At 36.6% G+C, this 144,179-nt stretch overlaps 5 protein-coding genes across 5 annotated transcripts; 1 reads left to right on the top strand and 4 right to left on the bottom strand.

The window, feature by feature from the left end:
* Positions 1 to 31,592: 31,592 nt before the first annotated feature.
* On the top strand, positions 31,593 to 32,405 carry LOC126695905 (uncharacterized). The gene is made up of 2 exons (XM_050392704.1): positions 31,593 to 31,919; positions 32,085 to 32,405. Exons 1-2 carry the CDS (start codon positions 31,593 to 31,595, stop codon positions 32,403 to 32,405), a joined length of 648 nt encoding a protein of 215 aa, XP_050248661.1.
* A 13,812-nt stretch (positions 32,406 to 46,217) lies between these two features.
* LOC126712786 (aspartyl protease family protein At5g10770-like) lies at positions 46,218 to 93,295 on the bottom strand. Its single transcript, XM_050412245.1, has 4 exons — positions 93,231 to 93,295; positions 50,011 to 50,168; positions 47,765 to 48,202; positions 46,218 to 47,221 (listed from the first exon to the last, which is right to left on the bottom strand). The coding sequence occupies exons 1-4, from the start codon at positions 93,257 to 93,259 to the stop codon at positions 46,395 to 46,397; spliced, it is 1,452 nt and encodes a 483-aa protein (XP_050268202.1). The 5' UTR covers positions 93,260 to 93,295; the 3' UTR covers positions 46,218 to 46,394.
* On the bottom strand, positions 89,111 to 93,299 carry LOC126712787 (aspartyl protease family protein At5g10770-like). The gene is made up of 3 exons (XM_050412246.1): positions 93,073 to 93,299; positions 91,096 to 91,533; positions 89,111 to 90,226 (listed from the first exon to the last, which is right to left on the bottom strand). The coding sequence occupies exons 1-3, from the start codon at positions 93,257 to 93,259 to the stop codon at positions 89,400 to 89,402; spliced, it is 1,452 nt and encodes a 483-aa protein (XP_050268203.1). The 5' UTR covers positions 93,260 to 93,299; the 3' UTR covers positions 89,111 to 89,399.
* Positions 93,300 to 110,024: 16,725 nt separating this feature from the next.
* LOC126712782 (eukaryotic translation initiation factor 3 subunit B-like) lies at positions 110,025 to 116,875 on the bottom strand. The gene is made up of 11 exons (XM_050412242.1): positions 116,600 to 116,875; positions 115,949 to 116,198; positions 114,849 to 114,995; positions 112,791 to 112,919; positions 112,398 to 112,526; positions 112,221 to 112,304; positions 112,010 to 112,134; positions 111,701 to 111,893; positions 111,040 to 111,572; positions 110,747 to 110,855; positions 110,025 to 110,634 (listed from the first exon to the last, which is right to left on the bottom strand). Exons 1-11 carry the CDS (start codon positions 116,719 to 116,721, stop codon positions 110,299 to 110,301), a joined length of 2,157 nt encoding a protein of 718 aa, XP_050268199.1. The 5' UTR covers positions 116,722 to 116,875; the 3' UTR covers positions 110,025 to 110,298.
* Positions 116,876 to 119,320: 2,445 nt separating this feature from the next.
* Positions 119,321 to 136,994, bottom strand: LOC126695899 (lariat debranching enzyme). The gene is made up of 14 exons (XM_050392696.1): positions 136,510 to 136,994; positions 136,246 to 136,403; positions 135,460 to 135,581; positions 135,045 to 135,238; positions 133,466 to 133,648; positions 133,264 to 133,382; positions 133,004 to 133,143; positions 131,922 to 132,041; positions 130,103 to 130,193; positions 123,028 to 123,091; positions 122,490 to 122,738; positions 121,107 to 121,286; positions 120,828 to 120,993; positions 119,321 to 120,031 (listed from the first exon to the last, which is right to left on the bottom strand). Exons 1-14 carry the CDS (start codon positions 136,630 to 136,632, stop codon positions 119,616 to 119,618), a joined length of 2,325 nt encoding a protein of 774 aa, XP_050248653.1. The 5' UTR covers positions 136,633 to 136,994; the 3' UTR covers positions 119,321 to 119,615.
* Positions 136,995 to 144,179: the final 7,185 nt, after the last annotated feature.

Below are 144,179 nucleotides of genomic sequence, written 5' to 3'. Positions count from 1 at the left end.
GATTCGTTTGTGACCAACTGAAATCCACTACATTTTCTATCTTCAGGGATTTCTTGTCAATAAGTGAAAAGGTTTCTGTTTCATAGACAGAGATAATATTTTTCCCAATTCTGGGAAAATATTTGTCCTCTTTACCTCCCGCCCATCTGGAAAAATAAGATTAATCCATTAGAATATTGAAAAATATTGAAAATAGTAATATGTGGAAAGGGAAGAAAGTGCTATCACCAGGTCTATGTAGATTAAAAGTAAAGAAACTCACCTGAAAACAGGCCATGACATCCCTGTAACACCACAAGTTCCTCCAATAGCAAAGTCATCTGCATTTCCCTTGAAATCTCTCAACACTTTTCCAGTTCTCACATCAAAAATATTTTTATCACAACACTCTAAAATATAAATTCACATTATCAATGGTTCTGGGCCCAATCAATTTACAGTTTTAAGTAATAGCTGACAAAGTAGAAAAACTCACATTCGCATCACGAGGATTACTTGGTTCTTGGCTGCTATAGGTCACTAAATATTTCTCACTAGGGGAAAAATCAATCAGCTTAACCTGCAGTGGATATGTCAATTAAATTAAATATCAAGGAAAAATGGTACACAATGTGAAACTAAAAAAAATTATTTTTAAAAATCAACCTGAGGGAGCATAAAGCATAAGGCGATTAAAGGTACTGGCACCACCCAAAATAGCGGCACCTTGCCTGTGAACTGTTGCCAAGGTAAGGCGATTAAAATGTCGAACTAGAAGCCCAATCTAAGCTTTAGAATCAAACTATCACAAGAGAGAGAGACTCCCAAGTCCCAACAATACATAATTAACAGTCTTATGTGATGGTATCTGGACAGTCAGATATATATTCTACTCACAGCACGCTTATAAACTGGCTCAGGCTTCAAATGCCTTGTATCATTCCATAAAACCTTAGTATCTGAAACAGCACGAATCACAAACTGATCACGAGCTTTTTCATCAATCAGCCATTGTTGAAGATTTTCCTATAATGAAACAACAGCATATTTAACAAAATAGACATTTTAAATGGAAAATAAAGAAATAAATACCACAGATAGAGAGGGAGTTTGTTTGCAGGCAATTTGAAGACAACATAAACCATCTACTTGACCAAAAATGAAGAAATCTAAAAGCACACGTATTTACATTTTAAAAATGGGAATAGAAGGCACCTATGCGCATTTTAATATATTTTAATTTATATTAGTTGTAGAAGAGCTGCGTGTAGTTGATGGTAGTAGAGAGCTGACTTGAAGGGTATGCATATGAGTAAGATGGTTGTTTTCTAAAGTCTCTCTTCCTTCAAGGGTAAATCCTAGCTGCTTCAGAGAGCAAAGAAATACAAGAAAACTAAAGAGGATAAACCCAAGAAAGGAGGAGGAGGAAGTGGGAGTCGCCATTATTGTTTGTCCTTCTCTCTCAACTCTCAACTATGTTGCTCTTACTATTTTTTATTATTATTTAGAATACTAAGTATTTAACACACACACATGGAAAGAGGAGAGAATGTCTTAAAGAAACTGACAAAGTCTTAAAAAAACTGACAGTGGTGTATGTCCAAAATAACCTAACTCATGGATACACAGCACAGGCTTTAAACCTCTTTAACTCACACTCATTTTCCAATGTAGGACTCTTATGGTCTTTTTTGGCCTTAATATAAGCTTTTTCTTCTTTTCTTTTTTTCTTTTTTTTTCCTTTTTTTTAATAAGGTTAGGTTCTAAAAGTTTAGAACAATTGGCAAACCATAAGCACAAACTTGTCCAGATATAGATCTTAGAGTCTATAGGAAATATTAGACAATGCTCAATATGCTGCAAGTCTGAATACAAGAATAAGCAAACTGTAGGTTCAAAAATTCGAAACGTGCTAGGTTCGACCAATCGAGAGAACAAGTTCAACTGATCGAGAGAACAGGTTCAACCGAACAAAAGACGGGTTCTCCAAAATTTAATTAAAGTCCATCAGCCTATTAAGCCCATTAACATTAAGTGATTAGGGTTTTAGATTTATTCTCCTAGTATATAAAGGCAATCCTAAGACACATTTTGTGATGACTTTGGAGGTGTTTTTGTGAGATCTAAAAGGTGTTGTGCCTTCTCATTTCAAAGTTACTGTTAGAAATCATTCTCATACCAATAGAACTTGTAAATCTGAAGTTGTTGTAACAAAATCATATATAGCTGATGATTTAAATCTTCAAGGGTGGCCTTGGAGTCACAAATTAGAGAGTTTGTGATGCTAAACCTTTGAGTGAGATCTCAAAGTCACAAACGTGGGATCTCAAAGTTACAGACGTGGGAGTTTGTGTTCAACAAATTCAAGATAGAAGAGTCCATGGAGTCAAAGTTGCACGTGGTTATGTTAGTAAGTTCTATAAGAGTTAGTTTTAGATTTAGGGTTTAAATATATTGTAAAATTCCATTCTATCATAGTGGATTTGTTTACCTTGAGAATAGCCAAGTTAAATCCTCCCTAGTTTGTTTCATTGAAACAGTTGATTTCATTGGCTTTCTTGGGTCATAATATTACTGTCTTCTTTACTTTTCCACACTAAGTAATATGTTTGCATGTGTTTAACCTAGATCTCATAATTAACCTAATTAAATACTTGGCTAATTCATTAAATTAAACTAATATGTTTTCAAGGGATCTAAACAAACAAACATATAATTATTATTTTATTTTTATTTTTATTTTTATTGATGTGATAATATAAGCTAATTGAAGATAGGGATGGCAATTTTGCCACGCTTTGCTTGAACTGCTCCTCCCCGCTTCGTCCCACGCAAATTTCCCGACCTAGCAAAGGTGATGGGATGGGGATGGGGCAAGATTTTAGCCCCGCACCACGGGGTGGGGTAGGGATGAATTTAGATTTTTCAGACCTATCCCGCCCCACTCCGCCCCATCCCCACCCTACCCCACTTTGATAAGGGTTAAATTGTAAATTTTTCATACCCTAAAACCCTACTATTTAAATAAACATATTATTAGCTTATTTTATTATACCTAACATGGTTCTCTGCCTCTTTTTTCTTTCTAGCAAGGTTGGAAATAAGGTACAAATTTTAGCGTTTTCTTTTATCTTTATTAGAAACAAATTTATATACCATTAAATTATTGATTTTGTACTATGACATTTTTGTTTTTATTGTGATATTGTCTTGTTAAACACTTGGATAATATTATTTAGTTTTTGCTAAAAGTTAGTTTGATTTGATGGGATAAATTTATTTTTAATTTCAAGTATATTTTTACTAATGAAATAGGTTTTATTAAAAAAAAAAAAATTGTAATAGTTGCAAGCAAATCAACAAGAAGTAGAGTTTTACGAGGTAGGGCGGCGATGGGGCAAGAAATTTTTTTTCCACCGTGCAGGGTGGGTCAGGGATGGAGCAAGACAAAACCATGTGGGGCGGGGTCAAAGACCCCATCCTTCGGCCCCGCCCTGCCCCACCCTCTCCATTGCCATCCCTAATTGAAGGTGCAATAGATTATCAATCTTACACGTCACTCACTTTAACAAGCGTATTTAGTTGAGGACAATTTTGTATTTATCTATGTTATTTAGCTATCCCTAATAATTGAGCTTGCTTGACATAACTTGGAGGAATTGCAAATCCCTAAAAAACGTATAGCCTGATTAAGGTTATTCTTGTCCTTTTAAGGAGTTGGTGGATATTTGAGGCTACTTTAGATATTTGTCTCTCTATGCTAAAGAGTTTTGTTTCTACCTAGGAGTGTTTATGTTGTTTCTACGAGTGTTTATGTTGTTTCTACCTAGGAGTGTTTGTGTTTACCCAGGTTTAGCCAGCACCTTTACCCAAAATCCTTCACTCTACGCCACTTTCCTCTCCAATCATCTCCCATCACTCCCTTTCACAATTACTTCTCACCTATCATGGTCCCCTTTACACTGTGTCACCCACCTGTTTTATGAGGTGGTACATGGTGTTTCTGGTGCATGCATTCTCCCTCTCATATGAGGGTGGACCCCGCACTTGTGGGGTCCACCCTCATGTGAGAGAGTAGATGCATGCATCGAAAACACCATGTATTTTCTCCTATTTTACACCTTTGAATCCTATGTGCACCTTTTGGTTTTTCTCCTTTCTAAACAAAACATTAGTCTCCCCTTGCCTTTCTTTTTCTTTTTTCCTCTACCTCTCCTTCTTTTCTTTTTCTTTTTTCTATTTTTTTTTGTTTTTTGTTTTTTGTGTTGTCCTTCTCACTTGTGCTTGTGTTGAGTGTTACTCTCTTGGTTGTTTGCTATAAAGCTATTGTTCCCTCGTCACGTGACCATAGGGGACCATTTTGTAGTACGCAACTTTGGCTAGTCTAAAAGCAGTGGGTCTGATGTGAGTACTGGGCCTTTTATAGAAGAATATGACTTTGATTCTCAATCCAGTGAGGATAGCGAGACCCCTTTCGCTAAACATGGGCCTGTTCTAGAGGCAGATCCTAAAAATATTGACATGCAACGCAAGTTTTGGAGACACTGTGCAATTGGCTTCACACTTGACTATAGGAAGTTTTCAATCTTGTACCTGCAGTAGCTTATCAACAGTGCATGGTGAATCCGAGGTGTGGCTACTATTGTGGGTAGAGATTCATTCTTTTATTTGATTCATTTCGAGCATGCAAAAGATCTTGAGCATGTGTGCTAAAGGTCCATGGGCTATCGATGGAGCTCTTCTTGTTTTAGAGAAATGGAGATCCAACTTGGTTCTTAACCGACTTCAACTTATCTATGTTTCTGTATGGGTTCAACTACATGATTTACCATCACGCCCCAAATCCAAAAGGGTCCAAAGCATGAAAAACAGAGCCTTAAAAGAGATATTGTAGGGGATTTGTTTTTTCTTTCCATTTGATAAAATAAATAAATATATTCATCTCTCCACAATAGAAGTCAGAGCTCTATGACACATTTACAAACAATACAAACTACAAATCATGTGTCTCCAAATATACATGAAAATCCAAATCTCCAAATAAATAAACACAAAATCACGATCCTCTCTATGATACATAATCTCAACAGAAAATTTTAGGCCTATCATGCTAAAGGCTAACAAACCTCAAGAGCCCAAACTCCAGGAGAATTAGCTATGGCCTCGAATAATTTAGTAAATTGAGCACCAACGATTTATAGCACAAATCTCCCACTTAGCATAGTACTCCAATCACCACTAATAACTAAGCTCCATGCCCGACGTATAGCTAATATATCTGTAAAACTGTTGGAGAGTGGAATAAGCTAAAGCCCAGTAAGTAGCATAATTAATAGGGTTGGGGGAAATGCAAGTTTCATGATGATAAACAGTTTGCAAAACATGTTTTAGTTTGGGAAATTGCTAACTAAATACTACAAGATCATTTTCAATAATAATGTAACAAGAATGATTAAATGATGAAACACAGTTTCTCAAAATAGTACCATGAAACTATATACTATAATCTGTGAGCGCCAACAATATAATTTCCAAAGCCATAATATCTAACATAAAGTAAATTATCACAAATATACCACACTACCACATAGATCGGTTAGGGGATCCACCTATTCACAACTAGCATGATATTGTCCTTTCTGGTATGCAAACTCTTGACCCCATGGACAACAGCCTCACCCATACCCTCAAGATTTTTCTCTCCCCCCATGGGCAGCAAAGAGAGCACATCAAATAGGACCCCTTTTGCATGTGGTCTTTTGGCCCCATGGACAGTAACCTCACCCACACATAATCAAGGAATCTCTTCCCCCCATGGGCAATAGGGAAGAATGCGTCATCCAAAGTGAAAGGGCATTGACCTGGATCTAATTCCATTGTCACAAAGACTACGAAAACCAAATCAGGTGATCACCGAGAAATCACACATGGCATGGTGTTAAAACCACATAAAGCTCACGGGTTACATTACTTTGAAACACATAGTTTATATCTAGGTAATTTCAAAAAAACCTTAAATAATCTAACTTCCACAAAGTTTGTAAGGTTTTCAACTTCATTCTTGTCAAAAGATTTTCTATTAATTTCCCACATAACAAGACAAGATAAGCATCTTTAAATTTTATAATATACCATAAAATCCATGATTTCCTTATCAAAGATTAAATAAAAGATGCTCAATTTTTTATATCAACAATTCATGCATTTCCTCAAATGCAATACCAAATATGATGCATTTTCATATATAATCATATATATATATATATATATATATATGTATATATATATTAAGGTTACGGCACATTCGTTTTTAGGAAAATATAGTTTCCGTAGGTAGTTTCCAAAAGCGTGTCTATCCCAAAAACAACATTTATGCAACATGCTTATTTTTCAAAAATCTCATTAAAAAGCTACTTACCTCGAAAAGCCAACCAATTTTACCTCAACCGAGCATCACAAAATCAACCAATCCCGTCACTAGGTCCATCACCAAGAATCTCAAAACCTAGAAACATAAGGAACAAGCCTATTAATAACATGGCCTATCACAAAGTTTACCATCACATTTGTCTACACAATCAAATAGGATCTCCTAAAACAAATCAAATGCACTAAACCCTAGTTTGCCCAACCTAAGACAAGTACCCATTCCCAAACGGGAACCAAACAAGCATACAAACTCATAGTACCACAGCAAAAAACCAAAGCATTTTAATTCTCCACTACAATCAATGTGCACATATAAACATAACATAAAACACATCAATTCATAATAGGGGTAGCATATCCCATGAGTTTCCCTTTAAAGCACTAAATGATTAAACCAAACTATTATAAGACTTAACTAAGTAAAACACATGTCGAAGAAAGCACATGAATTTACAAACCAATCCATTCAACAAAGATTTGAAGTAAATTCCACAAAATCTCAACATTTTCATCACACTTTCAGATTCAAGACACAGCAGGCCAGCCATTTTGTAAAAAAAATTTGGTCCACAAAAATTATCCAATTAACTTGAAATTAAATAGGGATAAGCTCTTATATGTGTAGTATGTACCATTGAAAATTCAGCTCAAAATCATATTTCTATAATTTATTAAAAATCACCTATCGCAGCTGACTCAAATTTGTTAGGGACAGGTTTAGAGTCCCAAAAGAAAATCACTATAATTTTAATATTATTGCTAAAGTTTTGAGACTTGATTAACGTTAAAGCTACATGTGTTAGCACACATTAATAACTAGGAATGCAACCCATAACCTCATATAACAATCATCACAACGCAAGCAAGAAATTCAATCTCATAACTCATATAGGCAATTCATCAAACACTTAGCGTGCAACAAGCATAAGGTACATATAAATTAAACAATTTCATAGTCAATACCGTCAACTTTCACATATGTCAAAATCTTTTCCAAAATGCAAGGAGCTCACTTTCAAAAATCAATCCAATTCTTAACATAAATCAAAAACCCATATGATTTCTCAAGAAATCCAACTCACATGGTTGCCAAACATAACATCCAATTCACCTCATTAAATACATAGCCTCCAAATAAAGTCTTAAATGTCCCAACACCTCAAATACCCACTGATGATGCTGGAAATAATACCACCAGTGAGTCACACGTTCCTCCTACGATCGCAAATGGCACCTGCACAACGAAAAGGAATAACCTAGCGGGGGGTACCGGTGTGGTACCGGCCAAACACCCTCCAAAGGTCAAGTTAGACTTATTCTCACTACTCTAGAGTGCTAGAGAGGGTAAATTATGCGTACCTTGGTTTGTGAGGGCGTTTGGGTTTTTATAGTAGCGAGGGCTGCCCCTCTTTTCCTTGGAGTAGAAGTCTTTTCCTTATAGGAGTCTTCTTGGGCGTATTTTACGGGATTCTTTCCATATAGGAGTCCTTAGGTTTCATGAAACGCGGGGAGCAAGTTATTTACTTGTACACGTAAACGTGCAGGACAATCATTCCGTAGACTGACGCCGTCAGTTTATGTTATCCCGTCAGTCTACGCTTATCCCGTCAACTTTAGGACGTTCAGCCCTGTGTAGTTCTTTTACTTCACGTCACCGTCAGCCTTGGAGGAATGCTGATGGCAAAACCATCTCGTTACTCTCGTCAAGTCTGTTCCGTCACCCTTGTCAAGTATGTCCCGTCACCCTTGTCAAGTCCGTCCCGTCACCCTTGTCAAGTCCGTCCCGTCACCATTGTCAGCATAATTTTATCCTCATCACTTGCCCCCTACTCCATACCTCCGTCAGATTCTGTACTGACGGGTTATGGAGTTTGTTTTCGAAAAGAGGCAAAAAATATCGTTTGCGTGGATCTGTGCATTTAATGCCTTGGACAGGTGGCTTGTTCCTATTGGCTTCACTTCTGACGAGACGTCGCTTCGTCTTCCGCGCCATTTTTTCCATATATAAACAGCGTTTTCAGTCATTTTTCACTATTTCAACCTTGCTGATCTTGTGGAGAGACAGACCGTCGCTCACTTTTCGTCAGCTTTACTTCCGTCAGTTTATCCGTTGCTGTCTCTAGAGCCGTCCAGAAGGTTTCCATACCGGTAAGTTTTCATCTTCTCTCCTTCCTTCTTTTTCTTTTAATTTTTGCCTCATTAGTGAGGCCGTCAGCCTAGGTACTTAGTTTGAACCCGTCACTTGTAGGTAGTCAGATGTCGAGTGACGCGTCTTGTGACGAGTCGTCAGTCCGCGAAGGAGCGGGCTACGACGAGACCTTTGGTTCTGGAAACGAGTCAGACTTCTCCCTCCCGTCAGAGAGAGTCGTCAGCCCAATCTCCTGACGGCGATGAGAGTTTTGCTGAGGGAGATGAGGCTGAGGGAAGAGGGGATGAAAACGACGGGGGTGGAATGGATGTTGACGGAGAGGATAGTGATGGGGATGAGAGATCCAGTGAAGGAACCTCGGAGGGTACCGTAGATAACCGTCCCTTCATTCTTCCTGAGGATTGGGCCGTCAACAGATTTTTGCCTGGGATGAGTGGTAAAGTTTTTAGGGAGTTACGGGTTCGCTATCAAATCCCAGACCACATCCCCCTCAGTCTCCCTAGAGAGGGTGAAAGGTGTTACTCCGGGCGAACAGCGGACGTCAGCATGTATGACGCCATGTTTGCTGCGGGCCTGAGGTTACCGTTGACGGCTCTGCACCGTCAACTAGCTGACTTCCTTGGAATATCCGTCACCCAGGTTGCCCCAAACGCCTGGAGGACTTTTATAGGAGCTGAAATCCTATGGGGCAGCCTTAGTGGAGGGCACCGTCAGCTTACACTAGGAGAATTCTTTTACTGTTATAGGCCTCACCACATTGCCTCGTCTAAGGGGACTTATCATTTTAATGCTCGAGAGAAAGGGCTACGGTTAGTTTCAGATATGCCGGACTCAAATAGGAACTGGAAGAGTAGGTATTTTTTTGTTGAAGGGACGGACTGGGTCTGCCGTCAGGAGGAGTGGGCGACGATGCCCCGTGGTTATTTTGACAATACCTGGGCCTTTGTCAAGGATTCAGGTTAATCCCGTCACCCATGAGGCTCGTGCGTTTTTTGAGGCGACGGTACTAACACTTGTTATTCTTTTTCAGCTTATACCCGTCCGCATATAACTGACGAGCAGGAGGAGTTCATCCAACGGATTCTAGAAATCCCTTTGGAAGACCGTAAATGCAGGGATTTGATCACCCTTGACACCCTCCATTTGTACTGTGGGGGCCCAAATCCGTCAGCGGAAGCTCGTAGGTTGGAAGAGTTTGCGCTACGACGTGAGTAGACTTTTTATTTTCCCGTCAATTTCATTCTTTCCGTCACTTTTCCTAAAGTGTTTCTTTGTGTTGTAGAGATGGAATCCGCGAAGCAAAGGATACGGGCCGCCGCAGCTCGTCAGAAGGAAGAGAAGAAGGCCAAGGAAGCAGGGGGGGAAGCCTCGTCAAACCCCACGGCCGTCGCCAAAGTGGCGAAGAGGAAACCTGACGGGAGTGATGGCCGTCCATCAAAAAAGACTGCCGTCACTCCGTCAGACGAACCATTGAAGGAGAAGTCCCCTCCGACGTCTGGCCATGGCGCGGGAAAGGGGGTGATGACTTCCACTGGTCCCGTCAACGAGGGTCCGTGCCGTCTCCTAACCCACAAGGAATATGCCGTCGGGGAGGTTGAATCTCTGATAAAATCGACGGACATGGAGCCCTGTGATCAAGTAGGGACGGAGGATTTAGGGGCGTCGACCCTCTTTGATCTCTCCAGGGTAGGTTTCTCACGTTTTTGGGTTGAACATGCCGTATCTTGTTTTGGTGTATTTTTTATCTGACGGATACGCTCTTTTAGGCCTTGGTTCGTGTTAAAGCCCTTCGTGACCGTTGCGTGGCGAAGGAGGGGGTCGTCAGTCGAGTTCGCAGCCACAACAAGAACCTGTTGAATCAGCAGGCTCAGTACAAGGAAGCCGTCCGTATCCTTAACCAGGAGCTGCAGGAGGTTAAGGATAAACTGACGGCGGTCAGTGGCGAGAACGTCAAGCTCCAAGGAGAGGTGACGGCTCTGGAGGAGAAGTTACAGACGGCGGGGGCTGACGCGATTAGGGACTTCAAAATGTCGCAGTCTTTTATCGACTCATGTGGTCAGTATTACGGCACTGGGTTCGATGATTGCCTTCGACAGGTCGCGTCGGCCTTCCCGGATCTGGACTTGTCTGGGATTACAATGGATGATGGAGACGACGTCTCTCTTCAGCCTGAACCTACTCCGGAGCATGACGGCAGTGTAGTCCTGGCTCAGCCTGTTGCTAATCCTACAGCTTCTGATTCTCCAGTCGTTATCGTGGATGTCGAAGACCATCATGCTGACGGCAACCCTGCTGACGTTCCTGCTGCTTAATTATAGCTATGTATTAGACAGTTTGTTTTCTTTTTTCAAATTTTTGGAGAATAGTTGTAATTTTTAAACAGTTGTAGTTTTAAACAGTTGTAATGTTTAAGTGCCCTTGTCGTTTATGTACGTATTTCATTTCCGTCGCTTTTATCTCTTTATTTTAGACGAAATTGTTGGAAATTACCGTCTGCTTGGAATACGTCAGCTCTTTAAACTGTTGAAAACCCCGTCGGTTTTATGACCGTCGGTTTACAGCTTTTGGTTGGTCGCACCTTTCTTAAGGTCGTCAACCTCTTCTGACCGTTAGCCTTTTTTGACCGTCGGTTTACAAGTGTTGTCTTTTGACTTCTTTGTCGGTCCGTCAGTTTTGAGGATCTTGTCCCTATGATGGTTACTCCATCTTGTTGTATCGTTAGCCCTTTAGTTTTTGGTCTTTTCGGGCCGTCAGCTTCTTGGCCTTGGCCTTGGATGTTTTTTGACATCGTTTTAGCCCGTCAGTTTTTTAGGCGTTGATGTCTTTTGACATCTTTGTCGATCCGTCGGTTTTGAGGATCTTGTCCCTATGATGGTTACTCCATCTTATTGGACCGTCAGCCCTCTAGCTTAGCCCTTTCGGACCATTGTTTTCTTGGCTTTTTTAGCCTTGATGCCTTGACATCTTTCATTAGTCCGTCAGTTATTAAGGCCTGGGCCCTATGATGGTTACTCCATCTTATTGGACCGTTGGCTTTTTAGCTTAGCCTTTTCGGACCATTGTTTTCTTGGCTTTTTTAGCCTTGATGCCTTGACATCTTTCATTAGTCCGTCAGTTTTTAAGGCCTGGGCCGTATGATGATAGCTTCATCTATTGGACCGTCGGCTTTTTAGCTTAGCCTTTTCGGACCTTTGTTTTCTTGGCTTTTTTAGCCTTGATGTCTTTTTACATCTTCATTGGTCCGTCAGGTTTTTCTTTAGTTCGTGTGTTATGGACTTAGTCGTTTTTGGGCCGCAAACTTAGTGGACCGTCGGAAGAAAAATACACCTCAGCAATTTCTGAATAAAACTCCTCTTATTGCCATGCATTTAAATAAAAGTAATTAAAACCAAATCCTGCCCCTTGGGCTAAAAAAGTATTGTTGCGAAAAAACTAAAGTAAACGATAAATCTGAGGAGTTAAACTATAATTTGCTGAAAAATAAAAAAGAAGTTGGTCTTCATGCTGTTGCTCCTATTGGTAGTACTTCCGTAGGTGCTCGGTGTTCCATGGATGTGGTAGTTTCTGTCCCTCCAATGTTTCAAGGTGGTAAGTACCTTTTCTCTGCCACGACGAAACTCGGTAAAGACCTTCCCAATTGGGGCCGAGATTCCCTTGGGTAGGGTCCCTAGCGGCGCCCATGACCTTTCTAAGAACAAGGTCTCCGACTTGGAAGTCTCTGTGTCGGACCCGAGAGTTGTAGTATTTGGCCATGTGATCTTGGTACCTAGCGAGCCTGTGTTCTGCTGCTGCCCTGATTTCGTCCACTAGGTCAAGCTGTAGTCGCATAGCCTCATTGTTTCTGCTTTCATCGTGGTTGTGTACCCTGTAACTTGCGAGTCCAACTTCGGCCGGGATGACTGCTTCGCTTCCGTACGTCAGGCGGAACGGTGTCTCTCCTATGGGTGTTCTTGCCGTCGTCCTGTATGCCCATAGTATACTTGGCAATTCTTCGGGCCATATACCCTTTGCCCCCTCGAGCCGAGTCTTGATGATCTTGAGCAAGGATCGGTTTGTGACTTCGACCTGTCCATTAGCTTGAGGGTGGGCGGGGGAGGAGTAGTGGTTCTTTATTCCCAACTGTGAGCAAAAGTCCCGGAAATGGTCGTTGTCGAACTGTCTCCCGTTGTCCGAGACAAAGACTCTAGGAATGCCAAACCTGCATACGATGCATCTCCAGACGAAGCTCCGAACGTTCTTCTCTGTAATCGTGGCTAAAGCTTCAGCTTCCACCCATTTCGTGAAATAGTCGATGCCTACTACCAGGAATTTCAGCTGCCGCATAGCTGTAGGGAACGGTCCCATAATATCTAATCCCCATTGTGCGAACGGCCACGGGGCCGTCATCGGGGTCAGCTCTTCGGTTGGTTGTCTAATGATATTGCTGAACCTTTGGCATTTGTCACAGGCCCGGACGTAGGCTTCGGCGTCCTTCTGCATGGTGGGCCAATAGTAACCCGCTCGCACAAGCTTGTGTACCAGCGATCTGGACCCTGAGTGGTTTCCGCAGATTCCTTCATGTACTTCTCTCATGACGTAGTCTGCCTCTTCCGTACCCAAGCATCTCAGATACGGTCGGGAGAAACCTCTCTTATACAGGACGTCTTTTATCAGGACGAACCTCACCGCCCGGACTTTAAGTTTCCTAGCGGCTTCCTTTTCGTCTGATAAGACCCCGTTTTTTAAGTACGAAACTAAGGGCGCTATCCAGCTGCCGTCGGAGCATACTTCCTGCATATTGCTGAGATTTATTAGCGGGGAAAGCTGTACGAAAGAGAGTACATTACTAGGGATGACCATTTGTTCAGCTGAAGCGGCCTTCGCGAGACGGTCGGCTCTCTCGTTCTCTTCTCTGGGAATCTGGACGACTTTGGCTTCTAGGTCTCCCACCCTTGTCCTTACTTCGTCAAGGTATCTTTTCATCTTTTCGCCCTTGCAATCGTAGTCTCCGTTTATTTGGTTAGTGATGACCTGTGAATCGCAGTAGATGACTACCCTCGCGGCTCCTGCTGCTTTGGCAAGGTCAAGCCCTGCTATCAGAGCCTCATACTCCGATTCATTGTTGGTGGCAGGGAAGTCGAGACGGACCATACATTCGATGGTGTCTCCTTCGGGCGATAGTAGCACGATGCCGGCCCCTGCGGCTTGCCTGTTGGACGATCCGTCCGTATATATGCTCCATTGAGGGGACTCTGCTGCCCCCTTGTCTTCCCCATGAGTGAACTCAGCTATAAAGTCGGCGACGATCTGTCCCTTGATGGCGGTTCGCGGGCGGTACTGAATGTCAAATTCGCTCAGCTCTATGGCCCATAGCACCAATCGTCCTGCGGCCTCAGGGCTGCTCATTGCCCGTCGTAAGGGCTTGTCAGTCAGGACGTTTATAGTATGAGCTTGGAAGTATGGCTTGAGCTTACGGGCTGCCGTAACTAATGCGAAGGCAAGTTTCTCCATGGGCGGGTATCTTTCTTCGGCACCGTGAAGCGCTCGGCTTGCGTAGTATACGGGTTTTTGCACCTTCTCTTCTTCTCTGACCAATGCCGCGCTAATAGCTGCGGGGGAGACGGCTAGATAGAGGAAAAGTTCTTCTCCTGGCTGTGATGGGCTTAGCAATGGCGGGGAGGAGAGGTAAGCCTTCAATCCTTCGAAGGCTTGCTGGCATTCGTCAGTCCACTCGAAGGATTTCTTCAATGTTCGGAAGAAGGGCAAGCACTTGTCCGTCGCCCTTGACATGAACCTATTCAACGCCGCTATCTTTCCATTGAGGCTTTGCACCTCCTTCATACTTCTCGGTGGTGCCATATCCATAATGGCCCGGATCTTGTCCGGGTTTGCCTCGATTCCCCTTTGAGACACCATGAATCCCAAGAATTTTCCTGCCGTTACTCCAAAGGCGCATTTCCTCGGATTGAGCTTCATTTTGTAGGAGCGAAGTGTGTCGAATGTTTCTTTGAGATCTTCTAGATGATCTTCCTCCCTTCGGCTTTTGACTAGCATGTCGTCCACATAGACCTGGACATTCCTCCCGATCTGTTGCGCGAACATTTTGTTCATAAGCCTTTGGTATGTTGCGCCCGCGTTCTTCAGGCCGAAGGGCATGACCTTGTAACAGAATAGGCCTTGGCTGGTCACGAATGATGTTTTTTCTTGGTCGGCTTCGTGCATTTGGATTTGGTTGTATCCCGAGAAAGCGTCCATGAAGCTCAGCAACTGGTGTCGGGCCGTAGAGTCTACTAGGACATCAACCCTCGGAAGGGGGTAACTATCCTTGGGGCAGGCTTTGTTAAGGTCGGTGAAGTCCACACACATCCGCCATTTCCCGCTCGCTTTCTTCACCATTACTACATTTGCTAACCAGTCGGGATAGTACACTTCCCTGATGAAGCTTGCTTCCCGTAGCTTTCTGACTTCCTCTGCTATGGCTCGGTCTCGCTCGGGGGCAAACACCCTCTTCTTTTGTCTGACGGGTGAAAAGGCGGGCGACACATTCAACTTGTGCACCATGATTGAAGGATCTATTCCTGGCATATCTTCATGACCCCATGCAAATACGTCTCGATTGCGTCTAAGGAAAGTTATGAGCTCCTGACGGACTGTGGGGTTAGCGAGCGTTCCAATTTTGGTCGTTCGGCCAGGATCGGAACTGTCAAGGGGTATTTCTTCTAACTTCTCAACCGGCTCCATTACCGTCCGGTGCTCTTCTATACTTAAAGTCTGAACCTGATCCTCCATTTCCATCATGGCTATGTAACATTCGCGCGCGGCCATCTGACTCCCGCGCAGCTCCCCTACTCCGTAGTCAGTTGGGAACTTAATCATCAGGTGGTAGGTGGAGGTTACTGCCTTCCATGAGTTGAATGTGGGTCGCCCGAGGATAGCGTTGTAGGCCGATGAGCAATCAACAACCAAGAATGTCACGTCCCTGGCTATCTGTTGGGGGTAATCACCTACAATTACGGATAAGGTGACCGCGCCCAGTGGGAATACTCGGCTCCCGCCGAAGCCGACAAGCGGGGCATTTGTTGGGATCAGTCGCCCCCTGTCGATCCTCATCTGCTGGAACGCGGTGTAGTATAAGATATCTGCTGAACTGCCATTGTCGACGAGCACCCGGTGCATATTGTAATCCCCTACACGCAAGCTGACGACGAGTGCGTCGTCATGTGGATGGTGAAGACGTCGTGCGTCTTCTTCCGAGAATCCGATTACGGGACCTTCTCTTCTTGTTATCTTCGGCACGGCTCCCGTCAGTTGAACATTTTGTATCATCCGAAGATAGGTCTTACGGGCCTTCTTGGATGACCTGACGGTGGTCATTCCTCCTACGATCATCCTTATATCCCCAATCGGGGGCCTCGGTCGCTCATTATCCCGTCGGGGGTGTTGGTCTTGCGTGGGGGGATCCGCTCTCTCCTTGCTAACGAACCTCTGCAGCTTTCCTTGTCTGATAAGGGCTTCAATCTGCTGCTTGAGGTCATAGCAATCAGCTGTGTCGTCGCCGTGGTCGCGGTGGAACCGGCAGTATTTATCTTGGGAGCGTTTGTTGGGGTCACTCTTCAACTTTCCTGGGAATGTCAGCGACTCCTCGTCCTTGATCTGCATAAGAACTTGATCTATCGGGGCTGTTAGCGGGGTGAAGCTCGTGAACCTTCCTCCCAGGGGCTTAGGGCGTCTTTCGTCTCTTCGGTCTGCGGTTCTTGCCTTCTTTCGGCTTTGGTCCTGCCGATTATCTTCCTGCCGTTCTCTTTTCCTAGGCCTCTCTTCCCGAGCTAACAGTGCATCTTCAGCGTTCATATACTTTGTGGCGCGATAAAGTACTTCTGACATGGTTTTTGGGTCGTTTTTGTATAGGGAAAACAAAAACTTGCCCTTCTTCAAGCCATTTGTAAATGCCGCGACAAGTATCTTGTCGTCAGCTTCGTCGATCGAGAGTGCCTCTTTGTTGAAGCGGGAGATGTAGGCTCTTAGAGTTTCGTCTTCTCGCTGCTTCATACTCATCAAGCAAGTCGTAGACTTCTTGTACCGATGGCCTCCAATAAAGTGTGCGGTAAACTGAGCGCTGAGTTCTTTGAAGGTGCTGATGGAGTTTGGTGCCAGTCAACTGAACCAAATTCTTGCTGCGCCCTTCAGCGTTGTAGGGAAGGCCCTACACATGATGGCGTCCGCTACTCCTTGAAGGTGCATTAGGGTTTTGAAGGTCTCCAGGTGGTCCAGTGAGTCCTTGACCCCGTCATAACTGTCTATCTGCGGCATGCGGAACTTACTTGGTAAGGGGTAAGAGTTGACGGCGGCGGTGAACGGCGAGTCAGTTCGGTTGACAAGGTCGTCAAGGTCGCTTAATACTCGTCCCTTGAGAGCATTCATCATAACCTCCATTTGTTCCTTCATGGCTTGCATCTCCGCGAGAACAAGTGGCGGAGTGGTTTCTGCGAGGGAGGGGATGCTCGTGTTCTGTCGTTCAGGTTTGCTCGGGGCGTTGCTGGCCTGGGGTCCTTCCTGGTTTCTCCTGTCGGCGCTGGTTCCTTCTTGCTCTGCTCCTTGGTTGTTGGGAGCTGCATTCTTCTGTCTCAGTTGCTCTTCTAGGTCGTGGTTTTGTTTTGTGAGGCGCTCCACGGCGGCGGCGAGCGTCCTCACCTGTCTTTCAAGCGCAGTTGTAGGAGTTTCTTCTTCTTGAACGTCGTTGGTGGTCGCCATTGAGCGAGTGAGTACCATGTAACTCTTTTGTCTTGGAAGCGAGAACGTGTTAAAGCGTTTCCCACAGACGGCGCCAACTGATGATGCTGGAAATAATACCACCAGTGAGTCACACGTTCCTCCTACGATCGCAAATGGCACCTGCACAACGAAAAGGAATAACCTAGCGGGGGGTACCGGTGTGGTATCGGCCAAACACCCTCCGAAGGTCAAGTTAGACTTATTCTCACTGCTCTAGAGTGCTAGAGAGGGTAAATTATGCGTACCTTGGTTTGTGAGGGCGTTTGGGTTTTTATAGTAGCGAGGGCTGCCCCTCTTTTCCTTGGAGTAGAAGTCTTTTCCTTATAGGAGTCTTCTTGGGCGTATTTTACGGGATTCTTTCCATATAGGAGTCCTTAGGTTTCATGAAACGCGGGGAGCAAGTTATTTACTTGTACACGTAAACGTGCAGGACAATCATTCCGTAGACTGACGCCGTCAGTTTATGTTATCCCGTAAGTCTACGCTTATCCCGTCAACTTTAGGACGTTCAGCCCTGTGTAGTTCTTTTACTTCACGTCACCGTCAGCCTTGGAGGAATGCTGACGGCAAAACCATCTCGTTACTCTCGTCAAGTCTGTTCCGTCACCCTTGTCAAGTATGTCCCGTCACCCTTGTCAAGTCCGTCCCGTCACCCTTGTCAAGTCCGTCCCGTCACCATTGTCAGCATAATTTTATCCTCATCACCCACTAAGTAATTATCATAAACATCATGAAACAACAAAGCCCAAAGTATTTCATGGAAGAAAGAAAACTTAGATTTTTTACCTCATCTATTGAATTAACCAAACTTAGAGGGATGGTCTTTCAAATGGGTCTTCCAAAATAGCCACTAGAACTCTTGGTGGTGGATTTTTATTGGAAAAGAACCTTCCATGAGTTGACCAAGATAGAAATTTAAGAGGCAGAAGTGAATAAACTTCACATGAGGATGAGAGGGAGGATTTTTGGCCATGAGAAATGGCAACACCAGAGGAAAAAGGGAAAGGTGATGGGAGGCGACACTTTAGAAAAATAGAGGAGGAAGCCAACATGGGTTACATATAAGGCTAGGGCTAGGCTTGGGTCTTATTACAAAGATGCCCTCACTCAAATAATTTTCAAAACAACCTTTTTATTTGTTTATTTATTTTGTAAAGGCTGGGGTGTTACATTTACCCCTTGAATACCAATATCTAGAGTTCGCTGAACAGATGGATCATCTTATAGGATTTGTTAAGAGAGTAGACTGGGAGGATCGCATTCCTAGGAATATCAGGTTCATGTGTATTCATGTTCGTCTAGATCCATGGATGTCGATCATATCTGGGTTTATGTTACGTTTAGATGATGGTTCAAAGACGTGGATTCAGTGCCGTTATGAAAGGGTACACAAATTATGCATTGGGTGTGGTTTGATCGGTCACACAAGGGGGTAGTACAATGAGAGCATGGATGAAGTTGAGAGGAACTTGATTCACCAAAGGCATCGTATTCAGAGGATTTGTCATGTACAATATGGTTTCGATTCAATGGAGCCACACTTTCATAATGAGCCCAGGGCCTTTTACAATAGAAGGAGACACTGGATGACTCAAGTTTAGAATGATAACATGCAACCTAACACCCATGGTCATTTCTACCACCCAGACCTAAACCTTGGACACCAACCACAAAATGCTAGTTCCCAATCACACGAAGAGACCACCCAGAATTTCTCAGACCTAGAAACCCCCACAATTCCTATACCTCATAACAATCCAACAAATATGAACCCCACCATTTTACCACACCACCAGACAAACTATGCAACTCTATATTTTGCCATATTTTCTCTTAATCTAGGAAACAACTTCATGCCTCCCACTCCCATGAATTCCCCTGCCTCCTCCCTCATACACCCAAACCAAAATAACAAACCAAACCTGGTCCCTGAGGAAGCTTGGCATGGTTCCCAAACTATAAACCAAAATGAAGAGAGTGCCCCTAATTCTTCACTTCGGTGGACATGGGTGGATGGTACGTGTCACGTCCCAAACCCGATACCCGGATTTTGACCATGACCAGCATGATAATATCAAGCTTAAACTTGATATTAATAAGAACCAACTAAACTCTTATAAACAAAAATCTTCCATCTTTCTTGTCATTCTTGTTTCTTTACTTCTTGATATAACTTTTCACTTGATATTCAGAGCATCTACATTGTACTTCAAGAGATAACACAATCCACCAATTATTCAAATTCTGAATTTCACATAATACATCTCTTAATACTTTAAGGTGCACAACTTTCATTAGATCCTAAAATTCACAATATTACAAAGCTAAACATCAAATTGCTAATTTGGGATCTATGCTTTTAAAACTAAAACCAGCTCTTTCCAAAACTCAACTAAGGCTCCCTCTACTCCCTCTTTTCAGGCATATTATTTTATACACTTTATAATTATAATTTATACACTTTTCATAGATAATAATTGTTCTCCTTTTTCTTATCAGAATAATATTACAAAACCTTTTTAGATTGAATTTCTTTCATTTCTTACAAAGTCACCAAATATGATATTGATTATTTAAAGTCACACACACACAAATATATATATATATATATTCTCATTACAAAATAATCATTTTGACTTAAATCAGATTATTGGTAACTTCGTCTTAAATTAGAAACATCTTGACGAATAAGAAAACTTTTCTTTATAAACTTCTTCTCATAAATAATATAACTTTCATAGTCATAAAACTTAACATTTCTTAAAGAACAGATATCTAATAACTTTTTAACATAAGCTTTCATTAGAAGCTTTATCTTTAAAGCACAACAGAACTTCAGAAACTTTTATCTTTAAAGAACCAACTTTTCTTTATAATTTACAAATAGCTTGATAGCTCATTCATGATACACATTAGTCAATCCAATTATAAGTCTATCACAACTTTGGGAGGCTTTCAGCACATTGTGCTAGGCATTCAGCATTCCCCACAATGCTAGGAAATCCTAGGATCATATCAGGAAGTATCACTCCTTTCGATGTAATCATATCATCAACCATGGGGGTCAATTGGCATCTTCCACAAGTTGGCCGTTCCCAATGAGGGTGAGTACAGCAAAGTCCTCGCCACTTATAATGGCCAATCAATGGAAATATGAGTACTATAACCCCTATTGGCTGAGTTCAGATCATAACAATGGAATAACCAAAAACTATATTTTTCTGATAACTATGCTTGTACATAAATATTTCATAGTAGTAGCATATCCACTTCATTCTTAAATATTATGTTCGTGATATAAGTAATAGCATCAATATGCTTAAATCATATACATAAGGTTTCGAAAGCTCACAAACATATCTTTGTTTGAAACATGATTATATGTCATATCTCTAATCAAAAACCTTTTAATGCCTAATACACTTTAATATAACCTCATGACTTATCAAATGCCTATATAACTTATCCCTTACCTGAAAATAGAGGAACCGAGAGCCTAAAGTTGAAGGAGCTCAGACCTGGGGGCTAGAAACACCTAAACCAAATATCAAAGCTTATTACTATCAATTTTACCTTATAATAAACTTACACATTTGTCTCAAAACCTATCTCTTAAAATCAAGGAAATCCTAATCCCACCTCAACGAGGTTCCCCAAACACGAGATACATTCATCAAACAACATGATGTACAAAATCATAGAGAAACTATTATTTTAATGTTCATATTCAGATCATGTCAAATAGCTTTAAAATCAATTCAAAATGTGTTTGAGATTGGAAGCAATGGGGCATGCATAAACTTACAAAGGCAACATACAACATGAACAAAACAGCTTCATAAAAACAACAATTGAATGGTTTAGAACCCCTCCTTTGAGTACTATACCTTGAACCAAGTTAAACAAAATTTATCTATGATCCAGACATACCAAATGATGATCATATTAATTTATAGCTCAAATCATTCACCCTAGCTTTAAAATTAAATCCTCAAAGTTAGTTAAATCATTTATTGTTCACTGTTTATTCCAACAACATATATATTACTTATAAAATACAAATGAGCTATCAATTCACATCCAATTTTCATGAAAATTTACAGAGCCACTTCTATGGATTTCTAGTAGATTCTAGATCATTTTCAGAGCCAAATCATAACACTATGATTTACTAAAAATCATATAAGACAACATACTCAACTCTGTCCCAACAGAATTTCAATTAACTTACAAACTGCACTATTATTTTTGTATTGATCCAATTGTTGTGATACAAAATCAATAAGAACCACATGTGTCTTAGATTTCATAGAAAATATCTCTAGCATCTAAATTTACTGTATACAATTTAATACATAATTTATCATGCGTAAACACACAATCTATCACAATGGCAACTTTGTAACATTTTCTTGTAAAATCATAAAATGATTGCAAATAGTCGTATTATCATATGGGGATTTTTATGCACTCATTAGACATGTTAGAAAACACCTATACACAATCACTTAACCATTATAGCAAAATTAAATACAACAAAAATCCCAGCAGTAACATCAAATATACTCACCCTAACTTTTTCTTACTTCCTTAATCATATACACTCATTAATTAGTAAAAACCCTAATCTACCTTCAACAAATCACCAACACAGATTCAAGCTTCTTAAAACACTATAGATATATAGACTTACAAGTTCACGATTTCCTAATTTTACAAACCACAAATACCATTACTAAAAATTCCATGAAGAAATCATGGATTCTAATAAGGTGAGAGTAGCTAGAACCCTTACCAAGTTTTTGGTTCTTGAGGGGAAATAGAAATAGAATCACTCTTGCATGAAAGGATTTTCCTTTCCTAGTTGCTGGACCTAAAAGTATGAGAGGTAGAGAGCTTGAAAGAGTTTTTGAGTTTTCTAGTTTCTTTAAGAGAGTATGAAGAAGAAATGAGATAGAGCTTTATTTTTCTTTTGATGTGTGGACCTGTGGGTTTGAGAAAAGGGACTCAAGAGAGCTCCTAGCTCTTTCCTTAAGAGAAATGAGAGTAAAGTGAGGTGAGAATTTTGATTTGTTTGGACCCATGGGAATAGAGAGGGAGAGAGCTTCTTGGTTATTCTAGTTGCTTTGAGAGAATAGAAAGAAGAATGAGGTTAATGGCCTTGTCACTTGTCTCACATGCATGGCAAGTTGGGCAAATGTCCACACATGGTTGGCCCAAGTATGTTGATTCTATTAGTCATGTGTGTAGGAAGTTACAAAAATGCCCTTACCTTAAACACTTAATTAAACACCAAAAACTATATATCTAATAACTTAACCACTTAATATAGTTTTGTACATACTTAGTATATATTCATAATACAATTAGTCATTCAATTATTTATAATCTTTACAATTCTTATTCAATGGCATTATAAAATAATATGCTTATTAAATACTCTTATATTAATTTTAGAAAGTAAGTGACTCAAAATAATAATTAACCACTTGAACACATAGGTTAACTATAAAGTTGGGTCGGGATGTTACAGTACAGGTCCTTACATTACAACAGGTGAATTGAGAACACAAATGGAGATAAGTTTAGATACAGAGAGTGAATTTGAAACTGTCAAAATGTTTAACTGGACAAACTGAATGAAGATCGTCCCAAGTGGCTACGTAGGGATGCATGGGATGTGGGACAGATTCTTGAATCTACTGACTCCTTTGTACAATCTTTGGTCAACAGGGTGGATAGAGAAAGGCTACGGTTTGAATTTGGTAGTTCTAGTACTGGGCCGAGACTAAGGAGGACTCATGATGTGGGCCAACATCTAAATTAAGTCCAACACATGTTAGACCCACTGGTAGGAGCAGCCCCTGCTCAAGCTGTTGACTTAGACACTAGGCTTAATATCATTTCTAGTTCTGAGCCCCGTGGGCTAGGCCCAGGCCCTCCTTCCCCGCCTCAGCTACTTTAGATCCTAGACTTCTTTTGAGCCTACATTGCAATGAATTGTTGGAAGGGACTAATGGAGCTCTAGGAAGAGGTTCAGACCATAACTGGGGAGGTTAGGAAGAAATATACGGCAGAAGCTACTCTGTGGATTTCTACATAAGGAAGGTAACACTGACAATCCCCTGGCTAAATCCTTATACTATAACCTGCCTTGTGTAAGTCCTTATGATGAGATGATCCTTGAAAATCCAAATGGGTATTAGGAAGTTAGCCCTATGCAGCTTCTCCCACAGCCATGAGGATTCTGAGTTGGAACTGTATGGGTTTGGGCAAATCCTTTGCAATTCTAAAATGTCAGAAAAAAGCCCAAGAATTTAAACTAGACATTATGTTCCTCATGGAGACTAGACTAGTTGAAGATAAAGGGAAACAAATTTGGGTTAAATGTGGTTTTGGTGGGGGGTTGTTCTTGCATGGATGCCTAGACAATGTCTTAAGGTAGTGTTTGCCACAGAAAATCTTATCCATATTGATTTACTAGACAATAAAAGGAGTCCTCTTTCAATCACTTTTGTGTATGGACATCCTAAACATGCCAAGAGAGACCTTGTATGGCAACAACTTAAAACCCTAAAAGGTCAATCTCAACCAAATTGGCTCTGTGTTGGGGACTTCAACCAAGTTCTGCACAATCATGACAAATTGTCTTTCAATCAAGGGAACATTGTTGGCGCTAATTTGCTCCAACAGGTGATAACTGATCTCCAACTGTGTGATCTAGCAAACATTGGTCAGAGATTCACATGGATGAATAATAGAGAAGAGGATGATCTTGTAATGGAAAGATTGGATAGGGCCTTTGCCATGGTTGAATGGGTTAATATGTATCCCTCATACTCCCTTAGGAATCTGTCTGTGTAGACACCCCATTTTGCAACCTGCATTTAACCTTACATGGAGGGTGGGTAATTTCACCTTAGAAATATGTATCTTGATTTTGGTCACTAGATCCTTAATCTCATTTCATCAAAATGATTTTGATGTTGTAATGATCAAATCGACTGGTCATAAATAATGGCCGAGATGCATTATCACAAATTGAGTCCGACTATATATAATTATGAACAATTGATTTCAATTGGTTATAAGTATAATCAATTTGAGAACAATGATATATCATAATTCTATTGGTTAGGACTACATTTTATGGTAGGGTTGCATACACCTAATTAACTAGATAGTTAAACATTAATTATTCAATGAGTAATTTGTGCAATTAGGGTAAATTTGGAACCAATTAAGTCTAAAATGGGAGTGATTGGAATCATTTAATGTTAATTAGGAACTAATTTAGGACCTATTAATGTTAATTGTGTTGAAATCATTTTCTAACAAATGACCTCTGCTCACCATTTCATCGATATCTCTTAGAATATTTTGAATCTGTGAATTAGGTTAATTTTCCCAGAAACTAGACATCCGGGGTTTCAATTTGAGCACAAGAACGAGACAATTTCGATTAGAATTGGATCAGATATGATTATTCGAAATTGGCTCTACAGGCTGTTACAGCAGCTACGGGAAAATCGAAATTTGGCTTGCTCCTCACTCCCACCAATCTCTACATTTAATGCACCAAATTTCCCCCAAGAATAAAATAAGGTCTAGGTTCATGATTCTTTGTCAACCCTTATTAAATGGCCTTCCATTCATATTTCCTTCACCACTACTATATAAACCCCCCATCTCCTTTATTTCAGAAGACAAAAAAACCCCATCTTTTCCCCTCTCTTGAGTTCTAGTGAAGTCGAGTAGTCTTGTCATATCTTGGTCTTTCTGAGACTCAAGGTATTGAGTGAGACTCACTCTTCCTCTCCTAACTCTTCTTTTCCTCCACCCTTAGGACCTCTACCAAGAGTCTCTTTCTCCACCATATGGATCTTGCATGAAGGTATAATCTCTTTCCCTAACTTATTTTTTGTGTTGCCATGATGAGAATTTTGGATTAAAGTATGATAGTAACTATTTAAATTCTCTTAAGTATGTTTGAATGTTCTTAAATGTTCTTATGTGTTCTTCATATGTTCTTGGTTGTTCATCACATACTCATGCATAACACTAGTTTCTATCTTAAATCCACATAAAAAAAAAATAAATAAAAAAAAACATGAAAAAGATGTTTGTTTAATAATTCTTTTAAATTCTTGAATCTAGGATATCACCATCCACACACATTCACTAGAGTTTATTTTTCAATCCAAATGTCATGCTTAATAAATTGAATTAGGGTTTATCACATGCACACACATTAAATTCAACGTGCAAATTGATTGATAATATATTGGATGATGTGATATGAATGTTGGCCACTATAGTCTAGAAAACCGATTTCACCGGGCAAGGTGGGTGCCTAACACCTTCTCACCTTGTAACATAGCCTCCGAGCTTAGATCAAGGGTTAGTAGATCATATGCTTATCCATGTAATTTTCGATTTTTAGATTGTAACTACGAAACAAAGCCATGTACTTTATCTTAGATTATATCTAGGACCAAAGCCATGTAATTTTTCTATGATCAATATAAATTCAATTAAAAATTAATAAAATAAGGAATTTTTCATTTTTGGTTTTCTTATTTATCCCAATAATTAAATAAGTGGCGACTCCATTGTAAAACCCTTAATCTAAAGGGGAAAATATAACTAGTCGAACCTCCATTTTGAGAGACAATAACACGACTCTACCCATTCACGTGGGTTTGGCCCAACATCCTATAAAACGGGCCGGGGACATGGTCTCTCACAACCTATCATCCATTCTGACCATGGACCAATTGTTTTGGATTTGGAGGTCCAAGGTCCCTTTAGGAAAAGACCCTTTAGGTTTGAACACATGTGGACCACTCATCCTACTTGCCATGATATGATTCAACAGTCATGGGATTTTCAGTCTCATGGATCCAGAGCTGCCCAATTGAGAAACAAATTATCAAATGAGAGAAAGAAAGCTTTGGAGTGGAATAGGGTGGTATTTGGTAGAGTGGAAAATGAAATAGAAAAGAAACAAGCTCAATTGCAGATACTCCAAAATTCCATCAATTCTATTGAGGATGCTAAAACTGAAAAATCTCTTAGGATGGAGATTGAGGAATTACTGGATAGGGAGGAATTGATGTGGGCTCAAAAGGCAAGGACAAAGTGGTTTCTTCAGGGGGATAGGAACACTAAATTTTTTTCAAACAGTGATTAAACAAAGAAGAGCAAGAAGTAGAATCCTCCATATCAAGGATGGTCAGGGCACTTTCACTAACAAGCCTGATGAGATTGAGACCATTCTTAGTTGCCACTTTATGGAAAACTATGGGAACAGAAGCAATATCAATGTTGAGGATTTAGTTAAGGAGCTTCAAGCCTTACCTATTCCTACCTTATCTGATCAAGATTGCAATCTTCTCAATAGACCAATCTCAAGTATGGAGGTTGAAGATACAGTGTTTCAATTGGGGCCACACAAAGCTTTTAGTTCTGATGGTATTCCTGCCTTCTTCTTTCATGAATTATGGCCCATTGTCAAGACAGATATTATAAGCACTGTTCAAGCTTTCTTCCATTCAGGATCACTCTTCAAACCTCTTATCCACATCTTCATCACCCTTATCCCTAAGGTTACATATCCCGAGGAGGTCAACCATTTTAGGCCAATTAGTCTAAGCAATGTCATTTATAAGGTTATTTCTAAAATTCTTGTTAATAGACTAAAACCTCTTATGGACACTCTCATTACACCTTATCAAAATGCTTTCATATGGGGAAGAAACATTTCTGACAATATACTCCTAGCTCATGAAATCCTAGATGTCCTTAGGAAAAAAAGAGGGAAGAAATATAGCTTTGGGGCTTTGAAAATAGATATGATCAAAGCTTGTGATAAAGTCAGATGGAATTTTCTTCATGCAGTCCTTATTGTTATGAAGTTTGATTCAAAGCAGATAAAGTGGATAATGGAGTGTGTCACCTCAGTGCATTACACCTTGTTAATAAATGGAAACTTGACCAAGTCCTTCACCCCAGCCCAAGGTTTGAGGTCTTTAACAATTTGAAAGGAGTAAAGGTTGGAAGAAGCGGCATTTCATTTACCCACCTCTTGTTTGCAGATGATTCCCTTTTGTTTTTCAAGAAAGACAATCACTCCTTAGACACCTTACAAAATATTTTGGAACAGTATTGTAAAGTATCGGGGCAGTGCATCAACTTGTCCAAATCTGATTTATTTTGCTCCCCAAATATGCCTTTGGAAGATCAGAAAGCTTTAGCTAGAGATTTAAAAGTTAATTTGGTGCAAAATCCTAGCAAGTACCTTGGGCTCAATTTCAAGCTGAAGGGCGTGGCTGATTTTCAGTTTTTGATTGAAAAATTTCAATCCAATTGCAAGGATGGAAGGCTAGGTTACTGTTACAAGCAGGAAGAACAACTCTTATTTCTTCTGTCCTTCAATCCTTACCCCTATATACTTTCTCATGTTTTAGAGTTCCTGAGCAAGTATGCAACAAGATGGATGCCATTGTTAGAGCATTTTGGTGGGGACATGGGCAAGGAGAGAAAAAGCTTCATCTTATAAACTGGGAGAGAATTTGTCAACCTAAGAGAAAGGGAGGTCTTGGTCTCAAGAAATTCAGCCTCATGAACCAAGCCATGCTTGCAAAGCAATATTGGAAGATTAGCAAAAATCCTAATTCTCTGCTAGCAAGAACCTATAAGGCTAAGTATTTACCAAATTGTGCTTTACAAGAGTGTACCCCAAAACCTCATCATTCTTGGTTTTGGAAGAATATCATTAAACAGGATAACACTAAGCTAAGAGAAGGGAAATGGAGAATTGGTAATGGGTTTAATGTTCCTCTTAACCATCAAAACCAGTTCCCAAGCTTCCACTTAAATCCGAATCACCCTAGACTACCCACAGGCACAGTAGGAGATCTAATTGACCAGAGTTCCACATCATGGAGAGCTGATTTGGTTCAAGCTCTTTACCCTTTTCCTTTGAGCAAAGAAATTTTACAAATTCCCTTATCCAAAACAAGTTCTGTGCAAGACAAACTTCTATGGAAGTTTTCGAGTGATGGTGATTACAAAGTTAAAAAAGCTTATGAGTTGCTAGTATAGGACTCATCTCCTCCTTGGACTGCTCATCTTCAGGAATGAGTGTGGAATCTGATTTAGGGAGTCAAAGTTCCTTTGAAAATTAACACATTCATTTGGAAACTCATCTAGAACAAACTTCCTACCCTCCATAATCTGAGTAACAGAGGCATAACAACTCAGAATATGTGCCCTCTATGCAACTCTGAAGAAGAATCCTCAACTCACCTCTTCCTGCTCTATCCATTCTCTAGCGCTTGTTGGCATGGATCAACTTTGGCCATCCACTCCACTGATTATAGCAGTTCAAGTTTCCAACAATGGCTAACTTCCCTTCTCATCAAGTTCAAAACCAGTGAAACAACATCAATGGCTTACTTACAAGCCATTTTTACAACACTTTGGAATACCTAGATTCATAGAAATAGGGTGATTTATGAAGGATTAACACCTAATCCTATGAGTGTAATTTTAATATCACAATCTATGTCTTGCAAGTACAAAGAAGCTTTCCTTGAATAGCCAAGACACACCAATCAACTAAGAAGGACTAGCACAAACCAATATCCACCCTCAAGGTAGTGGCAGCTGATTGTCAAAATAGCAGGAGCTAGAAGCAAGAAGCCCAAGAGATGGTCTTCGGCCTATGAAGCTATTAACATGCAAGGAGATAGCATTTTCTATGGTGTAACAAGTAGTGTAGCCAAGACAACTTGTGGAGCAATGCTGGATGCTATGGTAGAAGCTGGGATCAGAGCAAAGAACCATGGTTATCAGCATGTTTTTTTTTTTTCTAGGAGCTAGTAGAAAGTTAGTCCAAGTCTTTAGGCATAAGAAGACTCCAGATTGGCTTCAACAGACTAGATTAGCTGATCTAAATTTTTTGAACTAGAATGGACTTTGCTACAATATGTTCTTAGTGCCCTACTTGATTGTAAAACCTATTTGGTCAGTAGCTAAATTGGCAACTCAAATGCCAATGAACTATTGTTGGTACAATCCAACACTTTTGTAACTTTGTCTATCTCCCTTTGTTTGGTATCAAAAAAAAAAAAAAAAAAAAAAAAAGGAGTTGGTGGATATCTGAAGAAATTTTTCTGCTAATTACTTCCTAATTTGGCTACATGAATTTTGTTTTCACTTTCATTTTCGAGTCCACCTTCACGCAAGTGCCTTATAGTTATCGTCTACTATTTTGTAATGCAGGCAATCTTCTTAAGACCCTTGATACTCCTAGGATTTTCATTCTCCTATCTTTTATGCCAAAAAGAAGTTGTGTGTTCCTTGTATGCAAATATGTTTGACACTTTTCATGGTTACAACGGGAGAGAAAAGATTTGAACCTTAAATGTTTCTCTTAAAAATATCAAAAATTGTCAATCAATGGAACTACAAAGCTTTAAGCATGTTTACCATATCTTAAATAAAATATCCTTTCCCCAATCTAATTTGTCCAGACAAAATAATTAATAACACTAGTAAGTTGCCTGTGTGATGCACGGATAATATTGTAATTTTTTATGTAAATTTTTTTTTTATATAATATTGTACATATATTATAGCATATTTGATATAAAACTTTGTTAGTAATTATTTCATTATAAGAAGTGTAGTGACACAGGCCCAAATATATATTAGGCCATGGGCCTTATAAGGAAGATGTAAGACTTTGAACTTCACGAGCAACCTATGACTGTAAAGGCTGGGGGAGGTGAGCCGATGAGGAATATCCCCTTAGCCAAACGAAGCAAGTATCAAAATGTGTGTCCTATCATCCAGGGTGACATTGTAGGAAGTTTTATTAATAAGGATGTGCATTATGAACATACAGGAGGGATGGAAGCTAGGAAATATCTAAGGGAAAGTTGCTACCACCGCATTGAATGTTCTATAGCTAACTCTCTAGCAGCATTAATATGGAAGTGATATCTGAACAGTGTTTTTTAGCCTTACAACTACCCCCAACGACTTTAGAAGGGTGCTGATGGGACAAGGATCAACCCAAGCAATTTACTGTCCACGTGGAGGGCAGAGATGAAAGGGGAGAAATAGTATAAATTAGGAGGAAGGCCTTAAGAGAAAGGGATCGAGAAATTAAGAGAGAAAAACTGTAGCACTCCAAAACTGAACTTGTAATCAAACTTAAGAATCAATATATAAGAACTGAGCTCAAACTGTGCCGATAACAACTTTCTTTAGATTAAACCAGTCTATCTCCATTTTCTTTTCATCTAAATCCACTTTACTTGTTGTATGATTCATTAAAGCCTAGTTTTCCAACCCACTCTCTACAAATTCATTGTATTAGGCTTTTGGGCCTAGGTTCATTTATCCTTTGAGCTAAGGACTCAAATTACGTCCTTACAATTGGCGCCATCTGTGGGAAATTCTTTTGTTTTAGTGAGTTTGACGTTCAAATATGGTAGGTTCAGGTCCAAACCAGGCAGAATCTACGAGGTCCCAATGTGAAGATCATTTTGTCAACCTTGAGCGTAGAAGGGACCAAAAGGTTAGTGTGCATACCACCTATACTAGCAGGAGCCAGTCCCGAAATGGGAACCACCTTTCTCATGAGAAGGATACCAAAGCCTTGCAACTGGAGATTGATCATTTGAAGAGAAAGCTGCGCAACGAACGGCGAAGGCAAACTCCCTTCAACTCTGACTTCTCCTCTAACGATGAGGAGGATGGTAGTTCTAGACCCAAGTCAAGGACACCTCTTAGTGAGACCTTCTCTTATGACAAGGACTATCACCATGAGCGCAAAAACAGGAGCTCATCTTCCAGAGGCTTGGGAAATGATGCGATGAGCAGGGCGCTCAATCAAATCTCTAGATCACCTTTCACGCACAGGATTAAGGGAGGAAGGCTCCCTCGGTAGTTCACCCAGCCCACGTTCACCATGTACAATGGTCGAACAGACCTTGTGAAGCATGTAAGCCACTTCAACCAGAGAATGGTTGTGCACTCCAAGAATGAGGCCTTGATGTGTAAGGTGTTCCCCTTCAGTTTAGGGCTTATGGCAATGAGGTGGTTTTACGGCCTAGGTGCAGGTTCCATTGATTCCTTCAAGGAGCTCACCCAAGCATTTGGATCTCATTTTATCACGTGCAGTAGGATTCCTTGGCCCTTGGATTCCTTGTTATCCATGTCCATGTGAGAAGGGAAGACCCTGAAAACATACTCAGACAGACACTAGGAGATGTTCAATGAGATCGAAGGGGATTTCAATGACATGGCTATAAGAACATTTAAGGTCGGCCTGCCTGCCGAGCATGATTTGAGAAAGCCCTTGACCAAGAAGCTGGTAAGAAGTATGTGTCAACTTATGGATCATATTAACGAATACAAGCGGGTTAAGGAAGACCAACAGCAGGGGAAGGGAAAGGCTAAGGTTATCCTTCAGGAGAGGAAGGATTTCAAGTCGGACTGTTACAGCAATAACAGACCCCATAGGGATTTTACTGGGCAATCTGGGTCTACGGCTCCGCAGATGGTTAACACAATGTTCCGAGAACCAATACATCAGGTCTTGGAGAAGATTAAGAATGAGACATACTTCAAATGGCCAAACAAGATGGGAGGAGACCCCATGAGGCGCAACCAAAGTCTTCACTGCCAGTACCACCAAGACCGTGGACACACCACCAAGGATTGTAGAACTCTATGGAATAATCTGGATTAGCTGGTTCAGGAAGGAAGGTTGAAACAATTCTTGTATCATCCCAATGGGCAAGGGGGGCAGACCGGACCTGAACTCCAGAGAAATGCTTCTTCGAGAGACCATTTGGGCACAATTAATGTCATTCTCGCTGCACCAGGAAAGATTGGTTCTCACCCATCCAGGGTTATGTCTGTGGCTCGGCCACCTGCCGAGGACCCTGAACATCAACCAAAGAGGGCTAAGGTGAAGATCCGACCGACGTTGAGCTTCTCGGAGGATGATAAGGTTGGAACCATACAACCACATGATAACGCCCTGGTGGTCACCCTCAAGATAGGGGGTATGATGTAAAAAGGGTGCTAGTGGATCAGGGTAGTGGGGTTGAGATTATGTATCCTAATTTGTATAAGAGACTGAACCTAAAGCTAGAGGATTTGACAAGTTATGATTCACCTTTGGTGGGCTTTTATGGGAAAGTTGTTATTCCGAAGGGTCAGATTAGACTACCAGTACAGACAGGCTCAGAGGTGGTGTAGATGGATTTCATTGTGGTGGATGCTTATTCTCCCTACACAACCATTGTAGCACGACCTTGACTACATACCTTGGGGGCTATTTCTTCCACCCTCCACTTGAAAGTGAAGTATCCGTCCAGGGATCAGATTGAGGAACTGGTTGGGAGCCAGTTTGTGGCTAAACAATGCCTGGTAGCTGCAATTATGCATCAACCTGTGACCGGGTCCTCAGCCTCTACTAATAGGGGTTTATAGCAATCAAGGACTCCAATGTCGCCCTCGAATGGGACAGCCGAGGGGGCAAAGTTTGAGGATTTAGAGAAAATTATTGTAGGTGATGATTCAAAGAAGATTTTCAGGTCGAGGCTCAGCTGCCTCCTCAGGAGAAAGAAAAGTTGATAGAGTTTCTCAGAAGGAACATTGACGTGTTCGCGTGGAGTGCTTACAAAGCTCCGGGGATGGATCCGAGCTTCATTTGTCATCATTTGAATGTCAATCCATCTGTCACCTCCAAAAGGTAATCATCTCGGCGCTCATCTAAAGACCATTATAATGTTGTCAAAGACGAGGTGATGAAACTTAAGCAGGCTGGGGCTATTAAGGAGGTATTTTACCCTGAGTGGCTGGTCAATACTATAGTGGTAAAGAAGAAAAATGGGAAGTGGCGAGTGTGTGTGGACTTCACAGATTTAAATAAGGCCTATCCAAAAGACCCTTTCCCTATGCCTCGGAAAGACCAGCTCGTAGATGCAATTGTAGGCCATCCTCAAATGAGCTTTTTAGATGTCTTTTAGGGATACCATCAAATACTACTGGCCTTTGGTGATCAGGAGAAGACAGCTTTTGTCACTCTTACTGGAAATTACCACTACAAGGTGATGCCTTTTGGTTTGAAGAATGCAGGGTCTACCATTTAGAGAATGATGACTAGAATGTTTGAACCACAACTGGGCAAGAATATTGAAGTCTATATAGAAGATATGGTGGTTAAGAGTAAGGTGGTGTCTGAGCATGTGGGAGACCTTGGGGATATTTTTGAAGTACTAAGGAGACACAAGCTGCGCCCTAATGCTTCTAAGTGCTCATTTGATGTCAGATCAGGTAAATTTCTAGGCTATATGGTCACTTATCGCAAAACTGAGGTCAATCTCGATCAAATTAGGGCAATTAACAATTTACAACCACCTCGGAATCCCAAAGAGGTCCAGAAATTGACAGGAATGACTGCTGCCCTAAACCGATTCATCTTTCAGTCAGCAGATAGGTGTAGGCTTTTCTTTCAATTGTTGAATAAGTGGAAGGGATTTGAATGGACCAAGGAGTGTGTCCTGGCCTTCCAGCAGTTAAAGGAATACCTTTCTCGACCACCTGTCAGGTCTAGCCCCGAGGTGGACGAGGTCTTGTTTGCATACATTGTTGTGACTTCTCATACTGTAAGCTTTGTGCTAGTGCGAGTTGACAATGGTGTGCAGAGGCCAGTTTACTATGTAAGTAAGTCGTTGCATGAAGCAAAGGTTCGTTATCTATCATTGGAGAAAGCCATTTTGGCAGTGATACATGCTACACGTAAACTCCCCCACTACTTCCAATCTCACACGATTGTTGTTTTAACCCAACTTTCACTTCGATCACTACTCCAGAATGCTGACTTCACAGGGAGATTGCTAAGTGGGGTATGATCCTAGGGGCTTTTGATATCAAGTACATGCCTCACACCTTTGTCAAGGGTCAAGTCCTTGCCGATCTGGTGGCCGAGTTTGCTGAAACCCCATTTGAAGAAAAAATTGAGAAACAGAAACATGGATGGAAAATCAGTTGGCATGGTCTTACTGCAGGAGCCTTTATCTTGGAAGGTATACATTGATGGTGCAGCAAATCAAAGGAGATCTGGAATGGGGCTAGTTCTAGTATCTCTTGAGAGGATCACTATTGAGAAATCCTTAAGACTGAGCTTCTTGGCCACAAACAATGAGGCTGAGTATGAAGCTCTATTGGTGGGGATGGCCATGGTTCAAAAAATGGGCAGAAAGGCAGTGGAGATATTCTCGAATTCAAGATTGGTTGTAGGCCAAGTGAGAGGGGATTTAGAAGCCAGGGATGTGAGGATGCAAGAATATTTGAATCAGGTCAGGCACCTACAGTAAGGATTTTGAGTCTTTCAGCTTGCTACATATCCCTTGGAGCGAAAACATGCATGCTAACTCTCTGGCCACTCTTGCAACCTCCTCGGCATAGGATTTACCTTGGGTCATCCTTGTTGAAGACTTGTGCAAGCCTACTAAGGCGAAGAGGGAGATGGTCCATATCCATCAAATTAGGGTGGGGCCTAGCTAGATGGACCCTATAGTGCTATTCCTTAAGGAAGATATCTTACTAAAGGAGAAATCAGAAACTGACAAGGTGCGAAGAAAAGCTCCTCAGTTTTGGCTATCTAAGGACCAAAAATTGTACAAACGCTCTTTTTCTGGGCCATACTTACTATGCATACACCCAGAAGCATCAAAGCTACTCCTTGAGGAGTTACATGAAGGGATTTGTGGAAGCCACACAGGAGGTAGGTCTTTGTCTCACAGAGCCCTCACGCAGGGATACTGATGGCCGAATATGCAGAAGGAAGCACAAGAATATGTGAAAAAGTGTGACCAATGCCAAAGATTTGCACCAAACATTCATCAGCCGAGGGGAGTCCTTAATCCCCTGTCTAGCCCTTGGCCATTTACTCAATAGTGCTTGGACATTGTAGGTCATTTCTCTAAGGTAGTAGGAAATAAGAGATACTTGCTAGTCAGCACAGATTACTTCACCAAGTGAGTTGAAACTGAACCATTGGCAAATATCAGGGACATGGATGCCAAGAGATTTTTTTGGAAAAATATTGTCACTTGATTCGGTATCCCTCATACCTTCATCTCGAACAATGGTCTTCAGTTTGATAGCAAAGCCTTTAGGAAGTACTGTTGTGACTTAGGAATTACAAATAGGTATTCACCCCAGCTTATCCATAAGGGAATGGACAGACCAAGGCTGTCAACAAGGTCATAATGAATGGACTTAAGAAGAGATTGGATGATGCGAAGGGAAAATGGGTGGAAGAGTTGTCATACGTCCTTTGGACATATCGGACTACACCTCATAGGTCAACAGGGGAGACACCCTTTTCAATGACTTATGGTGTCGAGGCTGTTATCCCTCTGGAGACTGGGTTCCTAACTCTGAGAATGAGTTCTTTCACTCCGAACAATAAAGATGGGTTGTTAGGGAAGAGCTTAGACTTAGTTAAAGAGCGAAGAGAAAATGTCATGGTCCAATTGGCATATTATCAACATAAGCTCAAGTAAGGGTATGATGCCAACGTGAAACTAAGGCCGTAAGCACCTGGAGACTTGGTGTTAAGAAAGGTTTTAGGTACTGCAAAGAACCCAGCATGGGAAAAGCTAGGGCCTAACTGGGAAGGGCCATATCGCACCACATCAATGGCAGGAATAGGTGCATATTATCTTGAAAATCTAGATGAAAATATTGTACCACGCCCCTGGAATATAAACAACCTCAGAAGGTATTATTATTAATGAAGACGTTCCTTGTCATATTCTCGTTTATTATGTTATGCGTTGTATTCCCTATTATTTATTTGGATATCAAATAGAATCTTGGTTATATCTGGCTCCTCGGACCATATACCTTGCGTAAATTGATATTTTAATGACATCTTTCTAAGTGTTAAACAGAACCTTTGTCATGCCTGGCTCCTCGGACCGCATGCTTTGGGTAAATTAACACCCTATAACATCCTTCTAAGTATTAAATAGAACCTTATTCATGCCTGACTCACTGAACCATATGCTTTGGGTAAATTGATATTTTAATGACATCTTTCTAAGTGTTAAATAGAACCTTAGTTATGCCTAGCTCCTCGAACCGCATGCTTTGGGTAAATTAACACTTTGTGACATCCTTCTAAGTATTAAACAGATCCTTAGTCATGCCTGACTCCCCGAACCACATGCTATGGGTAAATTAATACTTAATGACATCTTTCTAAGTGTTAAACAGAACCTTAGTTATGCCTAGTCCCTCGGACCACAGGCTTTGGATAAATTAATACTCTGTGACATCCTCCTAAGTATTAAATAGAACCTTTGTCATGCCTGACTCCCCGGTCTACATGCTTTGGATAAATTAATACTTAGTGACATCTTTCTAAGTGTTAAACAGAACCTTAGTTATGCCTGGTCCCTTAAACCGCATACTTTGAGTAAATTAATGCTTCTTGACATCTTTTTAAGTGTTAAACAGACCGTTGGTTATGCCTGGCTCCTTAAATCACATGCCTTGGGTAAATTAACACTCTCTATTTATTTTTCTAAGTGTTAAAACAGATCCCAGGTTATACCTGGCTCCTCAAATCACTTGTCTTGGGTAAGTTAATGTTCTTGATTATTTGCCTAGGAATTGGGCAGAACAAGGGCTATGTCTGGTTCCTCAGATCACACCCCTCGAATAAGTCAATATCTGTTTATTTTTTACTAAAATATCTGTTTATTTTTTACTAAGTGTTTTGCTCATCTCCATAAAGATTTTACCTTCTCTGTTGGTTGCACAGTTCTCAGTACAAGCACATGGTCATTTTCCTTATTATTTATACAAGTTTAAATCGTCTAAGTTAGCAGCAATGCACTACTATTGGCTTTGGTAAAGTCAGGGTGGCAATAATTCACTATTGTCAACAACGTCATTAGTTTTAAGTCCCATTGGAGGGAAAAATGACAACTACACCAATCATAAAATAAATATTAAAGAGAAAGGAAAGATTCATAAAGTGAAAAGTGCAACCCTTTTTATTAAATAAAGGAAAGGTACATTATACACAATGGCAAACTTCCACTACAGAGGAAGAAGATCAAGATGATGAAGAAGAAGAGGAATCAATCGTTGGACCCTTTTTTTCTTCTAGCTTCAAGATTTTCTGCTATCAAGGTTGAAAAACAGGAGGCTAATCTATCCTTGTTCTTGTTAATTTGCTTGATCAATCTTGGATTGTTTTTATATTTGTGCACACATGATATATGTTGTTGAGTGAAAACTAAACTTTGTCTCACCAAAAATCTAATGCTATCTGCACTAGCTAGGCCTTGGCAGGAGGAGGAGAAGGGTCTTCTTTCTTGCTCGGCTGAGAGGTAGGAGCATCTTTGGCTTTAGGGTCAACCTCTTTGGATTTGGCCTCGGCCTCCTTTGCTTTGACTGCAGCATCCTTAGCCTTGGCAGCATCCTTGGCCTCTAAGGGGGGCTTAGCCTCCTCGCCCTTGCCCTTATCCATGGCCACCTCAGCCTCTTGGCCTTGATCACCAGCTTGGTTAGATCCTTTAGAAGCCTCGGAGGGGGGGCGAGAAGGGCCTGAGCAGTCAGGGGCTACTCAGAGGATTCTGGAGCAAGGGCAGAAGGAGGTGGAAGGTCAGTTGGGATCTCGTGGATGTTGGAAGGGTAGTAAACACTCCCAGCCTGCCTCCACTCTAAGTCAACAGGGAACCCTGCAAGGTTGAGAGCCTCTGTCCAGATCTCCTTGCAGTAATCCCTGCATACCTTAGCCAGCTCCTCAGTCAACTGGACCTCAGTTTCTTCTACCTTGAGGTTGTAGGACGCTTGCCTCAAGGCCTCGGCATCTTCCTCAGCCGTCTAAGTGACGGCTTTGGCTTTCTCCAGTTTAGCTTTGAGGTTCAGGACTAGCTGCTTCTGTGTGGCCAGCTCTATCTCAGTAAAATAGAGCTTTTTGCGCTAATCTTCAGCCCGGTCCTAGAAATTCTTCGGCCCAGCCTCAGCGCTCCTCCTCGCCCTCTCCTCAGCAGCCAACTTGGTGGCCAGCTGCTGGTTTTCTTGCCCCAAGGACTTGTCGACCTCGGCGTATAAGTTGGCCTCAACCCTAGCCTCTTTCCAGGTATCTATGACCCATTCCTCAACTACAAAAACCTCTTGGACAGCCTGCACAAAAACGACAAAAGAATCCCATGTAAAAAAAAAAAAAAAAAAAAAAAGGAGAGAATGGAAAGGGTACCTTAACATTTAGCTAAAAGATATGATGATGAACTTACCATGGCAAGATCCCTCTTTAGGGACATAAAGAGGTTCGACTGCCTCATACACTTTAGAGCCTCCATGTCTTTCGGCAAGAGTAGGGGCTGCTCTAAGGTTTCAGTAACGTAAGAGAAGTGCCCTCTCTGGAACTCCCTAATGAAGGAGCTCCATGGGATGGCAGCGCCATCCAGCTCCAGCTGAGGGCCATACTTGGGTCCTCCCTACTGTCCACAGAGGAGGCACGCTTGTCTTTGGATGTCTTCTAGTGCTTGGCCTCCTTTTGAGAGACCACCTCACCCTCCTCCATTTCTTGCTCCTTCCTTTTCTTTTTCAAGTTAGGGTAGGGGAGCAGGCTGACTGTGGTTGTAGGATGAAGGGGGGGGGGGGGGAGAGTAAGGGGAACCTGAGATTTTGGAGCCTCCTTGGATGATGACCCTTTGTTCCTCCCAGCCATAAGGTCTCTTAAACCTTTCCTCGGGTTTAGGCCATTTCTTCTTCTTCCTCCTCAAAGCTGTCAACTACACACGCTACCACGAGGCCTGGGGTGCGAACACCTGAAAGTCTATCGAACTCTTCCTCGACGTCCAATATGGGGATGACAAGAGCTCACTGTTCCTCCCTCTCCTCCTCAAGTTAGAATTGGTCTATTTCCTCCTCGAGTGATAGACGTGAGGAATTAATCTCTTCCTACGGGGCTGCTGCTTTAGGGAGAGCACGATGGAGGGGCAGTTTGACTAGTAGGAGATCTTCTCAAGCTAGAAAAAGCGGGAACTGAGACGTCTATCCTACATTGCCGAGGGTTGCTTACCCTGATGGCGTTGCCAACGTCCTAGAAAGCGTCTAATAGCGGCTCGAAATCGAGGATGAGGTGGACCGCTCTTAACTGCCCGTCCTCACTCACAAACACTTCGGACCTTAGGACTTTGTTGAGGTCTGCGACATTGACCAAACCAAGGCGAGGTGCTATGTGCTTTTTATCTGCAAAAATGGCCGAGGAGTAAAAGCATGGTCAGACCAATAAAACTCACCATCAAAGGAAAATGAAATGCTAGAGGAAAGAGTAGCAAAGCTGAAAGAACTAAATCCCATTTCATGAGACCTAACCCTAGGATACCCCACCTGGCTCTCCCTCCTGAGTTGGGCAGTGAAGACTGTCGTGCCATTCCCCAAAGGCAATTAAGTAGTCATCCTTCAGGCCCTTATTGGACTGAGAAGACACGATATAAGCCTAACAATGGAGGACCTAGACTTGAGGTAATACCCTAAGCCAGCAAATGAATGGCACTCGTACATATGGACTACATCATGCTAGGTAAGTCCCAAACCAATCTGCTCATTAAGAGCACCAACGCTACCTAAGAATCTAAATAGGTTGGGCGCGCACTGATGAGGACACAACCTATGGTTAAGTAGGTAATCTCGGGTTACCCTACCCATAGGAAGCGTCATTCCTTCTTCTATGAAGGTGATCATAGGAATGACAACCTCCCCTTCTTTTCTATCTGTAACTATGTAATCTGGAGCACAATACCGCAGGGCAACCCCCTGTGGAATGTGATATTTAGCCTTAAAGCCCTCCATACCGACGGGAGAGTCTACGAGGTGCTTAAATCTACCCATTTAGTTAAGCTAAAGGGAAACAAATGAAGTTTTCAAGGAAAGGAAATAGAGAATGGAAGGCCAAGGAGACTGGCCGAGGAGAAAAGAATCTAGAAAAGAAGAAACTTACGAGAATGAGCACGTGTGTTGCTTCTGGTACTTCTTAAAGGTTTAATTTTTTTTTTAAAGAAAAAGACTTGGAGACTTTAGAAACTTGGGAAGCCTTGAAGGTTTAAGAGTTAAGAATTTCTGGAAAGCTCGAAGATTTGTAAAATGAGGAGAAATGATTCCCCCAGGTGCCTTATATAGAAGGTGGAATTGAGTGGGAGTTATCCCACTCAAATTTCAAGAAAAAATGCCAGCCGTAGGATCTATATCTCACCATAGAATACGAGGAACAAAGTGCCACCTGAAGCATTTAATGATACGTCATGGGCTCCAAAGTGTCAGGAATAGTTATGGGACACGCGAAGCGACATTCTTATGTGTGGAAGTCAAAGAAACGTGTGGGATTTATTGTTCAAAACATCAAAACCCCATTTTTCTCCTCGGATAGGAGGGGAAATCCGGAGTTTTGAGGCGCTATTATAGGGATGTAGGCCCAAATATATATTGGGCCTTGGGCCTTGTCCGAGGAGGCTTAGTGGTCTGAGGGTAGATCAATAGTAAGGAAGACATAAGACTTTGAACTTCACGAGCAAGCTATGACTGTAAAGGCTGGGGGAGGTGGGCCGAGGAGGAATATCCCCTCGACCAAATGAAGCAAATATCAAAATGTGTGTCCTATCATCCAGGGTGACATTACAGTAAGTTCTATTGATAAGAATGTGCATTATAAACGTACAAGAGGGATGGAAGCTAGGGAATATCTAAGGGAAAGCTGCTACCACTGCATTGAATGCTCTGTATCTAACTCTCTGGCCACATTAATGAGGAAGTGATATCTAAACAATGTTTTTCAGCCTTACAGCTACCCCCAAAGACTTTAGAAGGGTGCTGATGGGACAAGGATCAACCTAAGCAATCTACTGTCCACATGGAGGATAGAGATGAGAGGGGAGAAATAGTATAAATTAGGAGGAAGGCCTTAAGAGAAAGGGATCGAGAAATTGAGCCAGAAAAACTGTAGCAATCCATAACTGAACTTGTAATCAAACTTAAGAATCAATAAATAAGAACTAATCTCGGACTATGCCGAGGACAATTTTCTTTACATTGAACCAGTCTATCTCCATTTTCTTGTCATCTGAATCTACTTTACTTGTTGTCTGATTCATTAAAGCCTAGTTTTCCAACCCACTCTCTATAAATTCATTGTATTGGGCTTTTTGGGCCTAGGTTCATTTATCCTTTGGGCTAAGGACTCAAATTGAGTCCTTACAAGAAGAAACAATTATAAATTGTATACACATATCCATTATAATTATTCTATTCCAATAATGAGCAATAAAAAAAATTAGCTTTGGATTAATATTGTATGATAAAAGTTGATAAAATCATGTTAATTCATTCCATATTATTTATCTTTATTATGTGATGTAATAAAGAGCTTCATTGCGAAATCTTGTTTTTTTTGTTTCTTCAATGCTTTGTTTTTTGTGATATGGCGATGCTTGTAAAGCTTGTTGAGGGGTATGTTATAATCATCTGTTTCTTCAACTTCAATGTTTGAAGTTTGGTCCGTCCCTATTTGTTCAATTTTTAAGCTTTCATCACTTTTTCCTTTTGTTGCATCATTTGTGTTGATCACTAATTATGAATTGGCAATGGAAGATTCTTGACTAATCTTGCAAAATTTGGACTTACAGATTTGTTGTCACTAAGATTTTGTGTAGGTATTTGCATTCATATTAAATTTCAAAATGTTATTTACATCAATCTAAATGTGATGTGACATTTTTTGTAAATGTTTTTAAACTTTTTTGTTAGTTTAGGAATAGTGTAGCAAAAGAATTAATATAGCACATTGGATTGTGTCTATTTTTCTTCTTCCATACATTTTTGTCATTTTAAGGTGCATCAAAAATCTTAGCAAATATGCAAATTTAAAAATCATCCTTTAGATTGAATTCATTCAAACAAAATAGGAAAATGTATTTTCTTCAGTTTATGTCAGATTCCTACTCCAATATCAATCTGCATATAAGGAATTTTATGTATATTATGATCAATAGTTTTACAATAATTAAAATAAGTTGTATCGCAATTTGTTTTTTAGTAAGATCACTTGCAAATTTATTTAGGATTTTTTCAGCATCTCAATCAAATATCACAAAAGTCGTTTTATCAGTTGTATCAAAAAATTCAATTTGTATCATGTATATGAAGTTGTTTTCAATTGTATCGTAGTTATAGTAAGATGAATATGTTATAAATATTTGGAGAGTATGTAGTTAATGTGAGTGCTTCTAACCTTGGGATAGGGAGATTTATTTTTTTGTTTCAAATTTTGCACACCAAAATGATCCTGATTGTGGTTTGACCTTCCTTCCACAAAGCATGCATGAAATACAATACCAACCTATCATTGTATCAAGGTTGCTTATTGTTGCAATATAGTAGCAATTCACATCCTACAATGAACTTTGAAGTTAATATTTATTTTTATTTTTAATGTAAATGATGAGTATGATGTATTATTATTTTTTTCATGTAAATGATGAGTATAATTTGAAAGGATTAACAAACTTGTTTGATAGTACCCTATTCAATGCATTTGATCTCTGTTATTGTCTTCATATTGTTTAAAGATAAATCCTCATATGAAAATTGTTTTACAAGTATTTTTGGTATTTTTTGTATAGGATAATGTTTTTGACCATTCCTATCATTGAAGTTTTTTTTAAGAAAATATTATGTAAATGGTATTTGTGAGATAGTATATGCTGTTTGTCAGACTTTTTTTATTATCAAAAATTTTTAAAATATGCACTTGTCAGTTATTTCAACAACCTCAGGAATCTCAAGATTTATTTATATTTTTGTTGCATTGGTCGATGACAAAGAGAATTTGCCTACATAAATTGCATAGAACAATTTTTCATGAGGAAGACATGTTTTCATGAAAATAAGATTTTCTAGAAGTATCATTTACATGTGGTGTAGGAAGAAGAGAGTTTGTAGGTAGGTAAGAGTTTTGGCCTTGATCTACAAGTGGGACCTAGGTCATAATATGTAAGGTAATAACCAGGCTTGAGATTTTTATAAGTTTTGATCTATTTTTAAAATGTAGTCCATTTTCTAAAGAATAACATTTGTTCTAATTGTCAAGACTCAAGAGCGACCCATATTTTAAATAACCGTAAAAATAAGTTACTATGATCTATTAGGTAAGAGTTAAAAAAGTTAATGAAAAGAGGTTAAAAAGGCTAAATGCAAAATTAGAGCACTACATGGCAGAAACTAATGCACTCTCACATGAGGTCTATGCTTGAGGTAGGATAATTTGTCATTATGGAGGAAATGAAAAAATTTAACTCCTCTTCGCATATCAACTCAAATAGACTTTTTGAGGTAGGATAATTGTCCTGCCTGATTTCTATTCAATGACCCTAATTGGATTTTCTTCATTTCACTTGAAATGAATTGAAATGGAAATAGCCAATTTTAATTAAGGTTCTGTTTTAAAGTTTAACAATGTACAAAATATCATGTCATTTAAACTTTAAAAAAATTACGTGACATTGAATATTCCTTTTAAATTAATAATATTTCATTTAAATCATAAAATAGATCTGGATTAAATGGAGAGAATCTTAACATTGAATAACCATACTTGCACCAAAAAATGAAGAGGTATGGGCTACCAAGCCTTTAAAATTACTCATTTGTTTTCTTATTAAATTATATGTAATTAAGGCCTAAATATGTCTCCAAGAGCCTTGAAATTCAATTGATATGCAAATTTTGGTATTTCTAAAAGAGATATCGGAGGTTCAAATTCCCCTAGACCGAACTATCAATGTACAAAAAAGAAGACCTAAATATGTCACTCTAGTTATTTTAACTTTCTCGTGCCACATGAACACTAATTTTTTTCCCAATAATATTATCTTGGATTGATCATGAAAGCAAGTTAAGCTTTTTTTTTCTAATAACGCTACAGATAAAATAATTATGCTCACAAATTTTTTTACCATTTGCTAAGATAGTTCACAGTGATTTGTTAATGATTTTCTATGGTTTTAAAACCAGTACGGTTAAAGAACCAGTTTTGGTCCCGATTTTTGGTTTTATTCAATTTTGGGACTTTTATCAGACCAGATTGGTACTTGGTTGAACTAGTTGAACCGGCTAGTCCAGTCCGGTTTTTAAAACTATGAATTTTTATATTGACCCACCATTAACATCATTTTCTATAATTAACAACTTGTAGCCTCACTAGTTTTGTAAAACAAATTATAAAGAGAAATTTTACATCAATTTTTATTTTCCCCCTAGAAGAAAGGAGATGTTAGAGTTTCTGTGGATGGGTGTAAAATGATCTTTGTTGTCTTTGTCAATCATGAATATAACATCATTTCTATTGTGAGGACCGATGTTTATTAGTGGCTCTCATAAGTAGAACAAAAAGCCTCTCATGTTAGCTCTACCCATGGTTGAGTATACGCTTTATAGTAGTGAATGAAGTGATTGTGCACATCCATAGTTGCTCTAAAAGTAGTTCGTACACACCTTAAACTAAGCGCTACAATAATCCGAGAAATTGATGGAATCAAAAGAAAGTATTCCATGAGATCAATTTGACAATAGAAATTGGACCTGCCATAGCGAAAATCCAACAAAAGAAGATGAAAATCTGGGTCTCTAGTTTACAAATGAAGTAAATAACCATTGCAAGCAATAATATTACATTGTTATACATGACTTACAAAATTTATTTTATTTATTATGCCACCGCAATTAACATCTTCATTGATTTTGAAAGCTCAATAGTGCGAAACATTATAGCTTGTTTAGACCCTCAATTTTAAACTTACAACTAAATTGCTTTTAACCTATTTAACTAAGTACGGAATAAGAGTAATTAATGCGCAATTAACCTGGACTACTACCTAGTGCATATGCATATATAAACAACAAGTAAATATATAGTACAAGTAGTAAGGGAAGAGAGATGCAAATATAAGATAACACCAAGACGTATTATCAAAAAGGAAACTAAAGTACTTGGCGAAATTCCTCTCCAAGGCCCTCCAAGCCGAAATGATCCACTAGTAAACAAAGTTGGATTACAAGGATATCAAGAAGATTCTCCAAGCCTAATCTACACACTGTACTTGAAGCCTCCAAGTTCCAACTCCTAAAGGACTTCACTGAGTTCTACAATTAGCTCCAAATTGCATCCACTATAAAATGACTTCTTTCAATGCTTCCTTCATGCACCAAAACAACTCTCAACACTCAGATTAGGTGAGGTATGTGTTTGGGTTAAAAACCTCTTAAGGATTTGTAATTAGAGAGGTAAGAGTAGAGGAAAATTAAGAAAAATGTGTAGATGATTGTTGGTTTACAATCTCTAACTCTCAAGTGTATTTCTAGGGTTTTCTCTATGAGATTCTCCTTACAATTTCGTGGGTAATGTGGGCTTTTATAGTGTGGGTAAAAAATTGAGTCAAGCACACTAAAACAGGCTGGTAGTGCATTGCACGGGTCATCTCGCGAGTTGGCCTAGTCGCAAGATGTCTCCTGGCACTTGACTCTTCACCTTCCAGTATATGCTTTTCATGTGGCCTTTCACGGGTAGTCCACTCGCGAGCCAATCGCGAGCAAGTCGTGAGTTGTCTTTTCTTCACAATTTTTCACCAAATTTCACACACTCAACCCTTACATTAAATCCCACAAATATACAGGAAAATGATTGACTAAATACAATCAAATTTGACACTAAATTAATGCCAACAAAACATAATTGAAAATTATAACTTTACAGATTTTATCAACATATGATTTATAAAGTGTATATTAAACCCAAAATCCGTAACAAAGTAACCCTCGTTGTACATAACTTGCAAACATGTTTTTATTTAGATACACATGTGCCTAATTAAGTCACTAATATTAACCATTGCCAATCTATTTTGCTATGGCAATTAACATTTCCATTGATTTTTATCAATAGTTTATTATTACATGACTATTTGATCACCAAACCATTTCAGGTACAACCAGCAGGACCAAACCCAACTCTCCCTCCTGCAACATCATACACCACCTCCAACCTTCTCTGCTGCACATTCCCAAAAATCCCAACAGAATCACTATCACTGTTACCAGCAAAAGCCAAACAAACCTGCGAGATTTTTTGAGCGAGAATTATCCCCGACACATCCAAATCCACCTTCACATTACCACTAAACGAAAAGCTTATCTTTGGAATCGAAACTGTCTTGTATTTGCTAAGATCATAACATGTATCAAGCAACGAAAACCCACTTGTCAAAGGGTAACTCTTCATTTTAGCCTTAAACGCCGCCCTCAAGGCGCTATAAGCATCGGGCGGCAAACGTGTTATGACAGTCCCTGAATCGATAACGGTGCCTGCATTCGAAAAAACTGAGGTTGCAATCGATAACTTCTTTCCACCTACAGTGATCCCGAGTGTGTCGAGGCCGTAAAATGAGGTATCTTCAGTGAGTTTCGACAAGGGAGTGAATTTGATGGCACTCGAAGAGCTAGTAGTTTTTCCAAACGTGAGGCTACCAGTAGCGCTAGAAGTTGATGGAAGGCAATAAGAGAAGACACGGTTGTATTTTGTTGCGGTTTGTTGGATTAAGGAAAGTGGGTCACGGCCGAGACCAAGTAATCCAGCTGCACCACTGAAGAGACCTTGGTTGTTTTGGCCACAGCCGAATAAGAAATTGTTGAACACATCTGTTGATGTCAAGGTTAGCTTCTCTTTGCCGAAAAATCCCACAGAGAATGATTGATCGCCATATTGTATGCCGTACACACAGGTCGAGGAACTGCAGCCCGGGGAGTTCCCTGCGTTATCACAAATTTTTTAATGGTAAAGATTATTCTTTCACTTCGTACATTTTTATTTTAAATTATTCTATTTATGTGAATCACATCGGATATAAAAAGTAGTATTAATTTATTTTAGGACTTTCATTAACAAAAATACTTTCCAAATTTACAAGTTTCAGTTTTTTCACTCTCATTAGCTTATTACAAAAAGAAAAAATAAAATTAGTAGCCTGTTCTATATTTAAGAAATTATTTTACTTTATTTCTTAGAACAATATTTTCAAAGAAAATTTTGAAATATTTGAAATATTAATTAATTATTATGCAACATACTTTTCCAGTTTTCAAAATTTTAATTGTTAATAATATAAATATTAAATAACAAAATATTACTTAGAACTTAAAAGAGTATAATAGTTAGCATGTATGACTATTTTTAGATAAGACATCAATTAATTTTTTATGTAATATGGGATCAAATATTAAATCTCTTATTCGACTATAATTGTTGTTATGTCTATAGTTACTTGCATATAAAGGTTTCAAATTATTAAATACCTGTGGCAGAGGAGAGTTGAGAACACACTGATGAACTACACGAAATATTTGAATAAGTCGATGATTTAGATGGATCAAAGGTTGGTTCCTTTTGTTGGTAGCAAGATTTTAAGCAAGGTTGGCATTGAGTCCAAGAGAGGTCGCTGCCAGTATCAAATACGAGTGTTAAGTCCCTTTTTGGAGTGCCAAGGCCAATGGTCACAACATAGTTGCCCGAGCCAATGGTGCTACCAGACTTGGCTGGGATAGTAGTGGCCTTTGATGCACGTAAACCATTAAGACCCAGCTTTTTTGAGAGCCTAGCCTGAATCGAATTGACCCTGGATTGGTCTTGTTCGAGGATTTCAGTCATAGTGGGTGCTTTAACTTTGTCTTGATTGAGTTGAGAGCATGGGCCATGTTTGTCTGCCACTGTTAAGGATGCCCTCTTATTAGAGCCTGCATTTTAATTCGACATCGATTAGAATTGTTTTGACATATAAACAAATTCATACAACTGCTGATTTTTGTATGTTTTCACCAAAAACAACTAAAATAAAATTGTTTATTTAGGAAAAAGGTAACAATAAGTGGCTAACCAAAAGAAAACGTGCCAAATAGGATTTTTTTTTTGGGGGGGAAGATTATTCAATAACCCGTGACAGCCAAAGAAAACCTAATTTGACAAAAAAAATTTAGGGCCTATGATTTGTCAACACAAATTTTACTTTTGTCCTTCCACCAAACCCCATCTAGAAAATTGAAATCTGAATAGGGCAGGCATAGTTAGGTTCTACTTAATCAAAAATAAATAAAAATAGTTGGGTTCATTCCCATTGTGATTAGATGGATCATCAAAGGATTCTTGCTAGCCATTGGGTCAATAGTTTCAAAAGCGAAATCTATGAAGTGTGAAAAAGAATTTTTATCCTAAGATTGCACCATCTATTATAATATTTCTCAAAATTGTCAACTGTGAACGATGGATAATCACTTTTATATAAACCAATCATTTTTTCTTTGCTAAGAAAAAATTTTGTTTTTTCAATTATTATTTGGAAAGGTGAAGGGAGGGATAGAAACTAGAAAGAAAAGGAGGAGAATGACAGGTTGAACTTGTGGGAGATAGGGGAGATGTTAAGGGACTGTGGGCTAGAAGCCCATCGGCTCAACCACGCGCATATCTGTTAACTGCTCATGACAGCTCTCCTTTGAGTGTGTGATTTTTTTTTTTTTTTTTTTACTTTTTTTTTTTAGAGAGATGTGTTTACTTTGTGGCCTAGTGCTTGTTGTGCTTGACATAACCGGACCCATGAGAGTGAATGTGAAATAACAAATGTGAAAAAGCGAAAAATAAGATTATAAAAGTCCTGTAGGAGGAATTGGCCTAGGTAGAGTGCTCTCGTGAACTGTAACATTAGAGCTATTGGAAAAAAAAAATGGTAAACAAAAAATGGGTATGGGGAACGATCACAGTGGCTTATCTGCTTTGGCGTAATTATAATAGCACTTTACTTGGTTTTGAGCGAGATTCCATATTTCTGATTTATATAAAGAACACGTTTATTTTTTAGATCTATCATTTGAGATTGAAATAGAATATAAAAAATACTAATATACAGTTAGTTGTTAAAACTCAAATCCAATTCTTGCCGGGGAGCCACGTTAATTGCCCCTTCTATCAATTATCAACCCTTGGCCCCTATTGCAATAGTCACATCCGCTTTGTAGGACCACCTACCAATCATAGCCTTTTATGACACACCATAAAATGCCATCTCAAAGCCGCCAAGTGATTATTAAATCATTACCTAGCTGTGGCAAAATATTTTGCCCTTTCCCAATTGCCCCATGAGAAGGATACCCCAGCACCTCTTGTAGTGTATGACTACTGAGCTTCTACTCTCACCAGCCCTCTTCTCCTATTTTTACCTTTAAAAAATATAAATAGCAATCCCAAAACTTTATGGAAATAAATGTCAATCCTATTTACCAAATAACGTCCTCTAACATTTTGTGAAAGAAAAAGTTTTACTATTAGTATTGCTCATTGGCAATTTGTTTTTAAACCTACCCTCACTTCTTTTGCTCGAGTAGGTTTCTCCAACTTACAAGAATCTAATAAATTATAAATCATAAGACATTAAGACTGAAAAAAATAATAACTTATAAGAGTTGGAATGACTATAATAATAGTAGCATTACGAGAATCTAGAGAGAGAGAGAGAGAGAGAGAGAGAGAGAGAGATGAAAGTTGTATGAGAAACCTTTGGTAGAAGGGCTGCAAGTAGTTGACGGTATTAGAGAGCTGACATTAAGGGTATGCATATGAGTAAGATGTTCTTCTTCCAACTCTCTTGGTTGAAGGGCAAATCCCAGGTTGTCCAGAGTGCAAAGAAAAACAAGAACGCTAAAGAAGAGAAACCTAAGGAAGGAAGTGGTGGGAGTGGGCATTGTTTATACTTTATATCCTTAGCTACTACGTTGCTATCTTACTAATATGTGCACTCCTAGTGTCTTTCTTGACCTTAATATTTATAGGCTTATTGGTGATAAATGCAAATCAAATCACGCAATAGATTATTATTAACAGCTAATCTAGAAGTCCACAAGAAAAAAAAATCAAACAAACCGTGAGCTACACGAACACAAACAGCAAGTAATTTTTTTATTTATGCTATTTGGCTACTTTATACAATTGCACTTGCAAAGATATATATGGCTACTTTAAAATTATTACTCATTTAATTTCTTGTTAAAATTTATGTAATTTTATTGAAATATGTGTAATTAAATACCTAATAAATATGTCATTCTAAATACTTTTAACTTTCTTTTGTGCCCCCTTAATGCGTTGGTCACTCTACAAGTATAAGTACTTGTGGGGTGTGAGAAGGGGGGTAAGGGTCGGGGTTCAAGTCTCCAGGAAGAAACTTCACACACATATACACTTAAATTAGGCTAAAGTAGAAATTCTATCTTGTACAAAAAAATAATAAAAAAATAAAAATAAAAACTTTCTTTTGTGCCACGTGAACCAAGGGAGTCGATTCCGTACCGGCCGGTATATATCATACCGGCAAGCAAACCGGTACATATAACCCCTCTGTTTCGTACCAGAAAAAATACCAACTGTACCGGCCAATTTCGGGCAATATTGACCGGTACAGAAAATTTTTTTTTTTTTTTTTTAAGTTTTGTAATTTTTAAATTTTTGTTAGAGCAGAATGGTAACTTATTTGCATTAACTTATTAGTATTATTTGTTTTCTTAGTATGCAATGGTAACTTTTAAGCTTTCTATTTTTTATATTGTGTTTTTTTTTTTTCTTTTAATTGATACTAAAGTTTAAAACCATAAATAATTAGTTCTGAATTGAGGAAATGTTTTATGGTAAACTTTTATATTTATTATAATATATATATATACACACACAGACACACACACACATACATATATATATAAATATATATATATATATATATATATATATATATATATATATATTTATAAATTAAAAAATAGCGGTAAACCAGAAACGGTACACCGGTATTGACCGGTATCCGAAATATATCATACCGCTGGCCAAATCGATATAACCTCCGGTATGGTATTGACTCCCTTGACGTGAACATCATTTAAACAAAGAGAACTAAGAGTAGGTGCCTAAAAAATTAGAAGTAAATCCTACCTAAATTTAAAAAGGGTTTTGTTAACTAGTGTCATTAGAGCAATGGTTAATAAATTATTTTAAAAAAAGTTTTTATATCACTTTTATGAAAAATGGAAGAAGTTGTCAAAACATTAATTACTTTTTTTTTCCAATTTTCCCATAAATACTCTTAGAGCATTCATTAATTTTTCTCTTTTAAAATTACATAATTTAATTGCATCATGAATGCAATGTGAGTTATAGACTCTTTTAATTTTTCTAGTAGTATTACAGACATAATGAATTTCACAATCTACTAAATTGTACATTTTATAATTTTCACATGAATCCACCACTAACACCAATTTATTTTCTATCATTCATAACTTGGCAATTGTGAAAAAAAAAAAAAAATTATGAATTAAAGCTTTGTTTGTTAATTTCAATGTTAATATTTTCTAGAAAATAAGTCATTTTTCTTTTTCCATAATGTGTTTTCTATAAAAATATCTCATTTGTTTATGTTTGGTAGAAACCTTAAATGAGTTGGAATATGATTTTTTAACTTTCCTTATTTAGCTTACCAAGAAATAAAGTTTGTTTTCCAAAAAAATTAGTTGAAAAAATCTCTAAAAAATAAGCTATACCTTTTATATTAGTTCAACTGGTAAAGTCTCTCATGATTGAATAAGAATTCTAGAATTTTATTCCCGCCCACACTAAAAACTGATTGGTATCTTAGTCTAATGATAAGGAAAATATAATAACAATTTTCTTTTGATTCATTTTTTCTTATGCTACCCAACATTAAAAAATATGAAAAACTATTTTTACACCATTTTTCGTCAAAACAAACAAAATAAGCTGTGTACCAAATTTTTATTTTTTTTCTAGAAGAAAGGAGGTGCTATGTAAAATGACGCGTTCTACCGAACGTAACAACCCACTTCCTCATGTAATTGTTTGATTTGTGGCACGACTGGCGCTGCAAATTGGGACTGAAAGGATTACTAAATTTTTTTTTTTTTTTTTTTTTTTTTGAGAATCTACTAAATTATATTTGTATATGCTACGATAAACTTCATTTTATGATTTCCCTTCCACACATGAAAGAGATTGAAAGTGAAACCAATCAAGTTTCTTTCCGGACAAGACCTAATTACCTTTACGCAGAAAGAAAAACCTTATGTTAATGGAGGTTTTTTTGGGACTTGGGAATTGGGATGGTGGTATGAAAACTACTTCTTTTACGGTTAAACATGAATTCAACGCATACCCTACAGCTGACAGCTGCGAAACTTTTCTTATTGGAAGCCTCACTCTAATTTTGGCTTATAGTATGATTTGTGTTTAATAAACAGATATATATATATATATATATATATATATATTTTGTAGTTCAGTCTTTTTCTGGAAACCCAGGTATTGATCATTTGAATGGAATTGACATTCATTTACCCCAATTCTTGAAATAAAATTTTCAATTCATATGTTTGGAATCTAAATAGTAGCCAAATAAAAATCATATTATGCTCTTTTCTTCACTATTTATTCAATTGAATAGCAAAAAAATACTAAACAATGTAATCATCATAACATTAAACTCAACAAAAAACAAAAAAAAACTAAGGCATACAAGTATTATTTTCTACACGATCCTGGTATTAACAAAACCCGAAGTACTAAAGATTTCAAATTTGATTTTTTTTTTAAAAAAAATCTCAATTAATAAACAAACAATTTTAATTTATTTTTATAAAAAATTGTTGACAACATAGCGTTTCATACCACCAATTTGATTATTGATAAAATTCGTTTCTGTGCGTACGCTTGAGTTACAGTCTAGTTCAATTTATACATTTGAAATCCCAACTTCCCTACGTAAAATGAGGACCAAATCACTTTAAATTTGATCCAATTTCCAATTTATTTCTTGACATGTGATACCCTTTTTTACCAACTACAATAAATGAATATCCATTATTCTTTGGCCTCTCCATATATCAAATACCAAAACAAGTTCCTATAAATTAATAAATAAAATAAAATCAATATAAAAACAAGAAAAACAGTAACACTAGTTGACCCAAATTCATAGATTTAAACTTTTAAATTAAGTATATAGTATTGTCTCTATATATTATACTGAGGTTTTAATTAATTGTAGTCTTCCCAAAATCTTATATTTCCAATAATTCATACTTATTCCAAACTAATAAATAAAATTGTAAAACCAACCAACCCATTCAAATTTGCACTTTTTTTTATATAAAAGATAGAAATTATATTCTAACTTAATCTAAGTGTATATTTAAATTCCATTTCATTTAGTTCTTAATGAATTGAATTAAATTCAAATTGCAATTCATTCAAACTAATGAATTAAATTTGAATTGATTAATTAATTTGATGGTTTCAAACCGAGTTAATCAAAAAGGTTGAAATGCGACTGTCCATTTACTTATCAAATTGGCAGTTTGGCACATCTTAACAGGGGCAAAGTGATTTTTATCAACTTTATTAGAAAAGCCTATATAAAAATAAAAATAAATAAATAAATCGTATCATATAATCTTTTTATTATTAATTTACCTATAGTTTTAATTTCTTATAATAATAAAAAAAGTTTAATTTTATTTTTTAAAAACACCTCATAGATTGACATAAAATTATAGTTATTCTTATTGACTTTTTTCTACACATTTCTATTAATTTTTAAGATAAATATGAAGACTTAGTTGTTGTTTTCTTTTTGTATTTTCCTTCACTCTTTTTGCTAACATTGCACATATATTAGACTTCATTCTCTCAATTTCTTCTCCGTAACTTTTTTTTTAATAGGAACTTCTTTGTAACTTTGAGTTTATGTGTTGAATTATATTTCTTTCTTTTTGATGCTTCATTGAAGTTACTTTTTTATTGCACATATATTAGACTTCATTCTCTCAATTTCTTCTCCGTAACTTTTTTTTTAATAGGAACTTCTTTGTAACTTTGAGTTTATGTGTTGAATTATATTTCTTTCTTTTTGATGCTTCATTGAAGTTACTTTTTTATTATTTATATTTCTTTCTTTTCGATGCTTCATTTAAGCTACTTTTTATGTTTAGTAATTTAGATTGTTCTTAATTATTGAATTGAGGTTTCCACTTAAATATGATTTCAATTATTGTTTTGGATAGTTTTTAATTATTAAATTCAAGGTTTTTCTATTTAAATATACGTTGGTGATTAATTGAGATATATATATATATATATATACATTTTATAATATCTTAGTTTCACACAATATGCATTCATTATATAACTTAAAAGTAAAATATTCATTTATATTTATTATATATTTTATTATCTAATTTTAAGTAAATTAATAAAAAAAATTATTTACATATAAATTTTGTTTAAGCCATGCATCACAATTGTAGGGTCTCGATTCGAGGCCTGGGCCCAACAGTTATGGGGTTCTGGCCCAAAGAGCCCTAGACAATGAATTTGTAGAGAGTGGGTTACAAAACTAGGCCCTAACGAAGTGTGTGCTAGTTAACTTTGGGCCATACAACAATCAAAAGTAAGAAAATCTCCTTCATGTCCATTAGGTATATGGTCCGAGGAGACGTATGAGGTGTATCCTTGTCTCTGTTCAAAGGTTATGGTCTTTCTCTTCTTCTTCTGTTCTATGTTCCTCCTTTTTTCTGGTCCCCTTCTTCATGGGGGTTCCCTTCTCTTATATAGCCCCCTTGAAGTCATCAAAACCTTACACTTGTTGATCATCTGGACCTTCACTTGAGTGCCCGTCCCATCGGACATCTCCCCTATCTTTCTGTGAGTTGTAATAGAGAAGGTAACACTGTTTGCCAGTCCTCTCCACATTAATGCGGCCAGAAAAGTAGCTATCATGCATTTAATGTGGCAACTGTAGTCTCTCCCTTGACATCCTATACTCTCTTCCCTCTCACAGGCTTGTGGGACTCATCCCTGCCACTAATACTCATTGGAGTGATTCTTTATTGCTGGTAGGGTGCATGTTTGAGCCATACTTGGTACGTCCGAGGAGACATTTCTCCTTGGACCGCCTTTTAAACAAGTTTGGGCCCATAAGAATTGGGCCGGGAGCCCTTTTTGGCGCTCACACCTTCTCCTCGGACGTGGTCGAATTCTATATGGGGCCCAAGGCCCATTATTTGATCTGGGAACTTTACCCCTACAACAATAATGCTAATTTATTAGAAAAAGTAAAGAATTGAACTTCACCCATACATCAATTTATATGCATATGAACTTAGCCCAAAAGTTTGATTTCCAAGTCCTCCACTGGAATTTTTAGACTGGAAAGTTCAGTCTTTATTAATGGGGGCCACCACTTCCATTGCAGAACACTGTCTGGGTAACTCAAAGTCTACTTATTGTATAAAACATTAGTGGTCACCGAGTACATAATGTTTTTTAATGTAAAAAACATTATGCACTCGATGACCACATTCGGCCATCCACAATGGAACCAAACTTCCACATTAATCATTCATCGGACCAACCAAGATCTAATCTATCAAATACCACTCTCACGCCTCTTAATTAATCTCTTACCCGTGCTCACCAAATAGTATTAGGCTTAAAAAGTTAATAGAATACAGGCTAAATTTACATTATTACTAAGCAACTTACTATGTAACCCATGGTACTTTTTATTTTTTATTTTTGGCCCATGATATCTACTATTAATGATTGTTTTTTATCATCAGACTAAGATACCAATTGATTTTTAATATAAGTGGAAATTGAACTTGTAGTGATTTACAACTATATTTTATGTTGGCTTTATTCCATGACAAAAAGTGTTATAATTATATTAATTTATTTCCTTGTATTTTGTGGAATTTTATTGTATTGGGTTTAGTATTAAGTTGGTAAAAAATCGAGTATGAAATAAAGATCAGTGCAGTTTCACGACTAGCTTGCAAGAAGTTCGCAAGAAGAGTAACCCACAAAAAGGCTATGTGAGAAGCACATGTTGAAAGCTGAAGAGTCAATTGTCAGACTTCATTTCGCAAGTTCAGTCTTGTGTTTGCATCTCTCTTTCCTTACTCTTGTACTTTACATTTATTGTTTGTTATTCATGTTTATGCACTATAGTAGTATCGGTTCATTATGCTCATTTACACTTGTTCCGCACTTTGTTTAAGTTAAAGTAAAAGTAATCTAGCTGTAACTTTTATTTTAGGGATCTGAACAAGCTCTTGTGTTTTTGCACAAATCTAAGCCCTTACAGAACTCCAAATTTATTTTTCAATTATATGAGACTTTAAGTAACTCATGGTACTTAAAGCGACCATAAGTCTCAAAATGTTAGGTCAATTATGTATCATCAATAGACAAATTAAGGTTAGCTACAAGAATTTTTTTTCCCTTTTATTAATGTTATTTTAGGAAGCTTTGGATATTTACCAAAAAAAACCGACAAGGCTTGGCTGATGCAATCGAGCGTATTGCGAGATCCGGAAAGTTAGTAAAGATAAGACTCCAAGAAGTTCGTTGGTAGCAGGAGCTTGGAGGGCTCAAGTACATTGGGTAGACTAGGCTTGAAGAGTCTTTTATTATTTGTGTACTCCAACTTTATTCTCTAGTGGATCGATTTCAACTTGGAGGGCCACGGAGAGATTTTTCGTCGAGTTCTTCGGTTTTCTCTTTGATAACACGTCTTGGTGTTATCTTGTGTTTGCATCTCTCTTCCCTTACTCTTGTACTTTACATTTATTGTTTGTTATTCATGTTTATGCACTATAGTAGTATCGGTTCATTGTGCTCATTTACACTTGTTCCGCACTTTGTTTAAGTTAAAATAAAAGCAATCTAGCCGTAACTTTCAATTTTAGGGGTCTGAACAAGCTCTTGTGTTTTTGCACAAATCTAAGCCCTTACAGAACTCCAGATTTATTTTTCAATTATATGAGACTTTAAGTAACTCATGGTACTTAAAGCAACCATAAGTCTCAAAATGTTGGGTCAATTATTTATCATCAATAGACAAATTAAGGTTAGCTACAAGAATTTTTTTCCATTTTATTAATGTTATTTTAGGTCTTTCTCTATTTTTTCCTCACTTTTTTTTTTCTGTCAATTTGAATCAACTCATTGTTTCTCATTGGTACATTAATCGCTCTCAAATGTACATGATCAAATCATCTCAAGCGACCCTCCCTCATCTTTCCATAAATAGGTGTCACACCTATTTGTAAGCAAATTTTCTCCTTTAGAATTCTATCTTGTCTTGTGTTATTTCCACCTAACCATTTTAACATTCTCATTTCAACTACACATTTATGAACATGTTACATCTTAACAGTCCTACATTCAATATCATAGGATATAGCTAGAGGTCTTATAGTAGTCTTATAGATAACATTCTCCATTTAACTTTATAGGTATTCAAGAATCACTCAATACTCTCGATACTCTACTCCATTTCATCTACTTTGCTTCTATCCTTTAATTCATATCATTTTTAATTTCTCAATTCTTATGAATTATTAATCCAGGATATTGAATGCTCTTACTCTATGGTATTTCTTAACCATCAAATCTTACAACCTCTTTGTTTCTACTTTTACTAAAAGTACATTCATGTACTCTGTTTTAGTTCTACTTAGCTGAAAGTCTTTAAACTCCATCTCTTCAAATTTCTTACATTACATTAACTCCACATCTAGTTTCATATATATGCTAAAACCAATGGTCTACATCTTGAATTGATCTAGTGAGCTTATCCATGATCACTAGTGTAAAGTGATACGAATTTAATATTGATCTTTTATGCAAATCTATAGTGATAACAAATATGCTTGTGATGTCTCCACTTGTTTTCATTCTAGTTATACTTCAATTCAACATATTTTTAATCATCAACTTAATATACTTTATAGTTTATATAAACTCCTCTTGTTTCTAAAACCCATCGCATCACTTATGTAGGTGTCCTATCATATTTGCCTTCTCTGGGAATAATAATCAGATCGAGATCTATGTTGGCTTTTATATATTTTTTCACTAGGTAAGAAAATAACTTTCATATTGGATCACCAAACATAAAACAAATTGATTCTCCATATCTAAACTAATGTTGAATCACTCTCTCCCAAAATATCTCTCGAATGCAACAACTTAATTGATATTATCCTCTAAGTTCACTTTATCACTTGCCAAAGTACTTAAATTAGGTATCATAATTATTTTATGAAAATTCAATGTTAAAATGGTAAGTGAGGTCTAATTTAAATGATATATTCTCTCTCATAAACGTGGGGTGGAAATATTGTAAATTCAAGATCTGTGTAATTTACCAATAAAAAGATGGACTCAGGTCAAGACATCATTGTCATGGAGGTAAGGAAATTTTTATCGACGGCCACCAACTAATGGTCAAGACTCAAGTGGTGATCTAGTGGCCCTTATAAGCACTAATTCAGAGTTCTCATTATGCTTACAATCTTGTTTTGTCGTGGGCCATAATGCACGTTACTTGTGGGCATACAATAGCTGGATTCTTGAGAAGAGACAGAGAGAGAAAGAAGTGAAGAGATGGATTATCAATTATGAATGGATTCTTCTTTGGCAGTAGGCCAGAATCCACTTCTAGTTAGTGGTGGAAAAAAGATGGAATATGTCCTAATTTATACCCTTTTTTTTCAATTAAGGGACCAATTTCTTCTTCCATGTCCCATTCCCATCCCTTTTTTTAATTTCCCACTTATTTAGAAAGAGTGACCCAGAAAAAGAAAAATAATAGAAAAAGAGTAGAGTGTATCTTTGGTTTCATAACAAACAATTAACAAAGTTAATTTTCCCAAGTCCCAATACCTAAGAACTCTCCCAAGATTTAATGCATGAGAACCACACCATCCCAATAAGATAATGCGGTTGAAATCATTAGGGTTACTCTCTCCTCTCAGATGAGAGTGTGAGTGTGGATTCTACCATAAGTCGTATACATGGGCCCACATTTGTTATGAGAGGATGAGGATACTCTTAAAATAGGAGTGAATAATTTCTTGTGTAATTTGTTAAATGAAACAATGTGTTTTTACCATATCTTTCAAAGACTAAATAAAATCAATTGATAGTGGATTAGATAACCATATATCACTTAAAATGGGCAAGATTTTTTTTTTTTTTTTTTTCAAGTGTGGATGAGACAAAAATATTGCTTTCATGGCATCTTGCAATTTTCATTATTTTTCTTTCGCTTGATGTTTATGATGGAGTACATCAGCTTCAGATTTTTCTTCTTGTTCACACTCTTAAGTCTAGCTTTAGTACCAATGATGGTGGAGTCCACTGTCCATCACCTTTACATTCTTTTTTATGTTCATATTATTAGGTCTTCCAAATTCTGCTGTAACTTCTAGCTATCTCAAAAGGAAGCACATTCTCACCAAGGATTAGTCTTATCGTTTATTTAATCTGGTGATGTATACATTATAACGTGGGAGAAATTATAAGAGCCCTCATTTCACATTAGATTTGGGATACCTTTTCCTGAACTTTGCTGAGGGGATCTTCAAAGCTTTATCATTTTTTTTCTTTACAATTTATTTCTCGTCAATAATTTCCCTTTAAATTATTAGGGTACGGTATATACCAAAAAAAAAATTAGGGAAAACAGTAAAGAAAAATCTCATTTATCTTAATTAAAGAACAAAACAGTGACTTTTTTTGTCACACCAAAAAAAATCAAATATGACAATAAACAATTACTAATTATAATTCAATTAATGAAAATTAATTCCCCAGTCCATTATTTTATGTCCATTAACCTATTCAAAACTTATCTTCTTAATAACATAATCTAAAATATAAAAGGATGAAGTATTCTCCATGTAACATACCATAAAGTATCTTTGAACAAATTTGTTCATTATTATAATGACATCTGCTCTATGACCTCCATGTACGCATCAGGATTTTTGAAATTTATGGCGACCGCTTCATAATAGAGATAGATTATTTTGGGCATATGTAGGATTCTAAACCAAATCCCTTATTCAAAAATAAATGACTTTACAGTTGATTCAAAAATCCCTGATTCTAAACTAACTATTTTTTATTAAATAATTTTCATTTAAACCTTTGTAAAGTTGTAATTTACAACTATGTTTTATGTTGGCTTTATTCCATGACAAAAAGTGTTGTAATTGCTTTAATTTTGTTCCTTGTATTTTGTGGGATTTTATTGTATTAGGTTTAGTATTAAGTTGGTGAAAAATCGAGCATGAAATGAAGAATCAATGCAATTTCGCAACTAACTCAAAGAAGAGTATCCCACGAAAAGGGTACGTAAGAAGCACATGCTAGAAGTTAAAGAGTTATGCCAGGCTGTTGATTTCGCAAGTGTCTCACGGGTAAGGCCTTCCCGCAAAATACTCACGAAATGTTCTGCTTAAAGGATTTTAAGTGTGACTTTCTTACCCTTACCCATACTATATATACCCTCATTACCCACAAAAGTATGAGAGGGCATTCAGAGAGAAAAACCCTAAATAGGTTTTCTACAACACAACACACCCATCTTTTAGAGAGAGAGCTACTCATTCTTAGTGAGAAATCATTGTAGCCTTTTCTCATTCCCTCTCCCATTGCCATACCTTGAAAGGAGATTTGTACCTAAACATAACCCACACTTTTTCAGAGTGTAAAGAGTGTTTTGAAGCTTGGGAAGCTTTGGGGATTTGCCAAAAGAAGCCGATGAGGCTTAGCAGATGCAATCGGGTGTATTGCAGGATTCGGAAAGTAAGAAAAGACATGACTCCGAGAAGTCCATTGGTAGCAGGTGCTTGGAGGGCTCAAGTACATTATGTAGACTAGGCTTGAAAGGTCTTTTGTTATTTGTGTACTCCAACTTTATTCTCTAGTGGATCAATTACCGCTTGGAGGGCGGTGGAGTGGTTTTTCGCCGAGTTCTTCTGTTTCCTCTTTGATAACACGTCTCGATGTTATCTTGTGTTTACATCTCTCTTCCCTACTCTTAAGCTTTACTTTATATCATTGATAATGGATGAATATGACTTAGGGTAGTGTAATCGGTTGTTTACACTCATTTACTCTTATTCCGCATGAAAGTTTAAACAGTGTGTAAAACACCTATGAACATTTAAACCCCCAAAAACAAAACTACCAACACAAGCTTATAATCAAACAATATATGTGCGAAATATGAAATATAAGCTATAACCAAATCGGTAACACACTCTGAACCATAATTAATCACAATCACAGCAATAATTAAAAGGTAAAGAGAAAGGGAAGAAAGATGCAAACACAAAAATAACACGGCGATGTGTTATCGAAGAGGAAACCAAAGTACTCGATGAAAAACCTCTCTGCCGCCCTCCAAGTGGTCAATAATCCACTAGAGAATGAAGTTGGGATACGTGAATAGCAGAAGACCCTCCAAGCCTAATCTACCCAGTGCACCTAAGCCCTCCAAACTTCTTGCTCCAACAAGATTACGCCGAACCTTGTTTCCCCTAGCTTATCGAATCCCACAATAGCCCATTGCATCAACTAAAATGAATTGGTCCCTTCTGAACTGCTTCTTAAGTACCAAAATACCTCCTTACTAATATGGGTATGGTGAGATAATGATTTGGCTAAATATACCTCTCAAGGATATGTCAATGGAGAGGGTGAGAGTAGAGGAATTTGGAGAATCAAAAGATGAAGATTGTGGATAAGTCAATCTTCTTCTTTTCTAGGGTTTCCCTCTCAAAATTCTATTTGGAAGCTCTCTACATTTCATGGGTATAAGGATATTTATAGTAGGGTGTATGAGGAATGCGAAAGGTCAGGTTTCAATCAAACAGGGCATTCTGGCGACTCGACCTCGTGACTGGAACGAGTCGCGAGTTTCCAGTCACGAGCTAACTGTTTAGCCAGACTAGAAGTTTTGCATTATAGTGCTACAGCTAGCATGACCCTTCAGCTCCCCCTGCATGCTTCACACGTGTGCCATTCTGGCGACTTGCTAGTCGCGAGACTCTTCTTGAGTGCACACATCTTGAGTTTTCTTCACACTCTCTCACACCCTACCCTTACATAATTCCCACCTAAATACAAGGTATCTAATTGCTAAATTACAAGCAAATTTGGCACAAAATAAAGCCAACACATGGTTGAATAAATTCAACCTTACAATCTCCCCCTTTGGCTATTCCATGACAAAACCCTAAAACAGACTCTAGACTTAACATGTGAGTTAGGAACAGTTGCCAAAACTCACTCACATTCTAATTCTAGAAATTGTGAAGCTCTTGAACCATACAATCAAGTATTTCCTGAAAACAACAGCACAAGACGATCATTGTAAGCAGAAATCTTGAAATGCATATGAAGCAAGCACAATGAGATCAAGCAGTAAAGATTAAAACAGTAAAGCATGACTTGACCAAACAAGAACAATCACTATAAATAGTGATCATAATAATCATTTACACAAGGAATGAACATGCAGACATGCAAGCTAATAAGCTCAATGTAAAGTATCATTTGCATGTCTAACACTTAACCAATACAAAAACACAAAGTAATTGCATCAAGGATAAAATATCCAACAAGGACACAAGAGTGATGTACTAAAGAAAATGCGTAACATTAACTAAAAGTACTAAGCTACAAAGCAAAGGTACAAAACCAAAATACTAAATATTAACTGAAATATTTCAAATAGCTAAGTATTCAAGTATTCACAACACATCATAGTCAAGTAGTAGAAAACCAAGTACTAGAGTTATAGAGTTCAAACCAAAGTACTTAATTGAAACTAAATCCAAACAAAAACACCATAACAATATAAACTAAAAGTGCTTAAAATTTCTCCCCCTCAAAATGATGCTCCCCCTCAAGAGCTACTCCTACTCCATATCTCCCCCTTTTTTACCGGAATGGCCAAAGGGCTAGGGCTGCGTAGTGAAGCTGTCAAACTTGACTGAAAGCAAGTTAATCTGGTCTTGGATAGCAATCAGCCTGTCAGATTGCTCAATTTGGGTGTCTCGCAGGCCGTCAATCCTCTCCAGAATGATCTAAAATGCATCTGGAGGTACTTCAGAAGATGTTGAAGATTGGCTCCTTTTAGTACGGCTTCTTGAGCTTGAGCGTTGTCCTTCTGCTTCTGTCTCAGTGTCCATAGGTTCTCCTTGTGCTTGATCACCCTCCTCTTCATCACCCAGAAGACGAACTTTAATTCGTGCAATTGTTAGAGCATTGATAGCTGGAGGAGTAGGCATGAGACTAATGTCTTGAGGAATTTCCACACCTTTTGCTCAAAAGAGCCTCATGAGAAGACTAGGAAGAATCAGCTTTGCCCTTTGAAGTTGTCCTTGTTTCATCAACAATTATGGAGTAGACATGAGCACTAATATCAATGTAAGTATTCTCCCGAAGTTCCATGAGAAAAATGGCTCTAGCATTACTAATGGTGGTCATCTTCTTAACTGGGTACAGGTTGAACATCATAATGTATGTAAGACATCGAAGATCCGGTGGAAAAGCCGTAGTGTTGAGACATCTGCCTTCTCGAACACTACCAATATGGGATTGAACCAATGGATAGCATTCTGTCCTTGTAGTGAGTGAAATCATGCTCTAGATCCTCAAAACCAAGAACATCATCAATATCTTCCAAGTCAATGGTGAACTCATGGCCTCTAATCCAACAGTTGATTTCATCCTCTCGTAGAATGGCATTGGCATAGAACTCACGAATCAAGGATTCACACACCCTAGGGAGATCACCAAGGAGCTTGTCCCAACCTCTATCTTGAAAACAACTTGGGATAAAGTAATCCTTCAAATCAGTCAAGTCCACAAAACGCTCTGAGATGATTGGAGCCTTCGCGTAGAACTGATTGTATCTTTCAAAGTATTGGATAGAGCGGAACCAAGTATTGTCCATTTTCTTCCTTTTGTCAGCACGATGTGCCATAGTCTTCTTCTTTGGAGTCATCTGCAAAAACATAATAGCAAAGACCACAACACAAGGCACACCATATGGAAACACCAAAGATTAGTAACAAGTTAGTAGCAATAAAATGGACTAAGGATAAGACCAAAGATTAAACTAAAGCACAGTTCAATAGCAACAAGACATGAGAGGGCATAAATCATCAAAGCACAACAAAGTCTAGGCATTAAGTCCACAAACATACCACAATGTGTGTTGTGTTAACAAATAATACCATGTACAACCTAGGGCATAGTGAAAATCATATATCCAAACAAAAATTAATAATCATCGAAAGAAGGTCATCCCTACAAACATTGTATACCATGAAGTCCACAGTAACGAAGGAAATGTCTATGAGACATTTTACCATGAGCATGAAATGCACAACACAACACAAACAAGGTATAATACTCAAAAGTGAGACGCACGCATGAAGAACATGTATTGTGAGCATCAAACAATCAAAACCAACAAAACACATATAACAAACTCAACAAAGATATACCCAAACCATATTCGAACATCATTTTTTTTTCAAAAACTCAACAAAAACACAAAATCCAAGAAATCAAAGGCTTGAAACATGAAATTCTTTGAGAAAATAAGAAAACCCATACCTTGTTCTTGAAGATTGGTGAAGAGATGATGAAGAAAATGGAGGTTTAGTGAGTAAACACGGTGAGTTTGGAAGAGGGAGACAATGAACAGTCACAATAAGCGAGGAAAAAATGAAAAATTTTTGAAAACTGCCCTGAAAATAACCCTCATTGTGCAAAACACACGTTTTTCGCGACTGGATTGAGTCGCGAACAAGTCGCCAAAGCAAGCCGCCAAAAACCCGTGTGAAAAATTTTGAAAAATTTGTCTAAGTGTTTTTCGCGACTGGAAGGTCCACTCGCGAGTAAGTCACGACGGGTGTCGCCAAACATTCTCAGTAAACCTCGCGCTAAAGCTTTCGCTCGCGAACCAGTTACCAAACTGAGTCACGAAAATCCTAAAAACCTAGATTTTCAAAAATTTTCTAAGTCTTTTTTGCGACTGGGAGCTTGACCCACCAGAGAGTTGCCAAGAGCTTCTATGTAAGCTCGCGATTGGCTTGACCCGTAAAATAGAGTCGTCAAAACAGAGTTGCACAGTTTTTGAAATTTTTCAAAAAAAAAATACTTTCCGAAAACAATTAAAACACTCAAAAATCTTTTTTTGTGTTTGATCAACATATAATTAAGTATGTGCAACACATTTAAACAAGTACAATCACACAAATGAATAAGGAATTCATTGAACATAGACATGTGTGATGTGTGTAGGTACAAAAATGAGATAGTCCTTAGTCTAATGTGAAGCTTCAATGATCAATTCAACCAAGACAAACATAATTAGCACAAGGAAAAGTGACCAATCTCAATTATAGAAGTTTGCATATATGACCTCCCACAAAACTTGATAAAATAATTTTGAAGCTTTTCATTTGGCTTCATACACATCATAACATTTGATCATTTTGAATCAATATATCTCATTTTGAGATCGATGCCTGAAATTTTTGATATTTCAATTTGATGAACAAGCCTTTGGCTTTTTGGGCATCATACATATTCATATAAGTTGCTTTCCCTTTTTCCTAGTCGAATACTAGTATGTGCGACGGCTTTTGCAGCTCATTACCTCTTTTCATTTTGAGATTTACATTGGTTGAGCTCTTTAAGCAAAAATAAATAAATAAACAAGTGGGAAGATATATAGGCACAAGTCTATGCATGTCTCAAGATCAACAAAACCACTGACTAATCATTCATAACAAGTTTGAAGATCTATTTACAACAATCACATAGATGTCAAGATTTTTCTTACAATGATATGAGTGTATAAAGAACAAGCTACGCTCGTAAATGCACAAAGCCATTTGTACGAAAGTACAAGGCAAAATATGCATGTGACATAACACAAAAATGCTAATCAAACTTTTTGGATTTTCTACTTTTTATGTGTTTTTGGATTTTTGACACAAAAATAAGTAAAGATTGATAATAAAAAAATGTAAAAACATTCAAAGCAAATAACAAACAAACACAAATTTTCAAAGCAGGCTAGAATGATAACAAAGAGCACACAAACAATCAATGTCACATTGCATAGGAAGTATTAATGCATGGATATGTTGTAATGCTTATGCATGTGTACCCTTCTTCACCCACACGACACGTGCATTTAGGGTGATATCCCTAAAGGATTGGGTACGATTGTTGTGACTTTCAAACCGTCTGAGGAAGCTTGCCAAACAGGTAGTGAAGGCATTAATCATCTTCATCACATCTCTCACTTCGGGATCAATTTCTTGGCTTTTTGATTGCTCAGCAATCCAATTCCTTTTGTCATTTCTTGGTCCTCCCGACCTTTGAGCACTTGCATTCTTTAATGCATTAAGCTTATGACAATTTGGTCTGGTGAGTCCTTGAAGTCCACAATGATGGCAAAAATGTTTTGTTCTTAGAGCTCTTTATGATTTTGAAAGTGATTTCCCTTTAGCTTTAGGTTTGACCACTAATTGGTTAGAAGGCTTTATCAAAACCCGTTGGTCAATCACATTCCTCTTCTTCTCCGCCTTTACTTTCTCAACAGTAGTGATAGCTACCATTGGTTCCTTAGCTTTCACAAACTTCATATCCTTGGATATATTAGCACTTGAACTGTTCTCTCCAGTGTATCACAATCTGTTTTTGTTGGAGAAAGGTTTTTGATGAGCAAGCACTTTGTAAGGTTGAATTTATTCAACCATCTAATTGGCTTTATTCCGTGCCAAATTTGCTTGTAATTCAGCATTTAGTAACCCTGTATTTAGGTGGGATTGATGTAAGGGTAGTGAGTGAGATAGTGTGAAGATTGCTCAAGAGTGTGCAAGAAAACAGAGTGTCGCGGCTGGGACTCGCGGGTGGACTCGCGGCTTCAACCCGCCAGAAGATGCACACGTGCCAAGCATGCTGGAAGATGAACAGTCATGCTAGCTGGAGCACTACAGGACAAAACAGGACAACTGGCCATACGGTTAACTCGCGACTTAGTCAAGTCGCGAGGTCAAGCCGCGAGCCACCCCTGTTTTGGAAAAACCTGACGTTTCGCATTCCACTCCACTTCAGTATAAATACCCTTTTAACCCACGATTGAAAGAGAGCTTCCAGAGAGAATTTTGAGAGAGAAACCCTAAAGAAAAACCAGATTGTTTCACCCACAATCTCTACCTTAGAGTCTCATCAAATTCCCTCACTCTCTTCCTCTCCATTGTCAAATCCTTGAGAGGCCATTATACCAAACCTGGTTCTCACCAATATCATCTCTGTGAGACAGACGTTTGGAGTTCTGGGAAGCAGTTAGGAAGGAGCCAATATTCATTGGTTGATGCTACGGTGTAGTAGCGGAATCCGGAAAGCTAGAAAAGAAAAAGGTTCGGCGCAACCTCGTTGGAGCAAGAAGCTTGAAGGGCTTAGGTGCATTGGGTAGATTAGGCTTGGAGGGTCTATTGCTGTCCTTGTATCCCAACTGTATTTTCTAGTGGATTGATTACCGCTTGGAGGGCGGCGGAGAGGTTTTTCGCCGAGGTCTTCGGTTTCCTCTTCGATAACATATCTGGTGTTATCGCTGTGTTTGCATCTTCCTTCCTCTCTATCTCTGCCTTTACATTATCTGCTGTGGTTTATTTTGTTGTGGCTTAGATAGTTGTTTAATCAATTCCATGTTATAGCATATGTTAAGTTTCCGCACACTAGTTGTTTAACATATTGCGTGTGTTGATTAAATTGGTTTTTGGGGGTCTAAACGTTCAAAAGTGTATTTGTACACGGTTTTTGAACTTTCACACTTTATCAAGCTTCTTGGAGGAAACCCGCTTTACTTTAGCATTAGCTTGAATCACCTCAAGCTTAAGGAATTTGATCTTTGAATAGGCTTCAGTTAACTCTTCGTTCAACGTCTCAACTTCACACTTAGTCTCCTTGTATCGCACCAGAAGACTTTTATAATCTTTCTTTGCTCTCATATCTCAAATCGTTATAACATGTAGACATTTATGCAATCTTGAGATATTTTTCACACATAACACGTAATATTCTTTGCTACTTTTGATACATGTGCAGGTACAATGTGATTTGGCCATCACAAGGAATACATATGTTAATGTATGCTCGCTAAATTGTCTTAACTTGTTTTTGAAATATAAAATTGGTTAGACTTGTTTAGTGTGTGTGTGTGTGTTTTGCATCTATGTGCTTAACATTTTTCTTGTTGAGAGATGATTTTGAGAGCTTAAAATGTTGTTTGGATCTTTGGTTGAGTAGCATGCTTGATTGCATTCATATCTATGTTTTTCTCTTCTTTAAAAAACTGTTTTTAAGCAATCTCGATAGCTTCTCGATAGATCTCGACAGATAAGCTATCTATCGAGACCCTTCAGCTACTTCTTATCACATTCTCGATAGCTAGTTCGATCCATCGAGAAAATTTATGTCTCCTCGATAGCTACCTCGATCCATCGAGCTTCAGTGCTGAGGAAACCTCTCGTTAGCTTCTCGATAGCTGTAAGGTTGAATTAATTCAACCATCTAATTGGCTTTATTCCGTGCCAAATTTGCTTGTAATTCAGCATTTAGTAACCCTATATTTAGGTGGGATTGTTGTAAGGTAGTGAGTGAGATAGAGTGAAGATTGCTCAAGAGTGTGCAAGAAAACAGAGTGTCGCGGCTGGGACTCGCGGGTGGACTCGCGGCTGCAAGTCGCCAGAAGCTGCACACGTGCCAAGCATGCTGGAAGATGAACAGTCATGCTAGCTGGAGCACTACAGGACAAAACAGGACAACTGGCCATACGGTTAACTCGCGACTGGATCTCGCGACTTGGTCAAGCCGCGAGGTCAAGCCGCGAGCCACCCCTGTTTTGGAAAAACCTGACGTTTCACATTCCTCTTCACTCAAGTATAAATACCCCTTTAACCCACGATTGAAAGAGAGCTTCCAGAGAGAATTTTGAAAGAGAAACCCTAAAGAAAAACAAGATTGTTTCACACACAATCCCTACCTTAGAGTCTCATCAAAATCCCTCACTCTCTTCCTCTCCATTGTCAAAACCTTGAGAGGCATTATACCAAACCTGGTTCTCACCATCATCATCTCTGTGAGACAGTCGTTTGGAGTTCTGGGAAGCAGTTAGGAAGGAGCCAATCTTCATTGGTTGATGCTACGGTGTAGTAGCGGAATCCGGGAAGCTAGAAAAGAAAAAGGTTCGGCGCAACCTCGTTGGAGCAAGAAGCTTGGAGGGCTTAGGTGCACTGGGTAGATTAGGCTTGGAGGGTCTATTGCTGTCCTTGTATCCCAACTGTATTTTCTAGTGGATTGATTACCGCTTGGAGGGCGGCGGAGAGGTTTTTCGCCGAGGTCTTCGGTTTCCTCTTCGATAACACATCGGGTGTTATCTTTGTGTTTGCATCTTCCTTCCTCTCTATCTCTGCCTTTACATTATCTGCTGTGGTTTATTTTGTTATGGCTTAGATAGTTGTTTAACCAATTTCATATTATAGCATATGTTAAGTTTCCGCACACTTGTTGTTTGACATATTGCTTGTGTTGGTTAAGTTAATTTTTGGGGGTCTAAACGTTCAAAAGTGTTTTGTACACGTTTTTGAACTTTCAATTGGTATCAGAGCAGGTACACTTGTTGTGGTTTAAATACCTAAGTGTGATCCTTGACCCCTTGTGTTTATTTGCCATGGATTGTGCTTTGTATGACTCTTTGCATGATTTGGTTGGTGATGAATGTAACATGCCACGTGTTTGTGAAAATGCCTCTATGAGTGTTAATCCTCATAAGTGTGATGACATGTTATTTGAATCTATGGGTGTTGTTGACAAACTCTTCAAGAAAAATGCTAAGAAGTTTCAAAAGAATTTGAGCAAGTTATTTTGTGAAAAGGATGATTTGATTGCTAAGCTCAATGAATCCAACAAATTGGTTGAGAAATATAAAAAACTTGCTGAAATTTCTCTTGAAAAGCTGAAAGAGTTTGAATGTTTGAATATGGACTTGGATGCTAAACTTGTTTTGTCTAACAAACTTGTTGATGATCTTAAATGTGAAAATGAATCTCTTAAGATGCATGCCAAGTGTTTGATTGCTGAACCTATTGTTAAAAAGGATGATAATGTTTGTTGCAATCATGTTGTGGTACCCGATTTTGTGCCTAGTGTGTGTTCTACCTTAAAGGACAAATCGGTGTACATTCCTCCACATAAAAGAAATCAAAAGGTGGAGAGAAAGGCTGTTAAGTCAAAGCCTTCGTTTAGGTCTCAACCTAAGGCTTTGGATGGATCTAAGTTTGTTCCAACTTGCCACCATTGTGGTGTGATTGGTCATATAAGACCTCAATGTCATAAGTTGAAGAGGGAACAAAACCATGTTGCTAGATCCATTCCCAAAAAGCCTAGTGGACCTAAACACATTATTTGTCACCATTGTGGTGCCTTTGGTCATCTAAGACCTCATTGCTCTAAGTTTCAAGCTCTTAAGAGAATCAAAAGAAAAGAGAAACTTGAGCTTTTTGGAAGTTGTGCTAAAAAGAGTAAACTGGATTTGAGTGAAAATAGCATGTTGTTAAAGAAAATGTTTAATGCTCTTAACTCCTTGACTATGTGCATCTCCGGTTCTCATTCTTCCAACCCTCGTCTCGCTTCTCTTGAGACACTCATTCCAAACAATCGTTCCGTTTGGATGAGGAAGGGTTCCTATGGTTGAGCTTTTGCTCTTTTGGTCCTTGATCTAATTCTTTCTATCTTCGTAGGACCCTTCATGCATTAAATGTCATATCTTCATGCATTTTGTGCATCTTGCATTTATTTGTATGCATTGTTTCGTTTTTGATCTTACTTTTATGTTTCTATTTTTGTGTGAGTAAAAATCCAAAACCACATAAAAAGTGAAAAATTCAAAAAGTTTGATCGTATATGTTTGAGCACATATCACATGTGAGTTTGGCCTTGTACCTTTGTACAAATGGCTTTGTGCATTTTCGAGCTTAGCTTGTTATTTTTGCACTTATATCTTTGTGGGAAAAATCTTGACATCTTTGTGTGATTGTTGTAAATCGATCTTCAAGCTTGTCATGAATGATTTGTCAATAGTCATGTTGGTTTTGATACATGCGTAGACTTGTGCTTATATCTCTTCCCACTCTTTTATCTTTATTGCTTAAAGAGCTCAATAAATGTAAATCTCAAAATGAAAAGAGATAATGAGCTGCAAAAGCCGTCGCACATACTAGTATTCGACTAGGAAAAAGGGAAAGCGACTTATATGAAAATGTATGATGCCCAAAAAGCCAAAGGCTTGTTCATCAAATTGAAATATCAAAAATTTCAGGCATCAATCTCAAAAATGAGATGTATTGCTCAAAATGAGTTGTATTGATTCAAAATGATCAAATGATATGAATTGTAAGAAGCCAAATGAAAAGCTTCAATCTTATGTAATCATTTTCTTGTGGGAGGTCATATATGTTCATTTCTATAATTGAGATAGACCACTTGACTTAGCACTAGTTGTGTATGACTTGATTGAATTGATCATTGAAGCTTCACTCTAGACTAAGGACTATTCCACATTTGATACACACACACAACACACATGCCTAATGTTCAATGAATGTCTCATTCATTTGTTAGATTGTACTTGTCTAAATGTGATGTGTGTGTGCTCAATCATATATGGTTCAATCCAAAAATATTTTTGATCATTTTATATGTTTTTGGAAGTGATTTTTATCACTTTTTGTGTTTATGTTTAGTGCTTACTTTGTTTTTCAATGTTTAAACATGTTCTGGTTTGAAAAACAAGTGTCAGATTTTTTGGCCACTCATTTTGGCTACTTGCGTGAGCTGCCAGCAAGCTGCCAGTTTTGGCTGGTCGGTTTGGCGGCTTGCAAGCCGCGAGTCTAAGCCGCGAGTTCAGACAGAGAGGTTTCGCGGCTCACTCGCGACTTGGCTCGCGACTCGCCAGTCGCGAGTCGCCCAGAATCAGCTTTTTAAAGAGCTTTTTCGTGGGAAACTTGTTTTAAACCTCTCCCATCCTCTCTAAAACCCCTCTTTCAATATTTTTACATCAAAACCCAACCAATTTGAATGGTTTTTCAATCCATTAACATCTCTAAGGTAATTATAAACTCTTTTCATTGATTTTGATCCTTAGATTATGTTTTTGGAGAGTTTTGTGCTCTTGGTTGGGATTTTCATCATAGGGGTTGGGAAAACTTATTTTTTGTCAATTTTCTTCATGGGATTGGTTTCTTTTGTTGATATGCATTGGATGTTGGCCCCTTGTGGCAGTAAGAACATGTATTAAGGGTGGATTTCATGTTGTTCATGCATTGTTTCACATTATTGTTCATAGTGTGCATGCTAGGTGTTTGATAAAATGTCTCTTAGGTATTTTCTCGCTTGTTTGGACTCCGATGAGTACCAAACTTTGGGGTTTCTCATGTTTCCTCATTAGGAACATGTTTGGTTCATTGGTTGTGTATTTAACACACCTTGCCCCACATGTGCATTTTTCATGCATTGGTCATGCATGCACTTAGCCACCTCTTGCACACACCTTTGCTACCCTTGTCATGCATTGGTCTTGACCTTGCTGTTTCATCCAAGCTTGTCATGTCTACCTTATGCTTTGTAGCATGTTACTTTGTCTTAGGTTTGAGCTTCATTTTCTCATTCATCGTGCACCCCTCATGCATCATTAGCATTATTCGTACCTTCATCTCTTGCCCTCGTTTCTTCTTGACCCTTTGTCTATTCCTGACAAAAAGGGGGAGAGTATACTCTAGAGTATATTCCGGAGTATATTGTCATTTCTATATGACTCTTGTGCACATCCTTAGGGGGAGAAATTCTATTTCTCATGCACATTTGTAGGGGGAGAGATATTCCATAGGGGAGATGCATATACCAAGGGGGAGAAGACATTGTGTTAACTAGAAAACCTTGTTCTGTTTGTTTTCTTGTTGGCTTTATGGTGCTTTGTGTTATGCTTTGGTGTTCTCATTGCATCATGTTTGTGCTTTGGACATGCATATATCCCTATGTTATTATACTTCATTGAATGCATGTTCAGATGATCATTTGCTTTGCTATGTGATCATTGTAGTCATTTCTATACTTGTCATTTATTACTTGCTTTACCTTGAGGGTCTAATGTGGTTTGTGCAAGTGTTTCAGGGTACAAGTATAAATATGTTCCAAGTGCATCACAGCTTCTCATCACTTTGAAGGGGAGAAACTTTAATCACTTTGAAGGGGAGAAACTTTATGCACTTTTAGTTTATATTGTTTAAGTTTTTATTCAATATAATGTGTTTGTACCCATGTGCTTTTGTAAGCTTTTAGGGTTAATGTTTTATGCATAGTTTGTAGGCTTTATGGTATGTACCTTGCTTAAGTGCAGCCTTTATGCTATGTTGAAATCAGTACTTTAATCTAAATGTTCTGCATTTTGGTTTATGTACTGTCACTCTTGTGCCCTTGTAGGATTGTTCCTAGATGCATATGCCGTGTGTGCTATGCATTGGTTGAGTGTTGAACATACAAGTGTCTTGCCTTGTGCTTGTTAACTTGTATGTCTTTGTGTTCTTTCCAAGTGTGAATGAGCACTGTGATCACTACCTTGTGGTGTTCACTTGGTTGATCAAGCCATGGTTTGTTTATTAACTCCATCTTTGCTTGATCTCATATTGCCTGTTTCATATGCATTTATAATTTTCTGCTTACAATGATCATGGTGTATTGTTGTGTTTCAGGAGTTTATGTTCATATGATTCAAGTGCTTCACAGCTTCTAGAGTTAGGTGTGAGTGAGTTTTGTTCAACTGTTCCCAACTCACATGTTAAGTCTAGAGTCTGTTTTAGGGTTTTGTCACGGAATAGCCAAAGGGGGAGATTGTAAGGTTGAATTAATTCAACCATCTAATTGGCTTTATTCCGTACCAAATTTGCTTGTAATTCAGCATTTAGTAACCCTGTATTTAGGTGGGATTGTTGTAAGGGTAGTGAGTGAGATAGAGTGAAGATTGCTCAAGAGTGTGCAAGAAAACAGAGTGTCGCGGCTGGGACTCGCGGGTGGACTCGCGGCTGCAAGTCGCCAGAAGCTGCACACGTGCCAAGCATGCTGGAAGATGAACAGTCATGCTAGCTGGAGCACTACAGGACAAAACAGGACAACTGGCCATACAGTTAACTCGCGACTGGATCTCGCGACTTGGTCAAGCCGCGAGGTCAAGCCGCGAGCCACCCCTGTTTTGGAAAAACCTGACGTTTCACATTCCTCTTCACTCAAGTATAAATACCCCTTTAACCCACGATTGAAAGAGAGCTTCCAGAGAGAATTTTGAAAGAGAAACCCTAAAGAAAAACAAGATTGTTTCACACACAATCCCTACCTTAGAGTCTCATCAAAATCCCTCACTCTCTTCCTCTCCATTGTCAAAACCTTGAGAGGCATTATACCAAACCTGGTTCTCACCATCATCATCTCTGTGAGACAGTCGTTTGGAGTTCTAGGAAGCAGTTAGGAAGGAGCCAATCTTCATTGGTTGATGCTACGGTGTAGTAGCGGAATCCGGGAAGCTAGAAAAGAAAAAGGTTCGGCGCAACCTCGTTGGAGCAAGAAGCTTGGAGGGCTTAGGTGCACTGGGTAGATTAGGCTTGGAGGGTCTATTGTTGTCCTTGTATCCCAACTGTATTTTCTAGTGGATTGATTACCGCTTGGAGGGTGGCGGAGAGGTTTTTCGCCGAGGTCTTCGGTTTCCTCTTCGATAACACATCGGGTGTTATCTTTGTATTTGCATCTTCCTTCCTCTCTATCTCTGCCTTTACATTATCTGCTGTGGTTTATTTTGTTATGGCTTAGATAGTTGTTTAACCAATTTCATATTATAGCATATGTTAAGTTTCCGCACACTTGTTGTTTGACATATTGCTTGTGTTGGTTAAGTTAATTTTTGGGGGTCTAAACGTTCAAAAGTGTTTTGTACACGTTTTTGAACTTTCAATAGCTAAAATATGCCTTTTTAAATCTTGATAGCTCTCAATTGATCGAGCTTTATGACTTTTCTATATAAAGGCGCCTCGTGATTTCTCACTCATTTCCTTCGATCTCTCTCAACAGTTTCTCTCTTCTTTCACTCCCAAACTCCTCAAACTCAAACCCCTCACATTCCTCACTTGATCTTCGGCCTAAATCAAGTGTTCTTCATCTAGTATGATACTTTCTCACTCATTAATCATGCATTTCATTCTTTTCTAACCTAAGTTTTGTTTTTTGAAGAATTTTTGGGGGTTTTTCAAAATTGATGAGATTTTGTAAAAATGTTTGGGTTGGGTGTTGCTCCAATGAGTTTAAAACTTCATGCATTGCATCACATGTGCATTATAACAATGTTTCATGCATTTTAGATGTGTGTTTACTTTGTTGCTATGTTGTGTGCTAGTAGGTTTGTTTTGGGCTGAGCCCATGATGCATTTAAATTTGCATGTCACATGTTCATGCATTTTCATGCATACGTACCTTACTGTTTTTATCTTTTAATATTAAAACTGTTTGGTGCTTTTCTGATTGTCTCTCTCTCTCTTTCTTACGTTAGTTGCATCATGGCACCTAAACGTAAATCCATTCCATCCCGGAACCCTCTTCGTTCCAGGGCATCTTCTTCTTCTTCTCCTTTTGACCCCACTCCATCTGATGTATGGTTCCGTGATGAGAAGGCCAAATCGGACTTCTTGGAGAACTTTTCACGATGAGGCATTCATTCGGAACACCAAGTCGTTCTGTCAAATTTTTCTGACACTGACCTACCTACTGTCATCTATAGTAGGGGTTGGGAGTCACTATGTGGCATCCCAGTCACGTGCCCTTCCGTGATCATACAGGAGTTCTACTCCAATATGCATGGATTTGATTATTCTATACCCCAGTTTGTCACTCATGTTCGAGGTATACGCATAGTAGTTACTCCGGATATTGTATCTGAGGTACTACACGTTCCCAAGGTAGCGCATCCTCACTACCTTGGCTGTGAGCATCTGAGGATAGTGTCCAAAGACGAATTCGTGTCTCTCTTTTGTGAGACACCATCATCTTGGGGTGAGCGTCAAAACACCCCTTGCTCGGCCTTTACAAAAGGTCCAAGATTTCTTAATAAGCTACTGACATTTATTCTTCATCCTTTGTCGCACTATAACATTATCACAGAGCCTCGTGCTCACATTTTGTTATCCCTTATTGAGGATCTTTCTATTGACTTCCCTTCTCACTTCATACTCTCCCTTATAGATGTCTATAAAAATATGAAGACCCGTGATAAGCTCATTTTTTCTTCGGCTATCACGCAGCTCCTTCACCACTTCTCTGTCTCCTATCCCGGGTCTCCCCACTTCACATTCATGTGTGCCATTGATGTAGCTACCACTTGACGGAGTGCAGCACAGCTTTGACCGAGGCAGCCCCGGACAGAGACGATAGCTCCCCCAGCTTCTACTACTCTATCCACCTCCATTCCTTCATCTTCAGTAGGTGGAGTGACACTTAAGGCCATCATAGCATAGCTTGTGTGCATGGATGCTTGCCTTGACACTCTCATTGATGAGTTGTGTTAGGTGAAAATTCGTGTTGGTCGTATCGCATGATGACAGGCTGTCATGGGTGGTTTCACTGTGGCTTCCTCTCCATCTCCATCGGCTTCTGATGATGAAAGTGACGATGGCTTCAGTAGTGATGACGCTGATAAGGATGATGATGCTGGCTCGCCTAGTGATGATGAAATGTCTACTTGATGTACTTACCACTTTGTCACTCATGACAAAGAGGGGGAGTAATTTTGAGATGAGAGTAATCATACTCATAGGGGGAGGGTTAGTATAGGAGATAGGGGGAGTGTGCAAGAGGGATGTAGTGAGGATTTTTGTATCTTTTCTTTTCTTTCTATTTTAGATACATTATTTCTCTTGTATATTGGTCTTGTGGCCATTTAACATACATTGTACTTATATTTGGTTTATATATATATTGATGTATGTTATTTCACCTATCTCTCCATGTGTTGTTTATTTTCTTCCTTTATACACATGTTTCATATTTATTGTATGCAATCTATTATTTCTATTTCACACTAAGATACCGTGATGAGTTTTGTTTAAAGTGTTTCAGAAATACAAGTTGTTAAAGTCTACTTGCCATAAACTCTCTTCTTGCAAAGTTTTTCAAGAGTTTGTGTTAGGATAGATTTTATTGTATTCAACAAGTGAATATAAGTTGAGTGATTTATGACTTCTCTCATATTTTCATTTGTTTGTTGTGGTTTTCTCACGGATTGCCAAAAGGGGAGATTGTTAAGACATATGTGATTTAATGTTAGGAACATATGTCACTATTTTATATAATTGGCTAATCCTTTGACAAAACGCACTTTACTTGTAATTAGGTAGAAATAGGATATGTTTAATACTTCAAGGAACAAGGTTTCAAGTTCAAGTGTTAAAGCCATGCAAGTCTGTCCAAGAATCAAGTGAGAAAGTGCTGGATTTTAATTCTCGACAGCTAGCATCTATCGAGGTTTAAAAGTTGTTGAAACCCGTGGCTCAACAGCTAGCTCGATAGATGACTAACTATCGAGGTTTATGAAACTTAGTTTTTCAGAGTTGATTTTCATCCAATCCGTGAGTATCTGTTTAGGCTTTCTTTTCTCACAACCCTAAACATCTATAAGGATTGTTTTAAGGGCCGTCACAACTGATGTAACTCAATGCAAAAGTTTTTTACAAGCATATTGTGAATCGGAAACATATGCCCTAGTTCATCTTTTTCTTGAAGAAGTTGCTGTGTTTGTACACCGTAGGGTTTTGTGACCAAGGAGCTTCTTGATCTTCATCGTGTGATGAACTGAAGAACTTTGTAGCCAACATTCTTCTCAAGTTGGTGATTAAGTCGCGTACTGGGATCCGTGCATCTATTGATTAGTCACGTACTGGGAGCCGTGCATTGAAAAGGAGAGATTGTCACTACAGAACAAGTTCAATTGGATATTAGGGTAAGCGTTCAACTATAGGTTAGTATAAGGTACTGGGATTCCTTTACTTGTAACCAATTATTTTGATAATAGTGGATTCTCAGGAGTGGTGACCTTAAAATCACTCGATGGGGTTTTTGCTGTGCAGGTTTTCCCTATTCGTAAACAAATCACCATGTCATTTAATTTCTACTGCACTTTCGTTAATTGGTGATTTGTTTGTACTACCACGCATTTTGCATGTTAATTTAATTAATTAATAAACTTGGCTAATTAATCAATTAATTCATTACAATGGGTCAGTACATTCTTGTCCTATCATAATTCAAGCTAGAACTAACGCAAAAATAATTTAAAATGTAAAAAATAAACAACCGGCCAAATTACCTATCAGAAGCATGCTAATGGAAGCCTAACTCAAAACCAAAACTAACTATAACTAAATATAAACCAATCCAACCAAGAAATTCAAACCTAAATCATATTCAATCCCCAAATTTGAAAACGAAAAGAAAAAATAAATAAAAAAAAACAATAACTTTACCGATTACAGTATACGCTTATCTCTGTATGCCTTATGGACTCTATTTGGTGTGTGCTATTCCAGCAAGAAAAGCCTAAAATAAGACTGAAGAAGGAAAATAAATGTTAGAAACGGAAATACCCAATGATTTCAATCTTACACTTATTAAATCTCAATGATTTAGTGATTTCTGTAATCTTAAAAAAAAAATGCAAATATCTAAAATTGAGGAAACAAATATTTTGATAGAAAACCCAAAAACACACCCCAAAAAAAAAAAAAAAAAATTAGAGTTTTGAGATGCATACGAAACAACCTTTCACAATTTAATTGGCAACGTGGATTAAAAATTCTAGAATAAAACAAAAGACCGATCAGTAATTTTATCAAACAAATTGCATATAAAGTTGTTTGCCTAATACATTTAGATTTTAAATAATCCAAGGTGAATTTTGACTTTTATCCACAATAAATCAAGGGAAAAATCCCTAATGTTACCACCAAAAAAAAAATAGAGGGATAATTTGAAACCAAAGCATCCAAAGAAAGAGAATCAACCCATCTATTTTTTTTTTTTTTTCAAAAGGGGTAAAAGAAGAAGCCTAGAAATTTAAGTAAGGGGAACTACAGGTTTTGAATTCAAAAACATAGAAGACTTGATCACCAACTTGAGAAGGATGTTGGCTGCAAAATTCTTCAGTTCATCACATGATGAAGATCATGAAGCTCCTTGGTCACAAAACCCTATGGTGTACAAACACAGCAGCTTCTTCAAGAAAAAAATGAATTATGGCAAATTCTGTCTCCGGTCACAATTTGCATGAATAAGACTTTGCCTCACACTTGTGCAACTTGTGTCACCTTTGACGGCCTTTAAAATAATCCTTATATATGTTTAGGGTTGTGAGAAAAGAAGACCTAAACACATACAGATTAGATGAAAAACAGTTCTAAAAAACTGAGTTTCATAAACCTCGATAGATAGCCATCTATCGAGCTAGCTATCGAGCCACGGGCTACAGCAGCTTTTGAACCTCGATAGATTCTAGCTGTCGAGCTTTAAAATTCAGCACTTTCTTACTAGTTTCTTGGACAAACTTGCATGGCTTTAACACTTGAACTTGAAACTTTATTCCTTGAAATATTAAACACATCCTAAATCTACCCAATTACAAGTAAAATGCGTTTTGTCAAAGAATTAGCCAATTACATAAAATATTGACATATATTCCTAACATCAAATCACATATGTCCTAACATTTTGTAACAAAAAATTTGTTTATTGCTTTTTTGTAACTATAGGGCACTTGCATCTCATAAACAGTTAAAAGAGTGGTTAAACTTTACATATGTTGCAGCCTGTAAATAGCAATGAAGCATAAATTTTAGTTTCTGCCTATTAGTGGAACTTTCATTCATATTTCCCACACACACCCTCAAACTTCCAACCCTTGGCTTCACATTTTCATCATTTTTTTTTTTTTTTTGCTCTTTTCTTTTTTCGATCTTATAAAATTTGGGGAATTTAAAACATGATAATTTACTGTTTGTCAGATTGGAGACAATAAGGGTTTTTATTTTAATTTTTTCATCAGACTTTCAATTCTATGTATTTTCTTAAATGTCTTTCAATTACCTCATTTTAGTGGGCAAGAAAACGAGTACAAACTACATTTAACGCTTACCATAAAAATGATTTTTTTTTTCTTAAGCTCATAGTGCAAGTTACAATAATATATATATACCCAAATGAATTCTCCAACTGACATGGGCTGAATTCTCTTTTAGATTGTAGATTGATACTAAAATTGTTGAACTCATTTAATTCTCCTTTGTAGTACATCACTACCACAAATGATTTACAATTTCTTTATTTTTATTATTATTAATTTTTTTAATGGTAGTAGGTAGATGCCTTACAATTGGTAAACAGCTAAACATACATATACATTAGCCTTATCAATTTTAGTATCTTCTACTTGGGCTTTTACCAAATTTTTCTTTTTTTTACTCTTTGATCTTCCATGGAAATTTGGCAACACCTTATTAAAAAATAAGAAAAATATGACTACATTCTAATAGATATTTTCCTCTTTTTTTTATTTATTGGACTTTGTTTTATAAGTAAAATTTTGATTTAGAAATTTTGATTAGACATGTATAAAGGAAAAAGAAATGACAAGAGCTATCTAACACTCATTCATGTGATCTAGATTTTAGATGGTAGAACTAATTTCACATTTGCATGTGATCTCCATTTTGAATCAATTTAACATTACCATTTTGTTCTGAATCTTCTGATATGTCCAGGTATGCAAAAAGATCATCAATGGCTTGGTTGCTTACAACATTAGACCCATAAAGACTTTTAAAAGAGAAAGCATGAAGTCCATAAACAAAGGGTTAAACTATTTGAATTTCGGTTTATTTTAAGATTTTAAATGTTATTTTGAGCTATGAATCTAAATTTTTATGATGTTATGAAGAAAGGTATTGGTTTTTCTTTTGATGTAAGTTTAATTTTTTTTGGTTATTTAAAATTGTGTTAATATATATTATTATGATGAAGTATTATTTACTTTTGATGATGTTATATAAAAAAGAAAAGTACTTTTGATGATGCTATAAACAAAGAACCAACATAATTATAAAAATCTCATGCATTTGCACGGGTTATAAGCTAGTGTAGTTAATGTGAGTGCCTCTAACCTTGGGATAGGGAGATTTATTTTTTTGTTTCAAATTTTGCACACCAAAATGATCCTGATTGTGGTTTGACCTTCCTTCCACAAAGCACGCATGAAATGCAATACCAACCTATCATTGTATCAATGTTGGTTATTGTTGCAATACAGTAGCAATTCACATCTTGCAATGAAATTTGAAGTTAATATTTATTTTTATTTTTAATGTAAATGATAAGTATGATGTATTATTATTATTTTTCATGTAAATGATGAATATAATTTGAAATGATTAACAAACTTGTTTCATAGTACCACATTCAATGCATTTGATCTCTGTTATTGTCTTCATATTGTTTAAAGATAAATCCTCATATGAAAATTGTTTTGCAAGTATTTTTGGTATTTCTTGTATAGGATAATATTTTAAAGAAAATATTATGTAAATTGTATTTGTGAGACAGTATATGCTATTTGTCAAACTTTTTTTATTATCAATAATTTTAAAAATATGCACTTGTCAGTTATTTCAACAACCTCAGGAATCTCAAGATTTATTTATATTTTTGTTGCACTGGTCGATGACAAAGAGAATTTGCCTACATAAATTGCATAGAACAATTTTTCATGAGGAAGACATGTTTTCATGAAAATGAAATTTTTTAGAAGTGGGTAAGAGTTTTGGCCTTGATCTAGAAGTGGGACCTAGGCCATTATATGTAAGGTAATAACTGGGCTTGAGATTTTCATAAGGTTTGATCTATTTTTAAAATGTAGTTCATTTTGTAAAGAATAACATTTGTTCTTATTGTCAAGAGTGACCCATATTTTAAATAACTGTAAAAATAAGATACTATGATCTATTCGGTAAGAGTTAAAAAACTTATGCACTCTCACATGAGGTCTCTGCTTGAGGTAGGATAATTTGTCGTTACGGAGGAAATGACAAAATTTAACTCCTTTCGCATATCAACTCAAATAGACTTTTTGAGGTAAGATAATTTATCCTACCTGATTTCTATTCAATGACCCTAATTGGATTTTCTTCATTTCACTTGAAATGAATTGAAATGGAAATAGCCAATTTTAATTAAGGTTCTGTTTTAAAGTTTAACAGTGTACAAAATATCACGTCATTTAAACTTTAAAAAAAAATTACGTGAATTGAATATTCCTTTTAAATTAATAATATTTAATTTAAATCATAAAATAGATCTAGATAAAATGGAGAGAATCTTAACATTGAATAACTGTACTTGCACCAACAAATGAAGATGTTAGGGAAATATTTTATTTAATTGGCTAATCTTTTGACAAAATGCATTTTACTTGCAATTGGGTAGATCTAAGATGGGTTTAGTACTTCAAGAAACAAGTGTTCAAGTTAAGTATTGAAGTCATGCAAGTCTAACCAAGGAACAAGTGAAGGAAGTGATGTTCATTAAAGCTCGACAGAAGTCTCAACCGAATCCTTTCTATCAAGATTTAATGTTGAAGCTCGACACAAGCTGTATCTATTGAGAATTACGAAATTAGATTTTTCAAATCTAATTACACGCATATTCCTATGTATTTGTGTAGGGTTTCTTTTCTCTCAACCCTAGACATATATTAGGATTATATTAAAGGCCATCATGCATGCATTGTGTGACTAGAGGCAAAAATTGCTTTAGTTCATCATTCTCTCTGAAGAAACTACTGCGTCTTTACGCCAAGGGTTTTATAACGAAGGAGCTTCCTGATCTTCATTGTTGATGAACTAAAGAACTTTGCAGCCAATAATCTTCTTCAAGTTGGTGAATTAGTTACGTACTGGGATCTGTGCATCATTAGTTAGTCACATACTGGGATTCGTGCATTTGAAAGGAGAGATTGTCACTACAATACAAGTCCAATTGGGTATTGGGGTAAAGGTTCAACTGTAAGTTGGTCTTTCGGGATAGACCAAAGGGTTTGATAAGATTCCTTATACTTGTAACCGCATGTGATTGATAATAGTGGATTCTCAGGAGTGGTGACCTTAAATTCACCCGGAGGGGTTTTACCTCGATGGTTTTCCCCATTCGTAAACAAATCACCTGTGTCGAATTTATTTTCCATTGCATTTAGTTATTTGGTGATTTGTTTGTGCTACCACGTTATTGCATGTAATTCGACTAATTAATTAACTTGGGTAATTAATTAATTTGCAAGGGGTCAATTCATTTTAACCCAACAGAAGAGGTATGGGCTACCAAGCTTTTAAAATTACTCATTTGTTTTCTTATTAAATTATATGTATTTAAGGCCTAAATATGTCTCCAAGAGCCTTGAAATTCAATTGATTTGCAAATTTTGGTATTTCTAAGAGAGATACCCGAGGTTCAAACTCCTCCAGCCCAAACTATTAATGTACAAAAAAGAAGACCTAAAAATGTCACTCTAGTTATTTTAACTTTCTCATGCCACATGAACGCTAATTTTTTTTTCCTAGTAATATCTTGGATTGATCATGAAAGCAAGTTAAACTCTTTTTTTTCTAATAATGCTACAGATACAATAATTATGCTCACAAATTTTTTTTACCATTTGCTATGATAGTTCACAGTGATTTGTTAATGATTTTCTATGGTTTTAAAAACCGGTATCATCAAAGAACTGGTTTTGGTCTCGATTCTCGGTTTTATTCAGTTTTGGGACTTTTACCAAACCGAATTGGTGCCTAGTTGAACCAATTGAATCGACTAGTCCAATCCAGTTTTTAAAACTATGAATTTTCACATTGACCCACCACTGACATCATTTTCTATAATTTACAACTTGCAGCTTCAGTAGTTTTGTATAACAAATTATAAAGGGAGGATTTACATCAATTTTTATTTTCCCCTAAAAGAAAGGAGATGTTAGAGTTTCAGTGGATGGGTGTAAAATGAACTTGGTTTTCTTTGTCAATCATGAATATAACATCATTTCTATTGTGAGGACACATGTTCATTAGTGGCTCTCATAAGTAGAACAAAAAAAACTCTCACGTTAGCTCTACCCATAGTTGAGTATACGCTTTATAGTAGTGAATGAAGTGATTGTGCACATCCATAGTTGCACTAAAAGTAGTTCGTACACACCTTAAACTAAGCGCTACGATAATCCGAGCAATTGATGGAATCAAAAGAAAGTATTCCATGAGATCAATTTGACAATAGAAATTGGACCTACCATAGCGAAAATCCAACTAAAGAAGATGAAAATCTGGGTCTCTAGTTTACAAATGAAGTAAATAACCCTTGCAAGCAATAATATTACAGTGGTATACATGACATACAAACTTTAAATTATGGGCAAAACTTAGATATAGTACCTTAGGTACAATACATTAGATACCCCTATTAAAATTAAAACACCTATCCACTTACTTAACAGTAAAAATGCCGTTTTCTTCTCCATTTATTTCTTTTCCTTCTTTTATTTTTCCCCTGTTTCAAACTATTTTGGGCATTCAAAATTTTCTCAAGAAATCAAGATTTTCTATCCAAACAAACACTAAAAGAATTACAAATCAAATTAAAAACCCATTCTAAAACACACAAACAATTTCAACAGGGCACATATCAGAACCCACAGATCTACAAGCCCTCATTTCCCAAACCCAAATGAAATTCTCAAGCTTTCATAACCTAATCAGCAAATCAACCAAAGGATAAAACAAAAAGAGAGAGAGAATGGCGACCATCAGTGGTGGAGGCCCCTTTGACCTGTGCTGCCATGTATGGTGGCCGTACTCTTGAGGTTCCGGCATGGTTGAGCTTGAGATAGAATCAGGCTTAGGAGAAAGAAACCTGCGAGATTAGAGAGAGAAAGAGCTATCCTTATGTGGCTCGCAGTGGTTGTTGGCAGCAACTGAGGTTTGGCTACATGAAACTTGGCCACCACCACTCGATCTACTCCGCCACTGGCTTAATCTCCTCTTCATTCTCTCTCCCTCTATCTCTGATGAACACATCAATTTGTGGTTTATTGATATCTTGTTCGTTTGATTGTTGTTGTGTGAGAAGTACTTGATGTTCATAAACATTTTCTAATATTTTCTCCAGCTACCAGCAAAGGCTTCAGTTTAATGGAAGGGAAGAAGACGTTAGGAAAGTGAAAATTTCAATCAATTTAAGAGAGAGAGAGAGAGAGAAGAAAACAATTTTGGGGTTTTGGGGTTTTTTCGTGGGAAGTCATAATCTGAAACAGGGAAAAATAAAGGCCAAAAATAAAAGAAGGAAAAGAAATAAACGGAAAAGAAAACGGCATTTTCACTGTTAAGTAAGTGGACAGGTGTTTTAATTTTAAAAGGGGTACCTAAGGTACTGTATCTAAATTTTGCCCTTAATTTATTTACTATGCCAACGCAATTAACATCTTCATTGATTTTGAAAGCTCAATAGTGTGTAATACTATAGCTTGTTTAGACCACCAATTTTAAACTTACAACTAAATTACTTTTAACCTATTCAACTAAGTGCAGAATAAGAGTAATTAATGCGCAATTAACTTGGACTACTACCTAGTGCATATGCATATATAAACAACAAGTAAATATAAAGCACAAGTAGTAAGGGAAGAGAGATGCAAACACAAGATAACACCAAGACGTGTTATCAAAGAGGAAACCGAAGTACTCGGTGAAAAACCTCTCCACAGCCCTCCAAGCCGATATGATCCACTAGTGAATAAAGTTAGATTACAAGGATATCAAGAAGATCCTCCAAGCCTAATCTACCCATTGTACTTGAACCCTCCGAGTTCCAACTCTTAACGAACTTCACCGAGTTCTGCAATTAGCTCTAAATTGCATCCACTATAGAATGGCTTCTTCCAATGCTTCCCTCATGCACCAAAACACCAAAACAACTCTTAACACTCAAATTGGGTGAGGTATGTGTTTAGGTTAAAAACATTTCAAGGATTTGTAATTAGAGAGGTAGGAGTAGAGAAAAATTAAGAGAAATGTGTAGATGATTGTGGGTTTACAATCTCTAACTCTCAAGTGTATTTCTTAGGTTTGCTCTCTAAGATTCTCCTTACAATTTCGTGGGTAATGTGGACTTTTATAGTGTGGGTAAACAAATGAGTCAAGCACTCTAAAACAGGCTGGCAGTACATTGTGCGGGTCATCTCGCGAGTTGGCCTAGTCGCGAGATGTCTCCTAGCATTTGACTCTTCAGCTTCTAGCATATGCATCTCATATGGCTTTTCACAAGTTGTCCACTCGCAAGCCAATCACGAGCAAGTTGCGAGTTGTCTTTTCTTCACAGTTCTTCACCAAATTTCACACTGATAGGCCAAAAAAAACAAATTGATCCCTTGTGAAAAATTAACCAATTAATTTAGCCAAGTGAATTGATTAAGTTAATTAACATGCAAAGTGTGGTAGCACAAACAAATCACCAATTAAACTAAGTATGCAGCAGAAAATAAATTGACACGGTGATTTGATTACGAATGGGGAAAACCTATACGGCAAAAACCCCACCGGGTGATTTTAAGGTCACCACTCCCAAAATTCCACTATTATCACAACAAGCGGTTACAAGTAAAGGAATCGCAGTACTTTATACCAACCTACAATTGAACCCTTACCCCATTACCCAATTGGACTTGTTCTATAGTGACAATTTCTCCTTTCGATGCACGGCTCCCAATACGTGACTAACCAATTACACGGATCCCAGTACGCGACTTCAATCACCAACTAGAGAAGGTTGTTGGCTGCAAAGTTCTTCAGTTCATCCCAACGATGAAGATCAAGAAGATGCTTGGTCACAAAACCCTACGGTGTACAAACACAACAACTTCTTCACAAGAATGATGAACTAGGGCAAAACTGTGTCTCCGATCACAAATTGCTTGAACAAACTTTACTCAACACTTATGCAATTTGTGTACTCTTTGACGGCCCTTAAAATAATCCTTTTATATGTCTAGGGTTATGAGAAAAGAAAGCCCAAATACATAATCATGGATTAGAGTCAAACAGAACTGAAATTCTGTTTTTCATAAACCTCAACAGATACCCTATCTGTCGAGCTGCTGTCCAACCATGGGGCTGGAACAGCTTCTTAAGCTCGATAGATGGCTAGCTATCGAGCTAGTTGTCGAGCTTTAATGACAGGCACTTCTTCAGCTTGTTTCTTGGACAGACTTGCATGTCTTCAACACTTGATCTTGAAACACAGTTTCTTGAAGCATTAAACACATCCTAGATCTACCCAAATACAAGTAAAGTGTGTTTTGTCAAAAGATTACCCAATTACATAAAATAGTGACATATGTTCCTAACGAGTGAATCACATATGTCCTAACACACACACTTAACCCTTACATTAAATCCCATAAATATACAGGGAAATGATTTACTAAATATGAAAGCTTGGATTTGTGCTAAAACATAAGAACTTGTTCAGACCCCAATAAAAAATTACGGCTAGATTGATTTTACTCTAACTTAGACTAAGTGCGAAACAAGAGTAAATAAGCTCAATGAATCGATAACACTACCCTAAGTCATATTCATCCATCATCAACAACAAAATGAAAGCTTAAAGAGTAGGGAAGAGAGATGCGAACACAAGATAATACCGAGACATGTTATCGAAGAGAAAACCGAAGAACTCGGCGAAAAACCTCTCCGCGACCCTTCAAGTTGAAATCGACCCACTAGAGAATAAAGTTGAAGTACACGAATAACAAAAGACTCTCCAAGCCCAGTCTACCCCATGTACTTGAACCCTCCAAGCTCCTACTACCAATGGACTTCTCGGAGTCTTGTCTTCTCTAGCTTTCTAGATCCCGCTTTCATCCGCCAATGAATGGCTCCTTCCAGTGCTTCCCAGCAGCACCAAAATCTCACTTAGCACTCAGAATGGGTGTAGTAAGTGTTTGGGCTAGCAACCTCTCAAAGATCTAGAGATGAAGAGGTAGGAGTTAAGGAAAACCACAAGGAAATGTGTAGATGATTGTGGATATAACAATCTCTAACTCTCGAGTGTATTTTCTAGGGTTTTCTCTTTGAAAAACACTCTTTACAATTTGTAGGTAATGAGGGTATATACAGTGTGGGAAAAAACTCGGTAAAGCAAAATACAACTTTTTGCCAAACAAAAACTTTCGCGGGTCCTTTGCGAGTTGGCTTTTCTCGCTAGACAGTCACGAAATTGACAGCTTGGCATGACTTTTCATCTTCTAGTCATGTGCTCCACATGTAGCTTTTTCGCGAGTTGCTACTTGCGAGATAATCGCGAAATCCACTTATTCAACTTTTGAAACTTGATTCTTCACCGATCTCTCACACTCATCTCTTACAGATAAACCCACATACATATCGGGAAAATGATTGAAGAAATTACAATCAAATTTGGTACGAAATTAAAGCCCACACAATATAGTTGGAAATCACAGCTTTACAAAATACAATCAAATTTGACACTGAATTAATGCCAACAAAACATAATTGAAAATTACAACATTACAAATTTTATCAACATATGGTTTATAAAGTGTATATTAAACCCAAAATCCGTAACAAAGTAACCCTTGTTATACAGAACTTGCAAACATGGTTTTATTTAGATACACGTGCGTAATTAAGTCACTAATATTAACCATTGCCAATCTATTTTGCTATGGCAATTAAAATTTCCACGGATCTTTATCAGTGGTTTAATATTACATGACTATTTGATCACAAAACCATTTCAGGTACAACCAGCAGGACCAAACCCAACTTTCCCTCCTGCAACATCATACACCACCTCCAACCTTCTTTGCTGCACATTCCCAAAAATCCCAATAGAATCATTATCACTGTTTCCAGCAAAAGCCAAACAAACCTGGGAGATTTTTTGAGCGAGAAGTATCCCCGACACATCCAAATCCACCTTCACATTACCACTAAACAAAAAGCTTATCTTTGGAATCGAAACTGTCTTGTATTTGCTAAGATCATAACATGTATCAAGCAACGAAAACCCACTTGTCAAAGGGTAACTCTTCATTTTAGCCTTAAACGCCGCCTTCAAGGCGCTATAAGCATCCTGCGGCAAACGTGTTATGACAGTCCCAGAATCGATAACGGTGCCTGCATTCGAAAAAACTGAGGTTGCAATCGATAACTTCTTTCCACCTACAGTGATCCCGAGTGTGTTGAGGCCGTAAAATGAGGTATTTTCAGTGAGTTTCGACAAGGGAGTGAATTTAATGGCACTTGAAGAACTAGCAGTTTTTCCAAACGTGAGGTGACCAGTAGCGCTAGAAGTTGAAGGAAGGCAATAAGAGAAGACACGGTTGTATTTTGTTGCGGTTTGTTGGATTAAGGAAAGTGGGTCGCGACCGAGACCAAGTAATCCTGCTGCACCACCAAAGAGACCTTGGTTTTTTTTGCCACAGCCGAATAAGAAATTTTTGAACACATCTGATGATGTTAAGGTTAGCTTCTCTTTGCCGAAAAATCCCGTAGAAAATGATTTATCGCCGTATTGTATGCTGTATACACATGTCGAGGAACTGCAACGTGGCGAGTATCCTACATTATCACAAATTCTTTTATAATAATTATTGTTATAATATTACTATTTTTTGTATGTTTCCTACATTATCACAAATTTTTTTATAATAATTATTGTTATAATAGTACTATTTTTGTGTATGTTTTAATAAGTATTACTGTTTACTCAAAAAAATATTATTATTCTTTTACATTCTTAATGTACACTTTTTTTTTATTATTATTATTCTATTTATATGGACCGCAGGTATAAAAAGTAGTATTAATTTATTATAGGACTTTCATTCACAAAAATACTTTCCAAATTTACACTTTTCAGTTTTCACTCTTGTTAGCTTTTGACCAAAAAGAAAAAAGAAAACTAGTAGCCTATTCTATGTTTAAGAAATTATTATACTTTATTTCTTAGAATAATATTTTAAAAGAAAATTATTAATTATTAATTAATTAATATGCAACATAATTTTCAAGTTTTCAAAATTTTAATTGTTAACTAGCTTCACACGCTCATGCGCGTACTCAAAAACTCTTCTATTTTTTTGTTAAATATAAATAATTTGATAGGAAGATAAATGTGAGGATGATTTTTTATTTTTTGTTTAACTTGTTTTTTTATTTTATAAAAAATAAAATAGTAAACGTATAATTGCTTTGAAAATGTTCAGTCTAAACAGAAGATGCCCTTTAAATAGTAGTATACATAATATAAATATTAAATAACAAAATATTTCTTAGAAAATGATAGTTAGCCTGTATGACTATGTTTAGATAAGACACCAATTAATTTTTTATGTAACATCGGATCAAATCCTAGATTTCTTATTCCACTGTAATTGTCGCTATGTCTATGGTTACCTACATCTAAAGGTCTCAAAATTATCAAATACCTGTGGCAGAAGAGAGTTGGGAGCACACAGATGAACTACACGAAATATTTGAATAAGTCGATGATTTAGATGGATCAAAGGTTGGTTCCTTTTGTTGGTAGCAAGATTTTGAGCAAGGTCGGCATTGAGTCCAAGTAATGTCGCTACCAGTATCAAATATGAGTGTTAAGTCCCTTTTTGGAGTGCCAAGGCCAATGGTCACAACGTAGTTGCCCGAGCCAATGGTGCTACCAGACTTGGCAGGGATGGTAGTGGCCTTTGGTGCACGTAAACCATTAAGACCCAGCGTTTTTGAGAGCCTGGCGTGAATTGAATTGACCCTGGATTGGTCTTGTTCGAGGATTTCAGTCATAGTGGGTGCTTTAATTTTGTCTTGGTTGAGTTGAGAGCATGGGCCATGTTTGTCTACCACTGTTAAGGATGCCCTTTTATTAGAACCTGCATTTTAATTCGACATCGATTAGAATTGTTTTGACATATAAACAAATTCATACAACTGTCGATTATTGTATGTTTTCACCAAACACAACTAAAATAAAATTGTTTATTCAGGAAAAGGTAACAATAAGTGGTTAACCAAAAGAATACATGCCAAATATCAATGAAATGGATTGACCAATTCACACGCTTATAGGATTTTTTTTTTTTTTTTTTTTTTTTTGGGTTATGAAGAAAAAGATAATAGGACGATTATTCAAGAACCCGTGACAGCCAAAAAAAATCCTAATTTGACCAAAAATTGTAGGGCCTATGATTTGTCAACACAAATTTTACTTACTTTTGTCCTTCCACCCATCTAGAAAAAATGAAATCTGAATAGGGCAGGCATAGTTATGTTCATTCCCATAGTGATTAGATGGGTCATCAAAGGATTCTTGCTAGCCATCAGGTCATTAGTTTCTAAGGCGAAATCTTTGAAGTGTGGAAAAGAATTCTTATCTTATGATTAAACCATTTATCATAATATTTGTCATAATTTAATGAAATTGTCAACTGTGAGAGTTGGACAGTTACTTTTACAAAAACTAATCGTTTTTCATTAAAAATAAAAATAAAAATAAAATAAAATAAAACTTTTGTTTTTTCAATTATTATTTGGAAAGGGAGATGGAGGGGTAAAAAGAGAAGGAGGAGAGTGACAGGTCGGACCTGTGGGAGATAGGGGAGATATTAAGGGCTAGTGGGCTAGAAGCCCATTGACTCAACAACGCATATATCTGTTAACTTCCCATGGCAACTCTCCTTGAGTGATATGCTTGACATAATCGGACTCATAAAAGTGAATGTGAAATAACGAGTGTGAAAAGGTGAACGTAAGAGTATAAAGCCCGGAATTAGATTAGGTCGAGTGCTCCCGTGCATTGTAACATTGAACCTATTGAAATTTTGACTATTATCAACCCTTGGCCCCTATTGCAATAGTCACATCCGCTTTGTAGGACCACCTACCAATCATAGCCTTTTATGACACACCATAAAATGCCATCTCAAAGCCGCCAAGTGATTATTAAATCATTACCTAGCTGTAGCAAAATATTTTGCCCTTTCCCAATTGCCCCATGAGAAGGATACCCCAGCACCTCTTGTAGTGTTTGCCTACTGAGCTTCTACTCTCACCAGCCCTCTTCTCCTATTTTTACCTTTAAAAAATATAAATAACAATCCCAAAACTTTATGGAAATAAATGTTAATCCTATTTACCAAATAACGTCCTCTAACATTTTGTGAAAGAAAAAGTTTTACTATTAGTATTGCTCATTGGCAATTTGTTTTTAAACCTACCCTCACTTCTTTTGCTAGAGTAGGTTTCTCCAACTTACAAGAATCTAATAAATTATAAATTATAAGACATTAAGACTGAAAAAAATAATAACTTATAAGAGTTGGAATGACTATAATAATAGTAGCATTACGAGAATCTAGAGAGAGAGAGAGAGAGAGAGAGAGAGAGAGAGAGATGAAAGTTGTATGAGAAACCTTTGGTAGAAGGGCTGCAAGTAGTTGACGGTATTAGAGAGTTGACATTAAGGGTATGCATATGAGTAAGATGTTCGCTTTCCAACTCTCTTGGTTGAAGGGCAAATCCCAGGTTGTCCAGAGTGCAAAGAAAAACAAGAACGCTAAAGAAGAGAAACCTAAGGAAGGAAGTGGTGGGAGTGGCCATTGTTTATACTAATATCCTTAGCTACTACGTTGCTATCTTACTAATATGTGCACTCTTAGTGTCATTCTTGACCTTAATATTTATAGGCTTATTGGTGATAGATGCAAATCAAAATCATGCAATAGATCACCAATTTTTCGGAGTCACCCACTTCAACATATACAAGCGTATTTAACTTTACTTGAGGACTTCTTTTTTTCTTTAATTTCTTTTTTTCCATAAACGGGATTAATGGATTATTGTTAACAGCAAATCTAGAAGTCCACAAGAAAAAATCAAACAAACCGTGAGCTACACGAACACAAACAGCAAGTAATTTTTTTATTTATGCTATTTGGCTACTTTATACAATTGTACTTGCAACGATAAATGGGGAGATAAGGGCCTCCAAGCTTTAAAATTATTGCTCATTTAATTTCTTGTTAAAATTTATGTAATTTTATTGAAATATGTGTAATTAATACCTAATTAATGTCATTCTAAGTACTTTTTAACCTTTTTTTTTCCTGCGCCACGTGAACATCATTTAAACAAAGAGCACTCAAAGTAGATGCCTAAGATCATTATTATTGGTAGTGCTAAAAAACCATATTGCTATTTTTAGCACCATCAACTACAAAACTGGGGCTGCATTGGTGGAGCCAAAACCAAAAATTTTGGCTTCTTAGCTATAGTGCACAGCCAAAGATGGTTGTGCACGGTAGCTCAAAGATAAAGTATAATAATAATATTTTGTGTTGTGTTCACACTAATTAGAATATTTTAATATTTTCTTTTCCTTTTTTTTTTTCTTTCTCCTTGTTTCCCATTTCTGCTCGTTGCTCCTCTCTCCTCACTCTCCACAGCCATTTGCTCTTCGTCTTTTCCATCAAACCTCGTCGATCATGCTGATCTCGCCTGCCCAACCGTCGGTCTCACAAAGGTGAGAGCCAATGAAACCACCAACTCCAATCATGTGTATCGTAAGAGGCTTGATTGGTTTCCCATCCAAATCTACCCTTGCTGCCATTTTTCTCTCTGTTTGAAGCTTTTCTTGTTGTTGGTTTCTTTGCTTTTTGAGCACTGAGTGCTTCAAGTTCCATGATTGGTTCAGAGCTTTGACCTTCTCAATTCCATGGGACAACAGCACGTAAAGGAAAAACAAGTTCCATGGTGAATTAGTCATCCTCTAAAGTCAATCACAAGAAGAAAGGTGGTCGATCCAAAGCCAACTCTTTGCTTAGTGGCTCCATCATGTTGAGAAAAGTGAAAGGCAAAAATACCAAAAAGTCTCAGGTTCGGGTTTAGGTGGTTTTTTTTTATGTTGCCGTGGGTTTCATTTTTGTGGTTGTGGGTTGATTTTCTTGAATAGTTGTGGGCTAATTTTGGTGGTTGTGGTGGCAGTTGTATGTTTTGTATTTATTTATGTACGAACCGTAATCTAAAGTAGGCCCAACACCCCGGCCTGCTATCTCAAACTGACCCAACCCATCTCAGCAATAAGCTAAACATTGTCGAGATCATAAGCCGGACACCCGTCTAGCCGTGGATGAAAGGTAGTGCCTTGGGGAAGTCCACCCACCAAGCACACCTTGGCGTCTAGTACAAGTTCCAAGAAGGTCATCTCAGAAGCATGTAGTGTGTCCCATCAGGACAAGAATATGAGGGTGGGAGTGGCCTACTTGCTTGGGAAAGACAACCCTTCATCATGATGAACCCACTAATAGGAGATTATAAAAGGAGAAATGGGGAGGTTTGAGAGGGGGTTGGAAAAATTGGAAATAAGAGAAAGAAAGGGAGAGTGAGGCATGAGTGTGGAAAGGAAAGATTCTTTGGGAAGGTGAGGAGCTCTATTCAAGTACCAAATAGAGGGCTCGGTAAGTCAGCCCATGTCTCGGCTGGGCCAAAGCCATGAGAGTTTAAGGCCCAACAAACTTTCGCTTCCATCAAAAACCCGTAACATCATCTCTTAGACCTCCCACTGTGGGATAAGCCCAACCAAGAACAGAAATAAATTGGAAGTCCAAGCCTAAAGTTTCCATCCTATTAGACTCAACCTCCACAATTGGCGTTGTCTATGGGAAATCCTACTTCGCTGAAGGTTTAGAGGTGACAAAGGGGATTTTTTGTCAAAGGGAGAATCCATGTGCAAATGAGGAATCGGCGGGGTCCAGGGGAAACCAGTCAAAGGGATCGTCCCAGGCTCAGAGGCTGATAGAGCAAGAGCGCAAGAGAAAGCGTCACAGTCAAGAATGGCACAAGACTCAGGTGGATTCACATGCAACCGTGTTAAAAGGAGAACGAACCGTGTCTTGAGAGCCTAAGGCGTTGGATTACAGTGACTAAAAACGTGAGATGGAGAGCTTGCAAAGACAAATCAAAGAGTTAAAGCTCGAGATAAGGGGTAGAAGCCAGAGAATGAATCCCTAAGAGTCCTCCCATAGGAAAAACTCCACAAGTGGGCACACTAAGGGATTGTCATACCAGGGACATTATCAACTGTCAAGGGATAGATCGAACGAATCTAGAGGCCACAGGTTGCCATCACCAAGGAGAGAAAGACGTGGACACCTTAGCGCTACCTTGGATGCCATGAACCAAGCGCTCAGGAGAGTTGCCAGGTCACCATTTTTCAAGGAAATAGAACGTACTGAAATGCCGAGGCACTTTACTCACCTGTCGTTCATCTGTTATTATGGTAAGACCGATCTGATTGAGCATGTTTGCCACTTCACTCAACTCATGGCCCTCTATTCTCGAAATGATAGACTTTGGTGTAAAGTGTTCCCTTCCAGCCTCGGACCCACGGCAATAAGATGGTTCAACGTCCTGAGCAAGGGTTCCGTCCATAACTTCATGTAATTAGTCCAAGCATTCAGAGCACACTTCGTAACATGCAGCCGAGTCCCACAGCCCATCGATGCCCTGCTATCTATGAAGATGGGAAGTGGGGAGACTCTCTAATCAAACGCAAACCAATATTGGGAGTTGTATAACGAGATTGGAGGAGGCAATGAGCAGGTGGCAACGACCACTTTCAAACTGGGGCTCCCCCAAGACTCCGAGTTGAGAGACTCCTTAACTAGGAGGCCTCTGAAGAGTATGCACTAGTTAATGAGACGGATTGGAGAGTATAAGAGACTAGAAGACGACCAATTACAAGGGAAGGGGAAGGCCTCTGTTGCTTTTCAATACCAAAAGGAGCACCGATCTAGGGGTTTCCAACCAAGGCCTCGAAAAGATGCAAGGGGACAAAACCCCGATGACAGAGCTGAGGGGGTAAATGTAGCATTCAAAGAACCATTACATAAGATCTTGGAGAGAACAAAGCACAAATCTTATTTTCGATGGCCCAACAAGATGGGCAGGGATCTAGCCAGAAGAAACCAGAGCTTGTATTGCACGTATCATCGAGACAATGGGCACACCACCAACAGTGCAGGACTTTCAAAGACCACTTGGTGCAACTTGTCAGAGCCGGGCATCTGAGGGAGTACACAGTCGATCAAGGAGGAGATACCATAGGACAGACTTCAAGAAGCCAAGGGGGTGCCCTGCCTTCCCCCCTCCCCCCCTCTGGATCATCGAGGTTACTCACGTGGCGTCCATTAGGTGAGCACCAGTTGTTGAAGGGGGATTCTGAGCATCACCCCCCAATAGGAACCGGAGACCTTGGATTGTCCTAAGAAGAGGCCTAAGTCGGCCAAAGAGAAAATATTCTCTGACGACATCGACCTAGAAGGGACCACCCAGTCGCACGATGATGTATTGTTTGTGACCCTCAGGATTGGGGGTTTCCTCGTGAAAAGGGTAATGATTGATCAAGGGAGTGGGGCTGAGATAATGTACTCAGATATATACAAGGTCTTGTGTTTAAAAGCAGAGAACCTCACGAAGTACAACACTCCACTTGTGGGGTTTGACAAATAGATAGTAACGTCAGATAGGCAAATTACGCTCCCGGTGGTAACTGAGGGAAAAGAGTTTATGGTGAACTTTATAGTGGTAAACGCGTTCTCACCGAACACGGCGATTTTGGCTAGACTGTGGATCCACACTATGTGTGTTGTATCGTCCACGCTGCACGCGAAGGTAAATTTCCCCACTGAGCAAGGTATTATGGTAGTGAAAGGGGACCAAAAAGCCACCCGACAATGCTTGGTTGCTGCTATCAATCATAAGATCAAACAAAAGGAACAAGTAGAGCTGGGCTCACTATAGCAATTACAGTGCCCCGAGGAATCTAACGGGGCTAACAATGCCAAGGAGCTAGTCGAGGTCAAAACTTTTCCCTATAAGGATAGGTACTTCTGGATAGATAAAAGTCTCCCGACCGAAAATCAAGTGAAGATCCTATTATCTCTTACTCAAAATTTGGAAGTTTTTGCTTGGAGCCTGTATGAAGTGCCCGGGGTAGATCGATAGTTCATAGTGCACAAGCTAAATAAGGATCCCTTATTTCCTCCCAAAATGCAAAAGCTGAAGCGATCCTCCAAGCACCATGCAAAGGCTGTGAAAGAGGAAGTGAAAAAGCTGAAGCGGGCATTGTAGACACCACATTTTGTACCCCTTACAGCTCAAGCTCCCGTTCCTTAATGATGCTTGAACTCCAAGGCCCTAGGCCAATTTAGAGCCCAATCAGATATCAAATTGACTTAAAGAGTGTTAAAATGGAAAATATAACCTTTTGAATAAGCAAAAATCTAATTTTGGAAATAAAATGACCAAAGTGGCCCTTGGCCTGCGTACATGGGTCGCGGCTTGCATACGCGAGCCAAAGCATGCGTACGCAGGCATGTTCCTACGTACGCAACTAGGGTTTCAGAAACATAAAAAAGGAAAATTTTCTGCAATAATGGCTAAGGTTTGGAATGAATCCCACATCGTCTGGAAGCAATTCCAAACCCCATTTTTTCAAATATAAAAAGTCTTATATGGTATATTTTCAAAACACACAGAAATCCCAAGGGAAAAATATAAGATTCACTAGAAAATAGTTAATCCAAAGGGAGTTTTTCACAAAACACCCTCAAGTCAATTTTATTTGATTGGGACATTTTCTGGTCCCAATCCTTTTAGTTTAACGTTACTAATCACTTTCTTATTGGTTTGTGAATAGACTTAAGTGAGGGGAACGGTCAAAATCAAGCTTGGAAAGCTTTTGTTTAAGGTATTGAGTCTAACCCTTTCTTTTTTTTCCTGTTTTTCTTTCTGCGTTTTAAATTTTGTTTCTTGCGTAGTTTATGTAAGTGTATGTCTACTTAAGTTAGTTTTTTAGTTCTTTTCATGTTTTATGCACGTTAGGTTATTAGATTTTCATTTTAAAGTTCGGCTCTGTTTTTGGCTTTTAAGGTTTTCTAGGCAAGGACGTGCGTATGTATAATCTTGCCTACAGGCCTGATTATGAGCACACAAGCCTGTTCGAGCGTGCATGATGCAGTTGTCCAAAAACCCTAAATTTTTGTTTGTTTGTTTTGCTTCTGCTTTAACATGTTTGCTTGTTTAGTCTCTTTTCCATGCTTTTATGCTTTCAATGCCCATGTTTCACACGTTTAATTGCTTGGTTTGCTATCACATATTAGAGTTAAAGGTTTGTTTAGTGTTTTCCTTGTTTTGATGATATGAACATGCATTCACATGCTCATGCATAAATGCCATAGGTGCTAAGTTGCTGCAAGGTAAGTAAAAGGTAAGTCATGCATTAGAAATGTTCATGCATTTGTGATATGATCTTGTTTTGGTGTTAGAGATGAATGTGAATGCTTGGATGAATCACATGTTACTTGGATCTTTCCATATGCTTATGCTTTGCCTTTATTTGATTATACATGTTGCTGCCTTGAATATGTTTTGATGCCATGTTAGATGAATTCTAGGGTTGTATATGTGTGGTCGATTTCTTATGCTTTACGAATGAATATGTATGTGTTTTGAGATGATGATGCCATGTTGTATGCCAGATGCATGTTAGTGTGTGTGTGAGTCTAGGACATAAGCGTTGAGCTAGTTTTTAATAAGGTTAAGACACAAGACACAATGATAGGAGGCCAATCTTAGGGTTGGACGATCTTAGGTTCCTAACACCTTCCCAATAGCGTACCTAAACTCCAAACTCATACTCTGGTAGTAAGATCAAAAGGTCCTTCCTCGAAGGGACGCTATATATATGGTTCCTAGACCATTGTAAAAACTAGGTGGCGACTCCAAAAACAACCCTTTGTGTCAACAGGCAGGGACTATCAAAGAAGTGTTCTCCCGGATTGGTTAGCTAACACAATGGTGGTGAAGAAAAAGAACGGGAAATTAAGGGTTTGCGTTGACTTTACCGACTTTAACTGAGCATGTTCCAAGGACCCGTTTCCCGTCTCGAAGATAGACCAACTGGTGGATACCACTTACGGTCACCCAAGGATAAGCATTTTAGACACTTTCCAAGGATATCACCAAATAGCCCTAACCCCAAAAGACCAAGATAAAACATCTTTCATCTCCCCCGAAGGCAACTACCATTACACAGTTATGCCCTTTGGTTTAAAGAATGCTGGGGCGACTAGGATAAACAGTGATTTATCTATTGATGATAAGTCGCCCCAGCGTTCTTTAAACCAAAGGGCATAACTGTGTAATGGTAGTTGCCTTCGGGGGAGATGAAAGATATTTTATCTTGGTCTTTTGGGGCCAGGGGTATTTGGTGATATTCTTGGAAAGCGCCTAAAAAGCTCATCCTCGGCTGACCGTAAGTGGCATCCACCAATTGGTCCATCTTCGGGACGAGAAACGGGTCCTAAGACATGCTCGGTCAAAGTCGGTAAAGTCAACGCAAACCTTCAATTTCCCATTCTTTTTCTTCACCACCATGGTGTTAGCTAACCAATCCGGGAGAACACTTCTTTGATAGCCCCTACCCACTTCAACTTTTCCACTGCCTCTTTCACGGCTTCCGTGTGGTGCTTGGCGAATCACCTTGGCTTTTTCTTTTTGGGAGGAAATAAGGGATCCATGTTCAGCTTGTGCACTATGAACTCTAGATCTACCCCGGGCACTTCATACGGGCTCCAAGAAAAAACATCCAAATTTTGAGCCAAAGATAACAGCGTCTTCACTCGATCTTCTGTCAGGAGGCTCTTACTATCCAAAAGTACCTATCCTCATAAGGCAAAGTTCTGACCTCGACTAGCTCCTTGGCACTATGAGCTCCATTAGATACCTCGGGGCACTGTAATTGCTATAACGAGCCTAGCTCTACTTGTACATTTTGATTGATCTCATGATTGATAGCAGCCACCAGGCACTGCCGAGCTGCTTTTTGGTCCCCTTTCACTACCACAATACCTTGCTCGGTGGGGAATTTTACCTTTGCGTGCAGCGTGGATGGTACAACACACATAGCGTGGATCCATGGTCTCACCAAAATCACCATGTATGGTGTGAACGCGTTTACCACTATAAAGTTCACCATCACCTTTTTTCCCTCAATTACCATCAGAAGCGTAATATACCCATCTAGCATTACCATCTTTCCGTCAAACCCCACAAGTGGAGTGTCATACTTCGTGAGGTTATTTGCTTTTATACCCAAACCATTGTATAGATCTGGGTACATTATCTCAGCCCTGCTCCCCTGATCAATCATTACCCTTTCCACGAGGAAACCCACAATCCTAAGGATCACAAGCAATGCGTCATCATGCAGTTGGGTGGTCCCTTCTAGGTTGACATCGTCAATGACTATTTTCTCTTTGGCTAACTTAGGCCTCTTTTTAGGACAATCCAATGTCTCTGATTCCTATTAGGGGTGATGCTTAGAATCCCCCCTCCGATGACTGGCGCTCACCCAATGGACGCTACATGGATAACCTCGATGATCCTGAGGGGGAGGGGGAGGCAGGGCACCCTTTTGGCTTCTTAAAGTCTGTCCTATGGTATCTCCTCCCTAACCAACCATGTACTCCCTCAGATGCCCGGCTTTGACAAGTTGCGCCAAGTGGTCTTTGAAAGTCCTGCACTATTCGGTGGTGTGCCCCTTGTCTCAATGATACATGCAATACAAGTTCTGGTTTCTTTTGGCTGTATACCTGCCCATCTTGTCAGGCCATTGAAAATAAGATTCGTGCTTTATTCTCTCCAAGATCTTATGTACCGGTTCTTTGAATGCTACATTTATCCCCTCAACTCTGCCATCGAGGTTTTTTCCCCTTGCATCTCTCTGAGGCCTTGGTTGGAAACCCCTAGATCAGTGCTCCTTTTGGTATTGAAAAGCAATAAGGGCCTTCCCCTTCCCCTATAATCGGTTCTCTTCCAGCCTCTTATGCTCTTCAATCCGCCTCATTAACCGGTGCATACTCTCTAAAGGCCTCATAATTAAGGAGTCTCTCAGCTCGGAGTCCTGGGGGAGCCCCAATCTGAAAGTGGTCACTGCCACTTGCTCATTGCCTCATCCAATCTCATTATACAACTCCTAATATTGGTTTGCGTATGATCAAAGAGTCTTCCCACTTCCCATCATCATAGATAACAGGGCATTGATAGGCTATGGGACTCAGCTGCACATTACAAAGCGTGCTCCGAATGCTTGGACTAATTACATGAAGTTATGGATGGAACCCTTCCTCAGGCCATTGAACCATGTTATCGTCGTGGGTCCGAGGCTGGAAGGGAACACTTTACACTAAAGACCATTGTTCCGAGAATAGAGGACCATGAGTTGAGTGAAGTGGCTAACATGCTCAACCGGATCAGTCTTTCCATAATAACAAATGAACGGCAGGTGAGTAAAGTGCCTCGAAAAATGGTGACCTAGAAGTGATCGGTTGGTCCTCCTAGTAGTGACCCCACAGCTGACAGTTGCTGAAAATTTTCTTATTGGAAGCCTCACACTAATTTTGGCTTATAGTATGATTAGTTTATGATTTGTGTTTAATAAAAAAATATATATTTTGTAGTTTAGTCCTTGTCTTGAAAACCAAGAATTGGTCATTTGAAAGGAATTGAAATTCATTTACCCTAATTCTTGAGATAAAATTTTCAATTCATATATTTGGAATCTAAATAGTAGCAATAAAAGTTATATTATGCTCTTTTCTTCACTATTTCTTCAATTGAATAGCCAAATATACTAAACAATGTAAAAATCCAACATTAAGCTAAAAAAAAAAAAAAAAATCCTAAGGTGTTAGGACATATGTGGAACATGTTACGAACATATGTCATTTAGAATTGGCTAATCTTTTGACAAAACGCACTTTACTTGTAATTGGATAGATCTAGGATGTGTTTAATACTTCAAGGAATAAGAGTTCAAGTCCAAATATTGAAGTCATGCAAATCTGTTCAAGAATCAAGTAAAGAAGTACTGTTTTTTAAAGCTCTTCTATCGAGATTTAAAATGTGAATCTCAACAGCAGTATCAATCGAGAATTATGAAAATCAGTTTTTCAGATCTATTTTTCACGCATATTCAAGCTATGTGTTTAGGTTTTCTTTTCTCACAACCCTAGACATATATAAGGATTATTTTAAGGACCGTCTCACTTGATGCAACATGATGCAACTTGATGCAAAGGTTTTATGCAAGCATATTGTGATCGAAGACATATGCCCTAGTTCATCTTTCTCTTGAAGAAGTTGCTACGTTTGTACGTCGTAGGGTTTTGTGACCAATGAGCTTCTTGATCTTCATTGTCTGGATGAATTGAAGAACTTTGCAGCCAACATCCTTCTCAAGTTGGTGTATCAGTCACGTACTGGGATCCGTGCATCGATTGTTTAGTCACGTATTTGGAGCCGTGCATTGAAAGGAGAGATTGTTACTACATTACAAGTCCAATTATGTATTGGGGTAAGGGTTCAACTGTAAGTTGGTATAAGGTACTGGGATTCCTTTACTTGTAACCGCTTATTTTGATAATAGTAGATTCTCGGGAGTGGTGATCTTAAATTCATTCGGTGGGGTTTTTGCCTTGGAAATTTTCTCCATTCGTAAACAAATCACCATGTCAAATTTATTTTCCGCTGCATTTAGTTATTTGGAGATTTGTTTGTGCTATCACGCGTATTGCATGTTAATTGACTTAATTAATTCACTTGCCTAATTAATTGGTTAATTTACCATAAAAAGTCAATACATTCTTGGCCTATCATAAAGCATACAAGTATTTTGATTATTTTATAAAAATCTCAATTAATAAACTAACAATTTCATTACTTTAATTTCTTTTTAAAACAGATTGTCTGTCAACATAGAATTTTGTGCCACCAAATTTGATTATCGATAAAAATAAAATAAAAATAAAAATTCCTGTGCGTACGCTTGAATTATAATCTAGTTCAATTCGTATGTTTGAAATCCCAACTTCCTTACATAGAATGAGGATCAAATCGCTTTAAATTTGATCCAATTTCCAATTCATTTCTAGACATGTTATACCCTTTTTTACTGACAACACTAAATTAATATCCATTTTCTTTGGCATCTCCATATATCAAATACCAAAACAAGTTTCTACAAATATATAGAGAGAGAGAAGAAAAACAGTAACACTAGTTGACCCAAATCCATAGACTTAAACTTTATTAAATATTGTCTCAATAAAAACTTTATTAGAAAAGTAAAGAATTGTTCACCCATACCGCCAATCTATGCATATGAACTTTAGCCCAAAAGTTTGATTTCCAAGTCCTCCACCAGAACTTAGACTGGAAAGCTCAATCTTAGATTAATGGGGGCCACCACTTCCATTGCAGAACACTGTCGGTAACTTAAAGTCTACCTATTGTATAAAACATTATGTACTCGGTGACCACTTTGGCCCATCCACTAATGAAACCAAACTTCCACATCGGACCAACCTAGATCTAATCTTACCACTCTTACAGTTTCTCAAAAAAAAAAAAAAAAAAAAAAAAAAAAAAAAAACCACTCTCTCCCCCTCTTAATTAATCTCTTACCCCGTGCTCACAAAATAGTGTTGGGCATAAAAATGTTACTTGGATTGGATATAGGCTAAATTTACATTATCACTAAGCAACTTACTATGTAACCCACGAAACAGCTTTTTCTTTTTTTTTCTTTTTTTTTACCTATGGCATCTACTCTTAGGACACCAATTAGTTTTTAATGTTAAGAAATATTTAACCTCATATCTCTTATTCAACTATAAAAGACTTTAAATAACCCACAGTACTTAAAGTAACTACAAGTCTCAAAATGTTGGGGTCAACTATGTATCATCAATAGACAAATCAAGGCTAGCTACATGTTTTTTTTTTTTTTTTTTTTTTCTCCATTTTATTAATGTTATTTTAGATCTTTCTCTATTTTTTTCCCCTTTTTTTTTTGTTCTCTTAATTTAAATCAACTCACTCCTTCTCATTGGTAAATTAATTGCTCTCATACATACATGATCAAATCATCTCAAGCAGCTCTCCCTCATCTTTCCATAAATAAGGGTCACACCTATCTTTAAGCAAATTTTCTCATTTCGAATTCTATCTTGTCTTGTATTATTTCCACTTAAACATCTTAATATTCACATTTCAACTACACATTTTATGAACATGTTACTTCTTAACAGTCCAACATTCAATACCATAGGGTATAGCTAGAACTCTTATAGTAGTCTTATAGATAAAAATTTTCATTTAACTTTGTAGGTATTCAACAATCACTCAATACTATCGATACTCTTCTCAACTTCATCTATTTTGCTTTTGCCCTCTAATTCACAACATTTTTAATCTCTCCATCCTTATAATTATTAATCCAAGATATTGAAAACTCTCACTCTATGGTATTTCTTAACCATCAAATCTTACAACCCCTTCATCTTTGTTTCTACTTTTACTAAAGTACATTTCCTGTACTTTGTTTTAATTCTACTTTGCTGAAAGTCTTTAAAATCCATCTCTTCAAATTTCTTACATGACATCAGCTCCACATCTATTTTCATATGCTAGAACTATATCATCTATATATAACCAATGGTCTACATCTTGAATTGATATAGTGTGCTTAACCATGATCACCACACCAGTGCAAAGTGATATGGATTTAATATTGATCTTTTATGTAAATTTATAGTGATAGCAAATTTGCTTGTGTTGTCTCCACTTGTTCTCATACTAATTATAATTCAATTATACATATTTTTAATCAACTTAATATACTTTATATAAACTCCTCTTGTTTCTAAAACCCATCACAACACTTCTGTAGGTATCGTATCATATGTGCCTTCTCTGGAAATAATAATCAGATGGAGATCTTTGTTGGCTTTTCTATACTTTTTTCATTAGACACCTAAGTAAGAAAATAGCTTTCATATTGAATCACCTAAACATAAAACTAAATTGATTCTCTAATATTGTTGTTTCATGTCTAAACTAATGTTGAATCACTATCTCCAGAAATATCTTCCAAATGCAACAACTTAATTGATATTATCATCTAAGTTCACTTTATCACTTACCAAAGTACTTGAATTAGGTATCAGAATTATTTCATGAATATTCAAAGTTAAAAAAGTAAGTGATGTCTAATTCAAATGATGTATTCCCTCTCATAAACGTGGGGTGGAAATATTGTAAATTCAAGATCTGTGCATTTTCCAATAAAAAGATGGACTCAGGTCAAGACATCATTGTCATGGAGGTATGGAAATTTTTATCGATGGCCACCAATTAATGATCAAGACTCAAGTGGAGATCTAGTGGCCCTTACAAGCACTAATTCAGAGTTCTCATTATGCTTACAACCTTCTTTGGTCGTGGGCCATAATACACGTTACTTGTGGGCATACAATAGCTGGATTCTTGAGAAGAGACAGAGAGAGAAAGAAGGGAAGAGATGGATTATCAATTGTGATTGGAATCTTCTTGGGCGGTAGGCCAGAATCCACTTCTAGTTAGTGGTGGAAAAAAGATGGAATATGTCCCAAAATATGTGTGTGTGTGAGAGAGAGAGAGAGAGATTTTTGATAGGTTATCTATTATTAATATCATCGAACACTGTCAACAATTTTTACCTTTTTTTTTCAATTAAGGGACCAATTTCTTCTTCCATGTCCCATTCCCATCTCTTTTTCAATTTCCCACTTATTTAGAAAGAGTGACCCAGAAAAAATAAATAATAGAAAAAGAGTTATGTGTATCTTTGGTTTCATACTTTCATTACAACCAATTGACAAAGTTAATTTTCCCAAGTCCCAATACCTAAGAACTCTCCCAAGTTTTAATGCATAAGAACCACACCATTCCAATTAGGTAATGCGGTTGAAATTATTAGGAGTACTCTTTCCTCTCACATGAGTGTGTAAGTGTGGATTCTATAATAAGTTGTATACATGAGCCCACATTTGTTATGAGAGAACGAGGACTCTTACTATAGGAGTGAATAATTTTTTGTGTAATTTGTAAAATGAAACAACGCGTTTTCGGCAAATCTTTCAAAGATCAAATAAAATCAATTGATAGCGGGTTAGATAACCATACATCCCTTAAAATTGGCAAGATTTTTTTTTTGTTTTTTTATTTCCAAGTGTGTATGAGACCAAAATATTGCTTTCATGGCAGCTTGCAATTTTCGTTATTTTTCTTTTGCTTGATGTTAATGATGGACTACATCAGCTTCAGATTTTTCTTTTTGTTCACACTCTTTGGTCTAGCTTTAGTACCAATGATGGTGGAGTCCACTGCCCATCACCTTTACATTCTTTTTTATGTTCATATTATTAGGTCTTCCAGATTCTGCTGTATCTTCTAGTTGTCTCAAAAGGAAGCCCATTCTCACCAAGGATTAGTCTTATCATTTATTTAATCCGCTGATGTAGGAGAAATTATAAGAGCCCTCATTTCACATTAGATTTGGGATACCTTTTCCTGAACTTTACTGAGGGGATCATCAATGCTTTATCATTTTTTTTTTTCTTTTCAATTTCTTTCTCATCAATAATTTTCCTTTAAATTATTAGGGTACAGTATCAAAAAAAATTAGGGAAAACAATAAAGAAAAATCTCATTTATCCTCATTAAAGAACAAAACAGTGACTTTTTTTATCATACCAAAAAAAAAAAAATCAAATATGACAATAAACAATTACTAATTATAATGAAAATTAATTCCCTGGTCCATTATTTTATGTCCATTAACCTATTTAAAACTTATCTTCTTATTCACATAGTCTAAAATATAAAAGGATGAAGTATCCTCCAATCTCCATGTAACATACCATAAAGTATTTTCGAGCAAATTTGTTCATTATTATGATGACATCTGCTTCATGATCTCTATGTACACAATAGGATTTTTGAAATTTATGACGACCACTTCATAATAGAGATAGATTGTTTTAGGTATATGTAAGATTCTAAACCAAATTCTTAATTCAAAAATAAACGACTTTACAGTTGAGGTAATTAAAATGCACAACAGTCCAACTATTTTTTATTAAATAATTTTCATTTAAGCCTTATAGTTTTGAATAAGTTTTATTTCAACCTTATAATTTCATATAGTTTTTATTTATTTTTTGGTATATATATGCTCGTATAGTTTTATTTAAACTTTATAGTTCACAGTTTCATTTAAACTTTCATAATTTCATTTAGACGTTATAGTATTAGTATGAATAAATTTTATTTAAAGCAGTTGTCACGTGAGCATGAATTCGTGACAAAAGTTTTAAACGAAAGATTTTGAAAGTTTAAGTTTAAAAGATTTTATATTATCATTTTGATTAAAATTATATTCCGAAAAGTTCTAAAATTTTGTCATTTATTTTAAATTATTTTATTCATCTCTAACGATTTCATTTTTTTTTTAAATAAAATAATTAATAAACAAATTAAACCATGCATAATAAAATCATTCATAAATACTTATTATTTTGTTTTGTTTATTAATTATTCTTCATTTTTGTAATACTTGTTAAATCTGTTTCTTAATTTATATATAAATTTTAGGCCAAAATATATTATTACTGTGGGGGCAAGATTTGAGTATCTAAAATAGTATAGCAATGGTGGCAAACAAATCAAAGTCAACATGTGAGACAAATTGGTGTTTCGATCATCATTACGGGAAAAAAAAATATAAGAGTCGGGGGATAAAACAAATCTAACCAATAATTAGAAGGTCTACAAACCAACTATTTAAACCACACAAATTGGTGTTTCAATCATCATTAAGGGAAAAATATGGGAGTTGGGGGGATAAAGCAAATCCGACCAATAATGAAAAGGTCTACAAACCGGCCTATGGGGGGGGGGGGGTGGTGGTTTAATCCCAAACTAGTGACTGATTCCCCCCAATTAACCCAATCCGACCAATCATTCTAGTATGGTTTTTAAAACCATGGTGATCACTTTTAATATCTACAATCTAATAAAGTGATGACATAAAATGTTTTGTTAGACTACATCAACTAAGTAATTAATAATGATCAATTTAAACTTTAAGAATTAAAATCATTCGTTAAAATCTAGGGACAAATAACCTAAATTTCATTAAATAGCGTCCTTAGAAATTACAATAAAACTTGTCTAAAAACTTTATTCTCATTAAATTTCCTACCAAAACATAAGGAACCTTTAATACCACCAAAATATAACAAGGAAACTTTGTATACCACGTACCCTCAATCAATTACACTAACTAGAGAAGAGATTAAACCCATAGCCTAGTATACATTGAAACATTCGAAACAAATTTATATCTTAGCTATTACACCATGCAATTACCATTTGACTGTGAATTGTAAAAGATAGTTATATCTTAGCTTTTACATCTCACAATCAAATGGTAATTGCATGGTACAATGGCTATTGTAATTGAAAAAGATAGTTTTAGTAATTATCATCCAATTACTATTTGATTGTGAATTGTAAAATAGCTGTATCTTAGCTATTTCATCTCACAATCAAATAGTAAACTGTCTTTTACATCTTACAATCAAATGGTAATTGCGTGGTGCAATTGCACCAAATCCAAAATCAAAACATCAGCCATTACAGAAGACAATGATGGTGCCTCCAAGAAAGGAATTTCAATCTTTATTGCCCAATTTTTCAATTTTCTCCCCATCCATCCCCAGTCCCCACGCTTTATATTTAGACAGGGTTGGAAGGTGAAATTTTTCTTCAAATACATCCCAAGCCTACCTTTCAACCATTGTTGCTGTCAATTGTACATTAGAGTAATGCTACGAACAAACTATTTTACAACATTTTTACAAATTGCTGATGTGACAAATTCTTACTACAAACGGCTAATGTGACAAATTCTTACTAGTTCTAATATGGACCTATCACTAATATCATATTTTTATTTACAATAACTATTTGAAAAATGCTAAAGGCACATCAACGGTTTGTAAAAATGTAGTAAAATAGTTTGTCTATAGTATTACTCTTGTACAAGTCAAAATTCCCAAAACAAAATAAAGTAAAATAAATTACACTTTTCCACCTTAAACTATCATCTTGATGATACTCAACCTCTGAACTATCAAAACGTAACCCCCTACTATTTGTTTTGGTGCTAAGCTAATAGAATTTAACATTGAATATCAATTGAACTCTCTCCAAATAGACATTTAGGAGGTAAATTAGTATTTCTATACTAAATTTTGTTAAATTTAATAACAAAACAGAGACAACAGAAGGTTAACTATAATATATTTTTTAAAATTTGTGGGGGTCAATTGTGAGTTTCAATACTTTAGGGGGTCAAGTGTAATCGATGTGACAATTTATAGTGAAAAGGGGTAATTTGCCTAGTGCACAAGCCAGATTATGCTGTTCAGACTAACAAAACTGTAGTCAATAATTATATTAAAAAAAACAAAATTACAAAGAAACATAACATTCGCTCACCAGATGGCGCTATGAAAAATTCAAGGGGTTGAAAAAAAAAAAAAAAAAAAAAAAAAAAAAAAAAAAGAAGAAGAAGAAGAAGAAGAAAACCTCAAAATATTAGTCCAAACGCTCTTCATCTGGAAGAGCGCTGTTGGTGAGTAGTGCTCTAAATATAGGGATCTAAAAGCTCTCAAAAATCATCACTGATATCAGTCCTCAAACGAAAGGACCTCCTCTGAAACATCCAATATCTCCTCAACTTCAACTTCTTTTGCCTCGTACTCTTCCTCTTCATCGCTGGCTTCTCCATCCCTGAGTTTCTCCCTCTCAAGTTTTTCTACTTCGTGCAAATGCTTCCACTCATTGACCCACTTCTCCCATTCATCCTTCAACATCTTCCGCTTCTCACGATCTTGCTCACTCAATAGCATTGATACGTCCTGGTCCTCTGCCTCGTACTTCTTACTGTACTTCTTTAAGTTCTTTGCTATCTCTTCCTCTTTCTCAGGACTCAAGAATGATGGTGGTCTTGGGCGCCACAAGTACTGTCACAAACAGTATGAGAACAAGTATACAGCAAATAATTTCACATGTAATAGAGAAAACTTAGTGCGTATACAAGACAAAATTTAAACCAAGAAACATTAGTGAGATTACCTGAAAGAAATGATCCTTCAGGATCCTATAAAGTAGCTTGCCATTGAAGGACCATATGTTGAAACCATTTTCCATCTCATGTACGGAAGTCACTGCAGTTGCAACATACCTATAGATGCAAAAAGGCCAAATATGACAACCAAGATAATAAGTAAAAGAAAAAAGCTAATTCAGTGCAGGTATATTCTATCCATGAAATAAATATAGCAGTTTTGTGCAGTGCATTTTAAATTGAATAAATCCCAACAAAACTCCCCTAATATTGACATGACCAAGAAGATTCTCAAAATTACCTTCCGGTTGGATCCCATTCAATATCTGTTGCCATAAAATGCTCAGCTGTTGCCATGGTTTCAAGCTCATCAACATTGTAAAACTCCAGCTGTCCATTGAAACCCTTTAATCCTGCGAGTATAATGAAGCGCCCAGTAGGTGACCAGAAAAGAGCATTTGCCTGCTTCCCTTTCAGAGTAATGAGCTTTTTAACCTTCTCTGTATTGTTTGCAGAGCGCATTGAGTAGAAACTTATATCAGGTCTTGGGTTATCACCATGGATAACGGCAAACCTGTGGCCCTTTGGCTCCCAAGCGAAGGCAATAATCTTGTCATTCTTATTCTCAAGCTCAAAAACCTCAATGGGAATATCTCGCTCTCTTATACGGAAAAGCTCAAAGCCTGTGTATGTGCTTTTTTTCGTTTTTGTATAGCGATCGACCTTAACAGCGAGATAATCCCCATTGCTTTGCCAGTACATTTTGCAATCACTAACACTGAAAAGATTCTTCTGCCTTAACTCATCTTTACTTGGGATTTGCATTAGACTCACCTGAGAATTAATTGAATGAAGTAACATTAATTTACCTTAATAAGGAAATTAGAGAGAGAGAGCACAACTTGTGAATAAAAATAAATAAATAAATAAAACATATCCATATTAAAAAATACAGTGCTCACCCTAGCAGGATGGTCCCCCAATTCAGGAACAAAGAGTGCAAGAATTGGATCTGTAGGTGACCAACTGAAATCCACTACATTTTCTACCTTCAGGGATTTCTTGTCAATAAGTGAAAAGGTCTCTGTTTCATAGACAGAAATAATATTTTTCCCAATTCTAGCAAAATATTTGTCCTCTTTACCTCCTGCCCATCTGGAAAAATAATATTAATCCATTAGATTAATGAAAAATATTGAAAATAGTAATATGTGGAAAGGGGAGCAAGAGCTATCACCAGGTTTATGCAGATTAAAAGCAAAGAAACTCACCTGAAAACAGGCCATGACACCCCTGTAACACCACCAGTTCCTCCAATAGCAAAGTCATCAGCACTTCCCTTGAAATCTCTCATCACTTTTCCAGTTCTCACATCAAAAATATTTATCACAACCCTCTAAAATATAAATTCACATTATCAATGGTTCTGGGCCCAATTAATTTACAGTTTTAAGTAATAACTGACAAAGTAGAAAAACTCACATTCGCATCACGAGGATTACTTGGTTCATGGCTGCTATAGGTCACTAAATATTTCTCACCAGGGGAAAAATCAATCAGTTTAACCTGCAGTTGATACATCAATTAAATTAATATCAAGGATAAATGGTACCAATTTGAAACTGAAAAAAAAAATTTAAAATAAATAAATAAATAAACCTGAGGATGAGCATAACGCATAAGGCGATTAAAGGTGCTGGCACCACCCCAAACAGCGGCACCTTGCCTGTGAACTGTTGCCAAGTAAGTCCCCAATGGGGACCACTGCACAAAACTTTCGGTCCAGAACTGTAAAGAAAACAAGTAGGACCATTCATCAAAGTGATATTTATATAATAAAAAAGGTATAAATTGGTCAATTTATTAACGTCAATTATTATGTTGCAGCAGTGAGCAGAAGTTCATTAAACATCGAAGTAGAAGCATGTGACACTAGGCTTTAGTATCAAACTATGTGATAGTATAGAGAGAGCGAGAGAGAGACTCCGAACAACGCATAATTAACAGTCTTATGTGATAGTATCTGGACAATCAGAAATACATTCCACTCACAGCACGCTTATAAACTGGCTCAGGCTTCAGATGCCTTGCATCATTCCATAAAACCTCAGTATCTGAACCAGCACGAATCACAAACTGATCACGAGCTTTTTCATCAGTCAGCCATTGTTGAAGATTTTCCTGCAATGAAACAACAGCATATTTAACATGATAGAAATTTTAAAGGGAAAATAAATAAATAAGTACTGCAGATAGAGAGGGAGTTTGTTTGCAGGCAATTTGAAGACAACATAAACCATCTACTTGGCCAACAATGAAGAATTCTAAAACCGCACACATTACATTTTAAAATGGGCAAAGAAGGCACCTTCACGCATTTTTAATATATTTTAATTTATATAAGATCTAATTTATATTAGTTGTAGAAATATGAGCTACAAACAAAATGCTAGATAATTTATAGAAAAAGGTTCTTTAGCATTAAACAAGCTATAACATTTTTTCTTTCACCATTGAAAAAATAAAATAAAACATTACACCAAAGAACTTTACAATATTCACAAATTTTCTCCAGTTGCATCAAAAATACTAGTGATAAAATGGAAATTTAAATACACAATACAGTTTTGGCTTGATATGAGGTGTGTAACTTATTACTTAAAAAAATATATTGCTTTTGATAGCCAAGGACAAAGAACTTCTATGTTATTCTAATTTGGATTCTCAGGAGGATGGGGGAATCATCTAACAGAATCTCATGCTTATTCAAGCCTTTTAAGTTCTTCATGTTCACCATCGTGAACATGATGTCCTTTTTATGAGATAAATCTTTGATTACCTGTCAGAAAAAAAAAATAAAAATAAAAAAATTAAAAAATTTGCAGTGTCTAGAGAGCAGTGTGAATGATCAATCTAGATTGGAACCTAAACCATAATGGTAAATTCACTGTCCACTCTTTCTATGAATCTTTAAGAGGACCTAGGGGCAGTTTCCATGAAAGAGTATTTAATTAAAAGCTAAAAAGTTGGCTTTTGTTGTTCTTTTTTCTGTTATGCATATAGAGTCATAACTTCAGAAAAACCATATTGAACATGTCACCCTAGTAGATTGATGTTGCATGTGTGAACATAGTGGTGAATGTGTTGATCATCTGTTGCCCATTGCTCCTTTGCAAGGAATTATTGTCCTTTGCCTTTATGTTTTTCGGGTCCAAAAGGTGATATCAAGGGTGGTGTTTGATATGTACTTTCAGCATTGTTTAGTATAAAGGATGGAAACGAGAGAAAAGGAAAGGTGAGAATGATGTAGAAAATACAGGAAAAAATAAATCATCACTTTTCCTTATATGTGTTAAGGTAAGAAGGATGGAAAAGCAGAGAATTGAAAAAGCACCTTTTATTAATTGTCATCTTGTGTAGAATTTTTTCAACAAACTAGAGAGTAAAACCATCAATTCACCTATGCATTACATTTTGTAAAATAGTCAAATCCTCTTTTTAATAAAATATATAGCTAAGGCTAAAAGAAAAACTAAAACCCAAATAAACACTACATTTGACAGGCTGACATATTTCTAATAAACAAGTTAATGAAATATCAAAACACTTAAAAGAAATCTAATGCTGAATTTACCAAAGTGACTAAGCTGGGGAAAAAAAATCTCCACAACATACCAATTCAGTAAAGCAGAAATCTATAAAATGAATTTCATAAGCCACCATGCAAAAGATGATAAGAAAATAAATAATTTCACACATGTTTACACAAATACAATGACTAAATTTAAAATGGACAATCTATATATGGTTAAAAATCATAAAAATGATAATTTCAGAAAACTCAAAATGCATGAAATATTTTTGCTCTTATATGATAAGTAATATTTGTAATAAAAAGATCATGGCATAAGAGAATAGTGGAAAGATACCAAAAGAAAAGGAGCAGAGAGCTAAATTACCCCCATATAAATAGCGAATGGTGAAAATTCAAATCATGGCTTTTAAGGGTAGTAAATTTTAAAGGGAATAGTAAGCAGCTCATAATAACATTTCAAGTATATTTTAAGGACAATGACAGAAAACATGAAGCAAACTGAGAGAAGAAATTACCCCTGGAGTATATGGCTTAAATTCAGGAGGGGCCCACTCATCTGGAACTTTCATGAACCTATCAAAATCATCAAACATGTTCACCGCAAAAATGTGAGCCTTGTCCAACTTGTACCCATTTGTCTTCTCCTTTGCAAGCTCAGCTTCCTACAATAGTGATTAAAAAAAATTAACCAAATAAAAGTAAATGAATTAAACCACACTGCTTGACAAAACATTATACCCCTAGCAAGGGCTTAAAAATGTTTTCCTAAACAGTAACAAAAACTAGCGACAGGAATATAAAATAGAAACTTTAACCAATAATCCAATTGCCTTGTATATAAGTATCCAAAGGTTATCAGTACACAACTCATTTTTCAGTCAATCTTTTGTCCCTCCACAGGACAATGGACAAGCAAAGTTTAGAATAAAAGAAGCAAATGCCACAGCATTGGACAAATAAACCTAATAACCAATGAAGCAAATTCCCAAAAATGTCTAACGATGTAGGAATGTGAAACATTGATCACAAAGTTTACGGGCAGTCAAATTCAATCCATAGACTTTCAGATTTGAATCAGATATTCTATAACCCATTAAATCTAAATATCATGGATCAATTTTTACACCCATTAATTCCTTGGCCGTGATGTGGATCGTTCAATTCTCTTTAACATTTAAAAATAAAAAAATAAAAATAAAAAAAACTTCCAATAACTATATAAATAAAGAACTGCCAGATATGTTATATGTAATCTCTTTGAAACAAAGTCCTGCATGGGTGCGCAATTGTTTAGAGTAGATGGACACATATATTAGTGAAACTATGAGTACTAAGGCACTTTCAACAGGTTCAACCCAAGAATGGGTCAGGTTGGATCGGTAAGGTTGATGGGGGAGGGGAGATTTGAACCCTGGTTCTCCTAGTAAACAAAAGTAGACTATAACACTAAGCTACAAGACTATTAGCAGACATAACAGGATAACCCATTGTCTTAAATACAATAGTACAAATATTTGGAAGACCTTTAAGCAAACAAAGAATTCTTTTTTCTAAATCACAGCAATGACTAGAGAGAGAGAGAGAGAGAGAGAGAGAGAGAGAGAGAGAGTAGTACCAGAGGAGTATTAAACTCAATAAAGCAATAGCCTAAGGTTTTCTCAGACTTAGACTCGGGATCGTATTCGACGGGCATCCAAAGGCCATCCTCCTTGATCATACCAATCTGACTGTAGATTTTACGAACAACGGTTTCAAGCTTCCCAAATTTTTCCCGAGTAACGACAGGGAGATTATCAACAATGATAACATTGCCAAACCCAGTGTTCAACTCCAGATTATCCCCTTGATAAATATCTTCATCATCACTACAAGACATTGCAATCAGTAATCAGAATCAAAACAATCATACATCATCAACTGGAACAAAAAACCACATGTAATTGACAAAAATAAATTGAGTAAAAAAAAGAAAAATCAGGCTTTAAATCTTTAACAATTTTCTCAGCACATCAATTGAACTAATAGTTCAAATAAGCTCAAATTGGTAAATTTCCTCAAATTCTCAAATAGCGAATTCAATTAAAAATATACTCCTCACTCTATTAACATGCTATATCCAAAATATACAACATTAAACAAAGTGGAACTTTAGGTACCATGAACCAAACAGAGCATTAGGTTTTCTCGGGAAACAAACAGAAGGCGAAATATTCTCAGTTAGCTTCTTTTTTTTTTTTTTTTTTTGGTTTGGTTTTGAAATCGTTACCTTACGATGCCGAAGTCTTCGCCGGGAGGGAGGCGAATGGAGTCGAGGTCGAGTTTGTCGAGATCGATTCCGAGGTTTGCCGCCGTGGCCTCGATCTCTTTCATCACCATCACGTCCGCCATGTTTGCGTTTCTTGTTCTATTTAGGCTCTCTCAAACTCCGTTGAGAGCGCCAGAAATTGGAGCTGTGTGAGAAATATTGTGGATTCTAGTGAGAAGAGAGAGAGAGTGTGTAATGCGAGAGAAAGAGTTTCTAGGGTTTTTGGTTAGAACTTAGAAGAAGATAATGAGTTCAGTTGAGGCGGTGAATTACGGAAAAACCCAATAGTAGAAAACTGGGCCCGGATTTTTTGTGGTTTAAAAGTTGGGCCTTGATCAACATGAGATAAATTATAAGCGATGTCTGAGCCTCATCTATAAAGCTTGGATCCGATCCACTTTCGGACTCCTTCTATAATCTTATCATAGAATTTTAAAATAGTAGTATATAAGAGTATCCACAACAGTAGAACTAAAAATTTAGTTAATTGGCACTATAAAAAGTTATTTTATCTATTTTATTTACACACATGCTGCAGCAGTGGATCTATTTTATAATTTAGACTATTCTTTAGGCATAGACAAGGAGATTATTTTACCAAATTCAAAAAAACTTTTATAATTTAACCCATAAATTCATTACTATTCTTTCATTTTAACATTTCCCATAGTGTGTACAAGACTACAGGTGTGAAAATATGAACTGTGTATGCCACTGATTTTTTTGCCTTTATGTGTGTCACTAATTGAGTCTTCTTCTTTTAGTGTTTAAACTTCACTCTTTATTTCTCCTTATCATCATTACAAGTTTTTTCCTCAAAATATCTTTTTTTTTATCATTTTTTTTCTTTGGGCTTGAATTTAGGTACCAAATAAGTTGTTCCAACATTGTTTTGTTTATAGGAGATAATTTGAATTGCCATGTAGGTAATGTACTACTTAAGTTTTCCCTTATTTTTAAACTAGAATTTGCTATTAAGTTTAGAAAGATTATAATATATTAAATTTGATAATTTTATATACAATATATTTATGAATTACGACTAACATATGAATGCATAATTTTTATTCAACCTTCCCAACTTAAAATTCTTGGCTACTCCCTTAGTTGACTCAACCCCATTGTAGAGCCCCCCCGCTTACCCAATCACTTCTTTTTTCTTTTTTTGCTACTCTAGCAACCTTTGTTGTTAAAAATGAAGACATTTTTTGTGCTAACTTGGATAAATTGGCCGCATGGGATGATTTAATTAGGGAACCAATCAAACAACACATAAAATACTTTACTTAAGTTTTGCCATTCTTTGTAAATTTTTGTATTTTTGTGTGTGATTAATATATTGACTTGATAATTTTTGGTGATTAACGCTCCGTTTGTTTTAATGTAAAATATTTTCACGTTTTACAATATTTGTTTTGCAGTAAAATATTTGGTCAAAAGTAAAATATGAATAAAGGTCTTTGCCTGTGACGAGATCAAGTCACGTTTTTGTTGGAGGAGGCAATGATCCATCCATATATATAACCAAATCATTGCAAACAAGAAGTGGGATAAATTGATGATACCATAGAAGATAATTTTTGGAATCCAATGGAAGAAGATAAGGAAGATTGAAGACTCATATGAAGACATATAAGAATGAGGTGACAAAAGAAAAGAAAGAGTTGGAAAAACTTCTTGTTGTGGATGTGTTCCAAACACTTGATCTTCATTGTGAGGCCTATATTGGCTAGGAGTGTGCTCTTTCATATGTTTATAAAATATTATGGACCTCTTTTGATATTTTAAAATACGAGACCTAGTGCGGGCAAGAGTCCCATCTATATCATACGCTCGCTCCACCCCATCTCATGTGTATTAATCCATATTACCCTGGGCCTTTTGTTTTTTTTTCTCTTTTCCAAACTTTTTGAGCTTTTTATATCCATGTGTAATAGTTTGGTTCAACCTGTTTGAGAAATCTATTATTTTATTATCATTCATATTAATTGCTTTCTTGATCATAACAGTGTTGTATTGTACTTTTCTTCTCCTAAAAATCTTCTTGCTCTCCAACATAGTTTTCTCCTGCTTGACCAATTGAAGGAAAGATAGTATTAGAAACTTATTCTTAAACCTCTATGTGTGGAAGTGTGCTAAACATAAAGGTCACTATAGTATGATCTTGAGGGGTTATTCCGTCAAAGAACCGATTTATACAGAGTTTTACTCGTGGTGGCAAGAATCAATCTTAAAGGACAATGCATTCACTTGATTTTATAGTAACGTGAGAAACTTATCTCTTCTTGTTGTTCTTGTTGATTATTTGGATTACACTTGTTTTTGGTCAAGAGTTTGGTTGGTCACTAAAATATTTCCAACAAAACTTAATGTAAGGACCCTCTCCTTTTGAAATGGATCTATTCATGATTCAAATTTAAAAATGTATTAAGTACCATGTAAATGACGTGACACTCGATACAAATAAAATAAATTTATTTCATGCTTTAGATTAAATATTACAAATTTAAAGATGTATTCTTCGCGTAAGTGGCGTGGCACTCAATACACTTGAAATAGACCCTCTGTGTTTTAAGTCAAATGAAAAGAATCTTGTTCCATCTTGTAACCACGAAGAATTGATGTGTGGTCGGGCAACCCCAACCCAAAGCAGGGCCGGATGTGTCCTATTATATATGATAATACAAACCAATGCAAGGAAAAGTATATACACAATGTCAACAGTAACAAAAGCTTACAAACTATTTCCATAAATACAACACAATATCCCTAATGAAAATTGAAAAACATCACCAAAATCCAGACACACAAACAAACAATGAGACTTACAAGTTACAACTGAAAATATAAACTTTACTGGGTTTGTATATGAATGTAAAAGCTGTTCTAATTAAGCATCTTGTAGGCATTATTTGAGTAATACTTCGGAAGTACCATTTTGTTTCAGTGTAGTTCCCTCGAAAGGATTGGTAGTTCTTTACTCATTCGTTGTTGAACAAGATCTTCTAATTTCTCCTTCATCACCTGTTTTTACATCAATGCTAGTAAGCTTCAAAAATGACTGACCCCAACTCTCAAAAAAGCCAACTTGGTTATTTGCGAAATCCACTACTTGTTTCCGCGTTCTGTTATCATCTAACAGAACGGAATCTGATTGGAATAGCCCCTTGTGGGCTAAAAGATTTCGGTAGTACTGGTTGTCAAACATGAAAGATGTCTCAGGATCATTATTAACAGTTACAGAGGGGCTTGCTCTTGCAGGGCACTGTTTCATGAGCTCTCCAGCATAAGTACTGTTAAGGGATGCGTCAATGAGTTTGAGATTCCCATTGGAGATTTCTTGAAAGCGATCATTGAATGCGCTGCAGTGAGCTGCTCCAATGGTGTGAGCTCCTGCAGAGAGCAACACTATCTTGTAATGCAACGGTTAATAGTAGCCAACTAGCTAGCCAGTAGCCATAAACTCAGGATATTAGTTGCCCTCATTGCAAGACAACCAAAAAGTCCTATGCATGAAATTCTCAATGTGCACTACTCATAAGAAAGAGAGACCACATTTTTTAATGTTCATGTAGTCTCCTACAATCATTCATACTATAGACAATACAAATTTTACTACGTGGATGACCTTATATATAGATGTGTCAATTTTTAGAACACTAGCAAAAAGAATCAATAATTTATTTATTATATTGTTGATGTGAAACCGATCTCATTTATTGATTTGTCACTTTGTAAGGATTTTATAGTAAAATTGGTGATAATTTTAGTTTTTTTTTTTTTTTTTTTTTTTTTTTTTTTTTTTAGTTTTTTTTTTTTTTTTTTTTTTTTTTTAAGACTAAACTAAACATCAAGGTAGAGTCATGATAAGAGTAGATTGTAGGATGCAGAGGATATGAACCCGAAATTATACAAAATGACCAGACATCACAAAAGCAATGAGACAAAGACATTAAAGCAAATTGTGCTGGAAACCTTCATTAAATCATACAAATATGTCAAGTTAATTTTATGAACTATTTGAGATCAGACTAAATCCATGGCCATTTGATAGGGAAAGAAGAAAAAAAATTGTGTACTCACCTACCACAATTTAAAAATACTAATAAATAAACCATTTATGACAACTTCGTTGTAAGAGTGGGATCAAGATCTTATCAAGTGTGTAAGTTCACTGATGTAATATTACCTGAAAGGGTGACAAGGTCATCCAAGGACAATCCTTTAGAAGAGAAGAGCTTTTTCATGTCATCCACTGAAAAAATTGTGTCTGCAATATTAGGCCTAACATTAGAAGCTGCTGAAACTATCCCATCTCTTCTACCTGTTGGAATCTGAATTGCTGGTCCGCCAGCCTGTTTCCAAATTCCAAGCCTTCATGAATGGTACACCAAACCGAAATAGATATGGGAAATTAAGTAAAGAAGATGAAGATGAACACAAGTACTTGATGAGAGATGTCTCTCACCATTTCAACAGCGTCTCTGGCAGCCAAAGCAACAATATCAGCACAAGAAACAGTTCCTGGACAGAAGATTTCTAGTACTCTTTTAGCTGAATCTATTACTGAAAATCCTCCAAGAGATGTGTTTGCTGGATCATCTCGCTCCGTCCCATTTCCTTGTAGCAGCACAGATGCATCACAACCCTATAAATCATGACATTTGAGAGTGTGGGGGAACATTTCTAATAGTTCTTGATGGGGTTGCATTGTGAGACTACAAATGCAGAAGACACTTTTTTAAAAAACAAATAGGCTTTGGCATATCCAAACTTTAAGAACGATCCTGTTTTAGGGAATAAACTAGGAAGGGAAGAAAGTTGAAATAAGATGAAAATAGAAGCTTCATTCATAAAGAAGTATAGATATATAAATTTTCTAGCAAAGAAATTTTTTGTATTGCAAGTCAGAGTTAAAGCCAACTGCTAGATGTCCATTACATTCCTAATTTGTGACTATTCATACACTTTCAGGCTTTCAAGTTGCAAATGTTTGGGAGCTGCGACGTGGGCTTATGTCTTCCATGCACTCTACTCGCTTGTCCAGATGCTTCTACCTATGTCTTTTGGGACTTTGCCCACCCCACTGAAAGAGCTTATAGAATAGTCGTCTCTGACATACCCAGCAAAAACCTTCATAGTTTCTTTTGAAACAATGAGATTTTTTTTTCAATTTATTAATAGCATGGGGCTAGGTTGCTTTGCTTAGTCTCTAAATTTTGCCAACCTGAATCCAACCCAAACCAGTTTTCAAATAAATAAATAAACACAATCCAAACCGCTGACTCCAAAAAAAAAGAGGCTAAAATCTGTTGCGCACACACTTTCACACGCCCATAAACGCACCAAAAACAACTGAAATTGTTGAAGACACGGTGTCTTTAATGTATGATTTTGTTATTTTTCGCATGTGTGTATAATTAACACTGCCCAAAAAATAAATCCGAGAGGTATCAAGATGAGTTGGGTTGGGGCCGTTGGGCTAGGTTCATTAAGTTGGTGGGATTAGGAAGGTAGTCTTGAAAGCCTCTCCTCTAACCAGGAGAAAAGAATCAAAGATTGATTGGATAAAGAAAGACAATGCACAATTTAGCCAAAAATCTTGTTACACAATAGTGTATACTCCGTACACATCATATCTAAAATTGCATACGTGATGATATCCACAATTTGTGTACAGATAATTAAACATGAACAGTGACAGTTTGTACTGACAATGTACAGTAGTGTGGGATACTCACTACTCCACATTCCACAATTTATTACATTTCCTTGTGCCAGCCTACCACACATTTACTCGTAGTCCATACCTTGACTAACCACATTTAGCTAAACCAAAAGACTCACTTACCTCCACGAAGCAATCATGGAACAGCAAGCGAAGAAGCTTCCCAGGAACAGTTGGATCAACAGAGGAAGCCGATCTCACTGTGTTTCTAACCATAAACTCAGCTGGTGGGCATGAAGCTGCATAGAAGTTAAATGAAAGGTTGGCACTGGAAGGAGAAGCAGCAATGGAGAAAACAACAACAGTAGTGAAGAGTACTGTTGCAGAAAAAGCTACTGGTCTTTTCTCCATAAGGGTTTCTAGCCTTCTATTCTAGGAGTTCAACCACAAGTAATAATTGATACATGTGCTTCTTCAGTCTCTTTCTTCACAGATTGAGCCATTGAGAGTCTGAGACCATCTATAAATGAAAAAAAAAGTTGCCCAACCGGCCATGTATTTAGTGTATGTCTCTATTTAAGGCAACATTAATGCGTTTTTGGTGCGATGTCAGGAGGTAGATGGGTTCTGATTTCAGTAATGCAATGTAAGAGAAGAGTCAACAGAAGATCGATGAGCTCAATCACTGCAAGCATTTAAGATCATTTTAACTTTCCCTTACGTTCAAGCAATCTATGTGAGTGGTAGACGACAACTTTTTCTTGGTGGTAAGAAAATTCTTGTAGCTAATAAATGAATTTACTAAAAATTCTAGCAATAAACAATAGAATCTTTCAAATGGATGTCCACGATAGTTGATTTTATGTCCTCCAAAATCCTTGACTCGGTGTGAACAGTTCTATTAACACAACCAGACAACAAGACTATTGAATTCAAAGTTACAAGAGAGAATTATTAAACAAGCTACTAGACATATGTTGCACATTAATGACCTATATCTAAATACATCAACAACAAAGGACCCCATACATAAATAAAACCAAGAAAGAATTCATTCCTAATCAATAAATGGAAACTGAAAGAATTCAATAATGACCGGCGTTTAAAATACAATTATAGTAAATTGGTGCAATAATGCTAGGATCATAATTGTGCCACAACTTGTTTACATGGCGAGTTGTAAACCCATATAGACCCACCACTTTTATTCCACTAACAAAAATTGTAAATTTTGTTGTGGTCTTAGCAATTTTGAAATAGCATTACTATCTCAACAAACGTCTCATTTACAATAGGTGAAATAATGAAGTAGTTAATTATTTCTTTTTTTACCAGCTGCTATTAACTGAGAAGCAGACTTGATTGACCATCGATACAGCTCTTATGTCCTATACTCAAATCCTGAATATCCGAGGTAGATTCTCAACAATATAAAAAATAATAATAATAATCCAAGGTAATGCAAGATTTGAATCTGGTAGATGAATATCCACAAGTGGTATTGTAAGCCCCGATAATCTAATATAATCCATTTAGCTTTGGGTGCTAAGTAACCACAAGATCAATCCCTATGAACTTATATACCTAGGGATTAATCTTAGGTTACACTTTTACAATAAATACTCAATACCTCCTCACTGAGTTATAAGAAGTGGCTTTGACTTAGTATCTAGTTTTAAAAAATCTATATATATATATATATATATATATATTTTTTTTTTTTATTAAAAAAAATGGAACATTTAATCATGATTTTCAAACTAAAAAGCAATCAGTTCTCAAAGGCAAAAACTACTTTCTTAAATTTAAACTCAAATAAAATAATGAAAAGGAGGCATTGATTTTTCCAAATTGTATCAATATTTGTATCTACAGACTTTTTTTAATGGCATTCCAAAATGAAATAGATAAGTAACTTTCAACTTATTGTTTCATAAGTACATACATATATATGTAAAAAAAAAATTCAAAACGTAGAATACTACATTTGCTAGCCCAATCTTTATGGTCCATTTGGATTAAAGGGGAGTGAGGGAAGTAGAGTAGAGTAGATTTGGCCCAAAAATTAGCCTATTTTCAGCCAATTTTATGGTCCATTTGAATTGAAGGGGAGTATAGTAGTTTTAACTCAAAATTAGCCTATTTTCAGTCAACTATACTCTCCTTCTTCTTCCCCCCTCCATCCAAACGGGCCCTTACTCTACTCTCCCCACTCTCCCTCCTTCTCCCTTCAATCCAAACTAGCCCTTAGTGTGTGCTCAAACTAGCTGAAAGTTGGTTGGTTACATGGGTCCTGAAGTTAAAGGACCAGATCCAGATCCACTCTCAAGCCATTCAAACCATTACCAGCAATAAATTGTTGCATGATTTTTTTATAGCCTTTGCTCTTTCAAATACATTTCATCCAGTCTGTACAATCATGGAGCACAAAAGTAATTAAACCATGTCGGCAAATGGCAATGAAAATAGTTCATCATCTGAGACATCTGGCCTAGGGACCCATCTTGTCTTAAGTTTACAACATACATGGTGAATCCGATTGTTGATCAAGCATAAAGAAATTTTTATTTCAGCTCATTTTTACTTTTGATTGCATCTTGACTCTCCACTGGAAATTGTAAGATTCAGCACCGACTTTGAATGGTGAAGCATTTTGCATGTGCCATTAAGTTTTCATGTCAGTATGATTTATTTCACGTGTTACGTCATATATATTTTCTACTAGGAAAAGAGTAATGATTATCACACACTCGTTACTACACACTTCATACTAACATGTGTTACGTCATGCTAATACGATTTATTTCACATGTGTTACGTCATATATATTTGCTATTAGGAAAAGAGTAATGATTATCACACAGTTATTACTGCACACTTCATACACACTTCCTTTGAAATTGTGTTTAAATTATTTGAAATCATGTTTTAAACATAATTTCAAATGATATGTACAAAGATTGCAATAGCGAGTATATTATTTTCCCTTAAAGAAAATAGCTTAGTATAGGTGAAGAGGAGCTCAAGATACAAATGTGTTGCCTTTCTTGACTTTTCTTTTGCCATGTTTTTCACTTTTTAAACTATGAATTTAGGATGTTGTCTTCTTTGATGTTGTCTTCTTTAGTGTAGTCTTGGTTTTATATATAAAGGTCTGCTAAATGTATCAAATTATCCAAAAGTATTGAACAAGTGAGATAGCAAATAAGTGTAAGAGAAATAAGAAGCAAGAGTAGCTTGTAGAAAAGTGTGTAATGTGTTTTTTAGTATCAATAAAACTATATTTCATTGAAAACTGCTTTGTGTGTACTACTTGAGTATGGTGAAATTTACTAAAAGTATTTGAGTTGAAAAATACTTTCTTTTTAAATGTTAATTAATAATTATTACTAGTAACAAATCTCAAAAGTAATTTATGTTTACTTTATGTCAGTTTTGGGTTTTGGACATGTACCAAATGATATTGTAATTAACGCTCTGTTTGTTTCAATGTAAAATATTTTCAGGAAAATATTTTCCAATTTTACCGTGTTTGTTTTGCAGTAAAATATTTTCAGTCAACCAAATCAACCTAAGCAAATTTATGTAAAATATTTTACACTTAAAATTTTGGTAAAATATTTTACAATTTCTCTCCAACTCTCAGGCTATCTATCTGTCCCTTTCAAGCTATCTGTTTTCTCCCTCTTAATTTTCTCTCCTTCTGAACCTGAACCTTCTCTCCCAAAACCTGGTGGCGCCACCCACTAACCGGCGCAACCCAACAGCAGCGCCACCCACTGATCGGAGCCACTCACCGACCAGTGCTACCAACCAGCAACGCCACCCACCTACAGCGCCACCACCAACCGACTCCACACTCCTCCCTCCTCTCGTCTCTCTCACGAAGTCCATCGGGTTGTTGGTGGCTATTTCGATCTTGCTCTGATATTGCTGGTGGTAGCTTGGGTTTTTAATGGTTGCTTTGATCTTACTGATGGCTGTTTCAATCTTGTTGCCACTAGATTTGCTGGGTTGTTGGATTTTCATATTAGATTCTTTGTTCGTGGATTTTCTTTTCAGGTTTTTGATTTGGTTTTATGAGTGTTTTAGCTTTTCTGATATGGATTTTGGGGTTGTTGATGGTTGTTTTTTGGGTGGTTGGTGATGATTTGGTGGTTGGTGGTTGCTTTTTTTGGTAGTTGGTGGCGGTTTTTTGAAGCTTTGGTGGTGGTTGGTGGTGGTTTTGATGGCTGTGTTTTGAATGGTTAGTGGTGATTCTAATGGCTCTTGTGTGTTTGGGTAGATGATGGTGGCTGATGGAATGGGATTACAATGCGTATATTTTTGCAATGGTTAGCGGTGGCTGGTGGAGGCCGATTTATATTTGCAATATTTAGGACACAACACTTACCAAACACTTGCAAATGTTTTACAATAAATTATTTTACATTTGAAAATATTTTACATTAAAACACACAGAGCATAAAATTATTAGCTGAGTTCTCGCACGATATGAGGTGCAATTTATTATTAGTTTTCTTCAATATTTCAATAAGATTTAGCTTAACTAATTGGCACCTCAATTTCCAATATAGAGACATTCAGAATTTAAATCCCCACTCTCAACTATCGATGTATAAAAAAGTTTTAAATAAATTTCCTTATAAAAAATGGTAATATTTAATTATTTTATATACAAAATAGAAAGACACTAAAAACAGTATAGTGATTTGATCATACTATACATATGTGTTTACAAATTAAAAATTGCATGCTATAATGGCTCATATAGATAAGCATGTTTCATGCCAACTAAAAAATGTAAATATCCTTTAATTGCTTTTTTTTTACATTCTTGATTTTATGTTACTAAATTTTTTTTTTTTTTTCCTTTTTGTTGGACATTGTTTCAATTGTTGCAAAAACAACTAAATTTGAGTAAGAATACCATATTTCAAATCAATTGTTGTCACATTAAAAAAAAAAAAAATCAATTGTTTCTCATATAAATCTTAGAAAAATGATATTAAAATTTCATTATACTTAAAATAATTAATATAACAAAATATAAACATATTTATTCTATTAGTTATCTTTTTAATTACATAGAATAAATACTACAATGTTATTCTATTATTATTATTTCAACTAAAATTTATTTCTTATATCAAGTTTATAAAAATAATCATATAAATTCATTTAAAATAATTAATTAATGCACAACTATAGATAATTAATATATGCATTTACTCTATTGACTAATTCAATGAACTAATACTTTCAAATAAATGCAAACTTTGTTGAAGTTGAAACCTAAATAAAGAGAACTTCAAGGAATGTGCCACATCGTACAACCTCATACTCTCTAACATGAAATCTCTACTTTTTTAAAGGATTAAGATTAATTTTAGTAAATTCACAAATATTTAATTTTATTTATAGTTTTTGTGTCAATTGTTGTTAAAGTAACAAAACATGAGGAAGAATATCATATTCTAAATCTATTATTATTACAGGTAACTTACCTATGCAATGCACGGATAATATTATAATATTTTATATAAAATGGTTTTAGAGAATGTTGTATATGTATTATAGCATAATTGTTATAGAACTTTATTAGTAATGAGTTCATCACCATAAAAAGCAACAATTATAAATTGCACACACATCTTCATTAAATTATTCAATTGAAGTAATTAAAAAAAAAAAAAAAAAAACAACAACAACAACAACTTTAGAGGAATATTATATAATAAAAGTTGATATAGAATATGTCTTTCTCTTTCACCTTAATTCTAAAACAAAATACACATCCTAAACACTCAAAGTCAATCACATCATTTACAAAACCCATAAATTCACAATATTCGAACTTAACATCAAAATCGTAATTGCCGTTATCACTCAATATAAACAATCTCTTTTTCCTTGGTTGTAGCCAACTCATATGAGTTAGGATTAAATGAAAATTTGAAGGTAAATGACATCATTTTTTATCTGTATGTATTTGACATAGAATGACACGAAGAACTATAGATAGGTATATATAAAGGGGTAGAAGTGTAAGAGGTAAAAATGGCGAATTAAAATGCAATGCGTTTTATATGTATGTGTGAGAGATGAAAAGTCTTGAAATATTGAATCAAAGGATACAAAAAATATTTATTTTTTAATTAAAAAAATCTTGAAACATTGAACCAAATGAAACAAAAAGTCAATATTTAATTTATTCTTATCTCTGATGTGGCACTTGAGAATATTTAAATTCTCTTTGCATAAAACTTGACAGAACCTCATGTTTTTCCACATGAAGTCTCTGCTTTTATATATATATATATATATATATATATATATATTGATTGATTCCAACTAAAGTTTATTTCTTATATAAAGTTTATAAAAATAATCATATAAATTCATTTAATATAAATAATCAATGCATAACCATAGATAATTAATATATGTATTTACTCTATTGACTAATTTAATGAACTAATACTTTGATATAAATGCAAACTTAGTTGAAATTGAAGCCTAATTAAAGAGAATTTCAAGAAATGCAACACATGGCACAATTTCATTCTCTAACATGAGGTCTCTACTTTTATATTTCCTTTTATATATATATATATATATATATATATATATATATTGATTATGCAGATCAATTACCACTCACAAAACTACATCAGACTTGCCAAAATCACAAGCCTTGGAACATTAATGATCCGTCGAAATGAAATAAAGTCTCATCAATTATGATGATTTCGAGAATAGTTTTTTAAACATTGTTCTAGTTGAGTTTGTTTTGTGTTTAGAAGATGAGAAGTTTTTCAACAAACAAACAAAAAAGGAAAATGATGAAATTATCCAACGCAAAAGTCAAGAACCTTTTGGTCCAATTAGCTTAACTGATAAAATCTATTATGGTCAAATAAAAGATCTGGGATCTAAATTCTACTTACATCAAAAATCAATTAGTGTCTTAGCATGATAATAAAAAAAAAAAAAAAAAAAAACAATCATCATAGAGCTCACACCACTATAAGTTGAAATACTATAGCATCTATCAAAAATAAATAAAAAGACCAAAAACATTAACTAGAATCTCCTGCTGTTTCCAATGAATATGTCTAAAGTTCAAATTTTCAAATCCCTCCTCCATTGTTGTATGTTGTAAGTATCTGAATTATCAGAAAAAAATTATCCTACGCAGGGAAGAAGCATAAGGTTGAGTGAGTCAACAAAGATTTACACGTCTTACGCCTAAATTTCTGTCTTATAGGTGAGACAATTATGTATGCTCAAAAGGCAACTAACTATCATTCAGCCCTACCAAAAAAGAGGGAATTTAACTATAATATAGTCCTTAATAAATCTTTATCATTGTTTCCTTCCCCTTATAACAATGGACTACTATCATGGTAAGTGCTTTACCTAAGAATTGGGACCAATAAATAGATCATTACAAATACAAAGTCACGAACACTCAACTCAAATGCATTGTGGTATACACCACATGTCTATCACCTACAAAGCACAATGTATAACGCTAATCTTTTCTCATAGGGCCATATAGCAGCACCAATTTGCTGGCATATACAAATTTCTTAGGTATATACATGATAATTTAACTAAATAACCTACAAGCAAAAGACCTATGACTTCTCAAAGAACTACAGTACGATTCAGACAGCCCAACAAGCAATGACAGGAAGTACTCTTACAAGCTCACATAAGGTAAAGGCAACAGCATAAATATGGATTAAGATAAAGGGGGCAAAAAATACCCAGCCTCTACAATTTCTCACTATTTGGCTTCCTCATCGTCAACTTCTGCAAGTTCTTCCAATTCATCCACATCATCAATGGGAATGGTTTCGCTGTCATCACTAAAAGAACCTGCACAAGCATCAGTATTTGATTTTAGGAACTATCCACCTTTTTTTACTTTTGTTTTGATGTATAATTAAAAACTGTACCCTAAGAATGAAATATAAAAAAGAAGTGTAAAACAAAACTTTGTATTCAAACAACAATTGAGTCCACACTCCACAGGAAAATCTGTACTAGAAAATTTGATTGATAAGTTGCAAACACCCCCAATGGGTCTTGAATCCATGACCTCACCTTCTGCTTTGCTCTTACAAGGAGTGTCATTTGAGCTAGAGCTCATTGGCAGAAAATCTAAGCTAGTATTTGATTCTTCTTTTATTCCTTCATGATAGATGACTAGTATATTATTCTCGTATTTACAGAACCATTAAATAACCATACTTTCAATTTCAACAAAAGCACACATGCATCCACACACAAATTGATGCAGCACAAGTTCAAAAGAAATTTGGGAGAGGCAAACAGAACAAAGAAAAGAAAAGAATCAAAATAATTCTGGCTACGCTCCTTGCATTACAAGTTACATGTTAGACGTTCTCATCAACCAAAAAGGCTTACCCTCCTCAGAAGGGCAGTTCAGAAATCAACTATAAACCTCAATATCAAAATATATTTCTGGCATCACACATTTAAAATTTGTATAAAGTAAATTCAACTTTCAGGTATAGTCACAGAGGTAAGAGCAAACAACCAATTCAAGCATCATTAATTTGATCTATCCCCAAGCACATCAGTGTTTTTGTCACATAGACACATAATACAGACAAGGCTCATTCCTAGGATATGGCAATAGAGGAGATCTCAGGGAATCATTTAAGGTTTGCCTCTATCAACCGACCTATAGTTGCCTTTTATTCAAGCACCCTCACAGTTTCCAGTGGGTGGGGGAGAAAAATTACAGATCAACTCATTTCTAGGCCCCATGGGAGACTTTAACCTGGCACTAGATCTAACAATAAAAGCCTTTGAACACATTAAGCACTAAAAATATGATTGCATATAGTGTTAAAAGGAAGACCAGAACCAAAAACAGGCAGAGACAGCATCAAAAGTAATGTAGAAATTCTTGCACCATGGGCTTAAGAGTTTTACAAGGTTAAATGAATGGTACGGATCATATGTGGTTTAGACAGTGAGGCTAATTAGAAAAGGAATAGGAAAAGCAAAAAGATAAAAGGCCGCTGCACCCACATACTTTACTCAGTCACACTTGAGAAAAGAAGACTTCAAAACTCCTGGTAAATTCACTGGCTTGATCTCCATCAAGTTGAAAGAGTAAATACACATTGATGCAGTACTACAAGTTTCCCCCACACGCCCCCCCCCCCCCCCCCAAACCCTTTTTTGGGGGTAAAAATACAGTACTACAAGTTTACTATGTGTAGGACTCGCTAATTGGAAACAATACTTATAAAAAAAAATAAATAAAAATAATAAAAAAAAAAACCCAAACTACTCTAAACCCACAAAACGTCCAAATAACTCAAATATACCTAACTACTAACACAATGAGATGTGTGGACCACTACCACAGCCCACATCCAAGAAATCAGAAAATCAACCAAATACACTTAACTTCTAAACTAAACGAGCTCAAAAGAAACAAAACCAACAGCATACTAGTGCAAAGGAGAATGAAAGACTTAATATCAACTAGACTATACTACAGAGGAAGACAAGTGGGCAAAGGGGCCGGTTCATATCCCACTACATGTACAGAAAATGATTGATTACCTCTTTGAATGAATGAAGCAGGACTATAGGATACATCCTTTGGTTCTGGCATGGAATCAAGAAGATAAGGAAGTTCTAGTAACTGCAAGTAAGATACTGTTTGAGGATTCCTAGGGTATCCTGCAAAAGAATTGAAAAACAGAATATATTAGTATTTAGTGTAAACATGTACTTGCAAATCATATCTTTCTAGAACCATTGACAACCATTACACCAAATACCATAGAGAAGAAGAAGAAGAACCTTGAACATCAAAAACAAAACAAGCCAATAACATGAAATTCCATAACTATTGGTTTACTTCATAGAGAATAAAAACGAAGAATAAGACAAATCTTTTAGCAATCTGAATCAGTAATGCTGGCTCATAGAGTGACCAGAACTCATTTTAAAAAATTGCAACAGGTAATATCAAATGGCAAATAATTGGCAAACCCAGTAACTAGAAATTCATCAAGCTGCTCACTACACAGGGAGTACATGACAATCACAAACACAAGACACTAATTAAGTTGTTGTAGGCATGGCAACATGCACATCATTCAAAAAATTGAACATAGACATAAATGCAAGATACATATAGAATGTGTATAATTACATAGGTTATGTAAGATGTAGACATGTATGATACATGTTAAAATCCCTGTCCACCTTGTTATTCTTCTCAATAATATATGCTTGGGGAAAATAATTACAAGCTGGACTAGACAACATAACACCCCACCTAAATACAGAACATGACATCTGAAGCTGTACAAAATATAGCTCACATTTCCCCTTGATAAGTTTCCCCATATGAGCACCAATACTATCTCCATTTCTCACCCCCTAAGTAAACATCCATTCTTATTAGATTAGATTAATCTAAAGAAACAGCTCATCAATTATTTTTTGGGTATAAAGCCTTCTTCAATCTCGTTAATTTTCTTTTCAAAACTCAGCAAATAGAAACAATCACATGTGACATATAATGGCCCAAACACTATCCGTAAACACATATTAGAGGAATGCATGTTAAGGACCTGTTATCCAAGGTTTCAAAATGCAAAAATGAAAATAGTCTAAAGATTTCATAATTATACCAGAAAAGGAATGATTGGAGACAGATTGAGAGGGATTGTAACATGGTACTGTTCGAACAAATTCAAAAGGTTTGGCCCCTCTTTCTTGTAGCCTGCTTTTAAGCCATTGACGACTATCTTCCACGCGAAGATCTACACTCCTGTGTAAAAATAGAGTTATTGGCTACCTTCTTACTCAATTAGAGGGCCCAAAATGAAAAAGAGGATCAAAGAATTCAGAGCAGAGATAGTAAATCATGATTTTCATGAACAGTACACACCCAAAATTTGTCTTTTTCCCTGTCAAAGGAAAGACAGAGTTGAAACTCCGTGTTATTGCTAGCCATTCTTCATCATACTGGATCTCATGAGGTCCTGGCTCTGATTCAATTTCAAGTATCTAACAGCAAAGTGAATGCCACAAGTTTAGCCTTCAGCATTGACTAAAAGAAAGGCCCTTTAGACAACTATCAACTTATATACCTGTAAAAATGGGCGACCGGGAAGGCACTTATCAAGTGCAAGAAATTTTGTCACTGGGCCACCTTCCCCATGCTGAACAAGAGCAGAAAATTTGCAATGTAGGTGAGCTGAAAACCAATAGGGTGGTTTCAATTTTTCCAGAAGTTGAGCAGCAGCTACACTTCCAAGAGTTCTTTCCTCAATCTAGATAACATTATTCAACCACATAAGAAATCATAAAATTCTCTCACTATCAAGACAAGGTTATTCTGCAGTAGATGCTATGGAACTAACAATTAAATCAAAAATAGAAAAATAAAGATAAACAAGAAAAACCAAAGATTTTTTTCTCAACACAGAACCACCTCCATAAACTAAGATAGCAGTGTGCAAAGTTCAGTTGTTCACACCACTGCACACCATATTACAACTTAAATTCCATATACAGTCAAAACCTTTGGGCAGATCTGTTTGCTTAAAGGGAAAAAAAAAAAATATATATATATATATATATCTTTAATTCCAAAGAAGGCACAAAAGAGAAAACAAAGGCAAGCCATTAAATGTGACATTTAAGTACTTTAGTGTGCAAATACGTGAAGGGCAATAAAGTGGGGCTGCTTAAAGACAATTTTTTAGAAAGGCAGAACTCTAGGAAGAAGATTCATTAGCAAAGTAAGCCATGCAGTAAGAATAGATAGATTTAGAAAGGTGCTAATTTTTACTTGTTTAGCTCTTTTCTTTTCTTTTTATTGTGAGCAGGGAGCGGGGGGTTAATAAGTTCCTAAATCCACCTGGAACATTTTGGTTTTGTTGTTTGAGAATGCAGCAGAGAACAGAATTAGAATATTAAGTCAAAAAGTTCCAAGAATTAATTAGGAAACAGTTTGCAGGAAATTTTTAGACACAAACAAAGGGAATTTAGGACTTCTAAGTGTATAAAAGAGATGATTTTCAGCTTGCATTGTTGCAATTAGGAAATTAAAGATCAATTCTGGAGATGTTCAAGAAATGTGAAAGGGACACCTAGAATAGTAACAGGGCAGAGAACAAGTAGCTTAATAAAGTGAGGGAAGGAAAAGGCTACAGAAACACCATCTTCCTCTTGCCTCTAAGCGCAAATTTATTATATAAAAAAATGACCTGAAAACTCTTCTCTTTGTTGCTATCCACAAATTCCTAAATCATATCTATTGTCAATTAGGCCTATCTAAAATAAATTTCTAAATTCGATTAATAATTTCAAAGTATGTTTCAAGGTTTTGATCCAATGTTTCTATCAATTACTTCATTCCTTTTAGCTCCTTTTGGAGGGGTCATTCCTTTGTTACTTATTTTAGAGGGATAAGCATAATAATTGTCTTGTATGCTTTTTTAGATCCCCTTGTCAACAAGTATGCTTGTATTTTTTTTTTTTTTTAATGATAAGTCTCTATTTAGGATACCATCCTTAGCTTTTAGCTGTAACTTATCAAAGGCATAAGCACCTCTGTAGCTAATAAACTTTTGGAATTAAGCAGCTTGAGGCCTATTCCATGAAAGCCATGACACACATACTACATAAGTTTGTTAGAGATCATCTTAACACACTCACAATTACCTCCTTCCTGAAATATGGTTTGCGTCGAATAAGTTCCTCTGAGTTCCCATAATCAGTGATGCAAACAGGCCAATCATGTGAAAGAAAAATATCAATCGGTTCCTCAACTTGCAGGAGCTGGTGGACATCATATTCACGAACATGATATACTGACCTAATAGTATGCTCATTATAAGGAGGCCTCTCATAGTGTCCTGCTCAAGGGAAAAAAATTGAATTAATGAAACACATAATAAGCAAAATTTAATGGAGTCGGCTGTCATGAAAGGTTTTCAACATAGAGCCAAAGTCATGACCAAAAGGATGATACAAAAACACAATACAGCATGACCAAGAACCATTAACACAAGCAATAAGTGCCGCCTTCAGAACCATATAATGGTTTTAAGTAACATGCAAATAACATTCAACCAACCTAAATGATAATGGCGTTGATTGTAAATTCCAGAAAGTCCACCAATACGAATGTTCCCAAACTTGACCACCCCAGCAAACCCCAAAAAGTATATATTAGGTGCTGCCCATCCTCCATGGTACCTAGTAAAACATCCAACATGAATTCTTATACAAAAACTATAATACAACTAACAAATTACCAATTATCCCAAATGCTCAAGTTGTTGGAAAAATGCGGATTTAATCATTTAGCCATAATTATAACACTCCCTATCACATGCAAGTCTAGACTACCCCTTAATTAATGGGCCAACATGTGGGATTTTAACATTTTAAATGAGAGGTAGAGTGAATATAAGGCTCAAACTCAAGCCCACATACTCTAATACCAGTACCAATTGTCCCAAATGCTTAAGCTATTAGGAAATGGTGAATTTTTTTTTTTTTTTTTTATAAATAATGTAGAGAACCTTTTTTTAAAGAAGAGCCCTCTCTAGCCAATAAAACCTACATGCAACTGACACCAGCAGCCAAAACCGGTTGCCCTTGATGGGCTAAGGCGTTTAAGTGGAAGTTGTGAATTTAATCATTTAACCATAATTCTAACAACAACAAAAACAATTTAAAATATATGGAATCAATTTAAATGAACACAAAACTGTAATCCAACAAAGACCCATTTGACTGAAACAGCATATTTACAAATTGATAGGTCATTCCAACAAACACTACAACTGCTTTAAACACAACTGGCACATTTTAAAAAAGCAAAGAATATAATCAGATAGTTAAGAGAGTTACTGACAATTCCCACATATAATTAGAGGCCTCGTGGTTTCCGCCGATGAAAATGGTGGGAAAGGGAGCAACTTCTTCGCCAGAATAGTACTTCCAGAAGGAGTTCATGGAGCGGTACTTTCGTGGCACGTTGAGGCTCTCCAGATCCTTCTCATTCCTCACTGCCTAATCAAGCAACAAATTTTGAGATTTGGGTATTGGGTATTGGAAGCATTTTTTATGTTTAGTGGTTTGAAAAGGGCAAAAGAGAGAGAGAGAGAGAAGAACTAACCTGAAAGTCGCCGCAACAGAGGAGGAGGTCGATTTTGAAGTTGTTCTTGGTTTCAGCATACTGAAGAGTTTTGTAGACAGTGTCAAGGTCCCCATGCATACACCCTTCTACTGCTATCCTCATCTTGGAGAGATTTTGGAGTTTGGATTGTGGAGGAGGGAAACCAGACCCAATTCTGGGTTTAACGTTTTTTTCAAAAGCAAATGCCTAAAACCCTACTCTACTGTATAGAACAGAAAACCCACCTTATTATCTCACTTAAAACTAAAGCCCAACCTAATAACGGTGTTAGTTAAAGCTCGTTAATGAATAAAAACAAATAAAAGAAGAACAAGAACAAGAACAAGACTCAGATCCATAACTATTGTGTCCGTAAAGACCCAGATTGGCTACAGGAAGATTAAAGAATCTATAGAATTTTTTTTTTTTTTAAGAAAGGAAAGAATCTATATATCGGCTATAAAAGCGAACACCCCAGCAATGCATAGTCTTCTAAAATACAAAAAATCTAAAATATAAAAAGTGCTTAATTTTACATATTTTAACCCAAAAATACTCTCACATTAGTCTTTGTAAAAATATCTAAATATGCGTAATGATTTTGCAAATGAAAAGTGTATATATACAGGTTAGTATTCATTGTGCAAATGATTTTTTTATTCTCTTTTTCTCTCTCCTCTCTTCATCTCACTCTCTTTTCCTCTCTCTCTTCTCTCACGGTTATTGTTCACATATTAAAAAAATGAATATTTTATTTGAATAAATGTATATAATAGACAAATTGACGTGGGTATTTTGTAAAAATAGATGTATAAAATAAAAAAAAATAGGTTTTTTAAATATGCAAAATGAAAAAAATTTTGCACATATTAATGTGAATGCTCTTAGTCGAACAATTTTCAAATTTTACTGTTTTTTTTTAATTTCTTGGTTGGACTCCGCTATTCTTATTACTGTTTTTAATTGAGTCGGCACATTATAAGCCATTGATCTATTTTAAATAAATCCTAGCCATAAAATGGACCTGATCCAAATCCCTACTACTTTTGGGCGTGGTTTTATAATTTTGTGTTCTCTAGAAATGTGTCCAACACGATAGGGACTAAACCCATGCAAGTGAAACGTCCACAACTGCTTTCCATTCTTTTGTTGGCCAATTTTGCAACCCTTTTTAAGTCTCAAAGTCAAAGCACACCAATTTTCATAATTACTAATGTTAGATACATAATAATTTTCACAACAAATCTGTTATAAATTTTCATACGAGTTTGCTACTTACCATTAAGAGCATTAATATTGATAGTGTTAAAAAGTCATATTGCTATTTTTAACACCAATAATACTAAAAAGCATGTTGCAAAGCAAAAAAATTGTATTTTATTACACTTCCAAGCTCTCTTTCTCCCTTGCACATGGGGATGACAATTTTACCCGACCCTGCTTAACCAACCCCTCCCCACTTCGTCCCACGCAGGTTTTTCCCACCCCGCAAAAGTCGTGGGATAGGGATAGGGCGAGATTTTAGCCCTGCACTATGAGGTTGGGCGAGGATGGGTTTAGACTTTAGACCCAACCCGCCCCGCCCTGCCCCATCCCCGCCTCGTCCCACATTAATAAAGGCTTAATTGTAAATTTTTCATATCCTAAAACCTTACTGTTCAAACAAGCATATCATCAACTTATTTTATTCTACGTAACAATAATTTATGCCTCTCTTTTTTCTCTAACAAGGTTGGAAATAAGGTACCAATTTTAACATTTTCTTTTGTCTTTATTATAAACAAATTTATATACTATTGAATCATTGATTTTGTATTATAAGATTTTTGTTTTTGTTGTGATACTGTCTTGTTAAACACTTTAATAATATTATTCAATTTTTGCTAAAAATTAGTTTAATTTGATAGGATAAATTTATTTTTAATTTTAAGTATATTTTTATTAACGAAATAGTTTAATTGAAAACAACTGCAATAGTTGTGGGCAAATTAACAAGAAGTAGAGTTTTACGGGGTGGGCGTGGGGCCCCAAGGGGCGGGGATGGGGCAAGAAAATTTTCCTCATCATGCGGGGCGGGACAGGGATGGGATAAGACAAAATCATTCGGGGTGGGGGTGAAGACCCCATCCTTCGGATCTGCCCCGCCCCATTACTGTCCCTACTTGCACGCTCTCATCTTCTTCTCTCTCTTTTTTTTTTTTTTTTTCTTCTTCTTTTCCTCTTTCTCACACTGTTTTTTTCTTCTTCTTCTCCTTTTTTTTTTTTGGCCTCTTTCTTCATGCTATTTTTCAGCTAATGACTTAACTCTCTTCAGTTTTCAGATTTGGTATGTTGGGTTCTTTTATGGGTTTTGCAAATTGGAATTTTGTAAATTTTTTTGAATTTTTTTGCAAAGTTGTGTGTTAGTGTGTTCAAGTCGGAAGAAAAATAGAAGGCTAAACCCATTGCAATAGTGGTTGTGATGGTTGTTTACTGTAGTAGATATATTATTTTATTGTGGTAAATATATTATTTTATTATGTTGTTTATATTATTTGTTTGTGTTGAAAATTAAAATAAAACCACTGATGTTGAGTGTTTTGTAAAATGAAAAGGTAAAATAAATAAAGTAGTTTTTTATGGTGCCAAATAGCTAAATTTATGACTCCACCAATGTGGATGCTCTAATAAATTATTTTATGACACCAGCTTTATAGAGTGGGAAGCCAATGGAGTTCAGGCGGCTCTATGAGTTGGGGAGGGTGGTCATCCTCACTTGAAAAAAAATATTATATACCATAAAAAAATTTAAAAAAATTAATTTTAATTTTTTTTTTATTAAAAGACTCATAACTTTATTAAGATGAAGATAAATTCAATACATCACGAGCCAACGCTGACTCAATAATAATTGGATCCTCTTCTACCTAAGTTACATAATTATTTAATCTTTGGGTAATTATTGAATACTCTCAGAGTACCATAAATGCGTACTCCCCCTCTCACATAACTATGGGTCCCACTAATTACATTTATTGTGAGACCCACAATTTATGTGAGACCCACAATTTATGTGAGAGGGGGGAGTACACATTTATGGTACTCCCAGAATATTCAATAATTTTCAATAACCCTTTGGCATATTGAGCTAAAATATACGTCGATTTATTAATTAAAATTAATTTTAATTAATATGGGTTGTTGACCACCACCCTAAAAAAGAAAAAACCTTTGAACGCCTTAAATAAAAATTTGAGCCTATTAAAAATAAAATTTGACCTCTCCAAAATTTTGGTCTATTGGAGGTTAATTTTAGTAATTTGCATTGAGATAGTTTAGATCAATAGCTTGTCAAACTACAATTTTATCAAATGTTTAATTATGATTTTTAAATTGAGTTTTCAAAAAGTATGTTTTAAAATCACAATTATTTTATTAGAAAAAAAAAAAACACACACACACACACACATTTTCAAATATAGATAATCTGGTAGTACTTGCTTTAGTCTTTAGCTGGAATTTGTTGAATTTATGTGATACATTTTGTACATACGCATGTGCACTAAAATAATACTTGAATGCTTTATTGAACATGATTAATGTAATAGTTGAATCCCTAAGTTGAGTATGTTAAATGATATTTTAGTTTATCATTTATTCCTTTGCTAGCATTATGGACGAACTTCTTATAAGGAAATCATTCATATTGCAAGATTCATCTTCTAAGCGAATTCATGTTAACTTGAACAATCTACTTTTTAATCCTAGGATATGAGAAAATGTCTCATATTTTAATTATAATGATCATCAGGGGCGAAACTTTAGCATGGCTTGGGGAGCCATGGCCCCCCCAAAATTTTGAAAAAAAAAATTATATTATATATAAGTATTAAAACTTTAAATATTTAGCTATAAAAATAGAAGTTGGCCCCCCCAAATGTTTAAGTTAGTCCAATAATGCTCTTAAAAACCAATAGAAAAATGTTTCTCAAAAAAAAAAAAAATTTGTCAATTGGTCTAGTAGTTATAGAGATAGTTTTTGTTTTCTCTAATTTGTTTTTGTACATATTTAATATCAAACTAGATAGTTTTTGTATACTTACTGGAGTTTAAAAGATGATAAGTTCCCCTAAAAAATTATCTTGCGAATATATATATTTGAAAGTTGTTAATTTTATATACAATATATTTATAAATTATGACCTACTCTAGTATCAAAATATTAATGTTTATATTTGTGTATGTACATTTATGCATATGTACGATGGTTTATCTTGACTCGAAACTAATATATTAATATCAAAATTTGGCCCCCCCAAACAAAAAATCCTAGCTCCGCCCTTGATGATCATGATGAAAATAAGAAAAATATATTTATAAAAGTTTCATGTCAACCTTTTAGCCATTATTTACCTATAAAAAAAAAAAAAAAATTAGTGCACCATTGCATCAATTTAATCTTGATTGGTTTAAAGGATACAAAAATTAGTTGAAACAGATCATAAAAAAATAATGATGCATTTAGTCTCTATTGTTAATTACTTATTTAGGAAATTTTTTAAACTTTATGTATTTGCATGCTTTTTTTTTTTTGTGATGTCAATACATTAAAGTTTTATTTTTATTTAATTTAGTTTTTTAATGATCACTCTAAAGAAAATTCCTAGAGCCGCCACTGTAATGGAGCTAACATTTTAAATTCCACTTATTACTTCAACCATATTTTTAGCCCCTCTTATCAATTCATGCCAATCTGTTATTAGCTAGACCCATTATCATCCCATATCATTTACAATTTGTCATCTCGAAAATTGCATTATAAGTAACGTACAGCTATACAATTTGACCTATTCTTAGAAAATAAAACAAAACTCAACAAAACAATTTAACGCCCAGTTTAGATTATAAAAGAATAATTTTGTTCTTAAGTAAGAAAAGTAATTAAATATCTGCCAATTTATGCAAACAATATTATAATTGTAGGGGCACGATTTGGAGCCCAAGCCCAAATGTATGGAATCTTGGTCTAATGAGCCTAATACAATGAATTTTGTAAAGTATGGGTCAAAGAACTAGATCTTAATGAGTTGAGCAACGGCTAATGTTTAATTAAAAGACAATCAAGCACAAATAAGAGACATTGGTGTCAATGGATAGTTGGTCTGAGGAGGCCAAAGTTCATGTATACTGATCACAGTTGGATATTAAGATAGTTCAGTATGCTACAATGTTCTCTCTCTATTTTTCACCACACCCTCTCATGGAGGTTCTTCCACATTATATAGCTCCTTCCTGATCATCTAGACCTTACACTTGTTGATCATTTGAATCCCCACTTGAATACTCATCCCATCAAACACCCCTTTTAGCCTTTTGTGAGTTATGGTAGCCAAGGCAACACTGTTCAGAGGTCCTCTCCACATTAATGCGGCCAGAAAAGCAGCTGCAATGCACTTAATGCGATGGTAGCAGATTTTCCTTAGATATTTCGAGTTTCTTTAGATATTTCGAGTTTCTTTCCCTCTCACATGTTCATGGGGCGCATTTCAATTGCTAGAGTATGTACTTGGACTGCATTTGTCGTGTCCGAGGAGGAATTCCTCCTCGGACCTCCTTCCCTTCATCTCCCATTGATGAGACTTTTGCTGGAAGTCATTTAATAGTTATCTCCTCCTCCTCGGACAACCCAAGGCCCAATACATTATTTTGGGCCCTAGTTCCTACAATAATATATTCATATTCTTAATTATATTAATCTTAAAGGTTTACATTTTCCCTTTTTATGAATATAATAAATTGATCATAAAATTAATTTCTTATCAAATATTTGAAATTAACTTATAGCATAAGTGTGCATTGCAAAAGGTGACCATTAATAAACTACGTGACCATTAAACAAACATCAGCTAGTATTACTAATAAACTAAGTGACCATTAATCAAAAAGTGGATAAGACCGGATGGATTATAGCTAAAAATTGATATTGGTTGAAGAATATGTCAAATGTCAAAAATCAAGTAGAGTTTGCTTTCATCTGACCATTGCAATCATAATTGAAATCCTTTTTAGAATTGTTTTACGCAAAAAAATATACTATAAATTTGGAAAATCTATTACTATGTTATATGAAGGGGAGGAATATGGTATAATTGAAAAAACCGATGAAATTTGCAGTTGATATAAAAATATTACTTCAACATACAAAATTCTTAGAGAACAAATTGGGCAATGGGGATATATCAAAATTTTTCATTGGGGCAATGGGGAATATATCAAAATTTCACGCAACCTGGATAATGAGAGAAGAATCAATGGATTATATGTGTCCCCAATATACCCATCATATGAAGACTATGATACAATATTGTTTTACTTGGACAAAACGGTGTCACTTAGCTATAATGAGAAATGAGGTCATTTTGGTTCAAGTCTTCTTCATTAGTAGACATGGCAAAACGGGCGGGGCGGGTCGGGTCGGGTCGGGTCACAGGTCAAAAACGGGTCATTTTAAGCGGGTTGAAAACGGGTTCGAGTCAATCAGGTTGTAGGTCGGGTCGGGTTGCGGGTCGGGTTGACCCGTATTTTTTACATGAAATTTGTTACTTTTTTTTTATTTTTTTTTTTATAAAGAAAACAATATGTATTTGCCATTTGGATAGTTATGCAACATATTACTTGATGTAAAATGCATTATTTTGAATTCACAACTTATATTAAGAATAAACTCAGTTAAACTTATTAATACTTATTCAATAATTTTAAAATTATACAAATCCTAACATTGCTATCTAAAACAAAACAACACAAAGATAAGTAAAACAAATATACAAGTTTTATTTTTACATAATATCAACATTCCAAAAAAAAAAAAAAAATTACAAATGACTTATTAGATAACTCATTTGATAAAGAATAAAAACATATAAGAAAGTTACAATTTTAAAAATTAATTTTATAATCTATTATCAATTGTGGTTGACACTCTATTTCAATTTGAGATATACATTAAAGTTTGATTGCTTACTTATTTATACCTAGTCTCTTTTATGAAGATCATATCATTGTTAAGCAGTACACACTCTAGGAAATATCATAATTTATTTTGAAAAGCCGTTTATTTTGAACATAAATTGTTAAAAAATAGATCTAAGCATTCATAATTTATGCTAATTTGATACTTTGGCTTTACTATTTTCACACTTGTGAATGAGTCTCACACATATTTACAATTTTAAATCTGTTTTTAATTTTACTGTAACCATATTATCTTGGCATATACTTTGCTATTTGATATCTAAAACTCTTTACTCATTACAGAATGCTCAACCATTTATTTTTCAATTAATTTGCATGCAGTTATGTAAATGTATCAATTGTTTCCTTAAAACTCACAATAAACAATTAAACCAATATTGTCTTAATTTCAATATTTTTTTTTTTTACCAAAAAAAAAAGATTTAAGAAAATGGTTCGGGTTCGGTTCAGGTCGCGGGTCGGGTCGGGTTGACCCGCAATAAACACGGGTCGGGTCACGGGTCAACCCGTTTTTGCTTCGGGTCAAAAAAATCAGGTTCGTGTCGGGTATTTTTCGGGTCGGGTCGGGTCAGAACATTCTGACCCGTTTTGCCATGTCTATTCATTAGTCATCGTTCCAGAAAAGCTCTGCTTCTATCAAGGACTGGTTCTTCAGC

Source organism: Quercus robur, chromosome 2 (genome assembly GCF_932294415.1).
Source record: "Quercus robur chromosome 2, dhQueRobu3.1, whole genome shotgun sequence".
NCBI lineage: Eukaryota > Viridiplantae > Streptophyta > Magnoliopsida > Fagales > Fagaceae > Quercus > Quercus robur.
The sequence above is the reverse complement of the archived record's forward strand: the minus strand, read 5'-3'. Positions and strand labels throughout refer to the sequence as shown.

Bases quoted from the DNA above. Each gene is read 5' to 3' on its own strand.
- LOC126695905 (XM_050392704.1), top strand. From the start codon at position 31,593: ATGTTCAATGAGATCGAAGGGGATTTCAATGACATGGCTATAAGAACA. The intron at 31,920-32,084 runs GTCTTGGAGAAG...TAGCTGGTTCAG, and splicing joins TCCGAGAACCAATACATCAG to GAAGGAAGGTTGAAACAATT.
- LOC126712786 (XM_050412245.1), bottom strand. From the start codon at position 93,259: ATGGCCACTCCCACCACTTCCTTCCTTAG. The intron at 48,203-50,010 runs GTTTCTCATACA...ATTAAAATGCAG, and splicing joins TTGCAGCCCTTCTACCAAAG to GCTCTAATAAGAGGGCATCC. The intron at 47,222-47,764 runs GTATTTAATAAT...GTGATAACGCAG, and splicing joins TCAACTCTCCTCTGCCACAG to GGAACTCCCCGGGCTGCAGT.
- LOC126712787 (XM_050412246.1), bottom strand. From the start codon at position 93,259: ATGGCCACTCCCACCACTTCCTTCCTTAGGTTTCTCTTCTTTAGCGTT. The intron at 91,534-93,072 runs GTTTCTCATACA...ATTAAAATGCAG, and splicing joins TTGCAGCCCTTCTACCAAAG to GTTCTAATAAAAGGGCATCC. The intron at 90,227-91,095 runs GTATTTGATAAT...GTGATAATGTAG, and splicing joins CCAACTCTCTTCTGCCACAG to GATACTCGCCACGTTGCAGT.
- LOC126712782 (XM_050412242.1), bottom strand. From the start codon at position 116,721: ATGGCGGACGTGATGGTGATGAAAGAGATCGAGGCCACGGCGGCAAAC. The intron at 111,894-112,009 runs GTGAGTTTCTTT...TTATTTTTCCAG, and splicing joins GTGTCATGGCCTGTTTTCAG to ATGGGCAGGAGGTAAAGAGG. The intron at 110,856-111,039 runs GTAATTTTGAGA...TTGCATCTATAG, and splicing joins GAATGGGATCCAACCGGAAG to GTATGTTGCAACTGCAGTGA.
- LOC126695899 (XM_050392696.1), bottom strand. From the start codon at position 136,632: ATGAGGATAGCAGTAGAAGGGTGTATGCATGGGGACCTTGACACTGTC. The intron at 123,092-130,102 runs GTGAGAAATTGT...TTCATTTATTAG, and splicing joins GACGATGAGGAAGCCAAATA to CTACAAGAATTTTCTTACCA. The intron at 121,287-122,489 runs GTAAGTGAGTCT...CATGATTTATAG, and splicing joins TCCATGATTGCTTCGTGGAG to GGTTGTGATGCATCTGTGCT.